We start from the raw sequence: 140311 nt of genomic DNA, 5'->3' as shown, positions 1-140311 counted from the left end.
GGGCCTTGCGCGCCCACCCCTGGCCCTGCCCACAGGCCGGGCACGCGGTCAGCATCCACAGTGCCAGTCAGCGGGCCGTGATGGAGCAGCCAGGACTTGCAAGGCCTTTGGCTAGTTTCAGCGTCCCTGTTCAGACAGGCCCGGAGCCGCCTGCCCCTCACAGCCGGGCTCCCCCTGGAGCCCCCGGGGGTCAACAGCCGCACCCCGCTCTCGGCCCATTGTGCTCCGACCTTCATAGGGTGCGTGCGTCCGGGAGTGCGTGTGTTGGGGGGGTGGGGTACACGACAGCCCCTTCCTCCCCAGCCGGCACAGAGGACTCAGGTGGCTGTGGGGCCACTGTCCCTCTCACTCTCTGCCCTCTCCTCCCCTCCCGAGAGCGCGCACACACACACACTCAGAGAGTCCTGAAGCGGCAGAGCGGTCAACCTGCGCCGGCGTTTGGAGCACAGAGAGGTGTCACTTGTGCCATTGGGCATGTTGAGCAAGAGGGGACCAGATGGGATTGTTAGAAGGGGCTCTGAATCCCTTGTTGGTTCCGAAATCCAAGGACCAAAGGCTATCCCTGCCCCTCAGGCAGCGCTGTGCAGCCAAGCCTCCCACCCTGGCCCTGCCTCTTTGTCTAAGTCACCAAGCCCCTCACGGCTCTCGTGGGGCGACACCCTGAAGCTCAACGCAGGGTCTCACAGTCTCTCACAGGCACACGGGGCAGAGTCAGGGCCCAGGGATGAAGGGAACAGAGCAAACCACAGGACGTGGGAAGGAGAACCCAGTGTGGGCCAGTCCATCCCAGAAGGCTCCAGGGAGCGGTGGCTCTTGGGCGACGCTGATGTAAGGGTTTACAGCCCAGACTCTGACGCCTCCTCTCCTGGGAGCTAGACGATCTTTAGCAAAATCCTAACCTCTCCGTACCTCAGTTTCCCCATCTGTAGAACAGTGGTAGGTCACAGCTCCTACCTTATGTAGTTGTCACAGCTGAGTGAATTGACAGATGTGCCTGCATCTGGTGTCTGGCACGCAGTAAGTGCTCAGGAAACATTAGCGCTGCCGTTAGAAGTATAGCAGAGGGGCGCCCAGCCCTCCTTGCTCCATTCCTGAGCACGGCCCCTGTGCTGGGTGCTGGGAAGACACCCAAGGCCATGGCCTCCATGAGCTTCTGAAGGTGGGGGAGGGTGCAGACAGGGAAAGAGCAGCTCTCGGGCTGTCTCTGGGTGTGCCGGGGAGACAGACCAGGACAGCTGAGGGCCCAGCCCTGATGGCGGAGGGTCAGGGGCCAGGAGAGGTGTGGCCTCAGAACAGAGGAGAGTGCGAGGAAGGAGTTCCAGGTGGAGGAACGGCCTGAGCGAAGGTGCAGATGGTGCACTCTGGTCAGGGAGGGCGTGCTGCAGAATCCCCCGGCTTTGGGACCATCACCACCAGCACAGGAGGCTGCTCTTGACCCCCTGTGCCCCCTTACGCACAAGGCCCCCATCCCCATGCAGGACGACACACCTATTTTCATGCCTCTGCACGTTCGATCATGAAGCCCCCTCCCACAGGTGTCACCTCCTCCAAGCAGCATGTGAAGTTAGTGCGCTTCATTGTAATCATCGGGGCCTCTCTATCCCTCTGGGACAGGCGCACCCGAGACCTGCCCATGGTGGGGACTCAATAGTGATTAGTTGAATGAATGAACAAACGAATGAACGAGTGAACAAAGCAGTGACTGCCGTGTCCCCCTACACACTGGCGACTCACCCGATGACGGACACCATCATGCACCCTGTAACCATAGGGCATAAGCCGCAGGAACTCTGACACACACCCCGCCAGGCCATCACCACCCCAGCGAGCCACGTGGAAAGCTGCTCTCTCCCCGCATGCCCCCTCCCCATCCATCCTCCCACCCGCGCACACTTTCCCTCTCGCCTGGGGCAGCTGGTGGGAGGGCGGGGGGCGGGGGAGGGGCAGGGCCAGAGGGACCTCAGAGGCAGTGGGGGCAGGGGGCTGGGGGAGGCTGGGAAAGTCCAGGCTGTCTCTCCTGGGGGGCTGTGGGCGGCATGGCGGGGCGCTCGCAGTGATGAGGGAGGGAGGAGGGTCTCGGCCCGGTACAGCTGCGGTCCCCTCCCCAGCAGCCTGCCTGGGTGCAGAAAGGCCTCTTTGTTCTCCGCCTTTAAAGGGTAAGAGAAACACTTATGCATGGCAAATTAGCCCAAAAATGTATTTCTCTAAAACACCCAATTGTCTCACCAGGCCTGCAGCTGCAGGGAAGTTCCAGGGAGCCGGGGGAGGGGGCGTCTTTGGGGTGACCCTGAGGGACAGGGAAAGGTGGTGGGGAGAGAGGGGCCATCGCTCCTTACCGCCTCTGCTCTCAGAATCTCACAGTCGAAGAAGGGCACAGCTGGGGAGGGCCCGAGGGTCAGGGAACCCCCCTCCAGTTGTACAGAGAGGGAAACTGAGGCCCAGAGAGGTGGCTGGTGGCAGAGAAAGGGCTGATCCCAAGTCCCTTGGACTCTTGCGTCTGTACCCACTGCCTTGTCCATGCTGGAAGGGAAGGGGACCCAGAGAAGGGGCCCCAGGTCCCCAAGGTCAACCAAGCCAGCTGCCCTAGGCATGAAGGAGAGAAGAAGAAACTGGGCGGCTCTGCTCATAAGCTGCCCACTTGGGGCTTCAGTGCCCAGGAGGATGGCCAAGGGCACCCACCACGCCCGCCTCCTCCCCAACCTGGTGCATCTGAAGGCAGCATGCCTGGGGCGATGGGGGATTCAGGCAGTGGCACCTGTAGGGAGGCCTCCACCAAAGCCTTCCCAAGAGCAGGCAGGAGAGCCCCCCTTCGTCTGGACCTGAACCAAATGCATGTTCGGAGAAGGTTCGGGATCCTGCGTCGTTCTCCCACTCGAGGCACATCCCCGAGGGGCCTGATCTGTGTGGCCCACAGGAGCATCTGGGCTCCCAGAGTTGAATCAGAGACAGCCCTGTCCCCAAGGAGCTCCTAGTCCCATGGGGAGACAGATGAGCAAACAAACAACTAGCATGAAAGAGTCCCGTGGGGAGGTGAGGTCCAAACTGAACGACGCAAACATGGAGGACGAGGATATTGAGGGGCGTCTCCCGACGATGGTCCCAGGGCCGGGCCCTGAAAGGGAGTCTGAGAGTGGGATGGGGGGACATTCCAGGCAGTGGGGACAGCACAAGGACACAACTGAGGCTCCTGAGACCACCCCTTGACATCAGAATTCAGAATCATTGATTTAAGAGAATTTATTTTTGTTTGTTTGTTTGTTTTTGGCTGCGTTGGGTCTTCGTTGCTTCACTCGGGCTTTCTCTAGTTGCGGCGAGCGGGGGCTACTCTTGGTTGCGGTGCACGGGCTTCTCACTGCGGTGGCTTCTCTTGTTGCGGAGCTCGGGCTCTAGGCGCGTGGGCTTCAGTAGTTGTGGCTCACAGGCTCAGTAGTTGTGGCTCGTGGGCTCTAGAGTACAGGCTCAGTAGTTGTGGCGCACGGGCTTAGTTGCTCCACGGCATGTGGGATCTTCTGGGACCAGGGCTCGAACCCGTGTCCCCTGCACTGGCAGGCAGATTCTCAACCACTGCACCACCAGGGAAGTCCTAAGAGAATTTATTGAGCATCTTCAGAGTTCCAGCCCACGTAGGAGACACAAGAGGAGAGAACATGGCTCTGACCCTGGGGTCAACTCGACGAGGTGAGTCTATGACAGGGAAAAGCTCTGATCTGGCCGTGAAAAGTGCCACAGGGAGGCTGCAGAGCTCGGACCCGGCAGCTCCTGGGGCACCATCAGCTCCCCAGGTGTTTGTGCACCTGTACGATGCGGGGATGGTAACCACCCAGGAAGACTGTCGTGAGGAGACGTGGGAAGAGCCAAACCCAGTGACTGACACCCGTGGTTTCTCAGTAAATGTTAGTTCTGCCCCCTCACCCCCCACAGAAGTCTGGAAATGAGAGAGATGGGAGGAAGTGGGGGAGGGGAGATTGTGTGTGTGTGAGTGTTGCAGTCACATGTGTGCACGCATATGAGAGAGTGTGTTTATGTGTGCACATGTGCACATAGGAGTGAGGGGCGTTGTGAGTGTGCGCACGCACGTGTGTGCGTGGTGCTGTGGTTGTGTGCAAGTGCACAGTGAGTGTGCATGCACATGTGTCTGCAGAGACAGAATCACATCCAGAATGCTTCTTGGGGAAGGGGACTGAGCTAAGACTGGAATGTCAAATGCGTGAAGAGGTCAAGCAGCCGGAGAATGTCTTCTCAAGGTGGCCGGAGAGACCAGAAAGGAGACCAGGCCCCTTGGGTGGGCAAGAGGCCGGGAGACACCAAGAAGGGAGAAACCTACTGTGAGGCAGAGGCCTCCTCTCCACCCGGCCTCCCCTGGTTCAGGGAGGCACCTGCAGTTGAGCCTGACCTTGGGGTGGAACGGTCTTACCTAGGTCCCCCTCCCAAGCTTATCCAAGAATCTCCCTGGCTTTCTCTTCCCTCCAGGAGAAACTCGGGTTCTTCGAAGGGTCGGCTACACCCTCCACGGCCTCGTCCCCGCCCCCCTCTCCCCACTCTTCAGCCAGGTCGATTCACGTGCCCTGCGCAGATGCACCACCTTCCAGCCACCCTCCGAGCCTCGCCCTCCCCACACCGTCGGCCTGGGGAATCCCGAGTCAGCCACCAAGTGCCCGTACCGCCCCACTTGCCCCTTCCCCTGCCTTCCTGCGCCCCCATAACGTCTTGTGCTCCCACATACAACTGTGACCATCCTCACGGCATGCTGTAATTTACAAAACTGTGATCACTGGACCCAGAACCACGGGAAAACTTGTCAAAGAATCCTCTCTGTAAAAGGCACCGGGATTTGAAAGCAGGGATTCGAACAGGTATTTGTACCCCTGTGTTCATAGCAGCATTATTGACGATAGCCAGAAGATGAAAACAGCCCAAGTGTTCACTGACACATGAATGGATAAACAAGGTGTGGCCTATACATACAACGGAGTATCATTCAGTCTTATAAAGGACGGAAATTCCGACACATGCTACAACGTGGTGAACCTTGAGGATGTGATGCTAAGTGAGAGAAGTCAGACACAAAAGGAAAAGTAGTGTTAGCTTCCACTCATATAAGATACGTAGAGTAGTTAAACTCATAGAGATAGAAAATAGAACAGTGGTTATCAAGGGCTGTGGGGTGGGGGGAGAATGGGAAGTTATTGTCTAATGGGTAGAGTTTCTGTTTGGAAGATGAAAAAGTACTGGAGGTGGATGATGGTGACGGTTGTGCAACATTGTAAATGTACTTAATGGCATTGAATTGTACAGTTAAAAATTGTTAACATGGTAAATTTTATGTCATGTGTAGTTTACCACTGGGAAAAATAAAGGCACCAGGCACAGACAGTTTTTCAAGGAAGTTCTTTTTAGATTTTAAGAAACCATTTTCTTAAAGGGAACCCTCCTACACTGTTGGTGGGAATGTAAACTGGTGCAGTCACTATGGAAAACAGTATGGAGGTTCCTTAAAAAACTAAAAATAGAGTTACCGTATGATCTTGCAATCCCACTCCTGGGCATATATCCAGAGAAAACCATAATTCGAAAAGATACATGCACCCCAGTGTTCTTTGCTGCACTATTTACAATAGCCAAGACATGGAAGCAACCTAAATGCCCATCGACAGATGAATGGATAGAGAAGATGTGGTATATATATATATAGACAATGGATGGACCTAGAGATTATCATACTAAGTGAAGTAAGTCAGACAGAGAAAGACGAATATCATATGATATCACTTACATGTGGAATCTAAAAAAAAATGATACAAATGAACTTATTTACAAAACAGAAACAGACTCACAGACATAGAAAACAAACTTATGGTTACCAAAAGGGAAAGGTGGGAGGGAGGGATAAATTAGGAGTTTGGGGTTAACATATACACACTACTATATGTAAAATAAACAACAAGAACCTGCCGTATAGCACAGGGAACTGTACTCAATATTTTGTAATAACCTATATGCGAAAAGAATCTGAAAAAGAATTTATGTGTATATATATATAACTGAATCACTTTGCTGTACATCTGAAACTAACACAACATTGTAAATCAACTATACTTCAATTAAAAAATAAATAGGGCTTCCCTGGTGGCGCAGTGGTTGAGAATCTGCCTGCCAATGCAGGGGACACGGGTTCGAGCCCTGGTCTGGGAAGATCCCACATGCCGCGGAGCAGCTGGGCCCGTGCGCCACAACTACTGAGCCTGCACATCTGGAGCCTGTGCTCCGCAACAGGAGAGGCCGTGATAGTGAGAGGCCCGCGCACCGCGATGAAGAGTGGCCCCCGCTTGCCACAACTAGAGAAAGCCCTCGCACAGAAACGAAGACCCAACACAGCCAAAAATAAATAAATAAATAAATAAATATTTTAAAATAATAATAAATAAATAAAATTTTAAAAAAGAGAAACAGTTTTCTTTCTGTGTAACCTGTCAAGAACAATAGAAAAAGATGAATAGACATCACCGACTCCCTTCAGGCAGATGTTGTGTCTCCTCCTTGACACCTCAGGCCCAGCACAGGGTGAGGGTGGCACAGATGCAGAGTGAAGTGTGTTGGTAACCGACGGCTTCTATGACTAGGTTCCCTCAGACCCTCTGGGATAACCACTCTGGATGCGTCCTTCCCCCTCAACACCCCTCATTTCAGCCTAGGGATCTTCCAAGAGGGGTAAGGCACCCCAGGGGAAACACAAAATGACCCAGTGGGGTGCAGAAAGAAAATATTAGCATTTCTTTCCTTTTAAATTTTGACTCTCTTGGGCTTCCCTGGTGGCGCAGTGGTTAAGAATCCACCTGCCAATGAAGGGGACATGGGTTCGAGCCCTGGTCCGGGAAGATCCCACATGCAGCGGCACAACTAAGCCCGTGCGCCACAACTACTGAGCCTGCACTCTAGAGCCCATGAGCCACTATTACTGAGCCCGCATGCCTAGAGCCCGTGCTCTGCAACAAGAGAAGCCACCGCAGTGAGAAGCCTGCACACCACAACCAAGAATAGCCCCCGCTCACAGCAACTAGAGAAAGCCTGCATGCAGCAACGAAGGCCCAATGCAGCCAAAAATAAATAAATAAAATAAATTAATTAAAAAAAATTTTTTTGACTCATTTTTTTGGAAACTTCTACTTTGCATATGTTTAATATAGAGTACACGTATATAATTTGTAAATAAATAAACAAACAGGTACGCCTTGAGATCTGACTTAGGAACTGAATAGATTCTGTTCTATCTGTTCTGTTCTAATAGATTCTGTGATATCTTTCATACCCCAAACTCAGGAACCAAACGTATTTCAATAATGGCCTCAGTAATCAAACTTGGCATCGGATTCTTGCCATTCAAACTCAGGAGCCAGACAGATTCTGATAGTGAGGAATATGTGTACATATTTGGGACATTGTGCCCCCTACACTTTTACTGAGAAGGACACACAATCAAAAAAGTCAGAGACAGGGACTTCCCTGGCAGTCCAGTGGTTAAGTCTCTGCACTTCCACTGCAGGGGGCACATGTTCCATCCCTGGTCTGGGAACTAAGATCCTGCATGCCGTGTGGTGCGGCATGGAAAAAAAAAAAGTCAGAGACAGCTGCTTGGACCATTAGAGTAGTGAAGTCTGTGGCCCCATTTAAAGGATGGAAGAGGTGAGACTATCATTTTCACACCTCTCCCAGGAGACAGATGCCATTATGCCCTTTTATAGATAATGAAACTGAGGCTCAGAAAGGTTCATTAGCAGGACTTCTCCGGTGGTCCAGTGGTAAAGAATCTGCCTTACAATGCAGGGGACGTGGGTTCGATCCCCAGTCAGGGAACTAAGATCTCACATGTTGCAGGGCAACTAAACCCGCGCTCTCTCAGCTAGAGCCCACGTGCTGCAAACTACAGAGCCCACGTGTCCTGGAGCCCACGCGCCACAACTAGAGAGAGAAAACCCGAACACCACAACTAGAGAGAAGCCCGCGCACCACAATGAAGAGCCCGCACGCTGCAACGAAAGAGCCCACGTGCCGCAAATAAGACCCAACACAGCCAAAAATAAATAAAATAAATAATAAATAAATCTTTTAAAAAAAGAAAAGAAAAAAGGTTCATTAGCTTCTCTAAGGTTACAAGGCTAGAAAGCATCACCTGGGTCTAACCCTTGAACTATACTATTTCTTCTGGAGTTCCTCCCGAGGAGCCATGAGGAGGAGCTTGGCAAAGCAATCCCGAGGCCAAGTTCCCTCTTTATCAGCAAGTTCTGGGCCACTCCCCGACAGCACATACACCCTGCCTGGCCTTTTCCTCCTTATCTGCACACCTGAATAAGGTTCAAGGTCGCCTTTCCCCAGCTGGGCAGTCCCCTAGCCTAGCCCTCCCTTGCTGCCTGTTGTCCCCCAAGGTGGCAGTGGGCTCCCCGAGGACCCTCCTCTGTGCCCTGGATGCTTGGCCGGGGGCCTGGTACACGATAGGGCTCAGTGAATGGTTGAGTGAAGGGGCAGGAGTGACATACACAGAGCAGCCCTCTTAACTCGGGCCGCACGTGTGGTTGTGGCACTCAAGTCCCTTCAGACAATGACACCCTATAATGACCCTGAGGTAAGTGAATGTGCAGCCGACCTTTGGATGAGAAAGAAACCCCAGAGAGCTGGGGGTAGGGGGGCTAAGAAAAAGGAGAAGGAGAACACAAGAGGACGAGGGCATAGAAACGTCCAGGGGCCGTATTCCACCTATTCGGCTCCTGGATGGTGACGGCAAAAAAGAACCAAGAAAACAGTGGCAATGTGGTGGGGGGGGGATAAGCAGGAGACCTTCAGATCGCACCTGACCTTCTCAAAAGGCACTGAAGATCCCGGCTGCAGTGAGCCGCCACACCCACGTGATGAAGGGATGCCACCTTCCTCCCTGACAGTGGCCTGGCCTCAGCTGGTGCCCCCACTCTGTGCCCACCCTTGTCCTCCCATAGGACCCCCTCTGTTTGCCTTGGGCTGGTCTATTTCCCTCGACAGGTTCCTGTGAATTTAGGTTGAGCTTGGGTGATCTGGGAGGTGTGTGGTCCACAGGCTCATAACCAGGACCCATAAGCTGAGAGTCTCACTCCCCCACCGCCTCCTGAGGATGCTCTCGGCAAGGTCATGGACTGTTCCAGAGAGGGCTGCTCCCGGAGCGCCTCCTGCTACCAGACAGTGGGTCACGGGCTCTCAGCTGATGGGTTGTCAAGGGCTCAGATGCCAGTCATGTGGGATGGCCAGGACCCTCGGGGGATGCAGAGGCTGAGGGCTGAAGAAGGGGCACCAGCAGCTTGGGGATGGAGGGAATGTAGAGGGTGGAGGACAGTGTCACCCTACCCCCATGTTGACGCCACCCACAGCCATACACGTGCCCCCCAAACACATGCATGCTGTTACCATCACACTCCCAGACACAGGCACATCCATACACACAAGCCCACAGGCACAAGTATTTCCCCATCGACACACTCCCAGCCCACATACCTGCACACATGTCTACACACACATTCACGATTCACCATGCAAGGCATGTCTGCACAGAAAGAAGGGCCAGATGCTCCTGAAATTGCGCTTTCTCTCCTGTTCCACCCCGCCCCACCCTGGCCATTCTTCTCCACATCAGCCATGTTTCCCAACCCCAAACCACCCCCAGGAATCTGTTGGAAATCCTGAGGGCAGTGGCCTGGTTCTCACACCTCTGGAGAGTCTGGAGAGGATTTCACCTGCCCAGGCCATCTTGACCCTGACCCGTATCTGACCCGCAGCCTCCCCTGCTCACATGTACCGCACTCTGGTCTTCTCCCATGGGCTGCATGGAGAGATGTTGCCTCGCTGGCAACCCTTGTGCTGTGCTCTCCTGGCACACCCTGGTGCTGCCAGCTCTGGTGACGGCTTCTGGAGATTGGGGTCTGCCATGAAAAACCTTGGTGAGCTGAGCCATTGGAGAGCAAGATGCAAAAAAAAAAAAAATGCATGTTCAGGAGTTCAGCCCCAAACAATGTCACCTAATAGTAAAAAACACAACCTCCGACTGAGTCCTGACCCATATCACAGCGGAGCCCTGACCAGCCACAGACGGAGCCTTGACTCCAGTTAGAGATTGTCCATCAAACCTGGGTGATAGTCTGAGCCTCGACCCCAGCCTGAGCCTGAGGCCTGACCCTGACCCTGACCACAGCCAGAGGCCTGACCCTAAACCCAAAATGAATGCTAGTAAGCCTTCTTGGCCACAGATTGGATCCTGATCCTGACACCAAAAGCGAACACTTCCCCTGTTCACAGCCTGAGTCCTGACCCCAGACTGAGCCGTTACTCTAGCTCCAGGATAAACTATCTCAGACACTATCTATAAACTGAGCCCTGTTCCAAACCATAAGGATCCTGATCTTGACCCCAGAATGAACCCTTATCCTGGGTCAAGCTTGAATCCTGATCTTGACCCCAGACGGAGCCCTTACGCTCTCCCAGAATGAACTCACCCCAGCTACAGCCTGAGCCCTGACCCTGGCCCCAAACTGAGTGCTAATCTTGACTGCAGCCTAGCCCGGATCCTGACCAAAGCCTGGGGCCTCACCCTGAGCCAGTCCTCTCAGAAAACTCTGCCTTTATTCACAGAAGCAACGGCCCCACCTTCCTTTCCCAAGGACAGGAAACCCTAGCTGAAGTCTAGGAAAATCTGGAGAACTTTCCACAAGAGCCACATGACAGCCTTTGCCACGTGGCAGGAGGGCAGGGACTATCCTTCTCATTTTACAGGCAAGGAAACCCGATTCTCAGGGAGGCTTAACTTGTTCCCTGTGGTTCCAATGAATAGAACTGGAACCAAAAGGCAGAAGCTATAGGGAGACACATTTCAGAAAGAACTTCCCAAAATTCTGGGCTGGGCAAGGACAGAACGAGCCACGTGCAGAGGCCTGAGCTCCATGTCACTGGAGGTGTGCCAGCAGAGGTGGGTGACTTGTTGGCTGGTGCCAACGGAGAGGCCTACAGGAAGTGGAGGGCCCCTCCAGCCCCGAGATGTCAAGGAGGCTTCATGCCTCATTCAGATGCTCTGAACTCTTCCTCCCAACCCAGCAGCCCCCTAGATACAGCGCAGGTGGCCATACCTGGAAGGCCCAGAGTCCCACCATCTGAGGAGGGAGAGACCCAGCCCAACCAGGTGGGACCAGAGCTCCATCCTCCCCTGCTCAGGCTCCTCTCACCAGCCCTCTACATTGTCTGGACCAGGCGTAGATGGGAGATGAGGCCCACCTTCCCAAGCTGGCATCAGGCACTGTCACTCTCGGGCAGTGCCAGGCTCTCTGCCCCAGTGTGAGTCCCCACTCCGCCGCAGGCTCAGAAGTACACACCCAGGACTGGGAGGACATGCCACCGTTTTCAAAATGCCAGAGCAGCCATTCTCCCCCATCATCCTCATTTTGTAGACCTTGGACACCAAGACCCAGAGAGGCTCAGTGGCCTGCCGTGAGTGGCACAGCGAGGCAGGGGCACATCAGGATGTGGACCCCAGACCCTGGCACCTCTCCCACTCACACGGCCCCACAGCTGCCCCAGGAGGATTGGAGGATGGTGGGGGGACCTGGTGCCAGGCGGCAGAGGCTGGCATGGGGGGCTGCATGGCCCCTTGCGCCACCGCCCCCCAGGCACCCCGGCCTGGCTCCATCCACCGGCCGCCCAGCTGCCAGCACATCCGCCCAAGCCCAGACATCAATCCACACCAGGGCCCTTGCTCCCTCTTTCTCTTCTGCCCTCCTCTTCCCTCCCCAACTCACGTCTTTTTTTCCCTCCTCTCTCTCTTCCAACATGTCATTACAGTAGAAACAAAAAGTGCGGGAACAATGCGGGCATTGACGAAGTCCCCCTCCCGGCCCCCTCCCCCCACGGTGCGTGCCAGCACTCTTTCCACCCGCCCAGGGCTGGAACCACTGCCAAAGGAGCCCTGCTAATAAACAAGAGGAACCAGATAAACCAGGAACACAATAGAGGGATTTGTTGCACTTAGAATGGTGGGAACAATGTCAACGTCGCGCGCAGCTGCTTCTAAGCCCCCACCCCACCAAGTCCTGCCAAGCAGCCCCCTCGTCCCCTAGCCCCTCTGATTTATGAAAGGTCAGAGGGCATCATGGCTAAAGGGCCCCTTCCTCTCATCCCTCGTTAACCCTTCGGACACAATGGTCCCTTCTCTGGGAGGTGGCGAGTGGGGGCGGGTGTCATGCACAGCACTTCCTGGAGCATCCTGGAGTTGGCTGGCGCAAAGGGAGGAGGAGCAGACTCCAAGATGCCTTCAGGCCAGGGGCTTCGTCTGGAGTCACGGCCTCATTGGCGGAGGCCTTCTTCTTAGTGACCCCCCAAGGGTGTGACCAGAGCCACAATTGGGTCTACAAGATGGCGACCTGGGCTGCTGCCTGAGCAGTGCATTCAGGGCAAAAGATTCATTCTCTGATGTCTTAGTGGGTGCTGAGCTCCTCACTGGATGCTGGGATGTGAGGATAAGCCAGACATAGTCCCTAATTTGGGGAAGCACAGGTGATGAGTGTGTGGGAGCCCTGGGAAGTGGGCCTGAGACTGCTGGCGCACGGCAGGTAGTAAGGAGGACAGTCAAGGGAGAGTTCCAGGAGGAGGTGATGCTTGAGCTGAGGAGGCAGCACCGGCACGACAGAGAGTTCCCAGCGGGGCTCAGGAATCAGACACCCTCCTGCACCACTTTACCACAGCTTTTTCATTAGCAACTTGGGGATAAGAAAAATACCCATCTCACAGGGTACTTGGGAAGATGAATTGATCCAAATAAGGTACTTAGAAAAGAGCCTGGCACAACGTAGTAAGTTTCAATAGCTGTGGCCATTTTTATTTTTGTTGGTGGTGGTGATGGTTGTGGTGCTCACCGCCACCCTGAGCTTCATAACATGGTCCCATAGATGGGGCAATTTAGGCTGGAACTCCCCTTGGATCACAGCTGGCATTTATAGAGCCAGGATTCCAACCCAAGTTTCCATACTCCAAATCCAGGAATCCTGCCTACTTAACTGCTTTGGGATGGACACTTAAATTAGGAATATGGGATTATGGGACAGAGGAGTACTAAACGACCTATTTGGGAGCTAATCCCACAATGAACTTCAGCCCGTCTTCCCTCAAAAAAAAAAAAAAAAAAAAAAATCACATAGAATCCTCTTAGTCTCTTCACATTTAAGCCCAAACTGGAAGAAGTAAGCTGCATAGGAAAGTCTCCTGTTCACCCACCTCTCACCTCTGCTAAGCAGGGACCTCCTGACAATACCCTGACCATTCCTGCCCCACAAACCATCCCTACTACTCCTGCTGGGGCCTCAGGCTCCTTCTGTGGGCACTGACTATTCCTCCAGCAGAAGAAAGCCAGTGTTCATAATAATCACTAAATATCAATCCTTTAGGAAATCACCTTAGCTTTATCTTCAAAAGATATCCAGAATGCCCAATCTCACTTCTATCCTACATTGTACTAGAAGTGCTAGCCAGTGCAATAAAGCAAGAAAATGAAATAAAAGCCATACAGAGTGGAAAGGAAGAAGGATTACTACCTTTATTCACAAGCAACATAATCATCTATATAGAAAATCATAAATACTCTACAAAAAAAACTACTATAAAAAAATGAGTGAGTTTAACAAGGTTGCAAAATACAACATCAATATACAAAAAAACAATTATATTTTTATATACTGGGGAAACAGAAATTAAAATTTTTTACATATTATTTAAAATAAAACCATAAAATGTGAAATACTTAGGTATAAATTCATATTACAAATGCATGGGACTTCCCTGGTGGTCCAATGGGTAAGACTTCACACTCCCAATGCAGGGGGCCTGGGTTCGATCCTTGGTCGGGGAACTAGATCCCGCATGCATGCCGCAACTAAGAGTCCACATGCCGCAACTAAGAAGCCCAAATGCCGCAACGAAGATCCCACATGCAACAACTAATACCCAGCACAGGCTAAATAAATAAATAAATAAATAATTTTAAAAGATTTTAAAAAGAAAATGAGTACTCCATTAAAAAAAAATGCATGATATAATAAGACTTAAGAGGCTAGAGAAGAAAAGACCTGACCTAAGTAACTTTGTACAATGGTATTTTTACTAGATACTGTAAAGCAAGAAACAAAAGGAACTGTATACAAATACTATACGTTGGTAAATTAGTTTTTCACAAGGCATGGGTTGGCAATTCTGAGGCAATTTTATATGTACACTAAGTTTGAACAAATAGGTAAATATGCTACAGATAATGAGAGCCATATTTCTCACCGTTAGAGAAAGAAATTACAAATAAGCAATGAGGAAAGCCTAGAATAAACCCTGTGGTGCTGGAAGAGGAGCTTAATTTCCCTCTCCTTGTCTGTGAGCCGGACTTAGTGACTCACTTCTAACAGATAGAGTACGAATAGGAAAAATAGTATCTTTACAGTGAAGGAACCTGGCAAACACAACCTTAACCAAATGGTCAAAGTTGACATCACCATTAATAGGGCCTATCAATGTCATGTTCCCCTTAATATGATGTGATGAGAAGGAGACATCCCCTATGCAGTGGTTTTCCCCAAAATTCATACCCTCAGATTAATAATGAGAAAATATCAGAAAAACCCAAATTGAGGGACATTCTACAAAATGCCTGACCAGCACTCTTCAAAAATGTTGAAGTCATGAAACACAGGGAAAGACTCCTGAGGAACTGTCACAGATGGGAGGAGACTAAGGAGGCATGACAACTAAATGCAATGTGGGATCCTGGCTTGGACCCTGGAACAAAAAAGGGCATTAGAGGAAGCTGGATGAAGGATATATAAGGACTCTTTGTACTGTCTTTACAACTCTTCTGTAAGTCTAAAATTATTTCAAACTAAAAAAATTTTTTAACCTTATCACTTAATATAGCATAAAAATACAAAATACTTAGGGATAAACTGGACAAAAGGTGAAACTTGTAAGACATTGTTGACAGAAATTAAAGAAGGACTTCCCTGGTGGCTCAGTGGTTAAGAATCCGCCTGCCAGTGAAGGGGACACGGGTTCGATCCCTGGACCAGGAAGATCCCACGTGCTGAGGAGCAACAAAGCCCATGCGCCACAGCTACTGAGCCTGCGCTCTAGAGCCCAAGAGCCACAACTACTGAGCCCGTGTGCCACAGCTACTGAAGCCCCCGCGTCTAGAGCCCATGCTCCACAACAAGAGAAGTCACTGCAATGAGAAGCCACTGCAATGAGAAGCCCACGCACCGTATCGAAGAGTAGCCCCTGCTCGCCGCAGCTAGAGAAAGCCCGTGTGCAGCAACGTGACCCAATGCAGCCAAAAATAAAAATAAATAAATAAATTTATTTAAAAAAAGGAGAAGTTAAAGAAGACATAAATAGAGGGATATAACATGTTTGTGGATTAAAAGACTCAATATTGTTAAGATATCAATTCCCCCCCAAAATTGCTCTATCGGATTAATTGAATCCTAATAAAAATCCCAGCAAGCTATTTTGGAGAAATTAACAAGCTGATTCTAAAATTTATATGGAAATGCAAAGGATCTAGAATAGTGGAAACAATTTGAAAAAGAACAAAATCAGAGGAATTATACTGCCTGATCTCAGGACTTATTATAAGGCTACAATAATCAAGAGTGTGGTATTAGCATAAAGAAAGACATATAGATGAACGGAAAAAAACAGAGAGCTCAAGAATAGACCCACACATATGGTCAATTGATTTTCAACAAAAGTGCAAAAGACAAGTCATCAGGGAAAGGAGAGTCTTTTCCACTCAAACAATTGAATAGCCACTTGCAAAAAAACCCAAAAAACAAAAGGCAAAACAAAAAAAACAAAAACAAAAACAAAAACCTTGACACTTATCTCACACAATGTGCAAAAAACAATAAACAAAAATCAACATCTCATCATCTCCAAACAGATCACTATAAAACATCTAGAAGAAAATATAGGAGAAAATCTTGGGGACCCTGGTCAGGCAAAGATTTCCTAGATACAACATTAAATGCACAACCCGTAAAAGAAAAAATTTATAAATTGGACTTCTTCAAAATTTAAAAATTTTGCTCTTCTAAAGGCACCATTAAAATAATGAAAAGACAAGCCAAAAACTGGGAGAAAAATATTTGCAAGTTGTACATCTAACAAAAAACTCTGATCAGAATAATGAAGAATGCTCAAAACTCAATAATAAGTAAATAAACAACCTCATTTTAAAAATGGGCAAAAGATTTGAAGAGACACGGCACCAAACAAGATATACAGATGGCAAATAAGTACATGAAAAGATGTTCAGGATGATTCGTCATTAAGGAAATGCAAATTAAAATCACTACACATTTATTAGATGGCCTAAAATTTAAAAGGCTGACCATACCAAGTCTGTGGAGGAAGTCGAACTCTCATACACTGCTGGTAGGAGTGTAAAATGGTACAACTACCTTGGAAAACGGTTTGATAGTTTCTTTTCTTTTTTTTTTTTTTTTAATAATTCTTTACTTATTTATTTATTTTTGGCTGTGTTGGGTCTTCGTTTCTGTGCGAGGGCTTTCTCTAGTTGCAGCAAGCAGGGGCCACTCTTCATCGCGGCGTGCGGGCCTCTCACTATTGCGGCCTCTCTTGTTGCGGAGCACAGGCTCCAGACGCGCAGGCTCAGTAGTTATGGCTCACGGGCCTAGTTGCTTCGCGGCATGTGGGATCTTCCCAGACCAGGGATCTTCCCAGACCAGGGCTCGAACCCGTGTTCCCTGTATTGGCAGGCAGATTCTCAACCACTGCGCCACCGGGGAAGCCCTGATGGTTTCTTAAAAAGTTAAATATACACCTTGCATACAACCCAGACATTCCACTCCTAGGTATTTACCTTCTAGAAATGAAATCATATGTACACACCGACTTTACATGAAAGTTCACAGCAGCTTTATTTGTAGTAGACAAAATTTGGAAACAACCCAAATGTCCATCAACAGGTGAACGGATAAACAAATTGTGGTCTATCCATACAATGGCATATTCTTCCATAATAAAAAGAATAAACTGTTGATACACACAATGACATGGATAAACTCAAAACAATTATGCTGAGCGAAAGAAGCCAAGCCAAAAAAAAGAGAGTACACACTGTATGATTCCATTTAGATATAACTCTAGAAAATGTGAATAAATCTACAGTGAATGAAGCAGATCATGGTTGCCTTGGGATGGGGTGGGGGTGGAGGGAGGAATGACCAAGGGACAGGAGGAAAGTTTAGGAGGTGATGGATATGTTATTTTCTTGACTGTGGTGATGTTTCACACATGTATGCAGGTGTGTCAAAACTCATCAAAGTGCACATTTTAAATATGTGCAGTTTATTGTATGTCAACTATACCTCAATAAAGCTGTTAAAAAATAGTAATTTTTAAATTTTTTTTTTATAAATTTATTTTTATTTTATTTATGTATTCATTTTTGGCTGCACTGGGTCTTCGTTGCTGCGCACAGGCTTTCTCTAGTTGCAGCGAGCGGGGGCTACTCTCCGTTGCGGTGTGTGGGCTTCTCATTGCGGTGACTTCCCTTGTCGCGGAGCATGGGCTCTAGGTGCGCGGGCTTCATTAGTTGCAGCACGTGGGCTCAGTAGTTGTGGTGCACGGGCTTAGTTGTCCGCAGCATGTGGGATCTTCCCGGACCAGGGCTCGAACCCATGTCCCCTGCATTGGCAGGCGGATTCTTAACCACCGCACCACCAGGGAAGCCCCAAAAATAGTAATTTTTAAAAAGGAGAAACAAACACAGCCAGGAATCTGCCTACCACTCACAGCCACGCTGGCGCCACCCTGGCCATTGCTGCCACCACCTATCCTCTGAATTACCTCAGCTGCTTCCTCACTGGTCTCCCGGCTCCTGCCCGGTCCCTCAGGCGGTTCTCAGGCCCCCTCACTCACTGCTCTTGTCCCTCCAACACCCCAGACACACTCCCACCTTAGGGCCTGTGTCCTGATTGCTCCCTCCGTCTGGAATGTTGTTTCCAGACACCCCTATGCCCAACTACCCCAAAAACCTCAGGTCTTTACTCAGTGAGGCCTACCTTAATCACCCTGATTAAAGCTGTGAGCCACCCTTCCCTCCACTCCTGACACTGCTTTCCCTGCTTGACCTCCCCCCTTATCACATCATATACGATTAACTTATTTTGGGTTTTGTTTGTTTCCCTCGATTGGAGTTTGTATTTTTGTTATTGTTCACTGATGTAGCCTGAGGGCCCCTAGTAGGTGTTCCATAAATGTTTGTTAAAGGAATGTGTATTGTATTCCAAGTGTTCTAAGTGCTTTTCATAGCTCACAGTGAGCTCCAGAAGGGGCACTGTAATTCTCCCCACTTTACAGATGGGGAAACTGACGCACAGGGAGGCTAAGCGTGCCCAGGGTTACTCCAGAGCCTTGCTCTTAACCAGTGTGCTCTGCCATCTCCTCCCCAGTGACTGGGTCACCAGGTCTCAGCTTCTGGTCACACCTGACAGCTACACCCCCATCCCTCCCAACCACCGGAATCCAGGCCCCGCCCCTACCCCAATTCCAGAGGTTGAACCAGATCTTATAACAACAACAACGAGAGCCTTCCTGGTTTCCTCTTGATGTTCTCTCTGCCTTGGTCCAAGAGAGACAGTAGAAGGGTCCATAAAATACAAATGGCTTCATTAAAAAGGGGGCAGGGGGGACTTCCCTGGCGGTCCAGTGATTAAGACTCCGCACTTCCACTGCACGGGGTACAGCTTCAATCCCTGATTGGGAAACTAAGATCCCGCATGCTGCGTGGCCTGGCCAAAACAAAAGGGGGGGAGGCAGGGAGTTAGAGAGAGAGAGACAAGGGGGAATGCGGCAACACGCAGACCGCACTCTGAGTGGGGCGTGAGCCTGCCAGCGGGTCACAGGGAGCCGACAATACTGTAATTCACAATGTTCTCAGGACAGAAATCGGCCTCGGCTGCAGCTAGTTTTAGTTCCCTCTCTCCCTCACTCAGGCATTCATGTGTTCACTATTCATTATTCAGCAAGCATTTCCAGGGCCTGCCGCGTGTGCACGGCACCTGTAAGGAGCAGAGTGCCCCAGGCCCGCCTTCTTGGGAACCAGAGGCCCCGTGGCCCCAGCTCTGTTGTTTGCCCCCCACCAGAACCCCCGGGAGGCATCGCTCCCACCCTCATCTTGTAGTCGTGGAAGCGGGGCTTGGAGGCACGGCGGCTGCTCCACAGTTTGAGCCCAGCTTGACCCCCTGCCTCTGACCACCAGATGCTTCGGCTTCCTCCACCAAGCAGGAGGAAACTACCACGGCTACCACGGCTCCTGCCTCTCTCCCCACCTCCTCTGAGCCCAGGGCCTTCCTTTTTCTGGCTCATCCTCACAGGTTAAGACCCCGGTGCCTGCAGCTGGGTGCCCCCTCCTGCCCGGTGGCCACCCTGCCACCCCTCAAGGTCTGCTATGTCCCCGAGCATAGGTCTGCCTGCTCCCCTCCGCCCGCCGCCCTCTCAGGAGGTGCCCCTACCCCCAGATGCAGTCTGGGGCCGGTGCTGTCAGAAGACCCAGTGAGGAAGGGGTGGGGGCCGGCCAAAGACACAGTCACTGCTGTCGTACTGCTCCCCGCAGGCTCGCGGGTGCCCGGCACTGTGTGCTGGACCTCAAGTCAGGAGTCAGGTTCAAGCTCCCAAGCTGCTGCTCACCACTGGCGACCTCAGGCTCGTCCCTGACCCTCACTGGACCTCTTGGTTTTATTCAATGAAAAATGGAGCTCTTGTTACTAGTAAAATCCAAGTACCTTTCAGATTTTTCGAGCCTTCCCCAAAGACCTTTGGGCTTCTTGTCTCCATCCTCCAAGCTCCAGCAGCCCTTCTCCCAGCCACTTGTGTAGAAATCGGGTGCCCCACCTGGCACTGTTTTCAGTTCTGCATAGGAAAGTGCTCTCAACCCAGGAACACTGTAAGCGGCTACTCAGAAATCCTCGAATTGGGTTTCCCTGGTGGTGCCGTGGTTGAGAATCTGCCTGCTAATGCAGGCGACACAGGTTTGAGCCCTGGTCTGGGAGGATCCCACATGCTGCGGAGCGACTAGGCCCGTGAGCCACAACTACTGAGCCTGCGCGTCTGGAGCCTGTGCTCCGCAACAAGAGAGGCCGCGATAGCGAGAGGCCCGCGCACCGCGATGAAGAGTGGTCCCCACTTGCTGCAACTAGAGAAAGCCCTCGCACAGAAACGAAGACCCAACACAGCCAAAAATAAATAAATAAAAATAAATTTTAAAAAAAACTTTATAAAAAGAAAAAAGAAATCCTCGAATTCCCCACAGCACAAGGCCCTGCAGACAGCGGGTGCCCACTCGTAACAATCTTTTATTTTTTTATTGTTTTATTTATTTATTTTTCCTTATTTTTTTCGCTGCATCAGGTCTTAGTTGCGGCACGCGGTCTCTTCGTTGCGGCGCTCGGGGTTTCCCTCTAGTTGTGACAGGCAGGCTTCTTTCTAGTTGTGGCGTGTGGGTTTTCTCTCTCTAGTTGAGGCTCGAGAGCTCAGTAGTTGTGGTGCGTGGACTTTGGTGCCCCGCGGCATGTGGGACCTTAGTTCCCCGACCAAGGATCGAACCCGCGTCCCCCGCATTGGAAGGTGGATTCTTTACTACTGGACCACGAGGGAAGTCCCTATTTTTTTTATTGTATTTATTTTTTTATTTTTTGGCCATGCCGCACAGCGTGCGGGATCCTAGTTCCCTGACCAGGGATGGAGCCCGGCCCCCTTTAGTGGAAGCGGGAGTCCTAACCACCAGGGAAGTCCCAACAACCTTTTATTTTTAATGCAAGGCTTTTCTCCTCTAGTCACAATAACGCTGTGAAGTGGTTATTAGTCTCTTTCATTGAAAATGAAGATTTAAAATATTAAGGGACTCGCCCCCAGCCACACACCCAGTGAATCTCAGAATCAGGATTCCAACTCAGTTCTGTTGGCCTCTAGAATTCAAACGTTTAAATATCTACAGTGTGTATTTGTTTGCTGATGGTGAAGGCATACTAAGAAAACACTGATGACCAGGGCTTGCAACCTTATGATCTGACGAGGTTAAATTTAGGTCAAAAAGCATTAACAATGATGAGAAAGTGAAATTTATAAAGCTAAAACTGAACATAATAAGGATATAAAAATATAAATATTTATGCACCAAATAACATAGTGTCAACATCGATAAAGTGGAAACTATAGAAGATTCAAGGAGAAATTGAAGCATGTTAAGAATAGGGGACTTTAGCCAGCTTCTCTCAGTCCCTGACAGATCCAGTGAGCAAAAATAAATAAGAACCCATGGGATTTCCCTAGTGACGTAGTGGCTAAGAATCCACCTGCCAACACAGGGAACACGGGTTCGATCCGGGAAGATCCCCCATGCCGCGGAGCAACTAAGCCCTTGCACCACAACTACTGAGCCTATGTGCCACAACTACTGAAGCCTGCGCACCTAGAGCCCATGCTCCACAACGAGAAGCCACCGCAATGAGAAGCCGCGTGCCCCAACGAAGAGTAGCCCCCGCTCGCAGCAACTACAGAAAGCCCGCGCGCAGCGGCAAAGAACCAACACAGCCAAAAATAAATAAATAAGTAAATAAATTTATTTAAAAAAATAAATAGGGACCAGAACAGCTTGCTGCCCGTGAAGCTGATGTAAACCCAAACTCTCAGATACACACATGTACACAGATAAACCCCAAACATCTACTGTGTCCTCCACCTAGAGGCAAGCTCATCTACTGTGCGTTGAACTGCTCACACAGACACACAGGCACATTCAGATGTACACATAGCTGCACACACACAGGGATAAAAGTGTGGAAACATTTACGTCAAACTGTTACCACTCTCTGAACAATGGGATTAAGAGTGAGTTTTACTTTCTTCTTTTTGTTTCTCTATATTTTCTAATTTGTGTATATCTCAGTTACATGTTTTTTTGACTTTTTTTTTTTTTTTGGCCATCCATGCAGCTTGTGGCATCTTAGTTCCTCAACCAGGGATTGAACCCTCGTCCTCAGCAGTGAAAGCACAGAGTCCCAAACAGTGGACCGCCAGGGAATTCCCCAACATTTTTTAAAACGCAGGGCACCTAGGACTTTGGTTAGTTGAAGGATCACACAATGCAGATTTCCGTTAAGTGAAGCCTGTCTCCTGTTATGAGGATTCAGCCAGGAGATACATCACGAAAGCGCCAGGCCCACAGAGAGCACTCGGGGAATAGCAGGTGTTGGTATTACAACCTGTTTCCAGCAGCATCTTTCACTCCAACCACTGCCTGATTAGTTCTCAAATCTCTCCTCCCCTTCTCTCTCCATCTTGGCCCTGTTCCAGCACAGGTCCTCATCATCTTTCACCGGGATTAACACCTCAGCCTCTCAACTGGCCTCCCTGCCTCCAGTCTCTTCCAGCACCTCCCTCTCCTCCCCCGCAGCATGCATCTTCCATGATGCTCTGAGAGTGAACTTAAAAAATCTGACTGTGTCACCACCCCCCTCTCCTTCTTAAAATTTCTCCATGGCTCCCCACTGTCCTCAAGAGAAAGTCCCCTGCCAACCTTTCTAGTGTCACTCTGGACCCTCCCCTGTTCTCCATACCCTAAGTCCCAAACATCTTGCTCTTCTCCCAAATTCTCCATGTGCTTCCCTTTCTCTCTCCCTTTGCTTCAGTTGCCACTAGGCTGCTTCTACTTCAATTGCCATTAGGCTGCTTTTCCCTCTGTTCAACCCCTTCTCTCTCTTTAAGGTTTGCCCCCAAATATCACCTCCACTGAGAAGCCTTCCTTGATTGCCACAGGCAGAGCTCCCTTTGCTAAGCACCCTCAGTCCCTGGTGTGTAGAATCATTTCATAAGAGGGTACCAAACTGACCCCACATCATATCAAACACATTAAAATGTATTCACATCACATACTATTGGGCTGGCCAAAAAGTTCATTCTGATTTTTCTGTAAGATGTTAGTTACGGAAAGACCCAAATGAACTTTTTGGCCAACCCAATAAATATAATCATTTAGCTTTAAACACGTTTTAAAGGACTTTTGTGATTCTTCATTTGAAATTTTGATTAATTTCTATTTTGCCGCTTTCTTCACATACTTTGAAGCTAGTGATTTTTTCTTTCGTTCTCAAACTTTATTTGGGTCAATAAAAAGCCTTCCCTGCCAAAAGTTAAGAAGATACCTCCTGGTATTGTCACCCCCCAATGCTGACCACTATTGGGTACAATGAATTAGGTGTTTATCTACCATCTCCTCCTCAGGACCATGAACCTCAAGGTCAAGGGGCAGTGCCTGATTCCTCTCTGTATCCCTGGTGGCCAGCAGACAGGCAGCACGGAGCAGGCACTCAGGCACTGTCCACAGAATGAGTAAATTCATGAATTCCCCTGAAAACCTATCTTTCGTCGCTATGAATCTAAGACAATGCAACTTGTGTTTATTTCTGTATCTGTCAACTGTGTCTCTGTAAAATATTTCTATAATTTACATCCGTTCTCTCCAAAGACCTCTGTTCATGCCACACTGTGTGAGTGCCCAGCGTGCATGCACTTGAGAACCTGCATGTTTTACCCCTCCTGAGTCTCAGGACAACACCTTGAAATAGATCCTATTATCCCTATTTGACAGATAAAGAAACTGAGCCTCAGAGCAGGGAACTAGCTTGCAAGTAGGAGGTCACAGAGTGAGGACATAAACTCAGGACTGCCTGACTCCCTGTCCTCGACCTCCGTCACCATCCCGCCCTCACCGGCCGCAGGGCCCAGCCATCGCTCCTCACTTATTCCACGTCCATTGCTCTGCTTCCAGGCAAGACGCGGACCTTGCCTCCATCTGTACACTTCATCTTGCCAGCAGCGGGGTTGTCTCAACCATCACCCCATTTGATCCCATAAACGTTTCCTTAGTACCATGTCCCAAGCGCTAGGCTGAGAACTAGAGCTAACATAACGAGTGCCAAGGTCACCAGGCTATGAGCTCCTCAAGGGCAGGGACTGAGCCCAGAGCAGAGAGACAGTGGGACCTCATCAGCCTGCCCTTCACTTTGAGGATGTTGGCGAATGTCACCTTCCAACACGGGGCCCACCTCCCAGGCTGGGCAGAGAACTCCTGGGCTGTCCACACCTCTCACCCAAGTTGACTCTGTCCCTCTGGGAGGGGCCTCAGTCTAGCAGCCTCTGGACCTAGACCCCTAAACGGGGTTTGTAGAAGAGCACGGGGACAGGCCTGGCCAACTGCTGTTCTCCTCCCAGGGCCTCTAGGCCAGCGAGGTCCCAAAGTGGCCCTCCTGATAACCCCCCAGATAACAAGCACTTTACCGTTTGCCAAAGGCTCCTTCTCCTTTCTTTCAGTTGATCCTCTCTCCATCCCAGCTGGGGGTATGGAATTTTCCAGGCCCACTTGGCTCCTCAAGGCAGAGTTTGGACCAGGACCCAGGAGTCTAGACTCCAGCCGAGTGCAGAGGGGCTTGCAAGCTCTGCTCATCTCTCAGTACCTCAGAAAAGCCCCTCTTTTTTCTGGATCTCCGTTCCCCACCTCTACCATAAGGGGATCTGACTGGACAACCTCTAAATCCCTTCAGCTTCAACATGCCCAGAGTCTACCACGGCGAGGAGGCTGGCCCTGTTACAGAGGAGGAAACGGAGGCCTAGAGCTTTCCAGAGCTCCCAGAACGGCTGCACAGTCTGTCCCTGCACCAGGCTGTCGGGGGAGAGGTACCAAGTTCCATAAGGACCAGCAGGATGAGTCACCAGGTGTGGAAATGATGCTGGCACCAGGAGGTTTGGGGGCTGGGAATCTCACCCCCACCAAAACCACAGCCCAGGAGCAGTAACCATGGGATTCCTAAGATTCGCCCAAGAGGGCACAGCCTGCCCGGAGCGGATTCAGGCAGATGGTGCGCAGGTGTGCCTTTCAGTCCACGGGCAGTGGATGCTGCCCAGACCTCCAATAATAATGACAATCGCGATACAAATCACAACAGCACTCAGCAGCCTACCATTGTGTCAGGCACTGCACACCTGTTACCTTCTCTTACCTCACAACAAAGCTGCCAGGTGAGTGTTACATGACCTCATTTACAGGCGAGACCCCCCCCCCGCCCCCGCGGGCTCAAGAAACTAACGAGCTCCACTCCTGTCACACAGGCAGGAAGCAGGAGCCCTGCTCCGATCGCCCCAAAGCCCCCAACCTCTGCCCAGTGGCCTGGGACGCCCTCAGTGGGGCGGAGTCAGGGCACTGGGCTGAGAGACAAATGACCCGGGGGCAGGCAGTGTCTTCCTGGGCCTCAGCCTGCAGGTCTGCAAAAACAGGAGTTGGACCTGGAGCTTCTCCAAGGCCCTTCCTTAGGCCATGACATTCAAGATGTCTCGGAGGCCTGCAGGACCTCACCCAGGGGCTACAGCCGAGGCTGACACAGAGAGGGGAGGCTGAGGCCTTGTGGTGGCTGAAGTGTCCCAGTGCCTACCACAAGCGCACAGCTGAAGGTGCCTGCTGTCACCAGACAGGAATGTGTCTGAGCTGGACCTGGAGCCAGGCCACTGGACCCTGGGACAGAGGGTACAAGTCGGGAGCCCAGGCTGGCAGTCCACAGCCTGGGGCCTGTTTCCAGAGGGAACACCAGGGACCCTTAGGCAAACACGGACTCAGACTGGGGACGCCCAGGAGAGCAAACCCGATGGTCCGCCCTGACAGGCCCATAGCCCAGGCTGAGTTCCAGGCCTCAGGGAAGACAGTCACGTGGGGATGGAGGGTGCAGCCATTCTGGGAAAGAGGGAAGACAGAAGGAGGAGACCCTTGGTGAGGGAATGACGGGAGGGGGTCTCCATCCCGAGTGGGGCAGGGGCACAGCTGTGACGAAAAGCCAGACTCCCATTTTAGGGCCATGGACCCACCCGCCAGGGCGGGCTCCTGTTCCCAGCCGGACCCTGATGCCCTTCCTCTGACATCTCTGCCTCAGGCCCCTCCCCCCACCCCCACCCCAACTCTTTTACTCTCTCTCTCTCTCTCTCTCTCTCTCTCTCTCTCTCTCGCATTCCTCTGGGAGCCGATCAGGGCTTGAATGACACCCCAGATGACTCTTTGCTATTAATTCCCACACAGAGAATGGGCCCCTTGTTCTCCTCTCCCGGAGGAATAGCCGTGGCCAAAGCCATCCCAAGAGTTCCTGACTTAACCCTTCTCCTGGCCGCTCCTCTGCATGTCCCCACACCCAGGGCCATGGGGCCATGGGGCCAGCAGGGGACGAGGTGCAGAGAGGGCATCCAGGAGAAACAGGGGCTCCTCCAGCCCACAGCACCTAGAATGAAGTCTCCATGATGGGAGAGTAGGACCACCCCAACCTTCCGGGGGGAGCCTGACCCCAGCTCCGCGCCTGAGGCTCTCGCCAGACCCTGGTGGCCAGAAGGCCTCTCCCCCGAAGTGTGGGAGGCCCAGGATCTACAGCCTTCCCCCCGGGCCAGCCTGATGTCTCTCCCGCTGAGAGGCTCCTTCAAGGGGCAGCTGGGAGGCTTGGACCCTTGGCCCCGCCCTGGCCCCGAGGGGGTTAACAGGACCAGAGGCCCGACACCACCTGTCCGGGCAGGTCACTGAGGAGAGACAAGAGGTGCCCGTGGCCTCTTTTGATCCTCTGAGCCTGGAGGACAGGGAGGAACTGGCCTGTTGAGTCAAAACCCACCATCTCTTCACTCCCTGTCCTCACCCCCACCCCCACCAGTTTAGACAATGAGACTAGGAAGAGCTTCACGGGCCATTGAGGCCAGCCCCTCACTGCTCAGATGGGGAAACTGAGGCCCAGAAGGGAGAGAGCATGGCCCCCGTCCCTCCACAAGTCTGTAGCACAGCCCTGTCCCCAGGTCCCTGGCTTCTGGACCAAGACACTGTCTCCTTCCCCATCTCCCCTCCATTTCCACGTGCCACTCTCCCCCTGCTGCTGTCCAAGTCCTGCAGGCCTGCTGTGCGATCTTGAGCAAATCATCTTGGCTCTCTGGGCGCTGGAAAACTCATGCACAAAGGAAACCCAAAGACCTGCTCTGCCACCAATATCTGCAACCTTTGCCTCTTGCCCCAGAATAAGGTACAGATCCTTGGGTCTGACTCAATGAGGAGCATCCCAGGGAGGCTTGAACTCATCCTCCGGCCTCATCTCCTGCCTGTCCCCAACCCAGACTCAGAGCCGTGGGAGCACGGGGCAGGGGGTAGGGGTGGGGCGGAGGGAAGGCCTCAGAGGCAGCGGCAGTGATGCTGGAAATAGAAAGAGGGAGACGGGGTGCCGGCACAGGCCCGAGGGAGCAACAGGGGGACCAGGGCATGGCAGTGGACCGGGCAAGGTGGCCTGGGGTGAAGCAAGCTGGAGAGGTGGGCTGGAGCCAGGCGGGGAGGACCCTGAAGGTCGGGACAGGAAGCCCAGCACCCTTGGCGCCGAGAGCTGCTCTGCAGCGTTCGTTCGCACAAATCTCGGTCTCTCTAAGTCGCCTCTCCCCACCTCTCCCATTTTCCCAGGGCCCTCCGCTCCCTGGCAGCCTCCCCAGACTTCCCGGTAGACAGCGATAGGGCAGGTGAGGGATGGTAGGGGCGTGAGACAGAGATATAGAGAGAAACAGAGAGGTAGAGACAGACAGATGAGATTCTGAGAGCAGACCCAGAGGCTGGAGAGACAGCGTGAGGACAGAGACAACTCCAGCCAGGGGCAGAGAGGGCTGGAAAGGGAAGGACACCAAGACAGAACCACCAACTGCAGGGTCAAAATGACGGAGCTTCCCAGAGGGGGCGGGCTGCGGACACAAAGAAGAAAAGTGGAAGTGATGGAGAGAGAGAAGGAAGTCAAGGCAGAGAGAAAAACAAGGCCGTGGACAAGAGGCGGTGACAGAAGAGGAAAAGGGAGAAAGCGAAGGTCAGGAGGAAGAAGAGGGGCGGACGAAGTGGGGGCAGCCCTGGCTGCTGCTCAGGCCCCTCCCAGGCTCCTCTGCGTTTCCAGCAGGTCCACACAGCCCCCGTGGGCCCCTACAGCCTGCACACCGACAGCGCTCCAGCGCCGCGCAGGAGGACTCGGCCATTGGCTTTGGAGGGCCCGAGCCGAGCCTCTCAGGACACAGCAGGCAGGAGGGCACCACGGAGGTCCAGAGGGGCGGCCTGCCCAAGAGGCTGGAGACTTGAGGCTGAGGATGGGGGCCTTAGAGACCATCTCTTCCAGTAGTTCCCCCACCAGCTGCAGCATAATCACAGTGGAACTTTCAAAAAGAAATCCCACCCAAATCTGCGACTTGGAATAAGACCTAGGAATCAGTATTTACAACAAGCTCTCCAGTGAGCTTGCAGCGACGCCAGGTTTGGACCACACTGACAGATGAGGAGGATGCTGGTGGCCAGAGCGGGGCTGTGCCCCACCCAAGGTCACACCACAGTTCCCTGCAGAGCCGGGCCTCACAGTGAGGCCTCCCAGGTCCCAGCCCGGGGTCACAGGGTGGTCCGCACAGTGCCAGGCACACAGGAAGGGCTTAAGTGGGCAGTGCCCTCTCCCTTTCCCTCTGTCCCTCTAGCCTCAAGGCTCTGGATCCAACTCTCCAGGGGTAGCCAGGGCAGTCGCCATCCTGAGACCCAGAAATCAAATGGGGGAGAGGAAGGCATTGGGCCAGAATGGGATTTCTATCCCCCATTTCCCTGCCCCCGTCCCCCTAGTGCCAAGGCCTGGGGCTGCCAGCTCTAGCCAGAGATGGGGGTGGAGGGTGGGGCAGGAGGGAGGGGGAGAAGACCCGGGTGCTTCCTGTCTCCCAGCCCCCCACACACACACCCTCCGCTCTTTCCCTCAGCCTCCTTGGGCTCAGGGCTGGGTCCCCCGGGGCGGTGGTGTCTGAAGCTGACAGATCTGCCCTGTCCTTCCTGCCTGCTGGGGGAAGGGGTGGAGCTGGCTGGGGAACTGGCTCAGATGCCCCATCCCCTCCCCCCCTTCCCTACGTCCTCAGGGGCTTGGTGTCCCACTAAACCCAGCCTGGCCCTCCAGGCGCCCCGCGTTCCAGAAGGAGGAAGAGCGCTGGACCGGGAATCAAGACACTTGCCTCCATCACGTGAGAGACCCTGGACAAGTCTCCTGCCCTGGCCCTCAGCCCCTCTCCTCTCGTCACCTCTCCAGCCCTCCCCCCACCCATCCTCCCCATGAGGCTATGTTTGTTCACTCATTCATTCATTCATTCATTTACTGGGCACCTCTGGTGTGCCAGGCACTCAGCTGATCACCAGGGGTTCATGAAGCTGACATCCTTGTGGGAGGAGAGACAATGAATAAATAATCTCAGGAATTCCCTGGAGGTCCAGTGGTTAGGACTCTGCGCTCTCACTGCCGAGGACCCAGGTTTGATCCCTGGCCAGGGAACTAAAATCCCGTAAGCCATGGCACAGACCAAAAAAAAAAAAAAAGAAGAAGAACTAATCTCACAATAAATATATAATCATAAGTTGCAGTGAGTGCTATAAAGGAAAAGGCCAGGGGGCTGCCAGAAAGAATAACTGACACTGGAGGATTGGGGAGGTGACTCTGCAGACCGTTAGGCTGAGCCCAAAGGAGAAGCCAACGAGGTGACGGTGGAAGCGCATTCAGCGGAGGGAGAGCATTCATGGGGGCTCAGAGGCCTGAGTTTAGGGAGGTGGAGGGTGGCCACTCTGGCTGGAGTCCGGGGGTGAGAGTGGGGCCAGGTCATGCCAGACCAGGCTAAAGATCTGGGATTTTGACCCTAGGAGCCATGAGAAGAAAACATTTATTTGATCCATCTGCAATCTGAGGCTTTATTCCCCTACATGCATGTGTGTCTGCAGCATCTATGTGCATTAGAACACATGGGTGAATGGCTGACCATGGAGAGTGAACCGAGGGTCCCGCCCGCAAAGGGCTAACAGGGTGCTGTGACGCAGGCCAGCGGACAGGCTCTCTGGGGAGAGGAGACGTGGGGCAGGGCTGTCAGTGGGTTCTCTCCCTGGTCAATGAGATTCAACTAGCACTCACTGAGCACCTGCTATATGCTCACATGCCCAGACCTTAGCAGCTGCCTCAGGGAGACAAAACCAGATACTAGCATTTTCCTGTAGAACCCCAAAACCCCTGACAGTAAGTCTGAAAGCGCCCCCAGATATCTCAGAGGCCAACTCCTGCATTGTACAGATGAAGGAATGAGAGACCCCAGAGAGTGTGGCTGACCTGCCCAACGTCACACAGCAAGAGTGGAGACCTTGGCAGAGTCGGGAGCAGCTCTTCTCCGTGCACCTGCCGACGCTGAGGCACGGAGACTTCCGCTCAGGGTTCTAGCCCCAAACAGGAGATCTTCAAACTCTTGACTTCTCAACCTGCCACCTGGATACAAAATCCCTGTGCTTGGCAGCCTCAAGGATATATTACACATTCTGTTTGAATCAAAGCACCCCCAGGGCTGTGCCAAGTCCTGTGCTCTTATTGCAGTAAGTACAACTCTCGCCCCTAGAAAAGGAAGAGATTTTCCTGGGTGCATTATATCCACGGCATTATTTTACCTGACACGACCTGGAAAATGCTGGGCATCAGCCAGCAGTTGAGATGGGTAGAGAAGGCAATGACCAAAAGGCCTGCCTTTTGTCCCAGGCACTGTGCTAAGCACCTGCCTTTCCTTGTTTCTTTCACCTTTGCATTCCCATGAGGCAGGTAGCGTTATCCTCATTTTACAGATGAGCAAATTGAGGCACAGGAATATTACAGGACTGGCGCGAGCCCACTGCTGGTTAGCGGGGCAAGGACTGGATTTGAACCCTGGTCTCTCCGGCTCTGGGTCTCAGGCTTATCGTCACTCAGCTCCTTTTTTCATTATAAAGTGAAAAAATTATATTTATATATATATATAATATATATATTATAAAGTGACACCGACGAAGGATAAAGTAATCTCATTGTGGGGAGGCTGTCCTTCAAGCTCACACAAACACTAAAATCCCACTGGGTCACCCATTTCCACTTTCAGGGAACAGAGGTAACCTTGCGGGAGCAGGGATGCACTCACAGCACCAACCTCAAATGGGCGTCCTTGGCTCCATTTACACCCAGCCCAGTCCCCTGCCATTCGGCATCCACAGCCTGGCCCTGGGCAATGCCCTGGATGACAGAGAGAAAGGACAGGGAATCCAGAATGGGAAGACTCGGGTTTTTCCAGTCACCCCCTAAACTGGGAAACGTGGATAAGCCCCTCCCCGCAAGCTGCCCCGCTGTTGCTCAGAGCAGCAGCCCCCTCCAGGGACAACACCAAGGGTCCCATCTGATAAAGGCCACCCTCATCCCTCCTCCCCATCCTTTCTTTCCTCCACCATCACCACTCTCTTCATCCTCACTCAAGTCTGCCTAATAGGTGTGTGGGAAAGTCCGAATGAATGAACCAACTCCCAGCTAGTCCACAAGCTCCCTGAACACAAGCTGAGCGCTCGCCTCTCTTTATTACCTCACAGACAGCAGAGGGTGGGTCTTCAGGAAACCTGGGGCAAAAAGTCCTGGCAGAGAGGTCAAGTTCCAAGACCAAACAGTCATGTGATCTCAGCCAATCACTTCCCTTTCTGCTTTTGTTTAGTGGGATGATGAACCTGCCGATGGGAGAACATCTAATAACAGCACTTGGACGGGACAAGAAGCAGTGACTTCTATCAAACCCAAGGTCAACCGACAGCCACCCTTTGAGGCAGATCCCCGAGATGCTAATAACAATAGCTGCCATTTACTGAGCCCCATAATGTGCCAGGCACTGTCCTAAGTGTTTACACACGTTATCTGGTTTAATCCTCACCCTGACTTGGAAGGAAACTGAGATTCAGAGACATTAAGGCATTTGCCAAGGACACACAGCTAGTGAGTGGGGCTGCCAGGATTCAAACCCTGAGCTGCCTGACTCAAGAGCACCACACCTCTCTGCCTGTGTATGTTCATCGACCTGCAAGTCATTCATTCATTTGTGTCACGGTGCACCTTCTGTGCACCAGGCACCGTGGAGGAAGGTGAGAAAGACTCCGCTCACAGACCCACACGCCCGCAGGCACAATGTCCTGCTGGAAAGGTGACGGAGTCAGGACACAGGGGAGGCTCCATGCCTCGGCCAACAGGCAAGGCGTCCTGTGGGCAGGGCTTGGCCTGCGGGGTTCGGGCCACACAGGGTGGTGGGGAGAGTAGACGTGGCTGCATTTTCAGTCAAGGGCGGGGGTAAAGGGGGCATGGGGGTGGTGGAGCTCTGTGCTGGCACTGAGGGGAGTGAGGAATTGAGGACCACGCCCTAAGGGACACCCAGGCTCCTCACGGGAGCACCGCACCTTCTTCTTGACTCTTAGGAGAAAGGAAGGAGGAGAGAAAAGGACCAGAGTCAGAGGAAAGGTGTTGTTAGGAGAAGAAGGATAAGGAGGAAGAGGAGTTGGGGTAAGTATTTTAAACAAAGATCCATTTCTTGGGGCTTCTCTGGTGGTGCAGTGGCTAAGGATCCGCCTGCCAATGCAGGGGACACGGGTTCGAGCCCTGGTCCGGGAAGATCCCACATGCCACGGAGCAACTAAGCCTGTGCGCCACAACAAGAGAAGCCATCACGATAAGAAGCCTGCGCACCGCAACGAAGAGTAGCCCCTGCTCGCCGCAACTAGAGAAAACCCACACGCAGCAACGAAGATCCGACACAGCCAAAAATAACTAAATTAAACAAAGAAAGATCCATTTCTTAACTGCAGCAGTTAGAACTTTTAACACCCTCAAAGGCCCTGCATCTTTAAAAAGAAAAAGTGGAAAGCAGTATTTCCCAAACTTACTAGACCACAAAACTGTCTCTTCAAGAGATGCTGATCAATGTCTAAGGAACACCAAGGGCCCTGAGGCAGCACCTTGGAAACACTGGGTCAGGCACTGGCCTCTTGTTTTGAAATAAAATTCAAGGGCTATTGAATCTGGAAATGCCCTCTGAGATAACCTAGCCTGCCTCTCATTTTATAGATTGGGAAACTGAGGCCTACAGAGGGAAGAAGGAGACAGAGGCAACACAGGACCCCCACAGCCCAGCTGGGACTTGACCTCCCTCACCCCCGTTTGGCCATGGAGGACCTCGGCCGTGCCAGGGTTCCAGGTTTCCATGCAGGTCTCTCTCATCAAACTCTGAGCTGCTCAAAGCAAGGTCTGGCCTCCACCACCTCCCTACCCCAGCTCCTGGCCCAGTGCCCTGCACAGAGGGTACATTCACAAAAGTTCACTGCAGCGTGAGAGGTTTGGGGAGACACCAGGAAGGGCTTTCCGGCAGCTGGGTTCAGATGACAGGAACGAGCAGTCTCCGCTCAGGGCTTCTAAGAAGAGGGCAGAGGCCAACTGCCCTGAGGCAGCGCTGGGCACTGGCCCCAGCTTCCTTGTTCCCGGAGTGGGTGCGGTTGGGAGGGGAAGGAAGACACAGGCCCCAGGAGCTGCCTTCCTGGCGCAGGTCCTCAACCCTCAGCTTGGACCAGAAACAGGGACGGGCGAGAGCGTTTGTCGGGACAGGCCTGGAATGCTGTCCTCCCCCCTCCTCCTCCCCCCACCACCAGCACTCAGGCTCTCCACCTCCAGGAAGCCACTCCTGCCCACCCCAGCCTTCCTGATCTTTCTCCCCTTGGAACTCTGATGGCAACTCCACTCAGGGAAGACTCCCTGAGGTTGTGCTGGGGCCTCAAGAGGCCAAGACCAAGAGGAAGGCATGGCCCTGCCCTCGGGGGAGCTCCCGGGAGGAAGCGGAGACCGGCCTGGATGCCGGGCTGTGCAGTGAGGAGGTGAGGCAACTACGAAGCCATCATCCTCTCCTCCACGGGAAAGTAATACAGGAAAAGAATTCCAACCAGGGCATGTCCGGGAGTGCATCCCCGAAGAGAGGGCCTCTGAGCTGGGCTGCAAGCAGTGACGAGGGGGAGGGGAAACGCAGAGCAAGTGCAAAGGCCTGGGGGGCGGCGGGGAGGCCGTGCCTGGGGTCCAGAGGCAGTAGAGCAGCGTGATCAGAGGCCGGGCTGCGAGGGAAACTGCGGGCACCAGGCCGCGCCCTCCCGTCATTAGCTGGGTGAGCTCAGGCTCATCGCTGAACGTCTCTGTGCCTCAGTTTCCTTCCTAGAAGGAGAATAATGACAGCACCTACTCAGAGAGTTGTTGAGACTCCAGGGACAGAGGGGCCCAGATCTGGGCCGGCCCACAGTGGGGCTGTGGAAGTGTGGGCCTTTGCTGTTGAGGGGCACAGCAGGAGAGGCCTACCCATGAGGAGGTTACCACACACCGCCCTGGTCTGATGCTGGGATTCAACAGGCAGATTACAACACCTGTGCACTTGAACTGAAGTCAGCATTCCCCACCTCTCAGTCCCTAAACTACTTTTTCTAACTACCATTTATTGAGCACTTACTCCACACCAAATGTGTATGTGTGTGTGTTCTTTTTTTTTTTTTTTTTTTTTTTTTTTAATTTTGCCTCGCTGCATGGCTTGTGGGATCTCAGTTCCCAGAACAGGGATCAAAGCCAGGCCCCAGCAGTGAAAGCGCCAAGTCCTAACCACTGGACCACCAGGGAATTCCCTGTGTATTCTTATTTAATTCTCCCATCCACTTGGGAGACGGTGATATATAAAATCATCAACATTTTATACATGCAAAAACCAAGTCCTGAGAGGTTAACTGCATAATCCACCCAAGGTCATATGGATACTAGTGGCAGGATTTCCTGACTCCAAGACCAGTGCTCTTTCCACTGCACCAGAACCCAGAAGAACACACCTGTCCAGAGGCGGGGGAGCTCCCACCACCCCCCGACCATACACCCACCCAGGCTAAGCTTTTGTCTCAGTCAGTATTGTACCCTTGACCCTGACCTGTGCCCCTCAGCCCTCCCCCTTTCCAATGCACAGCCCCTCCCCTGCCACACCCCACAATTCCCTGCACACCCCAGGGTCACTGCAGTTCTGGCCTCCAGCTCTGGGGTCCAGAGCCCAGCACCCTCCCCTCTCCCTGGAGATTTTGGGTCCTGCAGAGGGTCACCGCCGCCTCGGGGTTCCAGAGACCCCAGTGAGGGAAAGCAAGGCCTCCCAGAGAGCTTCAGAAAGGAAACATGTCTGGACCCCATGCCCAGAAATTCAGAATTAGCCAGTCTGCAGGGGATCCAGGCTTCAGTGTTTAAGGCTCCACAGTGACCCTAACGTGGAGCGAGATTTAGAAGCGGTACTCAAGGCGATTGCTGGGAGCTGGTCAGAAACGGGGAGCTGGGCCCAGGCCTGAGGAACGAGTGAGAGGACAGCCTGGCCCACGCAGGTCTCACCCCCACTGTGCCTAGAGGTGGTAAAGTGCCTTCCCTGCTCGGCCCTGGCTCGGCTGAACAGATTTCCCCATCTCACCTTGGGGTGTTCTGAGAGACAGGCCAGGCGAGATGATCATCACCCCAGGGGACAGATGAGCGACTGGGACCCAGGACGGGGAGCCAAGGGTGGGCCTTCCACAAAGCAGGACCAGTGCCCCAAGAAGAGGACTCGGGGAGCTAAGGGGTTAAGGGTCACGGCAAACCCGAAGCAGCTCCGCCAGGCAGGGGCATCAGCGGGCTTTGGGCTTTACGTTTGATTGACAGAATTTCATTTGCTCTCCTCCTCTCAGGGGCCCATCTGAGGAGTAAATCTGGGACCAGCTTCACAGAGCCCAGGTTGGATTGCAGAAAAACCCGGATACTCCTGAAAGGCCTCTGCCCAGGGGAGGAAGCCTGAACCTCACCATTCTACTCTCATGCTGGGCCCTCCCTGCTGGGGAGAGAAAACAGGCCAGAGAGTCCACCAGGCACCACACCTCACCCGGAATGGGCAGGTGGGATTCGGGGTGTGGCAAGGGGGTCACCAGCATCCTTGGGAAGGGTCAGGAATGAGGGGGAAAAGGACCCCTCCCAGCCCGAGCAGGGAAGGGAGCAGAAGCGGGCGCTGGCCAGCAGGTTGTTCTGTCAAGGGCAGAGGCGCCGGTGTCCTCATCCAGGAGCCCTGCCCCTCTCCAAACTCCCTGCTCTCCAGGGATGAATATGGATCCTTCACCCTCCCCTGCTGGAGAAAGCTGGGCCCCAGGGGCCTGCAACAGATGGAGGGGATCAGAGTTGCCCGCGTGGTGGGCAGTGTGTTCACAGCATGGGGTACCCCACCCATGCACAGCCTTGGGTATCTCACGGCACTGTACCCCTGACCCCCTGCAGGCCCACCTGCCTCATCCAGCACCTCTCAGCAGAGAGCCCACACAGCACTGTGGAAACAGGAAGAGAGGGACAGAGAGAGACAGACAGAGGGAAGGGAAGAGAGAGGCCCCTTCTGTCCAGTGTGGCTTTTCTGCAGACCCAGAGCACCCACTGCCACCCCCACCCCCATCCTGGCACAGCTGGGCCAAGGAGGGTAGGGGAGGAGGCGGGGAGTCGAAAGGGGAGCTGTGGGACCCCACACCTGGCTTCCTACCCTCCACAGCCACCTCTCCCTGCCCCAGGGGGTCTCAGGCCAAGTCACAGACGCCACAGGCACCACACCTCCTCGAGAGGAGGAACCCAGGGGTGGAAGGATGAGCGGGGACCCACCGGGATCGAGAGATGCCAGGCAGGCGGGCAGCGGGCGGGCAGCAGCGGGTGTCGGAGACTGCTGAGGGTAGCCAGACACGACCGGCTGGAGGCTCGTCCCTCTGTCCCTCTGTCCATCCAGGGCGGCTCCTCTCTGGGCGGTTCTGAGGCCAGGCGGGCGCTGTTAAAAAGCTTTTTATGTGTGTGTGTGTTAATCACATGATTGCCGTTCACCTGTATTTCGAACAAAGACAGCTCACTGTTTCAAGGCCCCGAACAAGAGTCTGGGCACAGGGAAGAGAAGGGAGGCGGGGTGGGGGGGACGGGGGGGAGGAGGGTTGGCAGCGCCGGGGGTGGCGTCGAGGAAAACTGGGGGGAGATTGTCCAAGGCCGGCGAGCGACAGAAAGAGAAAACCCTTATCAAACTCCTAATTCACTGGGCTCCGAGGGCCCAGACACACTGGCCCGATTGTCTGGCTGGTTGTGTGTGTGTGAGTGTGTGTGTGTGTGTGTGTGTGTTCCAGTGTCCGCTCCTCCCACCCCCAACATGCCTTCGCCTCGTGTGACTACCTCATTGTGTCCCACTACCCACCCCCTCCACCTCCTTGGCCTTTCCCAAGCATGAGGCCTTGCCTAGACCCCCTTCCCAGCCCCACTCCAGACAGGACTCCCTTGGGGTGGGCCTGGGGCCTCGCCCAGCTGCTGAGGAGCTCAGAACCATCCATGGTCGCCAGTGCAGCCCAGGCTCCATCTGTCCTCCACACACACCCTCACCTCTGCCTCAGCACCCACCTTTTGAGAAGAGAGAGGGGCTGCGATCTTTGGAGGAGAGGCCTGGGAAAGCCTTAGGTGATGAGCAGGACAGAAAAATGGAGAGGTCACCCTGCTGGGGAGGGGACTGAGGGGAGAAGTGAGGAGAGAGGCAGGGCAACTCCCCACTCTTTCTCAGGGTGGGGAGGGGGAGACATGATAACCAGGATTGGGACTCACCCTACCAGGGTGGAGGGAGTTGGGTGCCAGGAAGTGGGGCCCCAGAAGCCTTCCAGACCTACTGGAAGAGGACCCCAGCCCAGCTGACGGCCAGCCTCCTGCACATGTTAGTCCTGTCTCTCTACCTTGAGCCAGCCCAGCCCTTGCGGTGCTGGGTGTCCAGTGAGAGGGGACCAGGGGTCAAGCTGGGGCATCTGCACTGGGCAGGGGGTGTGCAGCTTCTCCCCGCCTCACCAGGTATGGACCTGCAATCTTCCTCTCTTGCTGTTTAAGGTGAGAAAGAGAGGGCAGCCCGGGTGCGGGCAGGAGGTGGGGTGAGACAGGCTGGCACTCAATGAGAGGTCTTAAGTGAAGCGACACAAGCCAGAGGCCCCACATGTGACAGAGGCTTCACCTGCCTTCTCCTCATTCCTCCCCAATCCTCTGCCAACTGCCCATCCGTCCACCTGAGGCAGAGGTGGGGGGGTCCCAGTTGAGCCCAATTTTCCTTCAAGCTACAGGTTGTGACCCTGCCCACCTGCATCCATTGGCTTTCCTGGCCTGACCACCCCACTCCTACACCTCCCAGGATGGGCCTGGGGCAGCAGCGCAGGGAGCGGGAGTTGGGGGGGGCCTGGCGGAGGAGCCCTGAGTGTTGGGGATGAAGGAAAGCGCTGGAGGCTCCACCTTCTGCCCTTCCCTCCCTCCCCTCCCCCTCCCCCTCTCCCCCTCCTTCCTTCCCCAGCCCTCGGCAGCAGCTCAGCGCTCAGTCAGTCTCAGGCTGTCCGGCCAGGGTGGTTGGTGGTGAGGATTCAGGCTCCGTCCTGACAAGGCCGTGGCCTGAAGCTCAGGGCCCCCAGCCCCTCCCTCCCAGCCCACCAGCGTCCCCCACCCAGCCCCGAGCTGGACCGCACACCTTGGGACACGGTTTTCCACTTCCTAAGGACGAGCCCCAGACTGGAGGAGAGGTCCGAGGTGAGTGAGTGCGCAGCCCGCTCCTCCCTTCCGGGGCCCAGGCCTGGGACCCTGCGGTGGGGCGTGGGGTGGCGAGAGGCTGACACCCGCATCTGCCCCCCACGCAGCTCCTCTAGGCACCGTCGGGGGCAGGCGCAAGGGAAGAAGGAAAGGTGAGAGAAAAGGTGGGAAATTCCAGGAGCCAGGATTAGAGCAGAATAAAGAGTCCGTTTTTCTTCCTTTCCATCAACAAACCTCCACCCAAGAGGAGGTTTTAAAAAAAAAAAAAACCCAAACCCACCCACACCAAGAGACGGTTGGGACCAGGTGACGGGAAGACACGGAGGCGGGAGCTAGGAGGCCGAGCCAGGGTCTGGCATGTGCGCGGGGCCCAGGGTCTGCGGTGGGTTTAGGGGGAGCCGGGCAGACGCCACCTCGGGGCTGTGCCTGCGTCGCGTCCCGCGCCGCGCCGCCGTCGGGGCTGCGCGCACGGCTCCCATCGCACCCGCCTTCCCATCCAGGTGGGCGTTGGACTCTTCGCGAGGACCTCGGCGGCGGGCCCCGGGGAGGCGGCCGAGGCGGCGGCGGCCGGGGGCGACATGGCGGAGGAGCAGGACCTGTCCGAGGTGGAGCTGAGCCCCGTGGGCTCCGAGGAGCCGCGCTGCCTGTCCCCGGGGAGCGCGCCCTCTCTGGGGCCCGACGGCGGCGGTGGAGGCGGCGGATCGGGCCTGCGAGCCAGCCCGGGGCCCGGCGAGCTGGGCAAGGTCAAGAAGGAGCAGCAGGACGGCGAGGCGGACGATGACAAGTTCCCCGTGTGCATCCGCGAGGCAGTCAGCCAGGTGCTCAGCGGCTACGACTGGACGCTGGTGCCCATGCCCGTGCGCGTCAACGGCGCCAGCAAGAGCAAACCGCACGTCAAGCGGCCCATGAACGCCTTCATGGTGTGGGCACAGGCAGCGCGCAGGAAGCTGGCGGACCAGTACCCGCACCTGCATAACGCCGAGCTCAGCAAGACGCTGGGCAAGCTCTGGAGGTGAGCGCCCCCGACCCGCCTCCGGGGAGCTCCCGCGGGCCCTCTACCTGCGGGTGGATTCGGGCTAGACGGGCACTGCCTGAGCCTTTCTCCTGGGGCAGCCACCGCCTTGATGGTGGGACTGGAAGGCCAGCTGGGTGCATCGGACCCGCCCCTGCCCCAGTACCCCTTTGTGGTTGCGCTTGCTCGGATCTCCAGCGGCCTAGGCCCGGCTCCCCAGCCGGGGCAGTGGGCTGGAAGGCGCCCCCTCGCGGTTGGAATTCTGTCGGTGGCAGGCGCTCGGGCCTGGGTTTCTTGGGGCGAGAGTGAAGGCGGAAGGGAGGGAAGGCTGGTGGAGGACTCCACACCACAGGGCTCCACTAACCCCTTTCCTACAGGCAAGCCACTCAAGGGTGCCACTGCCACCGGTCAGGGGGATTCGAGGGAAACGCTTGGGAAAGAACTGAAGGCCAGGCTGGAGAGGCAGGGAAACTGAGGCAGCCAGGTGGAGGGCTGGGGGAGTGAGATGGGGGGCGGGGGGGGCAGACAAGGAATTCAGATCCAGGTCTTTGAAAGGGTGAGGGATGGAGAACTGCTGAGGACAAATCGGCCACTGCAGGATCTTGTCCTACCCCAGCTGCCTTCTCTGTGCCCTTCTGACCACCCCTCCTTCAGGCCAGGGGCTTCTTCTTCCCCCAGGGACAGGGACACATGCAAAGAAGCCTCCCCCTCCCACCCGGCCCCAGAGCTGCCAGGCCCGTCTCTTCCCCTCCCTCCCTCTCCCAGTCCAGGCGCCATCTTCTTTTCCAGGGCCCCACCCAGCAGTGAGTAACCTCCTACCCCTCCAGCCCTAGACCTGAGAGCCCTGGCCAGGAGGAAACGTTGGTGCCTTGCCTACCCAGGGTCCCTCAGAGTCCCAGGTTCTCTGGAAGCAGCCCAAACCTCTGGGGAAAACATCCCTCGAGGAGGAAGTCGGCCTCACCTCAGGTCTGGGGCTTAGGCTGGCCCCTTGGGAATATGTTGTTGACCAGGGCAACCCCACGCCCCAAGAAGTCCTGGGCAGCTCAGAATGAGAGCAAGGGCTCCAGAAGATGTGCGTCTGCAGAGGTTACCTGATTCCCCACTGGACTGCCCAAGAGATAGGCCCAGAGAGGCAAAGGGACCACCAAGGCCACGTAACAGCTTGTGGCAGAGCCAGGGCCAGAACCGAGGTCTCCTGACTCTCCGTCCAGTGGTCTTCCCACACACCATCCTTGGTGACAGAAGTGGGTCACGCCTCCACTCTAAGACATGGTCAGGAGGTTGTGAGGGTGAGGGCAGAGGAGAGCAGGAGTGAGGAGCATCTGAGTTGCAGAAAGTTTGGGTTTTGTCAGAGGAGCCTGCCACCCTCCTGCTGCTGCCCTCCCCTTGCCGGCCCCAGCACAGTGGAGACTGGCCTAGAAGGTCAAAGGCTTAAGGTGGTGGAAGGAGCAGGAGGGCCCCCAAGAGACCCAGAGGAATTCCCATCCAGCCCCCTGGCCCCGTCCTTGGCCATGTGTTTGCTAAAGGCCTGGTGCTCCTGCCCCTCCCGCTCTCAGCGCTCTGCTCACCCCAGGAGGTGCTGGGCTCAGTGGCCAACCTGCTGCGTGGACTCAGAGGGTCTAACCCTGCCCAGGAGCAGAAGTCAAAGCTAGCTCCTCTGCCCAAGGTCCACCCACACTGTGGCAGGGCTCAGCCAGGCCAGTACCCTTGGTGCCATGGGACAGAGAAGAGCAAGTGAGAGACAGACAACCAGGAGGGAGACAGGCAGACAAAATAGGCCCTGGGGACCACAAGCAGACCACAGTGTGGGCCCAGTGAGGGCATCAAAGCGAGGATGGACACCCTGCTTCTCCCCCATGCCATTGCCAAGGATTTAAAATTGGACCCTCCATTGTCCCTGTCTGTCCCTGTTCCCTTAGCCCAGAACTCCAGGCATGGGCTCCCTCAGAAGGATTTGTTCCTGGCCGCCACCCAAGCTGTGCACACAGGGGCCCAGGATGCCCCCCAGGGGCCAACCTGGGGTGGGGCAATCAGGAAAGCAGGCACTGCTTACTCAGGACCCAACCCCAGACAATGGCAAGGATCAAAGGCTACGCCAACAGGGGGCGGGCTACCTAGATCCTGGGTGGGGGCCCCAGGAAACATCTGTATATGCGCTGGGCTGGCCAGTCTCTCCAGGGGCTCCTCCTGAAATCCTCCCCCCGGCCCAGGCTCATGACTCCCAGGCTGTCAGGAAGCGGTATGGTTATCTGGGCAGAACTGGAAATCAGGGGCCCTATACCTGAGAAGAGAAAGACATGCATACAGACTGTGTGGGGTGCTGGAAGGGGGTTGGGGTCAGACACACCAGCGTCCAGGTCCTGGCTTCTAAGTGGCTGGGGGAGCGCCGACAGTCACGCTAACCTTCGGTGCCCGCCTGGGAAAGGACTGTTAGCTGTTGTTCACGTGGTGCTGGGGGTATATAGGTTGACCTGCCCAGAGAGAATAATTACAGCAGGCTGGAGCCTCTCCCGACCCCCAGGTCCCTTCCCTGACAGGAGCAGGTGAAGTGGCAGCCAGTGCCCCACCGTGGAAGCCCCCCAGATGGGGATTCCAGTTTGGGTGGGGAACCAGCCTACCCCCTCCCCATCCCTATTCCAGACCTTGGAGACCCAGAGATGAAGTGAAGTGCAGATGAGTACGAGGTTTGTAGTTAGAGCTGTGGTGACTGAGGGCTGGCACTGGAGTCAAGATTAAGTTTGGGATTGGGTTTATGTGGTGGGGCAGGGCGGGTTTGGGGTCAGGAGAGAGCCTGAACAGAGCCGAGATTGAAGGTCTGGGTGAGGCTGGGTGGTTTGGGGGTGAGGTTAGCATTGGGCTAAAGCTGGCCATCCCCCCACCCCGCCCCCGGGTTAGATTTCTATCGAGGTTAGGGTACTGCTGGGAACCAGCATGGGAGGTGCCAATGGGATACAGTGTTGGAATCTTCCCTCTCTTCTGGCCTGTGCCCCGGCTCCGTGCCCCCTGCCATTTTCTTGCTGATTCACATCCGGTTGCCAGCTGGACAGAGGGCACAGGGAAGGTTTGGGGTGGGAGAGGGAGTGCAGTGTCCCCAGCCATCCTGGGAGCCTCTGTGCCGGGGCCACAGCTGGCTGAGGCGCCCTCACGTGCAGCTTCTTCTCCCCTCACCACACACACACCATTGGGCCTGCCCCACCTACTCCCCTGGGCTGGCTGGGGTTGGGGGGTGGGCACAGCTGGGGTGAAAAAGGCTGCATCCCACTCCCTCACTCCTGAGGCCTTGGTCTGGGGTCTCCATCCCATCACTCAGCTAGAGGGACCCTTGGTGAAAGTTGCACTAGGGCTGGGCCGGGTGGCCTAGGGGGAGGGCAGCCAGGGGAGGCTAAGCTGCAGAGGAATGCCGCTGCCCGCTAGGAGGTGCCTGGTATGACCACCCCCTCCCATCCTGGGCAGGGAGGGCTCAGCCTTCTGCTGACTGGGTGAAGAGGGCGCCCACTGCGGGGGGGGCGGGGGCGGGCAGCTGGAGAGAGAGGCCCTTTGGGCCAAAGGACAGAGCTGCTCCCACAGAGTCCCTTATGTCTCGGAGTCTGAGTCTGTGTTCTTTCCCCTGAGCCCCTCTTTGAGGTACCCCATCCTGCCCTCCTCACCCTGGAGCAGCCAAGCCCTGAACTCCCCTGGCCCCAGCCCTGGCCTGAGGCTGGAGTACCCCTGCCTGAAGTGGGCAGGGGTACTGTCTTCAGGGGCTGCCTTCCATTGGCTGGGCTTGGACTGGGGAGAAGGTCTGTCTGTCCCTGTCCAGGGTCTCAGAAGAGAGTCTAGCTTCCTTTACCCTCCGTCACCCCCCTGGACAAGGAGATCTGATCTCCCCCAGGAGGCAGTGGCCCCTACATAGTAAGGGACACTCACATCCTGCCCTCTAGGCCCCACCACACTGGGATTCACAAAAATCCGGATTCCAGAGTTGAGGGGTTCCACGCCAGGTCCTCCTGTCCACCCACCCCACAAGCAGCATTAGAATCGCACCTGTTTCTCGAGGTGCCAGTCCCCCATCCCCAGGTCTGGTGCACAGCGCTTCACAGCCATTATCTTGGCCAATCCCACACCTGGTGAAGTAGGTATTATCATCCCCGTTTTATAGGTGAAGAAACTAAGGCTCAGAGAAGTGACTTGCCCACGGTCACACAGCTAGTAAGTAGCAGACACTGGACTCTTCCCCCCTCACCATGCTGCTTCTGTTTGCACACCTCCAGTCCCAGGGAGCTCACCCCCTAACGAGGCAGCCAGCTCCACTTGCAGACAGCTTTGACGATGAGAAAGATTTTCCCTTCCTTGAGCTGAAGGAAGCTCTATGCCTCCCGTAAGCTCTATTCTAACTCCATCCTCAGGGGCTGCCAGGAGCAGCAGGCGGATTCCTCTCTCAGACTCCAGCCCCCGGGGAGATTTGGGGCAGAGATCACTGCCCTCTGAGGCTGTGGTGCCTTGGGCTCACATGCTCCAGTCCATAAATCAAACGGCACAGCCCCCGGCCCGCTGGGCTCCCCGTCCCAGGGCCTCATTTCCTCCAGGGCAGACACTCATGATGTCTCCCCCTCTGCTGCCTCCCCCAACCACCCCACCCCAGGCTGCTGAACGAGAGTGACAAGCGCCCCTTCATTGAGGAGGCCGAGCGGCTCCGCATGCAGCACAAGAAGGATCACCCAGATTACAAGTACCAGCCGCGGAGGCGGAAGAACGGGAAGGCGGCCCAGGGAGAGTCAGAGTGCCCAGGCGGGGAGGCCGAGCAGGGCAGTGCTGCTGCCATCCAGGCCCACTACAAGAGCGCCCACCTGGACCACCGGCACCCGGGCGAGGGCTCCCCGATGTCAGATGGAAACCCTGAGCACCCCTCGGGTGAGCACGGAGCTGGGAGCTTGGGTGGGGGGAGGCTGGGCGGTGGGGAGAGGCAAAGGCTGGATGGCTTGAGACCCGAGGCTCTGGGAAGGGCTGGCCGGGCTAGGTGGTTGCCCAGCTGGGGTGCAGGGGTCCAGAGGGAGCTCAGTGGGGACTCAGGTGTCAGGGGAGGCGGCTGGGCAAGAGGGCTCTGACCAGGACTGATAGAAGGGGCACTGCTTTGGGGTGAAGAGACCAGTTAAGGAGGCCATGGAGGCCAGTGGGGGAGTTACACCAAAGAAAAGTGGGACAGGACAATTCTTGAGAAATGGGAGAGCAGATGAAGGGGAGGTCACTGCCTCTTTCCTACCTCCCAGTCTGATGGGGGAGACACGGCATGTGACATTGAGCACGTGCCATGGATGAGCCAGACACAGGGTATCCTGTTTCCTTCTCAGTAATGATAATAACAGCTAACATTAATTGAGTACCTACTGTGTGCCAGGCACACATTCAATCACTCTAAACTGTGATGAGGCAGTCACACTGCCTGGGGTCAGACCTCAGCTGGGGCAAATTACTCTCATTTTACAGAGAGAAAACTCTACAGAAAACTGAGAGTAACTTGCCATACAGCTGAGGTCTAAGCCCAGGTGGTTTGGCTCCGGGGCCTCTGCTGGCACCACAGCTGCCTCACTTGTGTTCATAGCATACAGAACACCGTGCTTGGGGTCAGGCACGTTGGCAAGTCTCAGTGAGCAGAGCTCTGCCTTCAGAAGACATGCTCCGAGTACTCCTCTGTGCCAGACCTGGAAGCAGACACCAGGCATACAAACGAGAAGCCATGGTCCCTGGCCTCAGGAGCCCACTCTAGAGGGATGAAAACAACTGAATTAAGTACAGGATGAAACAAGTGCACACAAAGCCCATGAGGGGGCATGACCTCTAGGGAGGAGTCTTCGACCTGTCCACCCAGTCGGTCTCCAAAAATACCCAGCTACCCACCAGACTCTGGTCAAGGAAAGCTTCCAGAAGGAGGCCATGTCTGAGCTGCTTGGGATCATCTTTGTTTTACTGATAAGGAAACTGATGAGAAGATAGGGGGTCTGCCCAGGGTCACACAGTAAGTGACAGAGCCAGGATTCAAACTCAAAGTCTAGACACTCCGGCCAGCCCAGGACTCAGCATTGCCTCTGGTCTGATGGAGGCACAGGCCTGCCCTCAAGGAGCGCCTGGTTTCTGAGACCATGAACATGTTCTCTCTCCGATGGGATCCTCAATCCAGCCATTCCGCCCTCACACTCCTTCGGAGCTTCAGGGACACAGACCCACCAGAAGACCTTGGACCTTGTACAGAACAACCAGCTCACTATATTACTGTGGGCCTGGGCTTTCTCTTCCCCTTCAACAGCTCAGCTACTCCTCCTCAGTGAGACCTTCCCCACGTCCCCAGGGCAGGGTGAGCAGCTTCCTGCGCTGGTCCCCTGAGCCCTTCACACATCCCCTCATCACAGCACTTCGGATGCTGCCCTCTAGCCATGTGTGGGTCCCTGGATCTCCCCCAAGACTAGGAGCTTGTGCAGACAAGGACCCATTTGATTTACGTTTGTATCCCCTACGCCTGGCACAGTGCCTGGCACTTAGCAGTGCCCCCTAAGTGTTTGCTGAATGAATATGTGAATGAGCAAATGGACAGACAAAGGAACGGGGTAGAGCAGGTCACTTATCTCATTGCTCTCCTGAACAGGCAGGGAGAAAGCTGGAGGAACAATGGGACAGCGCAGTGTGTGATGGGAGTTGAGAGCATGGTCGGGGGCACTGGGTCAGAGGGAAGGTTTCCTTGAATAAGGGGCACTTGAGGTGGCCTTGGGAGGACGGAGGGGGTTGGAGGTGACACATCGCTGTTCACGGCCCAGGGCTGGAGGAGGCCCAGGCAAGCCAGCAAAAGTGATGAGGGCGGGAGAGGTCAGCAGAGGGAGCGGCCAGCAGAGGCTGAGTGTGCTTAACAGAGAACAGGCGAGCCCAGACCTACAGGCCAGACCCCATCGGGCTCAACAGTTAAGGAACAATGGGAGCAGGGAGGGAAGCCAACTTCAGCTGGTGTGAGGAAGAACTTTCCAATGGGAAGGGCTTCTCAAAATGAAGCAGGCCTCTCCAGGAGGTGGGTGACATGTGGGAGTCCTATTTTGGTAGGAGACAGGACTCATTCCTAAGATTGGGGAATTTCATAAATAACTGGAGATCAACCCAAGATCATTACATAATTACATGCCACCTCGGGCTGCCCAGACATGTAAAACTTACAAGGTCATGCAGTGATCAGTCCCTCAGCCTCTGGAGGCATCTTGTCTGAAAGTGAACCATCAGAATCCTGCAGCCTCTGACCTCGGTTCCTGCTTTCTCTCTCTCTGTCTCCCTACCCCGCAGGCCAGAGCCATGGCCCGCCAACCCCTCCGACCACCCCAAAGACAGAGCTGCAGTCGGGCAAGGCAGACCCCAAGCGGGATGGGCGCTCCATGGGGGAGGGCGGGAAGCCTCACATCGACTTCGGCAACGTGGACATCGGTGAGATCAGCCACGAGGTAATGTCCAACATGGAGACCTTTGATGTGGCTGAGTTGGACCAGTACCTGCCGCCCAACGGGCACCCGGGCCATGTGGGCAGCTACTCGGCAGCTGGCTACGGGCTGGGCAGCGCCCTGGCTGTGGCCAGTGGACACTCTGCCTGGATCTCCAAGCCTCCAGGTGTGGCTCTGCCCACGGTCTCGCCACCTGGTGTGGATGCCAAAGCCCAGGTGAAGACGGAGACCGCGGGGCCCCAGGGGCCCCCGCACTACACTGACCAGCCGTCCACCTCACAGATCGCCTACACCTCCCTCAGTCTGCCCCACTATGGCTCCGCCTTCCCCTCCATCTCCCGCCCCCAGTTTGACTACTCTGACCATCAGCCCTCAGGACCCTATTATGGCCATTCAGGCCAGACCTCTGGCCTCTACTCGGCCTTCTCCTACATGGGGCCCTCACAGCGGCCCCTCTACACGGCCATCTCTGACCCCAGCCCCTCAGGGCCCCAGTCCCACAGCCCCACACACTGGGAGCAGCCAGTATATACGACACTGTCCCGGCCTTAAAGAAGGCCCTGTTACCACCACCCTCGCCCTGCCCCTTCCCCCAGCCCTCGCGCCCTGTTCCTCGCCCATCTCAGGCCCGGTGGCGGCTGTGGAGGCAGCTGCAGAGGCTGACAGCTGAGGGAAGGCCTTCTGTCTGGCCCACTGCCTTTGATGACCCCACCCCGTCCTATCCAGACTCCAGCCCAGGCACAGCCCTGGGCTACTCGGCTGGGCAGAGGAGAAGGAGGTTGCTTGTTGCCCCAGACTGAAAAACGAGGGGCTGCACCTTCCCCCCAGGAATGACCCTCGATCCCAGGATCTGAGCAGGCCCCGCTCACCCTCCTCTGGGAGGAGGGGAAGCATCCAGGGTCAGATGGGAATTGGAGGCCTTGCCACTCCTGTGCCCATGTTTCCTCTTCCGTGGGCAATAAGGGGACTGACATAACCCGTGCCACCCGTGCCATGTGCCTAAGAGCAAGGCCAACCAGAGACCTGTGTCAGTGCCTGCAGCAGGCTCCGTCTGCCCCTCGGGGGCTGAGGACAGTTCTGAATAGCCTCGAGGGAGAGGGGGTGGGGTGGGAGCTCAGAGGGAGGTCTCCTCAACCCTTCAGTGCCCCCTCCCCTCCTGAACACAGGAAGGAATTGGCACAGAGGCCCCCAGATCCAATTTCATGCCAGTAACCTCATTCTTTGTCTAATGGAGAAAGAGGGCCCAGGTCCTACTCCACTACAAGTTCCCAGACCTTGAGGCACATCCCAGGAGATGAGAAGGCAGGGACCCCAGGAAAGGATTCGGAGACAATTCACAGAGCCTTCCTCCCGGCTCCCCGCCAACTCCCTCTCCCCTCACCAGGCTCTGTGGCCCCTGCTCTGTCAGCCCCAACTCCTAGGGCTTCCCAGAGTTATAGGCTGCTCAGGCCCAAACCCTCGGCTCCAGGGGGAGACCCAGGGCCCAGCACCCAGGTTGCTGGCAGCAGGCTGAAGACACTAAACTCCTGACATGTACATTCTGCCCTGGCCTTTTACCCTTTGCCTCCCAATGGTATTTGAATAAAGTATGTAGCTCTGTTCTGCCCCTATTTTCCTGTTCTGCAGCCCCCCAATCCACATGTAACTCATTACTGCCCCCCCCCTTATTTATCTCAGTAGCTCCCTCTCCCCCTTCCCCTCTGCTAGGTACTCTAGCCCCTATTAACTCTGCATTAAGCATTCTACATAATAAAATTAAAGGTTCCGGTTACCTGCTTGGTGGGCCTGACCTGGCCTGTCTCTTGGTCTCTTATCCCTGTACCTGTGCTTTTTCAAACACTTTCTGAAAGTGGCTAGGGGTAGAATGCAAAGAACAGACAATCCAAAGGTCTCCTCTCTCCCAGTGCAGCAGGTTAGGACAACTGGCATCGCAGTGGGGTCAGTGTGTGCTCCGAACTGAGGCCTCAGATGGGAGCTCTGCCCCCAGCCCAGCTGTGCCCACATTGCAGGTGGGCCACTTGCTGACCCAGCTGGAACTCAGCGAGAGCGCCTTCCAAGCAGCCCTTTCTCGCCCAGCAGAGAGGGGGCCTTGCAAAGAATTCAAAGAACAAGTATTTGAAAGGTAGATCAGGCCTGATGTCTTGCTGTCTGCAGCCAGCAGGCCTCGTCCTTTAGGATGGGTGGATGGGCCTTCTCTCACTGTACCCTCCACTTGCCACCTCCTCCAATAACACACACACACACACTTGCCCAACACCAGGATCTAGCCGAGTCCTCATAGCAGCTGCCGTCTAAGTATAAACCAGGATGGCAGACGTGCCATCTAATCCTTCAGGGCTTCCTCCCCAAAAGCTCTTTGCTCAGCGGAATTCCAACCTGCACTCTGGCGCCAGGAGCTCCTCCACCTCAGGGACAGGGGAAACCTCTTCCCCTCTTCCCCGTGCTCCATTGATAGACACCTCCAATGGCTGGAAGTCCTTCCTTACACTCAGCTCATAGTAACAGTAATAGCTACCATGTACTGGGTGCTCCCTGGCCAAGTGCTTTATATCCTTCAGGCCTATGAGGGAGTGGGTCCAATCGTTATCCCCATTTCCCAGACGGGGACCTGACACTTTGAGAGGTGGGTGCTAAGAAGTGCTGGTGCAGATTTTGAAGCCAGCTGACTCCAAAGCTTGCGCCCTTAACCATCTCTTCCACCTGCCCTACTTCCGCTTGGAATCTGAAGCAATGCTTCTTTCACGGCTCCAGACCAGCATCCCCAGATCTTGTATCTATTTCTTCTGTCTGTGGGCTCCAGCCCCTCACCTCCTAGTCAGGACCTTGGGCGGGGTAGAGAGCACCAAGAACTAGCCCAGTCCTCCCGAGTGGCCAGACTGCCACCTGGAAGCTATGTCATGCAAGCTCTTCAGGCCACTTCGCCAAAACCGCTGGCTCCCATGAAGCGGAGTGGTAACTACAAACCCCTGCTCTTGTAGATAAAACCTGCGGCCAAGTCAGACCATCTGTATACAATAGGTTTTCTAGTGTTTTGTTGATGTTGTTGTGTTGTAGATAAATGCAGGATTTTATATTGATCTTTAACAGATTTCATCTTGTTGCATCTGACCATTTCCCCACCTATATTAAATCCTTCAGAATTCTGAATCCAACTTATAGTTCTCCTGAGCTTTATGTCTGAAACTTGAATATCCTCATTCAGGTCACTAATGAAAAAAGGTTGGAATGAAGAGGGACATGCCCTGTGTACACCACTAAAAACCTCTCCATCTATTCTATTATCTATACTCTTAGGGAAAAGACTGTCCAATCAATTCTGAATCTGATTTTATCACCTTGAAGTACACGCTTCTCCATCATAGCCGCACAGAAAGACTGCCTGATGCCTTGTTAAAATCAAGGTTCACTGTATCTGTGGCATTCTTCCAACCTACCAGACCAGTAACCACTGAAAAAAGAAAATTTGGTTCACTTGCTGATATTCTTAGAAACCCTATGCTAGCTCCAGGATCTTTTTATTATCCAATTGTTTTCAAATATGCAATAGCCTATTCTAGAATTTTGTTAGGGATCAATCAGTACCAACCTTATGTGCTCTTAATTCTTACAACCCACCCTTTCCCTCTACTGACAAGCAGGACATTAGTCCATTTCTAGTCTGTTCAGTATTTCCAGTCTTCTCCTGTGCTCAGTGGGATTGTGGACATGGAGCGGGCAGGGCAGGTGGGAGGGGCTACATCAAGAAGATGAAATCACCACCTCCAGGACCTCGTGAGGCTCACTGGAAAGTCACTGGGGATACGGGAGAAGGGGAAATGGCCCAAAAGAACAAATAACCCGACAGAAGTCGGGAGACCTGGCTTGTGCTCGTGCCTTAGACCTGAGATTCTGGATGAGCTCAGGCCTCAGTAAAGTAGTGGCTCCACATGTAAACAGAGAAGGCACAGGTGTATCTGGAGAGGGTTGAGGAGACTATGCCCTGGCCTGGCCAGCTGAGCAGGAAGGGGCTGACTCCGTGAAAGAGTAGCAGAATGGGAAGGGGGAAATGGGAGGAAAAACACCCCTTTCTCCAACTCCTCTACACCCTATCCCCTAAGGGTTAACCCCCTCCCTCTCCCAGCCGCTTCTCTCCTCCTCCACCCAAGCCCCATCTCCCTTTAATCACATCTGATACTGAGCGGCCCAGCAGGAACAAAGAGACCATTTAGAGAAACGGGGCCAAGAAAGTGACCCCCGCACTCTGGGGCGGCCTGCTGGATGCCAGCACAAAGGCGGCATTTCAGAGCTGAAATTTCAGCACCCAACTTGATTAAAGGATTCCACAGGCTTGGAGGAGGGTGGAAGGGGGTGCGAAGTCCACGGCTCCCTAAATTAACCCTTCTCCAGAGCAGCAAACACCCCTCCTGCTCCTGGGGATGCTCATCACTCCCACCCTGTCCAGGGGGCACCCACCCCCAGGGTCCCTGCCTCTTGCAGAGGTCAGGCAAGCCCAGCTCCTCCTCTTCGTGGAAGGGGAGCTGGCAGCAGAAGGGAGGTCAAGAATGGAATATTCAGGAAGCCAGTTTTCCCTTCTATCCCTGTTGGTGTCAGTATACACCCTCTCCCTGTCGTCTGTTCCCCCCACCCAACTCCGAGAAAGGGAGGAACCAGCATGATTGATTGGGTAAGCAGAGTGAAGAGAACAGGACCCATTAGAACCTAGGGCAGAGAAAGGGGAGCTCCAGTCCTGATTTAATGTCACGCCTTGAACCCAGAAGCCCTGCTCCCCTGCCCACCACCATCCCAGCACCCATCCTAGTGAAGGCCTCGGAGGATCAGGGGCCCCACACAGAAGAGGAAGGACATCTTCCAGAAGCTGGGAAGGAGAGGGTATGGGTGTGGCAGACCAGAGAGGTGGGTCATGAAGGACGGTGTGTGGGGAGTGGCCTGACGAGTGGGGATTGGGGGCGGGGGTAGGGGAGGCAGGGTTGGGCAGGTGCTCGGCCCTTGGTCCAGCTGCTGACTTGCCCGGCAGGGCTCTCTCGGGGAGGGCAGGAGATCACTGCATCCCCAAGCTTCCTGCTGGGGCACTGGCTCCTGAAAGGGGATCCGAGCCCACGATAAGAGGCTCGAGGCAGGTCCTTAGGAAACAATGGGTGGCTTGATGAGACCTGCTCTGTGATACTCCTGAGAAGGGAGAAGCCCCTGCAGCCAGTCCCCACTGGAAAGGAAATTGGGGGTTTCCGTGGCAACCAGCTCCCTGGGCACAAAGGCTCGTCTGTCTGCTGGGAAGGCAGCTGAGGTGTCTCCTGCAGCAGCCTCTGCTCTGGTGGACTGCGAGATGGAGGGAGGGACGTGGGGGAGCCACAGGGGGTCAGGGCCCCTGGTGCTTCCTAAAGAGCTGACAGTCGCAGGGCCACTGGGATGGGTGCACCCTCCAGGCAGCAGGGCAGAAGTGGGTAGGCCTCCCAGGCAGCTGGAGGCGGAGGGGTTGAAATGTTGAAGAATTTATTATTTACACGTATAAAGAACATGAGACTAGAAACTGGGGCTGAGGCACAGTCAGGAAGATGATTCCGGCTCAGTCGGTGATGATAAGCTCGTCTACCCCCCAGTCTTCATAGCTCCCGTCAGGCAGGTAACGGCGAATGATGATGGGAATCTTTCGGGCCCTGTGGCAGGGGAGAAGTCAAGGTACACGAGGGCTGGTGACCCCAGCCCTGCAGCAGAGGGACAGAAGGTGCAGAATGCAAGGCAAGAGAAGTCTTAGCAGCATCCTCTTGAGACTATGAATGCACTTTGTAGGAAAGGAATTACAACAAAAAAAGTTCCTGCATCTCTGAGTGTGGGACTTGAGTCTGGAAGGGCTCTGCCATCCCATGGCTGAAGGGAGGAGGGGGAAAAGTAGAGGGATGTTGGTAAGGCCAACTGCAGTAGGAACAGGGAAATTCGGACAGACAGCAAAGGTCCATGTCTCATCGATGTCCTCCCCTCCCACTTTGCCTGCCCCCTCCTCCCCCTCCCTCCTCCTCCCTGCAGGGCTGACTCCCAAACAAACTAAGGGTCTACAGGAACAAGAACCACACTTCCTCAGCAGGGAAGTGGGGGAAGGGAGTGCAGCAGAGAACCCAAGGGATGCCTCCCAGGGCTCTGGAGCAGTGAAGCATGATCTGGGCGACTTACTTGAGCTCTTTCATGGCGATGAGCAAGGGATCTGTCTCCCCCTCCAGCTCCACCATCACGGGGGCACACATCCTGTAGGTACAGGGACAGGTGTTGGGCGAGACTACAAACACAGGGAGAAGGGCCCAGCATGAAGTCGGGGGTAGCTTCACAAACAGGATCAGATCAGCATCCCAGTCCTCACCCAGAAAGGGCACCTTCCAGGTAGGCGGGCACAGCGGATGCGGAGCGGCAGTTCAGGGGCACTGACAGCGAGGGTACGCGAGTGGGAGCCTGCAGACTAGACTTAAACTTTGCCTCCAAAGATACTGAATTTTTTCCCCAAATCTCACTATCCTCATTTGAAAATGAAGACAAAAAGCCCTGCCACGCCTACACAACAACGATGCTAAAACACTACTGGCTAACAAGCAAAGACTAAGTGCCATAGCTGCTCTCAGCCCTTCACAGAGTACTGTATCTGAGGTAAGTACTCTTGTTACTTCCGTCTTACTGATGAAGAAACTGAGGCACAGACGGGTCAGTAACTTGCCTAAGGTCACACAGCCAGTAAGTGGTAGAACCAAGATTTGAACCCCGAAGGCTCCTCCCTACTGTGCTACAACACCTCCCATTATTTTTAAAAGCTGGTGATTCACAAACTGAAGACCGGTACTGTGAACGGGACAAGTGTGAGCTTTCATCACTGGGCCGTGTGACATGCGTCATGTCAGCTCCCCTGCCAAGGGCCTTCCCCAGGGCCCATCACAGACTCCTGAGCCTGCAGCCACAGCAGAGTGTTCCAGCACAAAGGACCCGCACATGCACAAGCTCACCCTTCTGACCACTCTAACTCGACCCCCCAGCCCTGCCTCAGGGCCCAGCTCGCCTCATTTTCCTTCTCTGTCTTGGCAATACCCCCTACAAGGGTCCTGGCTCCTCCAGCCTCTACACAGGGCCTGTGGTGGGGCGCTCACCTGCTTACCACCCTTCCATGACACCCCACAGCCATCAGGCAGGCAGAACCTCACCTGGCCCCTGCTTACCTTTCTAGTACCTTCTCATGCTACCTGCCTATATTTACCCCACATTCCAGCCATACCAAATTACTACAGTTCCCTAGACATACCCTGTTGTTTCCTTTTTTGCATCCTCGTACAAGCTCTTCCTCTCCCTACATGCCTGCGAGAGGCTCAGATGTCTCCACTATGGAAAGCACTTGCTGAAGCCTCAGTGCCCTGACTCATTTTATATACACTTCTCTCAGCACCACTATCACTACACTGTGACTACTTGTTTGAAGTTTTCCAACGAGACCTGGTGGCCCAGGACCCCAAGCCCTAGCACAACACTTGGCCCACAGCAGAGGCTCTAGAAACAAACAGGCCAGTTCTAGGCCACCTCCTCTAGGAAGCCACACTTATTGATTCCAGCCCAAGTTTACACTAATGGATCCCAAACCTGATAATCATCAAAATTACTGGGAAAGTATGCTAAAAATACAGGTTCCCAGGTCCTTCCCCAGACCCTTCCCCCTCACTCTCTAGTGAAGGATCCTGAGAACCTGCATTAGCAAAGCTCTCCAGGTGATTCTGATAACCAGCCAGTCTGAGAGCCACCAGTTCACACTAAATAATCTGCTAATTTCATTGCTAAATATTCTGATGTCTGTTACTCCCCAAAGCCTGAAAATTTCCCAAGGGCAGAGACCAAGTTCTTTAACTTTCTCTATATCCTCTCTCAATAATTATTTGAACTTCCCCAAAATGTAAAGCTTTAAAGAATGGGGCAAAATGCTTTCCCTGATCTGCATATGCCTTATTTCTTTCAAGACACAAATAATTCAACAGCATTCATTCATCCAGCCCTACTATGTGCACAGGAAGTGTGAGAGTGCGCCCGGAACATCTCCACCTGTGGCAATCATTCAGCCGCCAGGTGGGGCTAATGAACCAGAGAGAGGCTTCATCCACAAATATCCAATAAACATCTGTTCAGCATCTACTAAGTGCAGGATTGCAGGCCTAGTACTCAGGATAAGCTCCAGCCCTGGCTGTCCAAGGGCTTACAGCAGCCGGGGAACCACCAGACAGCACCCTAGCCCTCAATCGGAAAGAGCACTATAGACCAGACTAAGCTAGACCGAGTCTTGCTCCCCAAGGAAAGCAGGACGCTGGGCCTCGGTAGTGTTTTAAATGCCTGCTCCATACTGTCCACCAAATGCAAGCCCATCTTCTGAACTTCTCAGTCAATGAACCAGTGACATCTTTTCCAGTCTTGTGCCCCAAGCTACTTGCCATTCCCCCACCGCAATCCATACATGCCTGCCTCTACCTGGACCTTTCCTAGTGCTGTTTCTGGTGCCTGGGATACCTTCAAAACCACCTCGCTTTAATTCTAATCTCTTCATGAGGCTTCCCCAGTCACCCCTGCCACTACTCCCTTCTCTCTTTTGTTTCTCCTGTAAAGCAGCAATCCCATCCACCTTGGGTTCTGGGTATTTAGAACGGGTCCATCTCTCCCACCAGACTGTAAACACCTAGAGACCTGGGGAATTGTGTCTGTAATCATCTCTGCATCCCCAACAGGTGCAAGCACAATATCTTATTCGATGCTGAAAGACTTTAACTTGCATATAACTTGCAAATAACCTACAGTCTATTTGTTTGGAAAATAATTTATGAATTGTTCTTTCTGCTTGATCATGTTTAGCAGACATAAGCACTGCCCAATCAGTGCTCTGCAATGATGGAAATGTCCTCTATCTGCACTACCCATTACGGTAGCCACAGGGAGCTACTAGGCACATGAAATGTGGCTAATGAGACCGAAACACTGAACTTCTATTTAGTTTTACTTAAATTTAAATGGCCAAATGTAGCCAGTGGCAACCATAACTGCGGTGCAGGCCTAGAGGATCCTGACCCCAGCGATACCAAAATCATCACACTGAGTGCAGCTCTCATTTCACCCAGACCAGCAAGGAGTACAACCAGGCTGGCAGGAGGCCTACTGCTGCCGAGCAGGTGAGGAACGACGCTGCCCGCCCATAAAGCCCTCTATCGAGGTGAACACGGTGGTCACCTTCACTCCACAGACTGGAGGAGGTGAAGCCCAATGCTGTTTAAAAACCTGGGCGGGGTGGGGACGGACGGATGCATAGACTGAGCGTCACCACTCCGCCAGCACGCATCGCCCCACAACTCTGGCCCCAGCTTTTCTTTCAAGCCTTGTTTCCACTACTCCCTACTTGAAGCACCCCCTCCTCCAGGTACCCACCATTTCCCACAGCAGCTTGTAAGAGGTCTGGGGTAGGGCTCCTTTCCCCGGCCTCACGTTTCCCCGCGGAGGACGTTCCACAAGAGCCACAGTAACATGCCCGTCCCGTCTCTGTCCTCCCACTTACTCTCGCCACAACGGAGGAGGAACTCATCTGACAAGGGAGCCTGGCGGGGAAAGCACGCATCTGTGGTCCAGCCTCTTCAAGAGTCCCTGCTTCCTCAAAGCCGCCTGATCTGTCCTCCACGATGCCCACAAGCTTAGCAGGCAGGCTGACGCCTGCACACAGGGCCTCTGGCAGCTGCAGTGCCCGCGGCTGTTGGGGTGGACGCGGAAGCATCGCACGTTGCGATCCCCACCTGCCTACTGCTAGCTCCTGAATCGTGTTAGTCTTCAACTAGCTCCAAGCTTGGGAGACAAAGGAAAGGCTGCTAATTTCAAACCCCCAAACCCCCGCCACTGCTCTGTGCTTTCACATTTCTAGCGGGACCTCTGCATGGAGGGCTCCCCCACTCCTCTGGGCTGGCCCTTGTCTATCGACGCAAGAACCACCTCAAGCCCAGGGGGTGCTGCCGCAGCACCCCCAACTAACCAGCCCACAACGGTCGAGGGCTGATCTTATTTTATTTATTTATTTATTCCTGCTTCCCTAACTGACAGGCACTCGTTACACTCTGTATTCTTATCGCTGTTCTTCTACTGTACTGTTATTTGACTTCTCAGTTGTTTATGTCCTATTTCTCCACTGGATCACAAACTCTCTGAGGGAAGGGGCTCTAGCACAGTGCCTGGCACACAGGGACAGCACCACCCTTGTTTAGCGTGTGAGAAGAGGGAAGGTCTGTGGTCAGATGCCAGGCTGAGCCGCATCAACAGCTTGGAGGTTCCCTGTAGCCTGTCTGATGGAAAAGATGGTTAGGAGGCTCATACTCACGCGATCTGAAGGGCTCGGGTGCCCAGCACACGGGCTCGCTCATACTTGGTCATATATGGTGTGGTGATTCGCTTCTGGTTGGCCTGCGGTCGCTCTCCAGAAGGGAGGATCTCAACGTTCTCCTGGCCCTCCTGGACACCAAGGAAGAAAAGAGGGAAAAATCTCAGGATGCGTTATCGGGGGTGAGGGGCAGGATGACGACGACAACGATTATAACCACCACTATGCTACTGCTTACTACGTGCCAGTGACCGTGCAACTGCCTTATTGACACCTCATTTAATCCTCACAATAACCTTATGCGGTGGGGATTACAATGCCCATTTTAGAGGCTTGGAGAGTTAGCTAACTTGGCCAAGGTCTCAGACCTAGTAAAAAAGGACTCATGATCAGGGAGTCCAAAGCCAGCTGCCTCATCCAGAAGAGAAGTCCTTGAGCATCCATACAAAGAAGTCCTTGAGCACAGACAACAAATCACCCTAAGCAGGAAGAGGAACAAGCACCTCATCTTCACATATTCATATATTTAACAATCACTTATTAAGCATCTGTCATGTGCCAGAAAACATAATAGGTGATGAGACAGAAAGCTAAGAGTTTCTGCTCTCAAAGAATACATAGTCTGGGGAAAAAGACAAGAGTAAACAAAACAACAAGTGCTATAAAAGTATGCAAATGTGATGTAAAAGAATGAAATTAGAACACTCCCTAACACCATACACAAAAATAAACTCAAAATGGATTCGAGACCTAAATGTAAGACCGGACACGGGGGCTTCCCTGGTAGCGCAGTGGTTGAGAATCCGCCTGCCAATGCAGGGGACACGGGTTCGAGCCCTGGTCTGTGGGGATCCCACATGCCGCGGAGCAACTGGGCCCGTGAGCCACAATTGCTGAGCCTGCGCGTCTGAAGCCTGTGCTCCGCAACAAGAGGGGCCGCGATGGTGAGAGGCCCACGCGCCGCGATGAAGAGTGGCTCCCGCTTGCTGCAACTAGAGAAAGCCCTCGCACAGAAACGAAGACCCAACACAGCCATAAATAAATAAATAAATAAATTTAAAACGCACCTCATTTAAAAAAAAAAAAAAAAAAAAAAAGACCGGACACTATAAAACTCTTAGAGGAAAACAGGAAGAACACTCTTTGACATAGATCACAGCAAGATCTTTTTTGATCCACCTCCTACAGTAATGGAAATAAAAACAAAAATAAACAAATGGGACCTAATGAAACTTAAAAGCTTTTGCACAGCAAAGGAAACCATAAACAAGACGAAAAGACAACCCTCAGAATGGGAGAAAATATTTGCAAACGAATCAACAAAGGATTAATCTCCAAAATATACAAACAGCTCATACAGCTCAATATTAAAGAAACAAACAACCCAACCCAAAAATGGGCAGAAGACCTAAACAGACATTTCTCCAAAGAAGACATACAGATGACCAAGAAGCACATGAAAAGCTGCTCAACATCACTAATTATTAGAGAAATGCAAATCAAAACTACAATGAGGTATCACCTCACACCAGTTAGAATGGGTGTCATCAGAAAATCTACAAACAACAAATGCTGGAGAGGGTGTGGAGAAAAGCGAACCCTCTTGCACTGTTGGTGGGAATGTAAATTGATACAGCCACTATGGAGAACAGTATGGAGGTTCCTTAAAAAACTAAAAATAGAATTACCATATGATCCAGCAATCCCACTACTGGGCATATACCCAGAGAAAACCATAATTCAAAAAGACACATGCGGGGCTTCCCTGGTGGCGCAGTGGTTGAGAATCTGCCTGCCAATGCAGGGCACACGGGTTCGAGCCCTGGTCTGGGAAGATCCCACATGCCGCGGAGCAACTAGGCCCGTGAGCCACAACTACTGAGCCTGCGCGTCTGGAGCCTGTGCTCCGCAACGGGAGAGGCCGCAATAGTGAGAGGCCCGCGCACCGCGATGAAGAGTGGCCCCCACTTGCCACAACTAGAGAAAGCCCTCGCACAGAAACGAAGACCCAACACAGCCAAAAATAAATAATAAATTAATTAATTAAAAAAAAAAAAAAAAGACACATGCACCCCAATGTTCATTGCAGCACTATTTACAATAGCCAGGTCATGGAAGCAACCTAAATGTCCATCGACAGACGAATGGATAAAGAAGATGTGGTACATATATATAATGGAACATTACTCAGCCATAAAAAAGAACGAAATTGGGTCATTTGTTGCGACGTGGATGGATCTACAGACTGTCATATAGAGTGAAGCAAGTCAGAAAGAGAAAAACAAATATCGTATATTAACGCGTGTATGTGGAACCTAGAAAAATGGTACAGATGAACCGGTTTGCAGGGCAGAAGCTGAGACACAGATGTAGAGAACAAACGTATGGACACCAAGGGGGGAAAGCCGCGAGGGGGTGGGGATGGTGGTGTGCTGAATTGGGCGATTGGGATTGACATGTATACAGTGATGTGTATAAAATTGATGACTAATAAGAACCTGCTGTATAAAAAAATAAATAAAATTCAAAAATTAAAAAAAAAAAAATAAGAAGTTCCTGTGGATGTAATCACACCTTATGTACTGTTTTCTGTATAGCTTCTTTCACTCAATGTTATATTTGTAGATTTATCCATTTTGTTGTGTCTACCAGTACTCTGTTCATTTTCATAGCCATCTAGGATTTTATTGTTGGAATATACCACAATCCATATAATCGTTCAATTATAATGAGCATTTGGACTATTTTGCTATTATGCTATGAATTTTCTTGTACATGTCTTTTGGTCAACATAAGTATGCATCTGTGTTGGGTATACACCCAGGAGCGGGATCACTGGTTCATAAAAAATATACACATATACTCCCCTTTAGTACATAACTCCATAGAGTTTTCCAGAGTGCTGGCCCAATTTACACTCTGACCAGAATAATATAAATGTTGCTCCAATTGCTCCACATCTTTCTTCCTACTTGGTATTGTCACTGTAAGATGTTTGTTTTGTCTGGTTTAATTTTAGCCATCTCAGTGGGTGAGGAGTGGTGTCTTCTGGTTTTACTTTCCAGTTTCCTGATGACTAATGATGTTAAGCATCTTTTTTATATATTTATTAGCTATTTGGATATTCTCTTTTGTGATGTGCCTGTTCAAATCCCTTGCCCCTTTTTGTATTGGATTTTCTGCATTTTTATGATTGATTTGTAGGAATTCATTGTACAGATGTACTTTCTTAGTTATATGTTTTGTAAATATCTTCTTTAACTCTTTGTCTTTCCTGTTCACTCATTTACTGGTTGTAATTTAATTCATCCAATGAGTGCCATTTCACTAATTTACAGAGTTGTAATTGTGTGTGTGAGTGTGTGTATTTAAATAAATAAAATGGAATATTAAAGCACTTCAAAAACAAAAATAATTAACAAGAAAAAAAAAAGTATGCAAGTGTGCCACAAACTTAACAGGAAAGTGAGAGACATCTACCTCATACTGGGGGTTACGAATACAGTCCAGAGATGAGACTTGGGCTAGTCTAGAAGGATGAGTAGGAGCTGCCAAGCTAACGAGGAAGGAAAGGGCATTCCAGGCAGGCTAAAATGCATGCACACAGGCACAGAGGAGGGAGAGAATGTACTAGGTTTGGACACCTAATTGTGGAGTATGATTAGAGCAAAAGGTGTGTATAGGGTTATAGGCAGAAGAATAAATTCTATAATAAAGAATTAAGTCAACAAATATTTACTGAGTGCTTACTATACGTCAGATAGTATTCTAAGCACTTGGGATAGTGCAGTAAGACAGATAAAAATTCTTTCTCCTATAGAACTTACATTATAATGAGATGAGATAAACAATAAACAAAATTAGTTAAGTACAATGTGTAGTATAAAAACAGAGAAAAGACAGGGAGTGCCAGGGTGGTGATGTTGGAGGAAGGGGTTAATGCGGCAATTTTAAACAGGATGGTCAGGAAGGCCCCACTGAGGTGACATTTAACAAAGACCTGACGAGGCTGAGGAGCAGGTCGTGTGCGTATCTAAGGGAAAGGAAGAGGGAATAGCACAGTCAAAAGTTCTGAGCTGGGGTCTCCCTGGCATGACAGGGACAGCGAGAAGAGATAAGGTCACAGAGGGAGCAGGTGGCCGGATCATGGAGGACCTTGTACATCTTTTTTGGCATTTACTCTGAATGAGGTAAGAAGCCACTGGATGCAGATTCTGAACAGAGGAGAGACAAAGTGACTTAAGATTTAAAAGGATCACTCGATACTTTGTTGAGAATATTCTGTAGGTGGAAAGGCAAAAGCAGAGAGACCTTTTAGGAAGACTAACAGTAATCAATCATGTGGGTAGGTGAAAAAGACGACTCTGGCAGCAGAAAGGCAAACAGCAGACTGAAGGCAGGAAAACCGGTAACACATTTCTGCAGTAATGTGGGTGAAAAGCAATAAAGATCCAAACCAGGCTGAGGCACTAGAAATGGAGAAACAAAAACAGGACCGAACCACATATAGGAGGCAGAATCAATAGGACAGAGATGGAAAGGGATCAGAAGGATAGAGAAGGAGGTTTCTGACTCAGAGAACATATAACCTCAGAGTGCCAGGCAGACAGGAAATCCCAAAAGAGGGCCTTCAGCTTCCTAGCCTTAAAAAAAAAAAAAAAAAAAATCGGGGGCTTCCCTGGTGGCGCGGTGGTTAAGAACCCGCCTGCCAATGCAGGGGACACGGGTTCGAGCCCTGGTCCGGGAAGATCCCACATGCCATGGAGCAACTAAGCCCGTGCGCCACAACTACTGAGCCTGCGCTCTAGAGCCTGCGAGCCACAACTACTGAGCCCACGTGCTGCAACTACTGAAGCCCGCACGGCCTAGAGCCCGTGCTCAACAAGAGAAGTCACCGCAATGAGAAGCCTGCACACCGCAACGAAGAGTAGCCCTCGCTCACCACAACTAGAGAAAGCCCACGCACAGCAACGAAGACCCAATGCAACCAAATATAACTAATAAATTAATTAATTTAAAAAATAAATAAAAATCTTTATAAAAAAAAAAAATCGAGGGCTCACTCTCTCTCCAAGAGACATAAAGCACTTCTCCCTCCATCAGTCACAAGAGACAGAAAGCCCTATTTTATCTATGACGCTAGTAACTCATTCACCTAGTTGCTCAAGCTAGAAACATGGGAGTCATCCCTGTCATCTCCCACTTTCTCAGCCCCATATCCAAACCACCAAAATATCTCTTTCATCCGTTTTCCCATCACCGATACTACCAGCACCCAAGTGCAAGCTACAGGTCTCACCTGGAGGTCTATGAGAGCTCCCTAGTTGGGCTCTCTTTTACCCTTGCTCCTCCCCAATTCACTCCTCACTAGATCATGCCACTCCCCAGCTCAAAACTTGTCAGTGGCTTCCCGATACCTTCACACTACAAAATCCTGCCTGATCTTCGCCCTTACCTCTCCAGCCTTATCCCAGGTCACTCTCCCCCTTGCTCTTTATGTAGCCCCACCTTGCAGAGCTCCTGGTACGTAATAAACATTCAACACGTTTGCTCAATGAATGAAGGGAATATTTCAACTGTCAGTAAGCTAACTGCCCCAGAAGCCATGCGCTGTGCTCCAAGTGGACAAAAGCCTTCAGGCCCACCCTGAGGGGCTCCTCCACTACCCAGGACCAGATCTCTCCTCACTCTAACTGGCGGTGCCCTGACCACAAACAGGAGGCAGATGCATTCAGTCAGTCATCACTGGCTGGGCTATGTGGCAGCTTGGGCTGCAGAGAGGGGAGCCCAAGGCTAAATACTGACCTCCTCGGCATTCTCCAAGTCATCTAGCCCTTCATCCTCCTCCACGTCATCAAAGTCGTCGCCATCAAAACTGTACAAGAAGAAGAAGCCAGTTAGAGCACCACTTAGTAGAATCAAAGAGGGCAGAGATCTGTGTCTCATCTGAGTTACTAGCATAGGAGGCGCTCAATAAATATCTACTTAATGAGTGAATCACTTAATAAATCATTAAGTCATTTGATTTCCTCGTCTAAAAAAACAAACGGAGCTTACTTTTCTACTCCCTCCTCACAGAGCTCTATTTCCACGCTCCCCTTGGGAGCAAAATTCTTGCAAGAGTTGTCCATCTTCACTGTTTCCGATTCTTCTCTTCCCAGTCTGTCATCATCTCACTCCAAAAACTTTCACCTCCATGATTCCACCCAAACCATCCTTTCAAGTTTGCTAATGTTTTCCACATTGCTAAATGTGGTGGACTATTCTCGTTCTCATTTAGCCTGATCTGTCAGTTGGCCCACAGGCCACTCCCTCTCACTCAAAATACTCTCCTCACTTGACTGCAAGGACACCTCACGCTCTCGGTGTCCTCCCACCTCACTGGCTACTCCTTCTCAGTCTCCTTTGCCGGTTTCTCCTCTCTTCCCCCGAAGCACTCCACGTTGGGATGCTCTGACACGCAGTCATCTCCTCTCCTCTACTGACACCCGCCTGATGATCTCCTCTGTTTCTCAGCTTTGACTAATATACTTATGCTGAGAACTCCCCTATTTTTATCTTCAGGATAGACCTCTCCTCCAACACCACACGTCAGGTAATCTCCTGGGCTCTAGCTTCAAAATAAATCCAGACTTCAAAACCACTCCTCACTACTTCTACTACTATCACCCTAGTACAAGTCACTACCTTTTCTCGCCTGGATTACTGCAAGCCTCCCAGACCTCTACCACCTCAAAGTCTCCCCAGACCCTCCTCTGGATTACTTCTATACTACAGACCTACTACGCAATTCACACGACCCCGCATTATGTCTATGGGCCTGCCCCCTCTTCTAGAAAGGGACCCCACCTGGAGAGCAGAGACTATGCCTAATACACCTCAATATGAGGTATTGACACAGAGCCCGACTCAGCGGAAGTTTGCTGAAAGATACCTTTTTCAGTGATCCTCTCTGGACCCTCAAGCCGGGGTCTTTCTGTGCCCAGCCTCTGGCCGGGTCTATGCTGCCGGCTCACCGCCCTACCCTTCTCCAGCTTCGCGGGCCCCCTCAGCACCCCCAGTCCCCTCAGACACTGCCCCTCGACGCCTGGCTCCTCAACTTCCTTCGACTCAGGCTCCCGCTTCACCCGCCCCTTGCGAGGCTCCGCAAAAGTCACTTCGCTCCCGCACTCACTTGTCCTCGTTGTCTGACATGACACCCGCGCCGCAGCTACCGGGTTCTGCACCCCAGACCAGAGCGGAGACCCGCAAACAGCGCGCCTCTACCTCGCTCAACGCCACGCATACTCTGCGCCTGCGCCGTGACCTAGAGGTAATCACTTCCGGGAGGCAGGCGGGGCAATAAATGTGCGCATGCGCCGAGCGGCGAGTGCGCGTTACCACGGTAGCCAGACAGGCTACCTGCGGGCTCTAGTAGCTGAGATCTCAAAAGTATTTCTGAGGCGCCCCGGCGCGGGTGCTGCTTCAGAGCCCTGGTTACGATCTGCTGAGCCCAGCCTCCGCTCTCTGTGAGGAGGGGCCACCCAGCCGGGTCTTACTTTAGGGTGAGGTTTCCGTTTGGGCGTGTCACCCAGCGGGCACGGTTACCCTAACGCCCCTTTCCTCCCGAGGGGACTTCTCTGACACAGGAGCCAGGTCAGGTTGAGGTCTCTGTTCGCGTGTGGATCTGCCAGTGGATCTGTTCGGGGTGGGAGGATCGGGCACTGTCGCGATGTTCACAGACGGCATCAGGATTCTCATGCGACCCGACCCCTGCTCCCAAACTATGAGTGGTGTTGGGGGTGTGGGAGCAGAGGTTGGATCTGGGAGACAGGGGGTGTGTCGTTGCGTTTTTCCCTCCTCAGAGCCCTCCAATGGCTTCCCAGGAGAGGGTGGAGACAGTGACCAAAGGAACAGCGTTCTGGCGCTGCCCCAAGCCAGCCACTTACGCCCCAGAGACCTGCGAGCTGCTCAGAGGTCAGTGCGTTAAAGGACACAAGAAGAGAGGTGGTCACAGTTACCCTCTGTAACTCAGTTCTCCCCTACATGACTTATGGTTTAGCAATTGCTGTTTCCATTTTACATATAAGGAGCCTGGAGTTCAGAAAGATTCAGGGGTCCTACAACTTGGAAGTGGCCAAAAGTCAAAGAACTAAGAATTTTAGAGTAGTTAACTCCCGTGCGTCCCTTAGATCACACTTTCAATTTCTCCAGGGAAGCTTTATTTCCTCCCCACCCACCACCACAGTGCAACCAACTGTTAGGCGCCAGCACTCTACCAAATACCTTTTCCTTTGTGGGCTTAGTAGTCAGATACTTAGTAGTCAATTTCCTTCATTGGCAACCTGTAGTCAGATACCTAGTGTGTCCCGTTGAACTAACATTGAATTAACAGCCATCTGCCCCTCTAGTTCATGAACTCCATCAGGACAGGATGCCTGTTTTAGCTACATTTGTAGCTACAATTGTAGCTCCAGCCCCTGGCACATGCTTAATGAATACTTGTTCATTCATTCCTTCATCCACTCAACAACAAAAAAATTTAAGCCCACTATGTGTTTTAGACATTGTTCTAGGTGCTGAAAATACAGCAATAAAAAAGAGAAAAAAAAAAAACAAGCAAAAATTCTTGGTCCCATGGAGCTAATATTCTAGTAGGAAGGTAACAAATAATAAGTAAGGTACATAGAATTTAGGTAGTGATGAGTGCTATAGAAAAAAAACAAAGCAGGAAAGGAAGGGAATTCCCTGGCGGTCCAGTGGTTAGGACTTGGTGCTTTCACTGCCAGGGGCCTGGGTTCAATCCCTGTTCCAGGAAACTAAGATCCCACAAGCCGCAGTGCGGGGTGGCCAAGTCTTTCTCAGGTGCTGAATGGGGGCAGGAGGTGATACAATGTTAAATTTCAGTGGGGTGAGATGAAGGCATCTGCCTGCAGCTCAGGAGGCCTCACTGAAGTGCTTTGTCCTGCAGTGATGATGAAGGAATCCAAACTGACAAACTTCCAACAGCGCCACATCATGGACACCATGAAACGTAAGAGGCCATCCGCAGAAGCTTCCAGGGCAGAGGGATTCTGGGCCACATTTTTCATGCTTCTCCATATTAAGGAGTAGGGGACCTCATTTTAAAAGAGAAAAAAAAATTGAATAGTATTTCTGACTCTTGCTCCTGGGGAACTGACTTTGCAGGGTCTTTGCTTCTTCCCCAGACATGGGTCACAGCACATGAGCCCCTCCTGCAGTCTGGCTCCAGCCATCCTTCCCAACAGATCACAGCCCATTCGAGACTTCCTGCCCAGCCAAATACTCTGAACGCTGTCAAGTCTACAATCTAATCCCGCCCTCTTACACACATACCATACGAGCTCTCCAGAGGAGAGGACTGTGTGTGTCTCATTCATAGTTTTATTCATTCATAGCTTAGCTGGCAGGAACAAGATTACTGGCAGGCTTCCAACTTAGGAAAAATATGCAAAACCTTTCCACAGCTCACCTCTGACCACACATTGTATTATTTATTTTTAAGGAAAACAAAAAAGTGGATGTACATGGGCACAATAACAAGGTGCTCTCTAAGATCTTAAAACAACCTTGCTTTCTGAGATTTAACTGAACCAACATGTAGTGGATCAGAACAGAGATCTGTAAAGTTACCTTTAAGAGGATGCCAGAAGGTCAAAACCTGCCAAATTTCACTTGAATCTACCAATAGCTATTGCCGTCTCTCTAGAAAGAAGGTACCTATCAGGAGGCACCTGGTCAACCACAGAGGCATAGGGATGGGAAAGTCAGAGAGACAAATATTGACAGTGCCTGCCCAGCCCTGGCAGGGGGAGGGAGGCTCCGTCAGGCCAGTTCAGAAGTCAGATCTCCTTCCTCATTGTAGACAAGGAAAACTCAGGCTGCCATTGCCTAGCACCACAACACAGCTGAGTCACATAACTCAATCTCCATACTCAGCAATCTACTAATCATTTTGTGTCCCCTATAACATGACTACAAAGAGAATATGCTAGAAATTCCACTAAAAGTAAATACCAGGAGACCAAGAACTGGGTCTGCCTTGTTCACCATGGTACCTTGGCTCCCAGGCGCTCAATATTAGTTGAAGGACTAATTGCATTAGTGGTTAGGGCAACACAAGTCACCGGTTTGCCTGGCAGTTTTGTTCTCCTTAAAAGGTTTGTCTTTAAAATATTGCCTCCAAGCATTGGTGTTGAGTCTGGTTTCTTCTCCTAGAATCATCTCTCTATTCCTCTCTTTTTTTTTTTTTTTTTAATTTATCTTATTTATTTATTTTTGTCTGTGTTGGGTCTGCTGCACGCAGGCTTTCTCTAGTTGCAGTGAGCGGGGGCTACTCTTCGTTGCGGTGCGCGGGCTTCTCATTGCGGTGGCTTCTCTTGTTGCGGAGCATGGGTTCTAGGCGTGCGGGCTTCAGTAGTTGTGGCTCGCGGGCTCTAGAGCGCAGGCTCAGTAGTTGTGGCACACGGGCTTAGTTGCTCTGCGGCACGTGGGATCTTCCTGGACCAGGGCTCGAACCCATGTCCCCTGCATTGGCAGGCAGATTCTTAACCACTGTGCCACCAGGGAAGCCCTATTCCTCTCTTCTTAACCAAGTCCTACTTGTTGGTTTGAGGCTTAGTTCAAATTCTGTTGCAAGCCACAAATTCCTCTCCTTCACCTGGACTCCCAGAATTACTTGGGCCATAATTATCTGCTGAGACTGAGCCAAAGGAAGAGGTAGCATTTGGTACTGGACAGGTAGAAATAGCAGAGAGAGTAGGAGGAACATTCTAGAAAGCACAGCATCTCTTCAGAGAAGAGTGATAAACCATGGTGTGGCCCTAGGTAGAGGGCGTGAGAAGGGAAAGGTAGTGGGGAATAATGGCAGCTCTATCCTTCCGGTTCCTCAGGGCAGACACCTCAGAGACATCCTGTCTCCTCTTTCTCTTTCTCCCAGACCCCACATCCAACCCATCAGCAGTCCTGTCTGCTTGCCCTTTAAACCATATCCTGACTCTGACTACCTCTACCCTCGACCCCCAACGCTGTATTTTTTTTTTTTTTTTTTTTGGCCGTGCCGCGCAGCTTGTGGGATCTTGGTTCCTGGACCAGGGATTGAACCCATGCCCCCTGCAGTGGAAGCACAGAGTCCTAACCACTGGAAAGCCAGGGAAGTCCCAACGCTGTATTTTCAAGGGCAGCTAAAGGTCTCATGTCACTCCTCTGCTCAGAACCCTCCGATGGCTTCCCACCTCGCACACAGTAAAAGCCAGTCTTTCCAGAGGCCTACGAGGCCCGGTATGTCTCTTGCCCTCTGTGACCTCTGACCTCTATTCCCATTACACCCCACCCCTTGCTCAGTCCACTCCTGGCACCCTAACCTCCTGGCTGTTCCTCAGACCCTCCAGGCACATTCCCACCTCAGGTCCTTTACTCTTGCCATTCCCTCTGCCTGGAATGCTCTTCCCTGAAATAACTGCAGGGCTGGCCTCTAACCACTTTTGGGTCTTTTCTCAAATGTCTCTGTCTCCGTGAGGCCGTCCCTGGCTACCCTATTTATAATTGTAAATCCTGCTCTGACACACCCTGTGCTCCATCGCTGTACTGTCACCATCACCATCTAACGTACTATATATTTCACTTGTTTTATCATCATCTACACCCCAGATGTTAAGTGCCATGAGGGCAGGGCTTCATCTTACTTACACTTTACCCCCAGTGCCTTGGGCCTGGCACAGTGTACACGCTCAATACATATTTGCCAGGTGGATGATAGAAGATGGCTGGAAATGTAAGGGAGGTAGACAGAGGCCAGATCAAAACAGTGGCTGGGCACTGTGCTGAGCTGGGCTTTAAGGCAATTGAGAGGAGGGGCCAGTCAACCAGGTAGGAGGTGACACATTTGGCTGGCCGGGGGGAGGAGCCCCAGATCTGGGTCAAGGCAGTGGGGGTGGACAGTAGGAGGGATTGGTGTCTAGCACCAGCCAAACCATCCCTCCCTGCCCAGGGACCAAGCAGGTTTTAGGAATCCATCTATAGAAACAAAAGCACCAGGACCAAGGCTTGATGTACAAGAATGTTTATTACATCATTGTTTGAAATAGTTTAAAAAAAAAATAAAACTGGAAATTGCCTGAATTTCTGAAACTAGGAGACTCATTGAATAAATAATGTTTCCATTCTAAAGACTAGTATATAGCTATAAAAAATAAGTTATATGTAAATGGAGTGATCTGGAAAGATGTCCATGATAGATTGTTAAGAGTCTATTACTGAATAGAATACAGTATGATCCAGTGTTTGAAATATGAATCTTATATATGCACACGTATCTTTGAACATGTTTATGTAAGCATCAGAAAGAATGGGCTGAGACCACCAAATTGTTATCATGGCTTGTTGCAGAGGGGGGCTTGGAGGGGAGAAGGGAAGACCCTTCTGTACTGTTTGACTTGTTATAACAGGTAGGGACCACTTTTCTAAATTTAAAAAAAAAAGCCAGGTGGCCCCCTCCCCCACCCTGACCCTTCCTTCCCCAGGAGGAGACACTCTCCCCCTACAGTGCAGCCCAACTTCCAGCCAGAGGGTGTTGCCTTCCAAGCAGCCGGCCTCACCCACCTACTTGCCTCCCATCCTGGCCGTCCGGTCCCACCTCCGGCCTGCCAGCATGTGCCAAGCCAACAGGGCCTACAGCCGGGAGCAGTTCAAGCCTCAAGCCACCCGTAAGTGAGGGCCCTCCACTAGAGCCCCTCTTCTACCTCCCTCCGAGGGGGTGGGGGGCAGGGAGACTCGCAGCCCGCAGAGCACCGAGCAGGCAGCTAATCAAATTCTCACGTTGTTTATACTGATGCTCTTGAACCTCAGCACATGTTAGCTTGGGGGCTGCATGGGAAACCAGTTCGGTGTTCGTTTTCATACATTTTTCCAGAACTCTCTGTAACAATTAACTGGTTTCCGCCCATCTCTGATGAATGTTTGGCAGTCAGGCATCACGGCCACTGCTCTCTCAAGCTCAGACGGTGCCTGGAACCCAGGGCTCCTCTGCACTCCAGCCTATTTCAGGGAGCCCTTCCCCCGCACCCGTTTCTACTTGGCACCTGACATGGCTCTTGGCCTAGCCCCTCCGACAGCTCCACGCAGCCTCCCCATCCCGGCTGCACCGCGGCGGTCACTGAGTGTTCTTAGCCTTGCTCTGCACCCAGGCAACGTGTGGGTTTTGACGAAGCTCTCTTGTGGGTTCTTTCAACCCCTTCCTGCCTATCATGACGTGACCAGCTCAGGGGCACCCAGGGTAGAAGGTGCTGGGTTTGCAGAAGCCCTACCCATGTTACCCTGGAGCGAGCGTGCCCAACTGGGAACACGGACCATGAATGGGGGTGCTCTTCACGCCTTAACTAGGCCACGTCCGGGCCCGACAGGAGATCTGGAGAAGGAGAAGCGAAGACTTCAAAATATTTTTGCCACCGGGAAGGAGCCAGCGGAACGGAAAAGAAAGCCCCCTCCTGTGCGGCAGGAGAACCCAGCCCCTGAGCTGGACCGGTTTGAAGAACGTGAGCCCCTGATGGGCCAGTTACGCTGGGGAGGGGAGTGTGTGGAGGGGGGAATCCCTGAGGGGCAACGAGTGAGAAACTGACCGCAGAACTGCTTCCTGTTCCCAAGAGAAGCAACCTGCCGTCCCTGCCATCCCTCCTGGGAGCCTGAGGGCCCCCGTTGCCCTGTACACTGACGGCCCTTTCCCTTTCCAGTGGTAAAGGAAATCCAGGAGAGAAAAGAATTCCTGGCTGACATGGAGGCCCTAGGGCAGGGCAGACAGTACCGAGGGATCATCCTCACTGAAATCTCCCAGGTAGGAGAAGCAACAGGGAAATGGAGTGGGGGGGGGGAGGGGGCGATGCACCCCTGTGAGTGTGGAGGACGAGATGTGAGCGGGAATAAAGGGTCAGCTGCGGCCGTTTCGGGAGTCCGGCTCTAGCCTCACATCTGTGGTGGCTCCTGGAGTTCCTTCCCTGATCCCCAGCTTTCCCTGATGCCCTCTGCAGAAACTACAGGAAATGGAAGACCTTGACCACAAGAGGAGTGAGGAACTTAGGAAGGCTCTTGCCACCACTTAATCTGCCTCCGGAGGGGGGCGGGGCAGCCCAACCTCTACCACTGGAGCCCACCCCCTTGCCAAGCAAGGTCACCCCCAGGTCAGCCCACCCACCCCGGCCTTCAGCCATGTAAATGGTTGTATAGCACTGCCCCCACCTAGGGTACCCTGGACATAGCACCCTAGAAAATGGACCACGTCTCAGAAAATGAGCTGATTCTCCTTGAGACTCTGCCCAGGGATCCTCGGTCAGCTGAGCCTCAGACCAGTCACAGATACAGACACAGACACACACACGAGTCTCTTCTTGGGGAAAGAGCCCCACACACAGTGAAAGCAAGGATCCAGGTCTCACCATCTTGGGTGTATGTCTAAGGGCATCCACTGGGCTCCCTTCCCACGGCCTCACCCACTGCGTGTCCCTGTGTCCGGCACATTAGGTTTTCTGAACTTAGTAATGAATATGATTCCTTTCTTCCTACCTGTCTTAGGACCTACTTATTTGACTTCTTACAGCTTTAGACAAATATTTGACCACTATGATTAACAGGCTAATAAAACACATTTAACATAGGTCATTATGCACACCATTTTGTTTTCAGAGGGATAAACCTTATTTGTTCAAGGAGTTAGAATTTTTCAAGCCCAGTTGGTTTCTAGCTGTTTTGCATATTTCAAGTGAAAATGGAACGAAGGCTCCTGGAGCACCCCATGGCCGGGCGCTACGGTAGGTGCCGGTGTCACTCTCGGCAGATTCTCTCAACAAATGCCTGCGATGGTTCATTATCCCTATGTGAAAACCAGGGCTCACCAAGATGCTATGACCAGAGTCATTTAACTAGCAAGTAGCCTACTCAGGATTAAAAGTTAGCTTTCTGTCTTTCCACCGAACGCACAGCCCATAGAAAGAAACCCAAAGGGGTGGGAGGGACCCAGACTGAAGGGGCCCTGCTTTGGAAGTCCACTCCCAGCCCGTGCAGTCTGAGCCCGGCAGCCTCGTCTCCGACGGCTCGCCTGTGCAGCCTGCCTCAAAGGGCTGCTGAGGAGACATCCGCCCACAGGAGCAGTGCCCCAGGCCTGGTGCACAGCACATGGCAGTCCCCATGTCTTGACAACCACAAGCCTTATGGTCTCCAGTATTCTGTCATTTTCCTGTCCCCATAAATCAAAGTATTTGAGAAATTTCAACCAACCATCCCACTTGGAGGGATTCATATAATCCTCTCGGGCCACATGACCCAAGTTTGGGTTTGCAGAATAAACATGGCCCTGCAGCCTCAAACAAATAAACAGAGAGGACCAGATCAAGGGCTGGGCTCTGGAACATTCCATGAGAAGCCTGTATCCACACACCCTCCAGAACCTGAGGTGCAACATGACGAGGACAGCCGCCCTCCACCTTGAAGGCCCCAGCACGTGGCCCAGGGGCAGCGAACCAGAGAACCCAGGACAGCCCAGGACAGCCCAGGACAAAGTCAGCCCACCCGTGACACCACAGCAGCCTACCCTAGATTTAAATTCGGATTAGTTGCCAACATTTACAAAGTACACACACGCACCATCTGGATTTCCAGTTTCTCTTGAAAAATGGAAAGATCTGGCCCCACTGGGCCCACATCCCACAGGCTACAGTCGACTTAAATGAGGGAGAACTTCCCCTCTAGTTGCGGCGTATCCACCCCCATTCACCCCAGTCCCCACCACCTGGGTGTCGGGGCCGTCCCTCAGGACACACCCAGCCCGGTTCACGTGTGTCACCTGCCGCTGGAGTTGGTGACCCCAGCTGCAGGTCAACAGGCATGTCAGGAAGGAGGTGGCCGGGGGCTGCACAGGCGCGGGAGCCACCTGTCCCTGCAGAGGAAGGGGTCCTGCCTGGGGGGCAGGCAGTGAGGGCCAGGGCCCCCGGCGGTGGACAGCCCCTCCACGCCCTCCTCGGCAAGCAGAGATGCCGGCCTCGAGGCCTGGCAGAGGCAGGGAAGAAGGCAGGCCTGGCGAGGGGAAGGCACCTTGAGGCTGCAGGGCACTGGCGACTGAGGTGGTCTCCGTTTATTGTCGGTGAGGAAAACCCTCTCAAATTAATACAGTGCGATCTTTCCCCATAGGTGTGCTGAGGGAAGGGGGCCCTAGAGGCACCCCGGAAATAGCTTACAGCAACAGTGCTTTGACCAAGAGCTGCTGGGCACATTCCCTGGGGGGAAGGTGGTGGTCCCCATCGGCTCCTCCGCTCCCACAGCCATCCCAGGGGGTGAGCGACCATGAGTCCTTCGGTAGCAACAAGTCAGGAGAGAACAGACAACAGACGAGTGTGAGAAGACAGGCTGGCGATGACCGCCCGGGAGTGGGTCCACTGCGCCCCAGCCCTGGGGTGGCGGGGAGAGCCTAAAGGAGGGGCCGGGCTGCAGTGCGGTAAAGGACCAGGGTTAGCACCTACGGCAGCAGCCCCGCCTGCTGCCGATCTGGCTGAGGGGCAGGGGCCAGAACTGCAGCTGGGGCCTGCCTCCCCGGGACCCTCCCTGCGGGGGCTCAGCACTCGGCTCCCACCCACCCCAGCACGGTGTCCTGGACAGGGAGACCTCCTACAGAATAAGGGGAGACGAGGGAAGCTCCTAGAACTCTGAGGAACAGAGGGAGGGATCTGTCCCGGCCCACTCGTGTCTGAGGACACAGTAACTACCTCAAACTTAATTAAGAGACTTCATAAATAGAGGTCCTGAGTGAGGAGAAAGAGAGTCAGGGCCGCCTGCACCGAAAGGAAGACAGGGACTCAGAACCAGGGCAGGGGCGGGAAGGCACCAGCGTGGCCGAGCCCGGCTTACTGGCCCGCCAAGAGGGCAGAGCCCTGGGGGCAGGAGACCCAGGCCAGAGGTCCACCCTGGGCAGACCTCGTGGGCAGAAAGACCCAAAGACTCTGAGAGGTAAGGATCCCCTCTGCACGTGGTACAGAAGGGAAGAGGGACCAAGGAGCTGCCCGGCACGGCAGGCCAGGTGCTGGGTGGGACGAGGGGCGGGTGTGCTCGGCTGCGGCCGCTCCCCGGACCCAGGAGCCGGCTCGCTCCCTGGGTCAGTCACAGCATCTGGGGTCATCACAACCAGGCTGGGCAGGGCTGAGGCGCAGCTGCCGGTGGCTCAGAGGAGAGGGAAGAAAACTCTTTGGCCCAGGCCAGCCAGAGGACCCTGAGGAGGGAGAGGCCATCACCCAGAGGCTCCCTCCCCTTAAGTCATCTTTCCCCTCGACTGATCCTGAAGGGAAGCTGGGCGTCCCTGGCAGAGCACAGCCCGGGGGCGAGCCAGGAGCGGTGGAGTCCCCAGCTGGCAGCCTGCGCTGTTAGCTCTTGTCTCCCGGGGACTTGCTCTTGGTATCACGCTTGTTTCCTAGCAGCTTCAGCACCTTCATGGTCTTGAACTTCCCCTTCTTCTTGCCCTCGGGTTCAGCCTCCTTCTGGAACTCTGCAGAAGGGAGAGGGGAGTCGATCGGGACAGGCCAGGGGTGGTGGTGATGGCCTAGGAGCGCCGGCCAACAGGCTCAGCCCACTGCTCCCACCTCGCCTGGAACCGTGGGCACGCCCCTTCACCTTTCTGAGCCTCCGGTTCTTCGTCTATAGGACGGGACCCTACCCCTTCCCAGTGTTTCTGCAGGGATCAGGAGACGAGCGCCGTGAAAGCAATGGGGGAGCCCTACAGCGTGGCAGACCTTCATCTCTAAAAGGCTTGGTTCCCCTAGGCTGGTGCTCACAGCTCTGTGGGTTACAACACGAACACTGACTGTCAGAGGTAGAAGAGACCTCAGAAGTCATCTGGCCCAGCCCCTAACTTATTACGGACGAGGAAAATGTGAGTTTTGAAACAGAGTAACACCAACCGAGCTTTTTGCAGGTGCCAGGCCCTGGACTAAGTGCTTTATACACATTACCTCAGTCATCCTCAGCACACGCCCGGGAGGTGGGTGCCTCCATCACCCCCATTCCACGGACAAGGAGAGCGAGGCCTAGAGGGGTGAAGTGGCTGGCTCCAAGCCACCCAGCTGGGAAGTGCCAGAGCTGGGACTGGAATCCAGTCTAACTGGAGCCCAGACTTAACCGCAAGGCCACAAGATGAGTCACTGGTGGAACCAAGATTAGGCCCAGGGCTCGTGCCTCCCAGTCCAGTGCTCTCTTAACCATTCTAGGCACTATCGTATCTGCGGGACGGCCTGCAGTTTGGTCCCACAGACCCCTCCTAGACCAGCTGCAGATCTCAAGGAGGAAAGCACAGTTTAAGGCAGACGCGCCCTGGGAAATGCTCCCATACACCACCGTCCTCGCTGTGGGCACCAGGGCATCCCACACCCACTCTCCTGGCCGTAGGCTGACCTGCCTTGCTATACACGGCCTTCTTGGCAAAACAGGGGCTAGGAGTTTACACACACCATCCCTGTAGAGCCCACTCCAACCTTCTGTTCAACCTACCCCCCACCCTCCAGGAGTTCAAGTGGGCCAGAGCCCCAGGAGGGGCCTCACCTTTCTTCTTGATCATGGCTTCCAACATCTTATCTTCCTCTTCCTCCCTGAAATGAGAAAGAGAAGCTGAGTGTCCCACAGGAGGAAGGACGAGGTAATCTCTCAGGCCCCTCCAGACTCTGAGTCCACGCAGGCTGAGCAAGTGGCGCTGGGATGACTGGCAGTGAGGGCCCCGCCCCCAGGAAGCCCCAGGGAACCCCTCCCCCAGCCACGTCACCTCTGCCGGTCCTCATCTAGGCAGCTGACAATGGCGTTGCGCTGCTCGATGAGGGTCACGAGCTCCTGCATCAGCACCTTCTCTCGGCCCCGGTCCTCTTCTGTCCAGTCCTTTTCTGCCCAAGGAGAAAAGTTGGGGACATGAGTCCCAGGAAGTGAGGAACTAACGCCTAAGTGCTAAGGGTGGCTGCGGACCAGCCCCACGCTGGACACTCTGAGGGAGGGGGCCCAGATGGGCGGGGATTACAAATTTTTGGAGAAAGGAAGGTTGTCACAGGAGAGACCAAGGATACCAGTCTGCCTACCAAAAAAACTCTCCAAGGGGGCTCCGGGAGGTCCAGCACAATACGTGTTCTGAGAACACAGACCAGCACGTGCCAAAGAGTTTCCTGCTTTGTTCATGCACTCATTCAACAAATGTTCACTAGGTGGTTTCTTGGGGGAAGGATTCAGGCTGGGCCTGCTGAGAGCCTCCAATGGCGAGCTGGCCAGAGTGGGGCAGGGGTGGGGAGATAACAGGGAACCTCAGGGGTCCTCATGCAGGAGAAGCAATGTGACCCAAGGGGCATATTGGGACATTCATCTAATGCCATGAAGGAGGGTGGACTAGAGGGGTCCCTGGGGGCAGGGAGCCCTGCCAGGAGGTGTCCCTGATGTCTCAGACACCTGCTGCCCCTCCAGCTTCCTCTCAAGAACCTGAGCCATCCTACGGAACCACCCTCAGAGGCCCACCTGCACCTTGGTATTCCTCTCACCCAGCCCACAGGCTCCCAGCGGAGGGATGCCCACACTTGACCTTCCCTCCACAACATCTGCCCCTACCACCTCCTCTCGCCAAAACTGGAACCGCTGACCCAGCATAGTTCTGGGGACAACGTGGGTTTCAGAGCCACCACCCCACCTCAAATCCTACTCTGCTGCTTCCCAAATCTGGGGCCTGGGTAAGTTATGTCCCCAACCTACATGTGGGAAAACCGAGGCTTGCAGAAGTTAAGTCCTTGACCAGTGTCACACAGCAAGGGTGGAGCCAGTGCTTGTACCCGGCCAGCCTTGGAACGCTTTGATCCAAGCTACAGCCCTTACAGTGTCTTATGGATCTCCAGCCCACCTGGGGCCTTATAAACCAGTCTCACCCTCCAAAGGCAACAACCAGGACAGGATGACAAGCCCTGATGTGTTGCTACCACACAGAGAGAGGACTGGAGAAGCAACACAAAAAGCCCAGGGCCACGCTGGCCTGGGGTACAGAGGTGCTGTCCCAAATCCGGCCACAAGGTGTCGCTGCGGCTTCCTCTGAGTGGTGGCCACGCCCCAGCCTCCAGAGAGTTGGGAGTGATTATCATAGGTGGCAGCAAAGAGCTGGGACATTCTGTGACTTCCTCAGGGATACTCCTGCCTCTGGGTCACATCCAGCCTCCCAAGTTCCCTGGTCAGTGGAAAAGCAGGGCCACTGTCCCAGCCGGCAGGAGGGGCTGCGTGTGCAGGGTCATGCCCAAGTCAGAGACATGGCTAGAAGCCCAGCTCCACCCCCAATGTGCAAGACTCAGCCTCTCTGGCTCTTCATTTCCTCATCTGTTGAATGGGAACAACGATTCCTACCACCTGGGCCAGAGGAAGTGGTCAAAAGCCCTGGCTCCAGCCTCTGGACACTCCACAGTCCTGTGGTCTCTCTCAGCCCACAGCTGTGCTCACCCCATGTCATGGTCAGACCCCCAACTCAGCCACATAATAACCATCAGCCATCAGCCCCTCATAGGGCACAGAGTGTTTCCACATCCACCGGCTCCTGGGCCTTAGAATACCCTCCCAGGTGGGCACCTTCATCCTTGTCTTACACATGAAGCCATTGAGGCTCGGTGGGGCTAAGGAAGCTGCCTAAGGGCACCCAGCAAGTTAGCAGCAGAACGCAGGACTGTGTGACTCCACACCCAATCCTCCCATTGCCCCCCTCCATTCTCAGCACATCTCATCCCTCCCTCCCAGAGTCACCCTGAGCCACGCTGTGCAGGGGCACTTCCACCGGCCCTCCCCCCGCCAGCAGAGCCCTGCCATGCTCTGGCCTAACGGCCATGAGCCCAGAGCTGCCTCTAGACAGGTACCTGCTCTCCCTAGCTCAGCAAGGCAGCCCTGGGCCCTGGAGCCTGACCCCTCCCTGCCAGGAGCCCACCCACACCTTCCAGGAGAGGAGGGTACCAAAACAAGCCAGTCGAGACTTCCCTGGTGGCAGAGTGGTTAAGAATCCGCCTGCCGATACAGGGGACACAGGTTGGATCCCTGGTCCGGGAAGATCCCACATGCTTCGGAGCAACTAAGCCCGTCCGTGCACCACAACTACTGAGCCCGAGTGCTGCAACTACTGAAGCCTGCGCGCCTAGAGCCCTTGCTCCACAACAAGAGAAGCCACCGCAATGAGAAGCCTGTGCACCGCAACGAAGAGTAGCCCCCGCTCGCCACAACTAGAGAAAGTCCACACGCAGCAACGAAGACCCAATGCAGCCAAAAATAAATAAAATTTTAAAAAATTAAAAAATATTCTAAAAAATTACTTTATAAAAAAAAAAAAAGCCAGTCTGCTCCTGGTCTTGGTGTTCTCTGCAGGCCTGTCATCCCAACACCACAGATGTCACAGCCCCACACTGGCCATGCTGTTCCCTCTCCCATCTTGGCTTGAGCTTATTTTTCACCTGTTATGACCCAGACAGCACCTCCCGCCCTGTTCCCAGACTCTGCCTGTGCATCCTCATCAGGGCCCGGTCTGTCCACTCCCCAGCCCGCTCCTCCATGTCACCAGGCCCCAGGGCAGGTGTCTGGGGAGTGGGTGTGGCCACACTCACCTGGCTTGTTGAGAAGGCACCGGAGTTCATACTCCACGTCGGCCTGGCGTTGCTCCAGGTTCTGCTGCTTGAAGCTGGAAGGTGGGAATAAGGTGACGGTTAGTTCTGCGGCTGCCTGCCCTGTGTTGTCACTGATAAGGGAAGAAGGTGAAGATTCCCAGTCCTAAGCTCTATGGATCCTGGGGAGAGGAGCCAGGAGCCAAGGGGAGCAAGGACTCACACATAGATGAGCTCGGACTCCCGCCGAACCAGCAGATGCTTCTCGTGGATGAGCTTGAACCAGTCCACCAGCATGTCATCCTCACGGCCCTCTGGAAACCAGATGCCCACTGAGGCCAGGGCTGGGGGCAGTCCCCACCCTCAAAGGGGCCATGGCGGCTCCTACCCTGGAAGAGAGGCTCCCCCTACCCGAGTCCCACCCGCCAGGCCCCCGGCAACTCCCGCACCGTTCACTCCACCACGCAGCTTCTCCTCCAGCAGGACCCCACGGTGTTCCAGGGTATCCAGCTGGCGCTCGATGGTGTCCATCTCTCCATGGATGTCCTCCTCGGGGATGTACTGGTCAGCTTGAACCTGCCCGACAGCGCCCAGTTACCTGAAGGTCAGCCCGCCCTCCCACCTGTTGGCCGCCAGGTGCAGGAGCTTCCCTCTTCTCTCCGGCCAGCACTGGCCTCCACAGGCCCTGCGCCCTGGCTCCGTCCCACACCCCGGTGTGGCGAGGGGTGGGTGTAGGGACGGCCACGCCCCTGCCATGCCCCTGGTCCCAGCATCGACAGGCATGCCCAGAGGGCGATACAACTTCCTCCTTTTCACGGCAACTTCCTCCCCTCCTCTGCCACTCCAGAAAATATATCACAACGTGCGAAAGTGACCCTATTAGAGGGAGAAACCTGAGAACACTCTAAGCTGTTTAAGTAGAAGTATGTCATGTGAACGCTTTGATCCTTGAACTATTATTAGTAACAATTTAAATGCATCACCCAATGCTTTTGGTCAGAGCAACTAATCTGCTCAAAATCCCCCTGGCTGCAAGTTAATAAATCTCCCAGCTGGGCCTCCCAAGCATGCCCCCTCCAGCATCTGAGGGAAGCTGCGCAGGCAGCCCATCCTGTGGCAGAGTCCCACGGGAAGCCTGAGGCGGCCAAGGGCGGGGGCCCGGGCCCAGGCAGCCAGGTGTCTGGGGCTCCCAGCTGTACCTTGCGTTTGATGAGCGGGAAGCCGTGTCCTGGGGCAGGCGGTCTCGCTGGCTTGGAGCCCTTGGTGGCCTTCTTTACGGTTGGGGACGCTGTGGGTGATGCCTTCCGGTTAAAAGGATTCTCCTTGCAGGAAGACTAAAGGCAGGGAGACGTGGCAGAAGATAAGTCAGGGAGGGGTCAGTAAGACCCAGGCAGCTTGATCACATGGGACCATGGAAAGCAGGCGGTAGGGATCAGGCAGAGAGAGAACCCCACAGCAGCCAGTCTCTGAGGAACTCAGTCATTCAACAAACACTTCCACTTCCCAGCGCCTCCCGTGTGCTGCTGCCGCACTGGATACTTCTCTACGTTCCTGTTCAATTTTCACAACCACTCCACAAGGTGGGTAGTGTCGTGCCCATTTTACAGCTGAGTAAACTCAAGTTCAGAGAGGTTAAGTAACTGGCTCAAGGTCACGCTCTTCCCATGGGCCCAAGCTGCAGTGAGACTCTATTTCAGGCTGGGGCAGCCCTCCGGCGCTGGGGGCAGTGGTCAGGATGCGCAGTTTAGGGTGGGACAGAGCTACAGTAGCTCATCCAGGCCTCACAACCACGCCTTTCCCAGCGGGGATTCCGGGGTTCAGTTCCTTGCCCAGGGTCCCCCAGCCAGGAAGAGCAAAAACAGGGAACCCACTAGCAGTAGAGGGAGGAGGAAGGTAGCTCCCTTCCTGCCCAGGAAAGACCTCCATCCTCTGCTGCCCCCTAGCTCTGCATTTTTCTGTCCTTCTGGGGTAATCCCTGTCCTGAGGCCAGCACAGCCGGGCAGGCCCCCTACTGGAACAGGTCTTGCCTGCCACGTGGGCAGTGCCAGCATCTTCCAACCACCCTCCCCAGCTCATGAGAAACAGGCATCACTTGAGGCCATGGAGTGTTCCCAGGAGTATTTACCGGGCTTTCCAACAGCTGGGGGAGGAAGGAGCCCCGCTCACCTCACCTGTGCCAGCCTGGGGGAGATTCCTTCAGGCTGGCAGCTGCTCTGGGATCTGAAGCAAGGAAAGTGCCAGGCCGGAGTCCAGGCGCAGCAGGGAGATAGTCTGGGCCCCACAGGGCAGCACCCGCCCAAGGGGCCTGCCTGTCTCCTGCCCCCAGTGTCTCGGATTCTCTCCGAATCCTGAGGTTAGGGTAAGGGATGGGGCACCCCAGGAGGAAGTTCACTTGGGCTCTGCCCACACCCTCCACAGTCACACCCAGAGGGGCCCAGCAGGGCCAAACAGCCCAAAGGCCCCTCAGTCCCTCAAGGGTTCTCAGCCACAGAACTCCTTCAGACCAACCTTTCACAGACCTCGGGACAGGAAACATGCTGAAAGGCAGCTGCCTGTAGGGGGCAGGGGAGGGGCGTCCAAAATCAACTCCCTCCCCCACCTCCCACCGCAAGGAACCCTGGGGCTCCTCAGAGCATCCGGAGGCCCAGAGATGGGATGGGCCTTCTCCAGGTCACACAGCAGGTGGTGACAGAGTTGGACAGGAGGCGGTTGGTTGCCCAGGCAACCGGGAAGGTTAGTGGCATTTGAAAGGTGCACAAACCAACAGCTCAGGCTCCTCCCCAGACTTATTCTCTGTTAGGTCAGTCAGACCAGGACTACAGCCGGGCCCTCAGAGGGCTGCAGAGTACGGGGAAAAAATGCAGAATCAGAACCTGGTGGCGCAAAGGGACTCTGGTGGCAGGAGAGGCCCCCTCATGAACTAGGTGCCCAGAGGAATGTCCTGACCCCTGGTGACCCCTGGTTCTTGGCATGACACTGAGAAACAAGTGCTTCACCAGCCACAGAGGTCAAGTGGAAAACGAGCTCCCAGGGATGGGTGTCCAGCAGACCCTCCTCGTGCCCACTGCAGCCCCCAGAGGGGATGGAGCGCAGGGCCAGCCTGGGAAGGGGCCTGGTAAGGGGAGCCCACAGCACGGGCTGTCCGCACCCCTGCAGTGGCACACAAGAGAAGCACCCAGTAAAGCTGTTTCCTCGGCCCTCTGCCTGTTGAGGGCCGACCCCTCCTCTACCCGTCCCCCCAAAAAACAAACTCTGCACAAGGCACAGTCACCCCAGTACCCCACCCCGACCTGGCTGTGAGCACCTGGGGGGCAGGGATCGCCACAGTCATCTCACCTCTGGAGCCCAGGCCAGCCCATACACACAGGAGGGACTCAATGAACACCATCTGCCCCATTCTATAGGAGGGGAGACTGAGGTCTCTGGAGAAGGAAAATGACCCCAAGAAGGGAGTCATCCCCTCCCCTCTGTGCTCTACCCCAGGGGGCCTTGTAGAACAATCATCTAGACCTGTCTCCCTGAGCAGCTTGTGAGCCCCTAGAGGGCAAGGACAGGGTCTCAACGCCACTGTGCCAGGGTCTGGCACAAACAGGACCTCAGTGAACGGAAGGGTGAACAGAAGGATGTGTGGGTAAGTGGTGGCTGGTGGATGCGTCCCAAATGGGCACGTGCGTGTGCTAGGCAGGTAAATAAGAGCTAGACGCCTCAAGACATGGGAGACCAGGCAAGTGGAGACATGAACAGATGGACGGGAGGTCTGGCTAATGGGTGAAAGGTTGGAGAGGTGGAGCTGTGCCTCAATGAATGGAGTGGTGAATGGGTAGATGGGCACAGCCAAGGTCACCCCACAAGTCAGGGCCAGCAACGATGGAAGGGTCAGAGACCCTGCCCTGAGACCAGGCCCACGGCCACTAGACAGGACAGCAGCCTTTAGCGAGGGTGAGGCACTCACCTTTACCTGGAGCTGCGGGGACGAGGTTCCAGGGGAAGGCGCAGGGCTCTTGTCTCCAACCAGCACGAGAGGGGTGGGAGCAGCGCCACTGCAGGGCTTGGCTGGAGGGGGACCAGGGCTGCCCCTAGTATTGGGGGCAAGGCCAGGGCTGGCTTGAGCTGTCCGGTCCACACTGGGCTGCACCAGCTCCCCAGAGGAGGACAGGGAGGAGTTGGCAGAGAGGCTGGCCGAGGTCCCAGGGGTGCCAGGGGCATGGACAGCAGGCTCTGAGGAGCTCTTGGGCACAACTGGCGGCTCCAGAAGCTCCCCACTTGGGGGCTGGCTGGAGCTCTCAGATGACAGGCTTTCCACGCTGAGGGCTGGCGACGGGGTAGCTGAGGGTGGCTCCGAGTGTGACAGGCGGGAGGTGTGGAGAGCTGTACAAACAAACACACAAGTGGGTGCCACATGAGGGGGCACAGTCAGGCCTTCCGGCCTCACCTAACACGCTCCACTCTCGACAGAGCTGCAGGCCCTGGCAACCCAAGTCCTCCACGTCCAGACAGGCAAGAGCCCAGAGGACAGCAAAGGTGTGACTGGACCAAGGTCACTGGCAGACAAATCATCCAAATTCACCCTGCGCTCTTCGGGCTCTGGCGTGCGCCTCGTGGCGCGTCGTAGCCCTGGTTCCCTTACGGCCCTCGCTTCCTCATCCAGCGTGGCTGCAGCCTCCACTTCCCCTCCCACGTCTGATCTGACCCAAAGCAAAGCCAAACTGAAAAGGCCAAAAAAAAGCCTTGCTTCTGTCTGCCTTCTCTGCCTCTGACCCAAGCAGAGGTGGGAGGGAGGGCAGCAGGAGAGGGAGGAGCAGGCAGCCCTGGCGGTGGCCGGCTCCAGGCCAGGCATTGCCCCGTGCCACTTTCATCATCATGCGTTGAGGGACACCATGCTTCAGAGTATCATCTGTGCTTTCCCAGTGAGGCAACAGACTCAGAGAGGAGAAGGGCTGGGATTGGACCAAGCTGTGGCCGACTCAGAGCTCATCCCATTGGCTGCATCTCCCACCCGCCCATCACCTCCAATCAGCTGACACACCACGCTCAGCTGGAGGGTCCCAGGGCACCAGCAGGGGCCGGAGAGGGGGGCCTGGGCCACCTGAGCACCGGCCTCCGGTCATCTCTAATGTGCTCTCGGACCCACTGTCTGAGGGGCTCCCACTGAGGTCTCAGAGGCAGCTGGACCCCAGCCGTGGTGGAAGGTGACCAAGCACAGGGCCCGAGAAGATTGCAAGACGGCGAGAGGGAGGGCTGGGCAGAGGGAGGCACAGTGCCTGGGAGCTGGCCCACCACCTCCATATTCCGGATGGGGAGACGGAGGACAGACACAGGGGAGGAACTGCTCAGAGTCACTAGCGCCCATGTCACGCAGCCAGGTCAGAGCCCGAGCGCCTGGCAACTGGAGGAGAGTGACTAGATGGGCAGGACTGGAGCTAACCCCTGCCCAGCGCTTTCCACGAGCCTGACTCGGTGTTATGCACATCGATGGATAACACGTTTAATTCTCACAACAGCCCTGTGAGGTGGGTTACAAAGGGTTAGGAGTATAGTCAGGAGTCTGGGTTCAAATCCTGCCTCCACTGCTTAAGCGCTGTGAGGCTTTGGGCAAATCACTTACCCTCTCTGTGCCTCAGTTTCCTCACCTGCAAAATGGGGTATGATACCTACCTCACAGGTTTGCTCAAGGATTGAGAACAGACATGACACACACGGCACCTGGCCTGGAGGGGATCCTGTGGCACCACGTGCCCTTCCCTGGCCCTGGGCTGACCCAGGTGCCCAACCCCAGAGTCCCAACTGTCAGGAGAGCTCCCGAGAACGGCACTCACCAAGGGGGGATGCACTGGGTGCTCGGGGGGCGGGGCGCTTCTTTGTCCTGGGGCTGCTCGTGGGGGTGATGCCGTACCAGGGGTGCAGGGACTTGGGTGTAGACTCCGGGTGAGTCGGGGCAGGGCCGGTGGCTGGGCTGGGTGCAGCTGGGGGCTCTTCCTCCTCCTCCTCAAAGGGGTTGTAGGGCTTGGGCTCCGGGCCAGCCACCTCCGGGCCCCGTGGGGCCACCTCATCCACACCTCCGTTCTCCACCTGCCTGCTGTCCCGGCCCGGTGGCGGCGGCCCGGGGCTGCTGCTCGGGGGCAGCGGGGCTGGCTTCTTCTTTGGCTCTGCCTGCACCAGTGTGATCCATGGGGGGTCTTTCCTGGGGGCTGGTGTCCTGGACGGAGGCAGGAAGAAGCAGAAACCATTAGGAGGCAAGAGGGGCAGTGTCCTTCTCTCCCCAGACAGTCTTGAGTGCAGCCCAAAGGGGGTGGATGAGAAACTGCACACTTCTCCTCTCTCACCCCAGCCCAGTGGGGCCAGTCTGGGCCCAGAGCTGAAACAGAAAGAGGGGGGCCTCTCTCTTCCCCTTCCTCTGTCTCTGTCTCTGTCTCTCTCTTCCCTGCCCTCTCTCTCATGGACCATACAGGGGAAACACAGCTCCCAAAGAACAGCTGGCAATCGATGTCCTCGCCTGTGACACAGGGTCCCAGGGCTGGAGGATCTGAGTCAGGTGTACAGCTGAGCTTTGCTGGGTCTTCTATACTCTGCCGCTGATTCGCAGAACGACTCTAGTAGCGAGGCCTAGGCCTCCCTCGTTCCACAGGCAGCAGAGACTTGGAGGGGTGAAGGGACCCCAGAGGCAGCCGTCTCCACCAGGCATTGCTGCCCACAGGAGAGGGGGTCCCAGGGGAGCCACAGGGAAGGGGATGCGGGCACAGGCTCCTGCCCCCAGAGATGAGCCCCACCCCTTCTCGGGAGGGTGTGCTGGTGGGTCACATGGCCTTGTTACCCGCCCAGACCCCAGGGCACTCCCCTTCCCCCTACCAGGGCCCTGAAACCCCTCAGGGCCAGCATACCTCTCTGACAGCTTGGGTGTCCCTCTGGGCTTGGGGATGGGGGGTTCATGCAGCTTCCCTAGATGGGAAAGGAGAGTGAAACAAGTCTTCATGGGCAGCTGTGAGCTGGGCAGCAGAGTGGGGCACCCAGGGAGCCAGCCCAAGTGCCTGCCTTACCAAGGATGCCCTTCCGTCCCACCTGGCAAGTCATGGACTCCAGGTGGCCATGGCAACCTCACCTGCACCCTCGTACCTCCCCAGCCCAGCACTCAGGGAGATTAGATAAACACCAAAGGTGACAGGTAGAGAAGGTCAAAGGGGCAAGGCCAGGACACCTAGAGACCCCATTCGTATTTCAGTTAAGAAGGGGGAACCCTGGACTTCCCTGATGGCGCAGTGGTTAAGAATCCACCTGCCAGTGCAGGGGACACGGGTTTGAGCCCTGGTCTGGGAAGATCCCACATGCCGCGGACCAACTAGGCCCGTGCGCCACAACTACTGAGCCTGCGCTCTAGAGCCCGCGAGCCACAGCTACTGAGCCCGCGCGCCTAGAGCCTGTGCTCCGCAACAAGAGGAGCCACCGCAATGAGAAGCCCGCGCACCACAACAAAGAGTAGCCCCCGCTCACCAAACCAGAGAAAGCCCGTGCGTGGCAACCAAAACTAACGAAATAAATAAATAAATTTATTTTTTTAAAAAAAGAAGGGGGAACCCAAGTGCCCCTCTGACACTTCCCCAAAGTGGACAGGAAATACTGTCTCAACTCAGCCCCAGGGTCACCTCCTCCTGCAAGCCTCCCCTGACTCCCAAGTGTCCTCTGTGAATCCCACCATAGCCTCTGCTCCCCCATCTTAACAGACATCTACATTCTACCAAAATCCTCATGTCTCTCTCCATCTCTCCCTCGAGACTGGCAGCACCTCAAAGGCACAAACAGGTCTGAACAGTATCTCTATCCCCAGCGCCCAGCTCAGGAAGAGGCCTCTGCGAGTGTGGAACAGAATGAACAAGTCCCAGGGGGAGACCCTGGGAGTCTCCCTGCCCTGGGCCTCCTCTGATAAGAGTTGCCCAGCACGTCTCAGGTTACAAGGAACCATGTTTCCATGAGCTCATGGAAGCCCAGGGAGGTCATGTGGGAAGGTCTGACAATGAGGGGTGAGGCAGGGGTCTCCACTGCAGAACAGGCCAGCCTGGGGAGTGCCCCAGGGGCCCATCTGACCAGGGACACCCCCTCCCCTACCCCCAGCCCCTGAGCTGTCCCCTGCCAGACATCCAGATGTGGACAAGCACACAGGCTGGGCCTGGGAGGGGAGGTCACCTGAGTGTGGACACAGAACCAGACACACTCGGGACACAGGCACACATGATGTACACTCCCTACACCCCGAAACTGAAGCACACAAGATGGACACAAGAGGACACACATCCTGGGCACACAGAATGGGGCAGGGATCTGTGTCCTTGCAGCATGGAGAACAGAGCGTGCACCGGGGGGCCTCAGTAACTATTTGCTGTGTGAATTAATAACCTCAGCACCACGGTCGTCCCCAGCACATCCACAGCACACACAGGCACGGACAGCGCGGCCCCACGAATACTCCCAGGCACGTGTACGTTTAAACACCAGGCACACCTCAGGAAGCGCCCAGCCCCAGTCGGGCCCTTGCTCACCATTCACCAGGCCGCTGCCGCCTCCCTGCTCCACCAAGTTCTCCTGCTGTAGGCTGGACCGGGGCCGGGGCGTGGGGAGCATCAGGGCTGTGCTCTCAGAGGCCTTCCTGGGGGCAGGTGTGGGGCGGCTGCCCGGGGGGCTGGCCAGCTCCTGTGGTTTGCCGGGAACCCGGGGCTTGGAGGGGATCTGGGGTCGGCCCTCGGGGCTGGCCTTGGGTACGTCCACCTCGGCCCCGGCAGCCGCGTTAGGGCTGGGGCCGCCTCTCTCCACATCCTTGGCTTCTTCTGTAAGTTGCTGCTGCTTTGGCTGTGGGGGGAGTGCAGGCCTGGCCCCTGACCGCCCACTGGGGCCCAGTCTGGCACAGTGCTCCGCACACACGAAAGTGCCCTCCTCTGGCCCACTCCTGTAAGCTCCGGGGAGCAGGGTGCTGGAGCACCGCCGACACCTGCCAGGGAGAACAGGGGTGGGGTGGGATGGGGGGATCAACTTAGCCAGGCAGCCCGGCCCAGGGTGCTGGCCACCCCTCCTCCCAACTGCCAGCCTGGATCCCATCTCAGTACCCAGAACTTCCCAGCGGAAAAGAAAAAGGGTAAATGTCAGAATCACAGCACAACAATAAAACCATGTGAAATCAGCAACATAAATTGTGAAACACGCCTTCAGTTTCTGCTGCAAGAGGAAGCAAAGGTTCCCCCAGCTCCACTGGAGGTTCCATCCAGCGTGTGGGCTGCCACTCATTAGTGGCTCAAGAAATCAATTTAGTGGTTTTCAACCAACCAGGTTTTTTTGTTTTGTTTTGTTTTGTTATGAAATAGAATAAAATACGATATATCAGAATGTATCACACTTGTTTTATGAAACTCTAATTCCAGTTGTGCATCTATTTATACAAGTTTGATTTCAGGGATGTACTTACAACTGGTCACACTGTCAAACGTATGTCACCATAAAAAGTTTTTAAAACACTGCCCTGATGGCCAGACGTGACTGTGTTTGTGCAATGGTTCCCTTCCTCGAGATTTTTCCCCCATGACACCTCAGTTCTGCAATCAGGTGCCTGGGGTTCCAGGTCCAGCCACCACACACACACACACACACACACACACACACACACACACACACACACACACCACACACCACAAACACACCACACACCCACACACACCACACACACACACCACACACACACACCACACACAACATACCACACACACACCACGCACACCACACCACACACAACACAAACACAGACACAAACACACACAACACACACACGCACCACACACACCCACACACCACACACACACCACACACACACACACACCACACACACCACACACACACCACACGCACACCACACCACACACACACCACACACACACCACACACACCACACACACACCACACACACCCCACACCACACACACACACACACACACCCCACACACACACCCCACACACCACACACACACACACACACACACACACACTCTAAACCACAACTGAATACACACTATAACTCCCAGTCACTGGTTTCCATGGACTATTCAATTTTCTTTGCTGATTTTTTTTTCTAACATATAAAACGTTTTCATACATTCTCTAAGCTATTTATATTTTCCCTGCCTCTTATTCAATTTTCCTTAGACCTGGCTTCCCCTGGGAGCCACACACTGAAAGCAAGTTGTTACTATGATTTCTTTTTTTAACTGCTTTCTTCTAGAAAAAAAAAAAAAAAGGAAGAAAAAACAAAAAATAAAAATAAAATAAGATTTTTAAAATGCTTTCTTTTTTCAACAGCTTTTAGAGCACATTCTGCCCCTTAATCATCATCAGGTACTTAGTCTCAAACAGCTCTGGCCCCATTTCTGTCTCTAATTCTGTGACTGACCAAGTCTTCTCCCCTCACTAGGCCTTCGTTTGTTCGTCAGTAAAATGGGGAAAAGCAAGATGCTCCAGCATGACGAGCCTGCCAAGGGTCTTGGCACACCATGGTGCTGAATCGAGGGAAGCTCCCTGCCCCCCCAGGGTCCCCCACCACTCACCGGAAGCAGTGCCGGTGGTACAGCTTGCCGTCGGCCAGGTAACGCTGCACCAGGTGCACGTGCTGCTGGCAGGCCGCACACGTGCTGCTGGGGGTCCGGTGGGCGCCCTGCTCTGACAGGCTGCCCGAGGAGCACTCACCGCCCTGCAGGGAACGGGGTGGGCAGACTGGGGGTGGGGGCGGGGTCACCAGCCATCCTGTTCAAGAACACTCCCTGTTCCCCGCTCTAACGGTGGCCACCTCCCGAGAGTGCGCGGTGCTAACACACTCCATCAGAGCCCCAGAGGGGCAGAGGGTGGGGACTGCCACTGTTTTGCACGTGAGGAAACTTTTAAGTCCAGAAAGGGGGAAAGACTTGCTCAAGGTCACTGAGTCAGGATGGAAACATAAAAATCCGGACTTCCAGTTTCTGGGGCCCTCTCCGCCAGAAAGGCAGCTTCCGGCTGTATAATCCCTTCCCCTGAGCATCTTGTCCCTCTCCCGTCCCCACAGGTGGGCCTTGCCTGACAGGTGGCTGCCCTCTTAGGCCCACCTCGTCTGCCTTCTCTGTCCCCGCAACTAGAACCAAGCAGATTTAAGTCCCAGTTTCTCAGCTTCTAAGCACTGTGACCTTGAGCAAGCTGTTTTCGTCTCTGAGCCTTGGGTTCCTACCTGCCAAATGGAATCCTGTAACCCCTGCCTGTCTCAGCCCTGCACATGCTCACTGGGCACCCACCGTGGGCTGGGCTCCCTGTCCCTCAAGAGGTCCTCCAGCAAGGAGCAGATGGGAGCAGGTGGGAAAAGCCCTCTGCACACTGTGAAGTGCTGTCCAGATGTGAAACGCTGGTGTCACCCCCTAAGCATCTTGGAGCAGGGGGCTGGCAGTGCGGCCCCCACTTCCCAGCTGAGAGATCTTGAACAAATGACCAAGCCTCTCTGAGATTCAGTTTCCTCATCTGTACGTCGGGACACACAATACCCACCTCCCAGTGTTGTTGAGAGGATTAAGCAGAATCACGCTAGGAAGTTTAAAGCTCTGTCTCATGGGAATCAAGGGGAGAATTTGCTGTATTGCATGGGTGAGTCCTGTCAGTCCCATGATGGAGAGTCAGTGCTGTGGATGCCCTGTGCCCCTCCCAGGCCGGCCATCCCCTGCCCCTACCGCCCTGGCCTGGTCTGTGAGAATCTAGTTCCAAAGCCAACGGGAAAGGGACCAAGAACACCCGCTGAATGCGGCAGTGGCAGCTGTCCCCCCACCCCACCTGCCCACCCCCAGCATCTGCCTACCTGAGCCCTGTCTCCTGGTTCCGCGGGAGTGGGTGCTTCAGATGGCGGGGAGGATGCTGCCAGGCCCTTTCTGGGTGATGAGACACCGGCTGCCAAGAGACCAGAAAGAGACTCTGAGGCAGCTGGAGACCCTGGAGGTCCAGGAGGCCCAACCTGGCCTGAGCTTTGAGCTCCATGGCTACCACCTGAGGACAGAGCACCGATGCAGTGGGACCAGGCTCCCGCTTCACAGAGGCAGGGGATGCCTCCTTCCAAACTAAGTGCCGAGGGCAAGCTACCCAACCCTGCCAGGCCTCCGCAACGCGGGACAGTGACTCCCACCGCACAGAGCAGCGTGAAAAATAAGGCACCAGGGACTTCCCTGGTGGCGCAGTGGTTACGAATCTGCCTGCCAATGCAGGGGACACGGGTTCGAGCCCTGGTCCGGGAAGATCCCACATGCCGCGGAGCAACTAAACCCATGCGCCACAACTACTGAGCCTGCGCTCTAGAGCCCACGTGCCACAACTACTGAGCCCGTGTGCCTAGAGCCCGTGCTCTGCAACAAGAGAAGCCACCACAATGAGAAGCCCGCGCACCGCAACGAAGAGTAGCCTCCGCTTGCCGCAACTAGAGAAAGCCTGCGTGCAGCAACGAAGACCCAACGCAGCCAAAAATAAATAAATAAATTTATTTAAAAAAAATAAAATAAAATAAGGCACCAGGACAAGCACAGAACCATCAGCGCCCAACATGTGAAAGGACGGGTAGCTTCCTTCCCACGAGGCTGAACGGGTGAAGGGAAGGAAAGGAGAGGAACAACACGGCGCCGGCCTGAAGGTTCAGGAAGATGGGCTGGCTCCCTGGGGCCGAGGAGCTGCCCCACCCAAGCCCAAGTGGGCAGGTGCGGCCCGGAATCCTGCCTGCACGCCCTCGAACCGGAAGAAACCCACCCCGCAGCCCACCTGCCTCCTCCATGACTCCGCTCCTTCATTACTTCAGCAAATATCCACTAAGCACCTACTCTGTACCCAGTGATTAAAATAAACACCCCAAATTCAGAGAACTGTATACCAAAAGAAAAATCAATACTACTGTATGCTAATTCTTAAAAGTAAAATCCAGGGAATTCCCTGGTGGTCCAGTGGTTAGGCACTTCCAATGCAGGGGGCCCTGTATTGGATCCCTGGTTGAGGAACTAAGATCCTGCAAGCTGTGAGGCCCAGCCAAAAAAAAAAAAAAAAAATCCAAACTCCTTACTGTGGTCTAAGGCAGCAGCATTGTCAGAACCTCAGGTCACAATCCATTAACGGACCCTGAAATCAACTGAGTAGACTGCAACCAGCCTATCGTAAAGATGAACTAGAAGGAAATATCCGCAGGCATCTCGTGTTTTAAGGGGAAGAATCGCTTCCTGAAACCTGTTTCAGTGACGTATGTGTACATGAACATGGATAATAATGGGAAACATATTTCTTACCATTAGTCATGGTCAAAAATTTTGGGCCCACTCCCTACCACCACCACTACCCTACCCCCCCACCCCCTACCCCCACCCCCACCCTGGCCTCACCTCCTCCTTCCCCCTCACTCCCCTGGAGCACACAGGTTCCCTGCTGCCCCCTTGCCTGGAATATTCCTCCCCAGATCTTCACATGGCCTCCTTCTCCTCCTTGTTCAAGGCTTAGCTCAAATGTCACCTCCTCAGAGAGGGCCTCCATGACTACTCACCTAAAATAGCCACTTCCTCCTCTCGTTGCTTTTTATACCATTACCTTATTTTGTTTCCTTATCGGACTCATCTGCAATTATATTAATTACTTTGTTCTCTCTCTCCCTCCCCCATCCTTTAGACTGCAAGCTCTGTGAGTCTGTATCGTTCTCAGCTCTCCCCCTAGCACCTAGCACAGTGTCTGGCACACAGTAGAGGCGCAATAAATATTTGTTAGATGAATGAATAAGTGCCAGGTGCTGGAGTCATGTAGCTGTGAACTAGACAGAGATGGTCTACAGGGGAGAGGGAGTAATCGAGATACTATGACCAGAGTCTTATATGTTCACCACAGGGCAGGGGGTTATAAGAGCACCTGGAGTATATCAGGGCAGGCTGCTTGGAGGAGGCAAAATGTGGGATGAGAGGATGAGTAGGAAAGAATGTGCCAGAGCATGGGGGGTGGGGATAGGGACTGGAGGATCACCAAGAAGAAAGGCTTAGCAGTAACGGAATGTGATATATTCAAAGCAGCACAAGAAATTCAGTATGACTACAGTTGGGGCAGTGAGTGGCTTAAGCTAAGTGGGGAGAGGCCCTCAGGGGCCCCGCTAAGAAACTGGGCTTCATCCTGATGACACCACCCCTGTCACCCTGGTAGGGGGGAGGTACCCCTCCTCTGAGTCCCTCAGCCACTGGGCCTCCTTCCGTCACACTCTGGTTCCAGACTAGGCTGTGGCTCCTGGAGGTCAGGGGTCAGCTGATGTGCCCAGGGTCACCAGTCTCCACGGAGCCTGGCACAAGATGAAAGGAGAGCACGGCACGGTGTTGTCTCAGCCACGGCCAGCTTCCAAAGTTACCCGGTCCAGTGAAAGTCAAGCCTGGTCAAAATTACCCTTGAAATCCCTCCCCTCACCCAGAAAGTACAGAACAGGACCATCTTGGGGAGCCTAAGAGCCAGCTTCGCCTCCAGCGTTGGAACACCTCGCTGCGTTTCCTCTGGTTGAGCAGCAGGTGGGATAAAAATGGTTTGCATTTAGGGGCTAAGCCGTATGGAAAGCACAAGCTGTGCCTTTAGCAACAGGAGTTCCCCACAGGTCCAGGGGGTGCTCTCGCCCCGGGCAGAGCACAGGGAGCTGGGCCACCAGGGTGACCTCACCCCCAGGGTGCCTGGTGAGGACCGGGAACAAAGTGGGCACCACCAACAGTATTACCAAGGGCCCTGCCCCACCTGCCCACCCCGCAGGTCCCCGGAAGGAGGCCCTCCAGAGAAGAGCTTAGTAGAGGGAGATTGGGGTTTGGCCAAAGGGAACCCTCCAGAAGATAAGACTGAATTGTGATTCTAGGTGAGCAAGCTAAACTCTAACCAATGAAATAAAAAAGTAATAATAATAGTAACCTTGAGTCCTCAATAAGGGCCAGACACAGGTCATTATTCCTCATTTGCTCCCATCAACCCTGTGAGATGGGCGCTGTTCTTATCCTCACTGCAAAGGGGACCCTAAGCCGAGAGGTGACCCTGTGGCCCACTGTCACCCAGACAGTAAATAGCAGCACAAAAACGTTCAGTCCATGCTGCCTCTCACCAGACACTCAGCAGTTGAGAAATACTTTCATTTTTATTTCTAGTAAAATATATATAATGTTATTTGTTCAATTATAATATTAATCCCTAGCATTATGGGGGGGATGGGGAGTAACAGATTATTTTAATCTTTTAATTTTTATGCTTTTTTCTATGTTCTAATTTTCTACAGTAAGCATGTTTTACTCCCAGTAAGAAAAAAAAAAAATCCGTACTTCCTAGAATACTTTTTTTTTAAGAGATGGGCTGAGATTGTCCTCATGGAGAGCAGAGGTTGGAGGAAGGACTGACATGGAAGCGGAGGGGCAAGGTGCCCACCCCCAGAGGACCCCTGACAGCAGTGACACAGCGCAGGAGTCGGGACGCCCGAATTTGGTTGTCCTGCTGTATGACCTTGAGCTCCTTCCTTCCCCTCTCTGAGCCCATTTCCTCTCTGCGGAAGACAAGGCCCAGGAGAGATCCCCGCATGGGGACTCTCCAGGCAGGAGGCTCAGTAGCCACCCAGTGACCTGACTCAGGGCAGAGAAATACCCTTGTAGCCTCCCATCCCCCCACCCCCACCCCCCTATCCCACCCCACACAATTCCCCAGCCTCTTAGTTCTCAGGCCTTGAAAGTCACTGCTGAGGAAGATGGTGCACAACAGCCCTACAGGACCGCTTCCCCGTTGGAGGAAAAAAACCCCAGGGAGGTGTCTGCAAACAGGAAGTGAGGGTGGGTGCCAGAGAGGTGAACTCACAGACAGCGGATGAACTCGCCCTGCTTTGTCTCCTCTGACATTATTAAATTTTTTTTGTTTAATTTTTTCCCACACCAAGTGGCTTGTGGGATCTTAGTTCCCCGACCAGGGATTCAACCCGTGCCCCCCGCACTGGGATCGCCGAGTCCTAACCACTGGACCACCAGGGAATTCCCTCCTCTGACGTTATTTCGCTCAGTTACTGGTTCACGCGTTTGTTGTCTGTCTCCCCCGCCAGACTATGAGCTCCCGGAAGGCAGCGACCTCCTTCACCGCTGTACCCCCCGGGCCCAGCACAGTGTTATTTTACTCAATTAATATTTCAGTGAGTGAATGAATGATGAGTTGCCTCCCTGTGCCTGTTTGCAGCTCAGAAGACAGTGGGACACATGCCCCGCCCCCAGGGCCAGCCTCCCTGAAGGGCTGCACCCCTCTCACCTTGGCCAGGGCTGGCGAAGTGGTTGTAATATTGGGACACGTAGGTCATGATGCTGAGGCAGTCAGGGACACTCATGGAGACCATGTCATTGGGGTCCAGGAGAGCAGGGATACCCAGCTCCTTCTCAGCCACTTCAAAGGCCTGGGGGGTGCAGATGCCAGGGTGGGGGAAGGTTTGAGGCAGGGGGGGAAACATGTGGGGTGGGGGGCAGGTGCAGGGGTGGGAGAAGGATGCGGGGTGCACAGAAGCAGTCACAAGCAGGAAGAGGAAGACGAGGCAGGGTCAGCGGGCGCCACTCTGCATAGACCCAGCTTTGCTCAGCGGGGTGAGGGGGATGAGGGCAGGGGTGACTGTTACCTGGAGAAGGGGAAGGTCTGGCGCTCCAGGCACAAGCGGGCCAGAGGGGAGCAGGGGGTGGGGAGAGGAGCAGCCAGGGCCCCAGTGCAAGGCAGCTGCTCTGGGAGCTGGTCCACGAGCCCCTCACCTCAGCTCCTGCCCTGCAAGACCCCTGCCCTCCGATACACACCTTCCCAAAACACACAGCCTCGTGGGCTTCCATCTGTCTGGGGGACTCACCAAACGGTTATTCTCGAAGACATTGTCCTTGGAAAGTGAATCAAACTCTCTGCAAGAGACAAAGTGGGGGAGGAGCATTGAGGAGAGGGCTGGGGCAGGGGTGTGACCAGTGGAGGTGACCACATCCCAGCCAGCCTGGGTCTCAGCAGGGTTGGGGGAGGGGTCTGTGGACTATGGAAGAGGAAACTGAGGCAAGGAACGCGTGCTAATAGAGCGGGGGCTGCCAGGTGGGGCAGAGAATGAGCACATGGCCCCGGGGGGCCTCCAAGCAGAGGCTGGAAATCACTCAGAAGGGGCGGGGTTGAGAAGCCCCAGCTTCAAGTTTATCCCCCAGGAAGCCATGTCCTGACTCAGTGGCAAAGATAAAACTAAGACCAGGACCAATGCTGGTGACAACAAGGACACCCACGGATTGCTGACCTCACGCTGAGCACTGGGCTGAGCTCCTGTCTTGAATTTATTTTCAACTCTACTTGGCAGGTATTTATCCCACTTTACAGATAGGGACACTGAGGTCCAGAGAGAGGAAGCCACCCCGGGAAGAGGAAGCCGCCCTGGGAATCCACATTTCTGTTCCTTCCACTGCATGTCACAAACCTGGAGAAGCCACACCAACTTGCTGAAACCCTAACCCAGGCCGAAGAGGAATGTTGTTTCAGTGGGGCCAGGAATAGAACAAGTCTGAACCAGCCTGGAAATAGTACATTCTCCAGAGCTGCCGACGCTGAACGGTTGGCCAACCCTGCTGCGCCACTCCTGGGGGCACCATCCTTCGGGGAGCAGTGAAGGGTGTCCCAGTTCCTAAGCTGGGACAGGTGAGAAGTGGCAGGGCCTGCCGGAGTAACCTAGCTTTTATTTATTCCCCTCCCCGCCTCCTGGCTCCAGCTGCTGGAGTGGCTGAAACCAGCAGAGGAGACCCAGCCTTCTTGCTCAGCAGCCTCCTGGGTGCACCCGCCCCACGCCTTGTCCTTCTATGGCTGGAAACTGCAGCCTGACTGCCTGAGACGTGGGCCCAGAGGCCAGAGAAGGCAGTACAGCCTCCAAAGTCTGGGTCCCAGGCCCTGTTCTTCCAGGTCAGGCTGTGTGATCTTGGGCAGGTCGGCAGTCCTTGCGGCCTTCGTTTTCCCATCTGCAAACTAGGGGAAGCCCTCGTACCACCTCCCAAGCTGGTGGGGAGGACCAGGCTTGTTAGGGGCAGGCCTCACAGACACACGAGAGCCCTCCTCCTCCTGCCCACCTGCCTGCTAACTTCTCCAGGCAGAGATCAAGGTACAGTGAACCGTGGGCCAAGGCAGGAAGGGGTAGTTTGCAAACCCCAGGAGGTGCCCAAGGCCAAAAGGCCGAGTGGACTGGGGAGGGGATTGTGTATGCACTTCAGCCCCTTTTGCCACCTCTGGCCAGATCGCTTCCTTCTCCCCTCAGCTGGGTCCCGAACTCCTCCCCTCGCTTGGCCACTGCCTAAGAGTGTGACCCTGAGCAAGCTACACAACCTCTCTAAACCTCAGGGACACTGTGACACCAGCCCAGCCCCCAACAAAAGCTTGTTCTGAGGCCGAATGAGACAAAAGCAGCTTGTCTGGGCCGTTTATTTCAGTCTCCCAGCAGTGTTCTTAGAAGGCTAGGGTCACATTTTGTTCACGGCGTGCACTCCACACCCTCCACAGTGCCCGGTACTTAGTAGGCACTCCATAAATGTCTACTGAATGCATAAATGCCAGAAACAGCGTGAAAACTGTAAAGGTCCCCAAGATACTACGATTTTTCCTCCACTTCTCCCTCCCCTACCTTTGTCCCTAATCAACATCTAGGCTTTGGAAACATATTTTCTGAGAGTTTTCAAAGGCTGGGAAGTTCTATTTGGCTCTGGGGGAGATGAGGAGCACAAAAATGAAACCCACATGGTCCCTGCCCTCAAGGGAGCTTAAAGATGCCTAGATTTGGGGAGGGGGAATGACACAGCTTGAGAAGCCTGAACCACTTTAGAAGATGGTGCTTGCCCTCGCCCCTACCCCAGCCCTACTCTCATGGAGATCCTCCCTAGCCATCACTGAGGTCCTCTCTATGCCTCACATAGGACCTGGGCCTCAGTTTTTCTCCCGTGCAATGGGCTGGCAGCCCAGATGCTGGCCTGCCTTGCAAATGAATGCCTGGACCTGATTCTGGATCTCTTCTCAGGAGGGAAGCCCTCTCCGCTCGACACGAACTCTAGCCGCATCCCTCCCCGTGGCCCCATCCACCCTCCTTAGCCAGCAGGAAGCCCTAAGCACTCTGGCCCAGCCACATCTCCCAGTCCTCCCTGCCCTGTGCTATGGGCTCCAACAGTGCCGCCTGTGTCTCTGCTCAGGTGGTCCCCTCTGCCGGGAATGCCCTTCCCTCGGCCCTGACCTGGCTCCTGCTATCTCCTTGAAGACTATGTGACGGCTGGGAGGCCTTCCCAACCTAGCCCTTTAATACAGCACTTCCCACGTGGAGTTATCAGCACTGCTTATACATCTGTTACCCCCATAGGCCATGGGAGACTGTGTGGGGTTTGCCTCTTGGTTGGTTAGTAGCTATTTCCATTACCAGGCACAGTGTCCAGCACAGAGTATAACTCTGCAGACACCTGTGGAATAAATGAAGGAATGAGACACTTTCATCATCCCTTCCTGCTTAATAACACTACTTATAATACTAATGTTAATTGAATGTTCATTGTCCCATTTAATTTCTCCCAACAATCCCGTGAGGTAGGTCTTATTATCAAGCCCACTTTACTGACCAGGAAACTGATGCCTGGAGGGATCCAGTGATTTTCCCAAAGTTGCACACCTAGGACATGGAAGAGCTGACCAGAAACCAAGCAGCCTGCACTTTGTGCTGGCAGGCTCAGGTCCATTGCGTGGCTTAGCTTGACACCCGAGTCCCGTCACACACTGGCCAACCCTGCCTCACCACTTGCCCCCCAGCCAAAACAGAAGACCCCTCGAGCCCTCCGCTCTAATGCGTGGGTCCAATCTGGGTGCCCTTCTTCTCCATCTTTCAAGGCCCGGCTCCTGAGCCCCCTTACCCCGTGTCACAGGCCCCACAAGAGGCAGCGGCCCACCTACATCTCCACCTCATCTCGTTCACTTCTGCATCCACACCCCCCAAAACCCTCTCCTCCAGGGCCCACCCCACCACCTACATGGTACAGAATAAACTAAATGCATCTACACCATCGAATCCTTGAGGCAATCCTTCCCTTCCTTCCCTCCTTCATCAAAGCCTCCCAGGTGCTGTCTTTGGGGAGCACAGGTCTGGAGGTGGAACAGACACACAAAGACTCCAGACCCTGTGAGGCTTGGGGAGCCCTATCTGAGGGGCTGTAAGCAAGACAGACAAGGACCATGACTCTTGTCCCCAATTTGCAGATGAGACCGGAAGTACAAGGAATGGCAGCTGCCAGATAAACATGCACTCAGTGTTTTATGAATGAATGAATGAATGAATGAATGGATGAATGGAAGAGGTTCCAGGGCCCAAGGAAAAGGGAGCTGAGATAGAAACACCAAGTCAACTGCTCTGGGGTCTGAATAAATTTTCCCGTGGAACCTCACTGGGCAGCTGGGGGCAAGAAGAGGCCATTTCACACCCTGGAGCAGCGCATTAGGGCTGTAGGTCAGACCCTAGGAGTCTTCACTCAGCCTCCCTGCCCCACTGAGGACAGCAGGACATGGGGCACACACCTGGGGAGACAGGTCTGTGTCCTAATGGGGAGGGGGTTACATCCATTCATCTGACCTCTATTAACCTAGGGTCTCCTCTGTGCCAGGCACTGTGCTAGTGCCCCGGAAACAAGATCGCATGGGGGAATCAAAGCAAGGGGGCCCCACAGAGGGAACAGGCCTCAGTGCCCCACGTGGAGGGGGCTGCTCAGAGCGCCTGTTTAAGAGTTTAGTGTAAGAAAGGCCCAGGGTTCCCGAGGAGGGCTCGGTGCTCCTTCAAAGAGGCAAGGCCTTGGGGGCTTCGGTGTCCCTTTGGCGGAAATCAGTGCCCTGTGGGCGGGGCCGGGGCCTCAGCAGAAAGACCAGCATGGGGGGCGGGCTGTGTTCCAGTGGGCGGGGTCAAAGAGGCCAAGTGGGGGAGGGGTGTGCTGGATCAGAGGGTCTCCGCGAGGCGTTGGGGGCCCGCGGGAGGGTGGGAGTCTTGGCCTCCGGGGGCGGCGCCTGCCGCAGCCCCGGCTCCGCGTCACTGAGGGGGGCGGGGGTCCCCAGCTCGAGCCCGCGCCGCCCTGCGCCCCGACCGGCCGCCCGCCCTCCCAGCACTCACAGCAGGTCGGGCCGGTGCCGGTGCAGGATGGCGCAGAAGGCCAGGCCGTCCCGGAAGGAGCTGCTCAGGTCGCGGATGTCCACGCCGCTGTAGCCCTCGCACTGGCGGCGGCACCAGGCCAGCAGCGCGACCCGCGGCCCCGCCATGAGCCGCGCGGGGCTCGGGTCCGGCTCCGGGCGCCGCCGGGACCGGGCTTCACCCTCGGGCCCGGCTCGGGCCGGTTTCCGGCTGCGGCTGCGGCTGCGGCTGTGGCTCCGGCGCGGCCCTGCCGCCGCGGCTCGGAGCTCGGGGCGCGACCAGCTAGCGGCGGGCGCGGGGCGGGGAGGAGGCGGGGCCGCGGCCTCGGAGTCCTCGCTCGGGCTCCGGAGCGGGGTCCCGGCTCGGCTGCCTGCTTCCCACCCGGACCTGCCCGGACCTGCCCGAGCAGCCGCTGCCCGAATGGCTCGGCCCGGCCGGCCGCCGCCTACTCACCGCCGCCAGCTCCCCTCGCTGTGGGCCGGCCGCGGGCGCGGGCGTCCCGCTGGCCTCGGTCCCCGCCCGCCGCCGCGGGGGAGCGGGGAGGGGGCGGCGGCCTGGCGCCCCACCCAGCGGCGGCTCCGCCCCACAGACGCGGACCCCCCCCCGACCCCCCCGACCCCTCCTCACGGGCCCAGCACCCCACCGCCCCTCTCCTCGGCGATCCCGTTCACCCCTTCCCACCCCCCGCCGTGGACCCCTCAGAGAACTCTGGGATGGCCCCTGAACCCCTCACCCACCGCAAACTAGCCCCTCCCCACAGTGACTTCTTCCTCTACCTCCACCAGGCTGCCCACCGGGAACTCTCCTCTTGCTCCCATCCTGAGTGCTTCCCACTCTAAGGACCTGCAAATCCCCCACATTCCCCTGGCCTGAAACTTTGCAGAGGCATTCTCCCCACCCCCGGCCAATCAGGCAGTTCCCCTGCAGACCCCAAAGCACCCCCAGATGTCCACTAGCTTCATTCACCCTGTCTCACCACTCCCAAACACCCTTGGCCTCCAGGTAGTTCTGTCTGCCACCTTCCCCTCCCCCCAGAGCCTGACCGGGAGACTCCATGCTCCCACCCATGGGACCCCGGGGTCCTTCCCATGGGACCCCCCACCGCCACCACCACAGTGGTCCACCTGTCCACTCAGTGATGTATTGAGCCTGACAAGGAGTCCTGCAGAGTTTTCCTCACCCCCTGTGTAGGGTCAGGAGTCTCACCCCTCCCCACCGGGGCATCCTGACTAGGGTTGGCGGGGGGGCGGGGGGGGGGGGTTGGGGTCCCATGGGAAGGACCTATGGGAAGCAGGCCCTTGTCTAATGTGACATTGGGTGTCTGGCCTTGGAACCTCTGCAGCCTCATTCTCCTGCTCCCCCATCCAGACCTGGGTTAGCCACCCTCCCCAGAGGCTTCTCCTGCCCTCCAGCAGATGAATCAGCTTCCACTAGGCTGCCGTGGCAGTGACATCACTCTGACCAGAGCAATAGTTAGCTGGGATGATCCGTCGCACCACCCCCCAAAGGAAGGAGCAGAAGCCTAGTCATCTCTGTCAGCCGTCAGCCCTTGGAGGAATGGAAAGAACAGGGGTGTGTCAACCCAGGCTCGAATCCTGGCTTTTCCCACTCACTCAGCCGTGTGCCTCCATGAACCTCAGTTTCCACATCTTAATAATGGGGATAATTCCTGCTTTACAAAGTGGCTGAGAGGAGTAAGATGTGCCTCACGATTAGTCATCACTCATAAATTCTAACTATTGATACCTGGTGCCTGGTAAACATGTGATAAAATGGATTGAAAACATTTTGTACCCAGCTTGTCCCTTGGACCTTTGTGAGTAAATTATGGAGGAAAGAGGCCAACTTGGGGAATCCCACCTCCTCAAAGGTTCACTGAGTCCCAGCTCGGAATACAATTATTATGACCCAGGGGACCCCAGCTTACCAGCCTGGGGCAGCCTCACCCTGGATCTGTCCACAGCTGGGAGGCCACCATCTTGGCCCAGAACGCCGACTTTCAGGTTACCTAGGAAAGGGCTGCCATGAGCCAGGCTGCCTGGCCAGCCCCCTTGGCCCCTCACCAACCCTTCGCTGCCACCTCCGGCCCTGTCCCTGTGGGAAAGCAACTCTAAGAAACTCTCATTAAATCAGGGACTTGGGCTCAGGACCCTGATACCACACCCACCTCAGCCTCCAAAGACCGCCAGTACTCTTTATTAAAGCCCAGGAGGGGGGCTTCCCTGGTGGTGCAGTGGTTGAGGATCTGCCTGCCAATGCAGGGGACACGGGTTCGAGCCCTGGTCTGGGAAGATCCCACATGCCGCGGAGCAACTGGGCCCGTGAGCCACAGCTACTGAGCCTGCGCGTCTGGAGCCTGTGCTCCGCAACAAGAGAGGCCACGACAGTGAGAGGCCCGCGCACCGCAATGAAGAGTGGCCCCCGCTCGCCGCAACTAGAGAAAGCCCTCGCACAGAAACGAAGACCCAACACAGCCAAAAATAAAAATAATAAGATAAATAAATTAAAAAAAAAAAAAAAAAAAAAAAGCCCAGGAGGGATTATATTCCTCCCCTCACCAGCCTAAGGGGCTCCCTTCAGGTCCCTGAAGACAGTTTCAGATCTGACCTTGATCCCTTTGCCATGATAACAGCTCATCATGATAGGAGGTAAGGGCCTGCATGACCATAGCTGTGTGACCACAGGCCAGACAACTCCACCCCTATGAACCCTAATTTCTTACCCTATAAAATTGGGATAATAATGTTTGCCTTGCCTGCGTCCCAAGGTTGTGGGTAATCCGGTGAGATAATGAATGGAAAAATGCCGTGCAGACTGTAAATCCAGGGTTCAGGTGGGAGGTTGGGACTGTGTTTACAGGTGAGGTCAGAAGCTACAGACAGCTATGCAAGTCAGGTCACCAGCCCAAAATCATACCAAAATATCAGGATTAGGACTAAGGGCTTTGGGCCCTTCATTTGGTGTATTTATTTTTTAACTATCAGTTAAGAAGTAAATACACTCTCCCTATCAAAAACTTTAAAATAAAATAAAGCTAAAGTTCCTACTTGACTGTCTCCCTCAACCCCAGTCCCCTCCTAAGATGTAGCCACGCTTGTCAGTTTTTTGTTTTTGTTTTTTTAATATTTATTTATTTATTATTTATTTGGCTGCTTAGGGTCTCTAGTTGCAGCATGCACGTGGGATCTAGTTCCCTGACCAGGGATCGAATCCGGGCCCCCTGCATTGGGAGCACGGAGTCTTAACCACTGGACAACCAGGGAAGTCCCATGGTTGTCAGTATGAAGTTGAACCTTCCAGACCTTGTGCATGCATTTATATTCAAACATGGATTCAACAAATATTGACCAAGTACCTGCTCCTTGGCTGGGGAGCTCCAGGGTAGATGGGGTGAACAAGACAGGATCCCTGCCCTCATGGAACTAACATTCTAGTGGAGAAGACAGGCAGGGAACAAATAAAGCAACGAAGATCATTTCAGATGGTGAAACGGGCTTGGAAGAAAATAAAGTAAGACACTGTGACAGAGAACCATGGGAACAGACGGGGCTTCCAGGGAAGGCCTCTTTGTGGTGGGGACATTTGAGCTGAATGACACCCATCCGCCAAGAAAGCAAGTCGGATGCGAGCCAGTGAGAGATGTCATTGCAGGTAGTTTGAATCCTTCTAATTTATTCCCAGTAATAGCACGAGGCAGGATCCTGGCAGGGAAGTGCTGGCTAGTGTGGTGAATGAGACAGGCTAGTGGCTACTCTTCATCCAGAATGATAAGGGGCAAAGGAAAAAGAAGCCCCAAGGAAGAACAGGCGTCCAGAGGAGGGCCCTGACCAGTCTGGGAAAGGGTGCCGTACTTTCCACTTCCCATTCTTCCTGCCAGCTTGCTTTGCAGGAGAGCTGTGATGGAGGGAGATGCAAAGGCAGAATGAAAAAAAACCCCACGGGGTGGGGGGGGGAGGGGGGGGAGAAGCTGATGTCGAATGAGCACTGGTGGGAATGGCTGAGTGAATGAAATGACCAGCACTTACAGCTTACACTTATTTTCACACACAGATCTCAAGGTAAATTTCAGAAGGATGAAAGGGAGAGGAACGGCCATGGTGGGGACCTGGAGAGGCTGAGGGGGAAAAGAATGTCATCATTGCCTCTGGGAATCTCTGGCTGCTGAGTCCCCACCTGACTCTGCGCCTGCTCAGAAGAGGGGGCTGGGGGGTTACTTCTCTCTCAGAGCCAGAAGTCCACCTGTGTCTGTGCGTTCCTGGGAGTGGGAGGTGATGCCTGGCTGGCCCCATTTCACTCACCACCTACTCTCTTTGCCACTGACTTGCTGGGAGACCCTGGATAAATATGTCACCTGTCAAAGGTTCAATGTCAACATCTATAAAAGGTGGGCCTTTGCCCACCTTATGATGCAGCAAGCCTGTTTCTAGGACTCTATCCTCCAGAAATACTATCCCAGGGGCCCCAAGATGCACATACAAAGATGGTCATTGTTCGCTAACAGCAAAGCACTGGGAACAACCTAAATGTTCATGAGGGACAGCATAATTAAGTTTCAATACAGCTGGAAAACAGAAAACCACCAGCTGTTAAAAAGAGCATCCTGGGGGATTTCCCTGGCAGTCCAGTGGTTGAGACTCCACGCTCCCATTGCAGGGGGCACAGGTTCTGGTCGGGGAATTAGGATCCCACATGCCCCACGGTGTGGCCACAAAAAAAAAATGTCCTGGAAACAACAAGGTCCTACTGTATAGCACAGGAAACTATATTTAATATCCTGTGATAAACCATAATGGAAAATAATATGAAAAAAAAGGATATATATATAAGTATAACTGAGCCACTGTGCCATACAGCAGAAATTAACACAACATTGTAAATCAACCATACTTCAATAAAATTTTTTTTAACAAGTGTCATGGAAATATATCCTCAAAAGAAGTGAAAAAAGCAAGCTGTAAAAGAACAGATATACTAGGATTCCATTTTTGCAAAACAAAATTTATATATATATAGCATATATATCATATACACTTATGTATATAAACATTTACATGTGCAGATATATGGAATTTTAAAACATCACAAAGAAAGGACAAAATCTACCCAAATGCTGTCAATGATTCACTTTGGGAGTGAGATGGGGGTGTGGCAGACTCACTTTTTTTTTTTTTAATAAACTTATGTATTTATTTATTTTTGGCTGCGTTGGGTCTTCGTTGCTGCACGCTGGCTTTCTCTAGTTGCGGCGAGAGTGGGCTACTCTTCCCTGCGGTGCACGTGCTTCTCATTGTGGTGGCTTCTCTTGTTGCGGAGCACGAGCTCTAGGTGAGAGGGCATCAGTAGTTGTAGCTCACGGGCTCTAGAGCACAGGCTCAGTAGTTGTGGCGCACGGGCTTAGTTGCTCCGTGGCATGTGGGATCTTCCCGGACCAGGGCTCGAACCCGTGTCCCCTGCATTGGCAGGTGGATTCTTAACCACTGCACCACCAGGGAAGTCCCAGACTCACTTTTTACAAGTCATTATGGTCCAAATTTGTAACAACAGCAGGCGTAACTTTTTAAAATAACAGTTTTGAGATATAATTCACATACCATAAAGTTCACTCTTGTGAACAATTCAGTGGTTTTTAGTATATTCACAGGGTTGTGCAACCATTATTTTATTTAGAATATTTTCATTCCCCCCCAAAGTCTGTACCCATTAGCACTCACACCCAGTACCTGCCTGCCACCCCTGCCCCACCCCTGGGAACCACTATTCTGCTTTCTGTGTATTCGACTCCTCTAGGCACCTCCTATAAGTGGAATCATCCAATATTTGCTGCTGATTAATTTTAGACTCTTGCTCTGATCATAATCTTAACCAGTCACTTGAAAAAACAAATGAACTTTCTCATACCAACACATCGTTTGCAGTTTAATTAACAGTGCTAGAAGCGAAGGGGGCTCTAATTTTAAAACAAAAGCAGCCCCAAATGAGCAAGAGGAAATTTGCTCACACAGAGGGCCACAGCAGATCACTGGAAGACAAGAAATCCAGGTAAGTCAGGTAGAGCAAGTATAACTTCATAATGAAAAAAATAACAGGTGAGGGAGCAGGACTTTAGGAAGTGGGCCGTCCTTCCAGTCTGGACAGCTTGGAGCCTCAGTACCTGTGCGCTTCTAATTCCAGGATTTCATTTTTCTAAGCTTCTCTGACTCCAAGATCCATGTGGGTCTGACCACTGTGCTTTACTCTCAGGGCCCTACCCAGGCCCTTGGCTCTGAGCTGCTCCCCGGGGGAGAAGGGCCCTGCGGACAATGGGGACATTGTGGGACCTCGGAAGCTGGGGCCTGGAGGCATGTGGGAGGTTTCGCAGCTCTCCTGGTCCTCGCTTCGCCACAGGCATGCCCTGAGCATGCCAAGACAGCATCCTGCGCCCCCGTCCCAGCCCGCCGGGATGAGCCTTGGTTTCCTGGAATCCCAGCGATGTCTGAGGATAGGCAGCTATTCCAAGCCATTCTCCACAGACCCTACTGTTCCCCACATACTGTATATACATTCTGGAAAATCTGTCTGGGATTGGGCAAGTAAGTTTGAATCCTTACCCCAAAATGAAACAACTCTCCAATTAAACCCTCCAGAGCAGAGAGGACCATGTGCTGCCCGTCACTGGGAGGGTTCTCTCTGAGCTGGGAAATACTCCTACTTTGCCTTCTGGGTCTGTCCCCGGAGGGGAGGCAGGTCAAAGAAGCCACTGAAATATCCAGGCTGGAAAGGACCCTTTGTATTAGCAAAGTATTTGCTAATTTGTATTAGCAAATTTGCTTAGTATTTGCTAATTTGCTTTGTATTAGCAAAGTAGCAAAGAGTATTTAGCAAAGCCCCTCAGTATACAGGAGACTGGAGCCAAGGAGGGGAGGTGTTTGCCCAGGGTGGTAGAGGCAGTTAGAGGGGGAGCTGGGGCTGAACCCCATACCCAGCCCCTCACTCTCCGTGCTACAGGATGCTTGGGAGGCCTCAGCCTGCCACGCTGTCCCCGCCCCTTTTGGCTTCCTCTGAAACACGTATTGCTGATGTTCCAAATCCTGCACAGGCTTCAAGGCCCAGCCCAGACATCACCTCCTCCCTGAAGCCTTCCCTGATAGGCCCAGATGGAAGCCACAACTCCAGGTCTTCTTACAGATTCCCACCCTTGAATTAGATGGAAACTAGAGGGGAATCCTTGCCAATTTCAGAGAGGAATTTCCACATGCCTACCCTGGAGGGACTGGCAGGCCAGTGTGGGAGACAGACATGTAAACAATCACAATAAACAGTCACAGAGAGACAAGACAAGGGAGGTGATATAGAGATGGACAAAGTGCTATAGCGCTTCCACAAGGAGCCTCTCATCTCCCGTCCGGGGACTGAGGGTATATCCCTGAAGGCTGTGTGGAGGAAACGGCATTTGAACAGTGGCTCACATTGTGTGACATTTATTTGTGCATATGTGTCTCTCCCCATTAGACTGTGAGATCCGATCCTTAAGAATATTTTACTTATTTATTTATTTATTTATTTATTTATGGCTGTGTTGGGTCTTCGTTGTTACATGCAGGCTTTCTCTAGTTGTGGTGAGCAGGGGTTACTCTTCGTTGCGGTGCGTGGGCTTCTCAAGGCTTCTCATTGCGGTGGCTTCTTTTGTTGAGGAGGATGGGCTCTAGGTTCACGAGCTTCAGTAGTTGTGGCACGTGGGTTCAGCAGTTGTGGCTCGCGGGCTCTAGAGCACAAGCTCAGTAGTTGTGGCGCACGGGCTTAGTTGCTCCGCAGTACGTGGGATCTTCCCAGACCAGGGCTTGAACCCATGTCCCCTGCATTGGCAGGCGGATTTTAATCACTGCGCCACCAGGAAGTCCCCGATCCTTAGGAATATTGATGGCTTGGGACTTTCCTGGTGGTCCAATGGTTAAGAATCTGCCTTCCAATGCAGGGTACTTGGGTTTGTTCCCCAGTCGGGGAACTAAGATCCCATGTGTCACAGGGCAAACTAAACCTGCACACCACAACTACTGAGCCTGCGCGCTCTAGAGCCCATGCGCCACAACTAGAGATCCCACACACCGCAACGAGGAGCCCGTGTGCCACAACGAAGACCCAATGCAGCCTAAATAAATAAATAAATAAATATTTTAAAAAATCTATTTTAAAAATGTATATGTATAGCTGATTCACTTTGTTATAAAGCAGAAACTAACACACCATTGTAAAGCAGTTATATTCCAATGAAGATGTTAAAAAAAAAAAGTACTGATAGATAACCTTTACTGACACTAACCGTATGCTAGACATTTTGTGTGTGTGTTTGTGTGTGTGTGTGTGTGTGTGTGTGTGTGTGTGTGGTGTTTTCTTCTTTCTTTCTTTTTTTAAATTTTGGCTGCACCACGCAGCATGTGGGATCTTAGTTCCCCGACCAGGGGTCGAACCTGTGCCCCCTGCAGTGGAAGCGCAGAGTCCTAACCAGTGGATGTACAGGGAATTCCCATGTGGTGTTTTTCTTGTTGATGTGCATTACCTCCGATTTCACACAACTCTGTGAGCTTCACATGATCCCTGTTTACTAATGAGGATAAGACTCTGAGAGGGTAAAGCCCACTCGAAGCCACACAGCTGTCAAAATCTGGTCAGGACACCGTCTGGCTCTTTCTGACTTCACAAAGAACTTTCACCACAAGGATGTGCCGCTGGTGCACTGAGGCCAGCATCATGTCTGGTTCACCCCTGCATACCTAGTTTTCACTATAAGTTCATTCACTGCTATGTACCTGTGAGCTTGGTGAGCAAGAACCTCCCAGGTGCCCCATGTCTGCAGCCCCTGGCAGCCCTGGCAGCAATGCTCCTGAAACCGTGCACCTCAGATTGGGACTTGAACCCACGCGGCCGGGACTCAAACCCAGCCCAAACCCACAGTCTTCCAACTGAGATCACACACCTGGTTTCAGGACTTAATGAAGCTCAGGTTCTTGATGTCTCATCGCAGAAAGAGTTCAGTGAGAGACAAAGTGATGGGTAAGAAGTGGATTTACTTAGAGAGAAACACACTCCACAGGGTGTGGGCCATCTCAGAAGGTGAGAAAGGCACCAGGGTATGGGGTTGTCAGATTTCATAGGGGTGGGTAATTTCATAGGCTAATGAGTGAGAGGAATATTCCAGCTATTTTGAGGGAAGGGGTGGGGATTTCCAGGAAGTGGGCCACTGCCCACTTTTTGATCTTTATTGCTGGTCTTGGAACTGCCATGGCGCCTGTGGATGTGTCATTTAGCTTGCTGATGTGTTACAGTGAGTATATACTGAGGCTCAAGGTCTAGTGGAAGTTGACTTGTCTGCCATCTTGGACCCATTTGGTTTTGATCAGTTTATGTCATGTCCTCGGGCTATGTCATTCTTTCAAAGGTTGTGCCCTGCCCCCTTCCCTCCTGTTTCACTCCCAGCTCACTTCCAACAGCAATAAACAGGACTAGTACTGGAAGCCCTACAGGGTTGGTGCTTGGGTGCAGATGGAATGTTCTAGGGCCTAAGTTGGGTTCCTGTGGCTCTGCAGTGGGGCTCAGGGGCAGAAATTTGGCAGGAAGGAGGGAGAGGGAGGCCAGAGGGGCCTGATTTAGAGCTGGGTCTGCAAAGCCAGCCCCTGTTTATGCTTGGACTCTTTAGAGGTGACTGGTGTTACAGTTGAGGTCCTGGGGGCTGGAGCCCTCTCAACTACCCCTCAGTATCAACCCGGCCAGATCTGCAAGTCAAAAGCAGGCAGGGTGGGAAATGGTTTCTGAGCCTCCCTAACCCAGGAAGGTCACCTCTCCTCTGAGGACCAAGTGACAAGGAAGGGGCTGTCAGGCTGGAGAGATTTCGGTCAGCCAGAAGGTCAGACCACCTGCCAAGGCTGTCAGACACTAGAAAAGGACTGTTTGTCTCCCACCTACCTGTCTGTCTACACGGAACTGTGAGCAAGGCAGCTCTTCCCATTTGAAACAGAACGTGAGACTTTCCTGCAGAAGCTCTGAGTGAGTTGTTTTCCCGGTAAATAGAACAGAGAGAGGTTAGCAAGGGCGAACCTCATCTCCAGGTGACACAATACAACACAACTGGGACGGGTGAGAGTAACAGCAAACACTTGTATCATACTCGACAGCTTTATATACTGAGGCTCAGAGGGGCCCAGGGAGGCAGGTGGGGAAGAACTACTCACTCCATTTGATGGATGAGGAAGCAGAGGCCCAGAGAAGTTAAGCAACCTGCCTGAAATCTCCCAGCTTCTAAGAGGGCAGTGTCAGGACTTGTATCTAGGCCCCCTGTCTGATCAGAGAGTGGAGAAGGCCACCCTCCAGGTCCACCAGCCCCAGGGAGAGGAATGGGAGTGGGGGTGGGAACAGGAGGAGGGTACCTTAATCAAGGGCGGGGCCAGGAATACGGAAAGCTGGATTTTTCAGCTGCAGGTTTGACAGGAATGTGGAGCCACGGGAACCGGGATGACTTGCTGCTTCCCGTACCCGCCTCCTTCTCGAAAACATCAGGAAAATTGCTGGTCAGGCTTTGGATCTACAAATTGGCCGCCCCCTGCCTCCCTCTCGACCTCTTCCTGATGCACTTCCCCCACACCACAGCCTGGCTCCTGACCCCAAGCAACAGCCCAGGCCGGCCCCTCTCCAGTGTGCAGGGCAGGTGGGCACGGGGATGAAAGGCCATCGGGAGGAAAAGCCAGTGCAGCACACCCACACTCTTCATTTGCTGAAGAGAGTGAATACATTCATCATTTATTCACTCTATGCATCTGCCTTCTAGAAAGGATTTAAGGCACACCATCACTTATTGATACACTTATATCGTTTCATTTGATGAACCCCGTTGACTCACTTCCTCGTGCCTTCATCATTCATTCACTCATTCATTCATTCAACTAATTCTCTTTATTGCAAAGGCCATTGCTCCCAACTGCTGCCTCCCTTTTCTCAGGTATTCATGGGGGCTCCTGACCCATTTAATCCTAGAATGTTACCCAGAATTCTAGAACTGCAGGGCTGCAGCCTTCGGACAACAGCAGGTCTCACTGCCTCATTTTGCAGATGAGAAATGAGGTGGTCAGTATCCACCGAAGGCCAAGGCCATTCCGGGAAGAGAAGCCCCATTTGGGCGTGCAGTCCAGTCCACACTGTGGAAAGGAAGCCAAGACCACCAGAGGCTGGTCTGTGTGGCGAGGAACCAGCTCCAGCCTTGGGGTCTGAAGAGCAGGGTTCCGGCCCCAGCTGTTCACTGCCTCTGCCCAAGTCTTACACCCTGGGCATCTCCACCTGGATGTCTCACAGGGTCCTTGAACTCATGTCTGAACCAAGTTCTCTACCCACCTTCACATGCTTCCTGTTTCAAACCTGCCCACCCCCCCACCCCCATCTCAATCGTGGTTCCACTGTCTCCGCAGCTGCAAAAGCCAGAAGACTGGGCATCTCCCGGCCCCTGCCCCTGCCTATCTGGCCAACTGCCAAGTCCTGCCCTCTGTAACCTCCCAAATGGCTCTTGAATTCTCCAGCCTCTCTCCACCCCTGCTGCCACCACTCTGCACGAGCCCCAGCTCCTCTACAGCTGGGCTACTCTAGAAAAGTGCCTCAGCCTCTCTGTGAACTGGTCTCTACACTGTCCCTACACAGACTTGCCTTGGGTCCACCAACGAGCAGGGAGTAGAGAAAGCCCCTGGGTGAGTCTGCAGGCTCTGAGTCCCAGCTCCACCAGGAAGTAGCCTTGCTGATCCATATAATCTATGACTGTGATTTCCAAGGTCATGGCCAGCTAATAATAATGGACTTCATTCGCTAATCACACACTACGGCCAGGTGCTGTGCTAAGTACTTTATACAATTTAATCAAGTGAAGTGCTACCCCCATTTTATAGATGAGGAAAGTGAGGCATTGAAAAGCTAAGTAACTTGGCCAATGGTTACACAGCTAGTATGTGGAGTCGGGATTCAAACCCAGGTCTGGCCAAGCCTGAGCCACACACTTTGCTGTGCTGCCTTCTCTTGCCGGTGCAGGAACTTTTGGTAACTGGCACCACCAGAGCCCCCCATTCCCTGCTAATAAAACCCTCACTCCCTTTATGCGTGGGAGGATTATGAACCTGCTTCTTCCACTCCAGGCAAGCTGGAATAAAAACCCTACGAGCTGGCTGCAGCTGCTTAAAGCCCTGCGTTCCTCAAGCGGTACCAGGCGGAGTTCAGCTGTGCCTGCCCCCTCACAAGGGCTGCCGGCTGCCCAGCACTGCCGCGGGACATGGGCCAAGACACTGGGAACCGGCCCAAGCCAGGCTCTCACACACTGGCTCTGTGTGACCTTGAGCTCCTCAAATGGCCCATCTACTGGTAAGAAGAGTGCTGAGGCTGATGTGTATAAAATTGATGACTAATAAGAACCTGCAGTATAAAAAAACAAACAAACAAAAAAAACAACTAATACTAAACTTTCTTTGGGTTATTTGTATGGAAATATGTTAATATAAATGTTTCAGACATTACATGAAATTTCTAAAAATCTTATATGTTCTGGTATAATGTTATAAGTCATAATTCTAGCTATTACTTTAAAATGTATATCTCAGAAATAACTGAATTTCCTTGTCAATTGCATTATTATGAACTTTCATCAAATCTTTAACCATGGTCATTTTTAAGTCTTTTGTCATTTACAGACAGTTCTGGGTGTACTCTGATGCTTTTGCAAAAATGTTCCTATAAAAGGGTTTCATCTTAAGGAATTCACGGAAAAGATTCTGACAAGTGCAGTGACTATACTGCTGAACTGAACGAATAAGCATTTTCAGAACTCTAATGGAAAACTGATGAATTCATAAAAGTGCTAACAAAAGATCAAGATGAAAAAACAATTAATTACATGGGATTGAGTGAACTGATGAGGATGATTATAATTTTTGTGACTTTCTGTTTGAATAAAAAAAAAAAATCCCACAAGGACTCAGAGGCAAAAAATATACAAATCAATTTTCACCGCAAAGTAAAGGAGCTGTTACAGTGGAGGATTACTGGACTGAATGTCAATATATGACATAGTATGAGTGTGTTTCGTGTTTGGTAATTGCAATCATTGTTGCTTTTGTTGTGGTCATCCATTTACAATGCTTGGTGTCAGTTTATCTCTTGTAAAAATAAAATGCAGTGTGTGTGTGTGGAAAATAAAAAAGTGAATGCATGTTATATTTTGTTTATTAACAAAATGCACATAAAATATTTCCGCCAAAACCTAAAAATAAAATAAAATAAAATAAAATAATAAAATTTACTGTTAAGAAGCAGGAAAAAAAAAAAAAAAAAAGAGGACTGCTGAGGGACTGGGTCAGACACAACACACCTTGACCTGGCATAATTTTAGTGATGGAGACGGGAGACTCTGACATGAACTATGAGACTCTGGTGGTGAAATCAAAACAAGTTAACACCAGGGGTGCTCAGGTGGGTCTATATCCTATGAGTCACCATTGCCAAATGTCAGGACTGGTTGTGGGTACAGAAGAGATGGTACTGCATGGGCCATTCTTAACAAGGCCAGGGAACCAGGGTGTACACAGGCACTGGGGGTGGGGGGTGCAGTAAGGCCTGGCTGGCACTGGCCTGGCAATCCAAATGCTTGGCAGGATACCAATGCTGCCACTCGTTAGACTCCAGCAAGGTAACAGATGAAGTGCCTGGAAAGCTACCAAGAGCTCTATGAATGTTTGGACTTATTACATATTAACTAAGAGGCTGCTTTTGGTTTTCCTTCCTTCTGGAGGAAGGATGGCATCCCAGAGACAGCACAGGCTTTAGAACTGGGCTGACCTGGGTTCTGTCCTGGCTCCTCTTTAGCTCTGGGAACTTGGACAAGTTGTGTAACCTCCCTGGTGGAGAATGGCCTCCTAACTCAGACTTAGTCACAGCCTTTATAGTCTCGACAAGGCCTATATGACTCCACATGATCGGGAGCGTCACTGGTCTCTGGCCTCTTCCTCCCTCGCCCTTGCTAGCCCTGCTCCAGCTGGCCTTTACACTACATTCTCTCAACATACAAAACATGCTCCGACCTCAGGGACTTTGCACTTGCAGTTTCCTCTTCCTAACGCTTTCTTCAGGTATCTGCAACGTGGCCTCCTTGCCCCCTTCATGTCTCTGACCAAATGACACCAATTAGTGTGATCTCTTCTGACCATCCAATTCAAAAGGGTAACTCCTACCCTTGATTTTTCTGCACAAGATACCTTGCCGTCCAACATACTATACATGCTTTACCACCTGTCTCCACTCATTAGAATTTAAGTCCCATGAGGACAGGGGCTTTTTTTCTTTTTAACTGAAAAATTAAATTGTTATTTGTTTTCTAGGGGTTTTGTTTTTTACCCACTTCCTTTTCCCTCTCACCTAGCAGTGCCTGGCTGGCTCACTTGTAGGAAAAAGGATACAACCTTCTGTGCATAAAATCCTATAATGTGCCTGATACACAGCAGGCATTGTATTAGACTCCTAGAGCTGCTGCAGCAAATTACCACAAAGTTGGTAGCTAAAACAGAAACTTATTCTCACAGTTCTGGAGGTGAAAAGTCCAAAATCAAGGTGTCAGCTCTAGGGGAGAGCACTTCCTCGCCTCTCATAGCTTCTGGTGGCTCCAGGCGTTTCTTAGCTTGCGGCTGCATCACTCTAATCTCTGCCTGTCTTCATGTGGCCCCCTCCTCCCTGTGTGTCTCTGTGTCTAAGGACACTTGTCATTGGATTTAGGGGCCACCTGGATAATCCAGGGTGCACTCATCTCGAGATCCTTAACTCACATCTTTTCCCAAACGTCACACTGATAAGTTCCAGGGGTTAGGACATGGACTTATCTTTTCAGGGACAAGCATTCATTTAGTAACTACTAGGAAACAAGGATACAGAAGAGCTTATGAATTCCAAGCATGGGGGAGAAATAAATAACTGAGCATCTCATTTATTCCTCACGACTGCCCAGTAAGGCATATTCTACTATCCTTGTTTACACTCAAGGAACGGGGCTCCTGCAAGCAGGAGTTTCCACCCCAAGAGCCATACTGGTGTCCACCCGAGTGACAGGTGACACCCCAGATAAGGAGGAAGCCAGTTCACCCAGCTCCAGCCACTGCCATCCCCATGCCAAGCCCCTGGAGCAGGCCCAGCTCTGCCCAGCCGCAGGCTCTAGGGACCCTCAGGTGTGCCCAGAGGTCACATAGTAAATTAGTGAGACAATTCAGACTTGAATCTAGGTGTCATGCCTTCAAGCCAGCGGCTCTTTCCATGTTCTCAAGCTCCCTTATAACCAGAAAACTCAAAAGGAACCAGCACAAAGCCTAGCTTGAGGGTCACAGCATCCCTGTCACTGGGTGGGGGGCAGCAGCCTCATCAGCTACGCCTGCCCAAGTTCCAGGAAATACCCTCTTGCTTTGGAGCTAATGTAGACCATGCAGCGAGGCACGCAGGATCTTACTTCCCAGACCAGGGATGGAACCCGTGCCCCCTGCAGTGGAAGCGCGGAGTCCTAACCACTGGACCGCCAGGGAAGTCCCGAACATGCAGATTTTGATGGGGTATTTATTGCTGTTTCACCTCTTGCTGCCAGTCTTAGGGTAGGGCTTTCTGAAGTAAAACCACAAGTTTGAGAAACCAAAGACCTGCCTTCACTACCTACTACTTTGGCCTTGGACAAGCTATTTAATTACTCTGAGCCTCACTTTCCTCATCAATAAAACCAGGATTCCACATCTACCCGTCTCCAGAGTGAGATAATGCATAAACAGTGTGCAGACCATTCTGAGGGCCTTACTCCTGAATATAAAGTTACTACAGCTCCAGGAACATTTGATATTTGATGGGTAGGTTGTGTGAGTTACCTGACACAACCAGTTACAGTAAAGTTTGTAATTATTATAGATCAGTATGATCTGTGCTTTGCTAGACAAGATTAGAAATTGGCTCTGATAACAGTGTGGGCTGCTAGGTTTTGGGATGCAGAAGATGCCATCTCAAAGAAATACCCAAGATGGCAGATCCCATAGGGCTGTCTAAGGGAGGGATGGCAGAGAGAGGGAAGAACAGACACCACTCAGCTGTGACTGGCCGTGAAGGTTCCGGCAGACAAGCAGTAGCTCCGAACCTCACTGAGGGTGGGAGAGGCTGCCCACGACATAAACCGAAGTTTTCAGTGTGAAAAATCAGGAGACCTGGGCAGCATAAGACAGTAGCGTCTGGAGCCAACTCTTTGCTTTTTTTTTATAACTACGTGACCTCAGTCAAGTCACTTAACTCCCCAAGTCTGTTTCCTCATCAGTGAAATGGGGATCCTACTAAACCCGAGCTGGGAAGTACAGGCAGTGTATATGGATTCCTTTCAGCACAGTCCTGGCAGTAGGTGTTCAGCAGTTCCTTCCTGAAACCCAGCACTTCCACGAACATGCACGCAAATTATGGCAGGTCATTAATGCTCACAGGATTCTTGTGAGATGCAGATAAGATACTGAATATGAAAATGTCCTATATACTGTATAATGCTTTATGAATCCAGGGATTAAATAATTCAAACACCAATAACGAATGCATCAGGAGAAAGTATCTCATGACAAATGGGAAATTACATATTGTTGCCCTTGTCCACAGATGCTCCCCAACAATAATGAGATGACAAATCTGACTCTAAAGAAGATCCTTTATTGAGACCTATTTAAAAGATTTCACCCCCTGATTTAAATAAACTTCAACTCAGTTGACTGGCCGATGGCTGAGCTAGGTAAAGGCTTCATGGTGGCAAAAACACTCCCCACCTATGATGACATCAAAATAGGTCCCTGAGTAGTGTCAAGTATGAATATACTCAGGGTCTCTGTCCCATCTTCTTCAGGGTTCGATTAAGCTGGAAGAGAAAGAAAAGCAAAGTCAGATATGGCTTTTTTTTTTTTAATTTATTTGTTTGTTTGTTTGTTTTTGGCTGTGTTGGGTCTTCATTGCTGCACGCGGGCTTTCTCTAGTTGTGGTGAGCAGGGGCTACTCTTCGTTGCGGCGTGCAGGCTTCTCATTGCAGTGGCTTCTCTTGTTGCAGAGCACGGGCTCTAGGCACGCAGGCTTCAGTAGTCGTGGCACATGGGCTCAGTAGTTGTAGCTTGCGGGCTCTTGAGCGCAGGTTCAGTAGTTGTGGCACACGGGCTTAGCTACTCTACGGCATGTGGGATTTTCCCGGGCCAGGGCTCGAACCCGTGTCCCTTGCATTGGCAGGCAGATTCTTAACCACTGTGCCACCAGGGAAGCCCAGTCAGATATGGCTTTTTCACCAAACCTTTTCCTACAGTGTGCACGATCGCCAGGCCAGGCCGCCCCTCTGACATGAGCATGAGTTGTCTACTATCATGTGTAAATGCGCGGTTAGGTCCTCCACCTGACATTCTTATGGTGTCACACAATTCATGCAGCTTGTTCTATCTGCCCTTCACACTCAACAAACACACATCCCATACTGCTCTGCCCATTTTATAGACAGGAAAGGGACTCAGGGTGGCTAGACTTGCCAGGGCTGTATTATTATCCTGCAGGAGGAGTCTGGTAGCATGGACCACAGCACAGCAGTGACCTCTGCTGGGGGACTCAAAGCACCAAGACGCAGTGGCTCTAGCTATGCCCACAAAAAGTGACCCACAAGACCTCTCCAAGGGCAGGATGTGGAATGCACCAGGTCTGTCAGAACAGAGCTTCATGGTCTCAGCCTGCAGAAACTGGCCAGACCTGTCTAAGTCAGAGAGTAACTGCCAAATGGTGAGGGATGGGTAAGAGCAGGCAGTGAATCCACCCATATTAGGCAATACCAGGGAGGGAGAAGAGAGCTGGCCACCCGCAGCGGGAGATCTTGGAAAGAGATGCTCCAGAGAAGGCTGACACAGCAACTCCTACAGGCCCAACCCCACTCCCCAAACCCCAAGCAGCCAGCCAGTCTAGCTCAGAAACTTAAAGGGCCCATTTCAGGCTTTCTTGAAAACAGAAATGAGAAATAAAAAATTTATAACTCCCCACCCAGTTCCTAACCTCTGTCCCCAGCTCACATACCACTCTCTCAGACCTCTCACCTCTTCAAATTTGTGAATCTGCCGGATGAAGAAATCCCCATAGCGCCTGGCCACCTTGGTGTCTGCGATGTGGATCATGTCCTATGAGAAAAGCAGCCAGACAGGAGCAGTGAGGGAGAGCCACTTACGGACCTGCACACAGCAGTGATGCTAAGTGCCAGATAAACCCCTGTGGAAGAGCATTACCAGTCAGTAGCAACTCTTTCTTCTTAGATGGCTGATTTTTATTTTCTTCTTGTTAATTCATTTATTTTATTTTCTAGTCTTTTTAACAAACATGTATCTTTTGGCAGTAGTAACATTTAAAATAGCACTTTATTCTTATACACTGTTTATGAGTATAAAGTTGCAAATTAGTCTAGATTTTAAATTGTTTTTTAGCTCAAAATATTTTGTTGAGCACCATTTTACTTGTAAATTATGACATAATCTAGGTTAAGACCCAAGAACTTTCTGAATCTCTTTGATAGGATTTTTTCAAGTCAAGGATGAAAAAAGTCAAAAAAAAATAGAAAGTATTTTGCCAAAGACAAACCTGAACCAATAAGGAACAATAATAAAAACATGCAATTAAAAACATTTTCATGTAGGAAATTTAAATCATATTATTAATTTAACCTGAATATAACCTCACAGCAAAATTTTATTTGTAATAACCAAGTTGCTAAATATTGGGAGAAGTGTTTTATTAAAGACCATCCAGATGGTTGGGACCAGTTCAGCTGGGTCACTAAAAGGGATGGAGGGATGGAGCAAATGACTGATATTGCCAAAGAACGTGTACATGTCAGGCATTGGGAATAAATTTAAAAAGGACTTTAGCTAGCTGATGTGATACTGCAGGGGATAGACAGTTCTGATATTTAAAAACATGACTTAAAAACAACACTGAAAAACTTCCATTACAGACATGTTTCTGCTTTTGGTGAGTCTGTTCATGGCAGGGACAGCCAAGTTCTGCCAAACACGAAGCCTTCAAAAAGCCATGAAGTCTAAAATGAGAGGATCTGGTTTAGCAAGATGAGCTTCCAAAAACAAACTACCCCAACTGGCCAAGCAATCCCGCAACTAGGTATATATACCCAAGAGAATACTGTTCACACAAAACTTCTACACAAAAATTCACAGCAGCATTATCCATAACAGCCAAAAAGTGAAAACAGCTCAACTGTCCACGAACTAATGAACAGATAAACAAAGTGTGGTGTACCCAAACAGTGGAATATTATTCGGCCGTAAAAAGGAATAAAGTACTGATACCTGCTACAACCTGGATTAAACTTGAAAAGATGCTCAATAAAAGAAATCAAACGCAAAAAGCCTCATACTTCATGATTCCATTTTTAGAAAATATCAAGAATAGACAAATCCACAGAGACAGAAAGAAGATCACTGATTTGCCAGGGATGGGGGTGGAAAGGCGGAATGGGGAATGCTGCTAATGGGCAGGGATTTCTTTTTGGGATGACGGAAATGCTGTGGAATTAGATAGCAGAGATGGTTGTACAACATGGTGAGTACACTAATAATCATAGAATTATACCCTTTAAAGTGGTGAAGTTTGTTATGCAAATTTTATCATTAAAAACTGTCAGCCAGGGCTTCCCTGGTGGCGCAGTGGTTGAGAATCTGCCTGCCAATGCAGGGGACACGGGTTCGAGCCCTGGTCTGGGAAGATCCCACGTGCCGCGGAGCAACTGGGCCCGTGAGCCACAACTACTGAGCCTGCACGTCTGGAGCCTGTGCTCCGCAACAAGAGAGGCAGTAACAGTGAGAGGCCCACGCACTGCGATGAAGAGTGGCCCCCGCTCACCGCAACTAGAGAAAGCCCTCGCACAGAAACGAAGACCCAACACAGCCAAAAATAAATAAACAAATTAATTAATTAAAAAAAAAAAACTGTCAGCCAAATATAAATTAAAAAAATTAATTTTTATTGGAGTATAGTTGATTTACAATGTTGTGAAAAAAGAGTATTTAAATTAAATAAATAAAAAGTAGTTGTTAGCAATGGATAAACACAAACATATGTATGGTATAGGTCTTGTGAGGTTATTTGTCTCTTAGGGTTGTGTATCCCTAAGAGATGTTGTATACATATGTGTGTACTGCAGACCAACATCTTTCTGAAAGCAACCAAAAATGTAGGATATTTTTAAAAATTGCCTCATAGGCGCTTCCCTGGTGGTGCAGTGGTTAAGAATCTGCCTCCCAGTGCAGAGGACACGGGTTTGAGCCCTGGTTCGGGAAGATCCCACATGCTGCAGAGCAACTAAGCCTGTGCACCACAACAAAGAGCAGCCCCCACTCACCGCAACTAGAGAAAGCCTGCGCGCAGCAAGGAAGACCCAACACAGCCAAAAAAACCCAAAAAACAAAAACCCCAAAAAAACACCATATGTGTACTGTTCAATAGCCAAAAACCACCCAAATGTCCACCAGTAGAAGAATGGAAACACCGTGGTCAGTAACTGCAGTAGAAGTTGGACCATCACACATCACAGAACAATAAGCATGACTGACCTACTGCTACATATGACAACGGTGGATGGTGATCCTGTCAAATATAATGTTGAGCAAGAAGCTGGAGAGAAAATAGCACATACTGCATAATCCCATTATATCAAGTTCAAAGCCAGGCAGCACCAATCTAGGGTGGTACAAGTCAGGACAATGGCTTCCCACCCACTAAAGTACTTCCAGCAGTCTACTAAGCACCCTCCCCCCTTCTTCTCCAACCTCATCTCCCACCACAACCTCCTCTCAGGCCACTCCAGCCGCACTGCAGCTGTCTGGGCTCGCTCCTGCCTCAGGGCCTTTGCTCTAACTGCTCCCTCCACCTGCAATGCTCTTCCTCCAGATATCTGCTCGCTAATTTCCACACCTCCTTCAAGTCTTAGCTTCAGTTTCACTTTCTCAACAAAGTCTACCCTGAGCACCTTACTTAATACTGCAGCCTGTGCCTTCCACCACCATTACCCCAACTTACTCCATGGCACGTGGCACGTGGCAACTTCCAAACTACTACATGCTTTGCTTAATTATAACGCTTTTTGTCTATTTTTTTAACACTAGAATACCAGCACAAGGGCAAAAATCTTTGTTGATTTTGTTCAATGATGTGTCCCAGATGCCCAGAACAGTGGGTGCCTTAGAACCTAGCCCAAGCGGCAGTCATACCTTATCGATGTAGAAGTCGACCTCAGAGGCTGACTGAAATTCGCCATCGAGGGCAGAGATGCCACTGGTCCACACCAGGTTCTTCATTTTGTGTTTGAAGACAAGAAGCTGGATTCGGAACTCCTGCTCAGTGAGGTCCAGGAAGCCGGCCAGCTTGGCCACAGGCATGGTGGTGTAGAGCTTGAGGAAGCTGCGGATGGTTGAGAGTTGGGCCTGCTGCTGCACCTCATCAGAAAACACCTTCAGCTGCTGTAAGAAGGGCTCCTTGTGGTAATTGGGGTGTACGTTGTCATAGTTGGGCACTACAGGTGACAGGAATTTGGGGCAGGAGTAGCTGAAAAGTTCCTCGTAGACCTGTGGGTCACCTTTCTGCATGCGTAGCATCTTGTCCCCATATTTCTCCCGCAGCTGGAGGTGAATGCTCTCATCGATACGCATGGGGTACATGGTGAGGGCGATGGCCAGCAGGGCGTGCATCTGCTCATTCTGCTTGTTAATCTGGGGGTGGGGGGAGAGATCGGTGCAGGGTCAAGTGAATGGATTTTCTGAGGTCCCCACCATCCTCCCAAGTACACTCTGTACAGACATTCTGACTTCTCCCTTTGTCTTACACCCTTCAGCTAACTTTCCCACCATCCTCCCAAGTACACTCTGTACAGACCTTCTGACTTCTCCCTTTGTCTTACACCCTTCCGCTAACTTTCCCAATGTCTCCTCCAATCCTCCCTCTAGCTCTACAGAACTTCTGGCCTAGTTCCAGGTCCTCTGTAGTTGTTTCCTGGATTCTTTACTGGTACCTCTGTCTCGGTCTCACCAGTCCGACCTACACATCACTGGCAGGTCAATCGTTCCACACCAATTGTGATCAATTCACCCAGAAATCTTTGATGGCACTTAATGCCTCCAGAATAAAGATTAAATACTTTAGCTGGGTAGTGAAGGTTATCCCAGACTCTAATACCCCAATCTGGCTGTTCTCCTGCCTTCTAGCCAAAATGATTTATTGTGCTACTACATGACCATACTTCCAAGTCTCAACACCTTTGCTCTGCTTAGAAACCTGCTCCCAATTCTATGCATGTTTTGAATCCACCCTCCTCCAGGCAAACTGCTTGAGGGCATTACCCACATCTAACTGATTTTAAACACCCACAGCCCAGTGAACACTCTAGGCACTACTGGGGAATAAAAGTGAAACGAAAGATACTGTCCTTATCATCAGGGTGTTAATGATCTGAAGTAACAGGTGTAACAAAGAAAACACGTAGAGTAGGCTAGCCATTAAAAAATCATCCTATTGAAAAAGCATATAAAATAGCAAAATTTTTGAAGGCGTTTACCCAAAAACTGTTGGCATAGGTGTGTCAGCTGGTCAGAGGCCTCCTTACCATCTCATATTTGTACGTGGTCCTCTGGAACATGCTCTTGGTCCTCTGGATGTAGAGAAGGATGTTGGCAAAGACCCGGATAGCATCCTGGTATCGACGCATCATCAAATATGCAAAACCGACATAATAGTATGTGGTAACCTGGCACTCGGGCACACGAGAATACATGCTCTGTGGAAGGAGGCAGAAGCAGCATCCATGAATCTCAAGACCAATTCATCCCAGGTAGGATCTGAAAGTTTCTGGGGCCTAGTGTCAGCTGAGGTGGAAGCACTGAGAGCTCCCTGCAGATGCCCTGAACTACCCAGAGGAATCCTGGCTCTGAAGTCAGAGGCTCTGAGTGCAGATCGTACTACTTACTGATTATGTGACCTGAGGACTCCATTTTCTTGGCTGTAACAGAAAAGGACTGGACCAGGTAACCCTAAAATTTCTTTCAGCTCTAAAATCATCTACACCTCACTTTCACATTCTTTCTTGCTTTCTACTCCTTGCTTTTCCAAATAAGCCCAATAAGAGAAAGGACAGACAAGATACACACACGTCAAACAAAAACGTACCAAGTTTCTGTGGCTAGGAAAACAACCACTGCTAACGTATCATTACCTGTGCCACTTTAGAACTAAGTAAGTCTTTCATTAATTCTTCAGTGAAAGTTGAAAAGTAAAAATCTGCCAGCATCAGTCTGGTTTGAAAATAGAATCCAAAGACTGCTGAATATTTTAAGTGTTGTTAAGCACCAAAGAGAAACCACCTGGTCCAGGTTCAGATTTTCCCTGCAGTGGTTTTCCCAGTTCTTGTCTCAATTTTCCACTGACCTGGGGAGGAATCCTCTTTTATTCTCCGTGAAATCTGTCCTAATAATAGATCAGAGTCTCTCTTGAAGCAGACAGACTTTCTGGCTCTGGGAAGGTGGGCCTGAGGAAACAGGGAATGAATTACCTTCTTATTCAGTTCGATGTTCTCCAGCACCTTGATGGCCTGGTAGTAATCCCCCAACAGGGAGTGCAGACGCAGAAGCCCCACCAGGCTGAAGTAGCCAAGCATCTTGTAGAGGGAGTGCCGTCCATACTCCCCAGCCACACTCTCAGGGTCACCTGAGAAAGACACACAGACACTGTGAGCACTTCAGCAGAGGCAGTGGAAGGAGGGCAAGCCTGACCCTTGAAGTTTACCCTCAGTAAACTCTTCATCTACTGCCAGTCTCTAAAGCTTCCTGCAATAGGGAATAACTGCCTTCGAAGGAATACCAAGAAACATCATGCCTGGCCTTATGCTAAGCTTACATTTCTAAGTCACCTAAGGGGTGTGGCAGGCCCCCCCAACCATACACACCTGAGAATATGAGAGGACCCCTCTCATCAATAAGAGTTACCCGGCAAGGCCCCTCCTTTCAGGAAGTCCATGAGATCAAAGCTATCTTCCTAATAACACTATTTAGGTGTGTTCCTATTTATCTTCCTAAGATACTATTTGCCTTTGTCACTGAGTTGACATTTGCACTGATGGTGCAAAAACAACGCGGGTAAAACTACGGACAACTTAGCATCAATTGGATAGTGGCACCAAACTCTACTGTCATCACTGTATTCTTTACCACCACTCACCTGCAATAAAAGAACCAGCCACTTTCTTTTCCCCACAAAACCCCATTTTTACTTGAAAAAATAACTGATACACAGACTATGAATAGAGACATGGGTATTTTCTCAAAACTGAGTGCAGTGAGCCTATTAAGATGTCAATGAAAACAACTGGCAGTGTTGGCTGCCAATGAAAACTTGAGCTTTTAAGTAAAAATTAGAATTTCATAACACTTCTATCTGCCACTATGAACTCAACGGCTCCCCAATGAAGACCTATCCGATAAGGTTGATGGTCAAAGTAACAGATGTGGTTTTAAAAAACTGTATAATTGGGATTTCCCTGGTGGTCCAGTGGGTAAGACTCCGAGCTCCCAATGCAGGGGGCCCAGGTTCGATCCCCGGTCGGGGAACTAGATCCTGCATGCATGCTGCAATTAAGAGTTCGCATGCCGCAACTAAGACCTGGCACAGCCTAAATAATTAAAACAACAACAACAACAAAAAACCCCAAAAAACTATACAATAAAATGTGTCAACTTTCAGAAAATCTTGATAGCTCAATGAATCAGTATTTTTCAAAATCATGCATGGGTAAAAAAATTCATGCAAGCTGCAGGAAAAACCAATAAACTTTAATGTAACAAAGTGTAAGTTCACTGATAAGGCTTCAGATTCCACACTGCAACTAACCTGTATGAAACTACCCCCTGTCAATTTCTGATGCAGAACCAGAGAAGAGCCAGGCTACCTGTAAAGGCTATTAAGTTTCTCTTCCCTGTCCCAATTAAATCTCTGTGTGAGGCCAGATTTCCCTCAGATACTTCAACAAACAGCATATTGTCACAGACTGAGTGAAGAAGCAGGAGACTCCAGCTCTCTTCTATGAAGCCAGACATCAAAGAGGTTTGCAAAAACACCACTCTTCTCACTGTAACAAGATCTGTATATAGATAAACCTTGTGATTCTTAATCTTTTAAGACTGTAAAGTGGTCCTCACACCAAAAAGTTTGAGAAGTGCTTATCTAAACAAAGGCCCTGGAGAGGCAGTAGAAGTGTTTACAAATGCAGCTCTCAGGAAGTGCTTGTTCAGTCTGTCGGCCAACAGACTGCCAAACCCAGCAGCCCCCAGATCAGCCCTCGGCTCCTGTTCACACCCAAATACCAAAGAGGAGCAGCCCATCGCTCCTCCGCACTACCCGCAGCCTCTACTCATGACGCACAGATGGCAGGCAGCACTCACCTCCACTTGTGTACACCTCCAGCTGTCGGTTGATGTTGGACTTGTCTACTAGGGAGTGAAGGACATTGAGGACACTGTGAACATTCCAGATTTTGGGATTGGAACGAAGGAAGTCGATCTCCTCCTCTGACTTCTTGGCAGTCTTACAGCGGTACTGACTAAACGACTGAAACTGTTGAGGAAAAAGGGAAACATGCAGCAGCGGCGTTAACGCCAAAGGGACAGCACAAGCACACAACACGCTACTGCTACCACTTCTCCCGCTACACCAGTCTGTGCACTACTGGTTCTTTCAAAGCCATCTTTGATTAAGCTGTGGATTTGTTCATTACTATGTTACTTATTCCACAGCTAAGTAAAAAGCTCTAAAATGAGAAGTAATTTGTGGAAAAAAACATTCAATTTGGAGTCAAACATAGTCTAAAGTTACTTAATGTCTCTGGGCGTTACAGTGCCGTCAGCCTGGCCACCAGAATCAGGTGGCTTACAACAGATCTACTCATACATGGTAGAGACGGGGCAGGTACCTGCATGTGTGTGTCTTCCCTTCCAGAGGTGACCATCAGTTCACCTGTGACAGGAACCCAGTCTGAGTCACCCCTGTCCCAACCACAGAGCCTGGCCAAGTGCAAGGCACACATAGGGTACATACCACAGCCATTTGTTTGGGGCAGGGGTTCTATCTGGGACCAGCACTGGGCTGGCTCCATCTGTCACCCAGAGACTAGCACAGGAGACCTAGTTACTGTCAGAATTAAAAGCTCCCTGGTTGATTTCTGGTGCACACACAGGTTTGGAAAGCAGGGACCTAGAATCTAGGTTCTGGATGACCTAAGATTACTTTTCAACTCTAAAATATCATCTTCCTCCAAGAGTGCAGGAGAAAACGTTTCCAAATTTACAATAAACAAATAGTATCGGGGCTTCCCTGGTGGCGCAGTGGTTAAGAATCCACCTGCCAATGCGGAGGACACAGGTTTGATCCCTTGCCTGGGAAGATCCCACATGCCGCGGAGCAACTAAGCCCATGGGCCACAACTACTGAGTCCACGCTCCACAAAGAGAAGCCACCGCAATGAGAAGCCCACGTACCGCAACGAAGAGTAGCACCCGCTCGCCGCAACTAGAGAAAGCCCACACGCAGCAACAAAGACCCAACACAGCCAAAGATAAAAATAAATTTATAAAAAAAAAAAAAAACAAAGAATAGTATCCAGAATATAGAAGGAATTCTCATAAGCCAAAAAGAACAAGATCATCCAACAGAAAAATGGGCAAAGGATACTGATGATCACTTCGAAGAAAAACAGGATTGGTCAATTAGCAGGGAAAATGCTCAATCTCTTCAGAGAAATGTAAATTAAAATGATTACCATTTCTTTCCTATCAAACTGACAAAAATTAGATCGATACCATCCGGTACAGAAACTTGCTCTCAAATGCTGCTGGTAGTAGTATAATTTGACACAGCATTTAAGGAGGGCAGTAATTACTATTTATTAAAATCCAAAGTGACAAAATGTTCTATATCTTAATTGTGGTGGTGTATACATTTGTCAAATCTCATCAACGGTACACTTAAAATTGGTACACTTTATTGCATGCAAATTGTGACTCTACATATCTGACTTAAAAAAATTTTAAAAGCAAATATCCTTCAGACAACAATTCTACTTATAATCATCCCTAGAAATAGACTTTATCTGTAACACATACACCAGAAGAGTGGTACACCATGTACGTGGCACAAAAGAACAAGGCAGGTCTCTATATGATGACTATCTTTCCAGACAGTAATTGATGCCTCTGCAAAGGCAAGGAAGGAAGACATTTTCACTTTATCTGCAGTTAAAAAAAAAAAATCTCAACAATAGCAACACATTCATATATTACTGCATCAATACAAATAAATGAAAGACTGGTGGGGAATACGGAGCAAAAAAAAAAAAAAATTTTTTTTTTTAAATTTTAAAGAAGACTAAAAACAACAAGAATAAAGAAGAGAGCGGTGGGGAAGAGCCCCTCACCCCATGCAGTTTAACTGGTGTTTTCTTCTTAAGCGGCTTACAGTGCTCTCACTTTTCACAAAGACTGGCTGGAGGAATCACACCTGGCCCACACTGGCCAGTCTTTGTTAGAAGCAAGAGCACTTAAACCCCTTAAGAGAATACCAGTTAAGCCCAGGGAATTAGGATTATCTTAAGATGGATGAAGAACCTTAGCACAGATGATCCTCCCTGACTTGCTGCTGGCCAACAGGACAGCCAATCTAAAATTATGCCAAATAACAAGCCAAGGAGCCAGAGAGGGCAAACAAGGCCAGTGTGGTCTGTGGCCTTCACTGCACAAAGGCACTGAAGCCTGTCTTGAGCAGGAAGCCTCTTTCTCAAAGAGCCCTAGGAAGGTTTCCTCAGCTCACCAATCACAACTTATCAGCACTCTGTACTCAAAGTCTCTTTGATCCATGGGGCTCAAATAACTGCTTTATTAGGAAACTGATTTCTCCTGAAATACCTAGTAAGAGCTGTGCCATCCCTGTAAAACATGGAAAAGATGTTTTTCCAAAATCAATTATTTTATGTTTTTTAGCAACAGCACTCTGAGATAGGTAATTTTTCCCTTTTGATAAAAATGTTCCTTCATTCTGATCCAACACATACTCACATCACCACCACCACCACAATCAAGATATAGAATCTTTCTCCTGTAGGCGAGGAAAGTGAGGCTCAGGAGCTAAAGTAACACGTCGTCACTACAGAGCCACCAGGTGGCAGCCCCCAGACAAGTACCCACTCCTAGCTGACTCCAAAGCCTGGAAACCTGTGTTCTTCCCGCCAGACCACCTCTCAAGGTCAGTTAAGAACGTGGTGAATGTCAGGAGCTCAGTTCTCCAGACTTCTGAGTTCAGAATGGAGCTCTTAGACCTCACTGATTCAAAAAACCACAACATGGAGGCCACTTCCACAGGGTATTTCACACTACCCTAGGGTGACTATATACCATGGTCTTTTTAACAACACAAACAATGGTAACAGCTGCTCCTTGTCTGGACCAGTTATTTCAAATTAGGCCAAGGCTGACCAGATACCTGGTAGATGAACTCATCGATGATATCCCAGAGCCACTGGTTGGGGAGTTCAAGGGGAGCAGGACCATCAGCATCTGGGAAGAGACCACAGAAGAGTCAGTCTCCATCAATGACTATGCCCATTCCGTAAGGCTGCAGAATGCATTCTGTAATTTCTCTCTTAAAAGGACTATGAACCACAAGACTTCCCCCTCTTCCCACCTGCACATTAAAATCCTGCTAAAGAGAGCTGAAGGCCAATACGAGGTCTCATCATAACCTCAGACTCACTGAGAATGTAGTTGAAGAGATTGCAGTAGTTGTAATAGGATTCAAACCTCTGCTCCAAGGAGGGTCCCCCCTGTAAAGAAAGCAGAGAAAGGAGGACACATTTAATCTAAATGCGTTCTACTCATGGCCTGCCATTGACAATTGAAAACAATTACAGCTGATCCTTGAAAACACAGGGGTTAACCAACCCTCCAGAGTCAAAAATCTGTGTATAATGTATCGTTGACCCTCCACATCTGCAGATTTAACCAATGGTGGATCCTATAATACTGTAAATATTTATTGAAAATATCTGCAAATAAGTGGACCCGCATAGCGCCAACCCGTATTGTTCAAGGGTCAACTATACATGAGAATTGACTTCGGCTCTCCCCTTCTTAGCATGTAAGAGCACTCAAGTGACAGGGAAGATAGTTAAGTGCTACAGCAGTTCAAAGGGGCACTGAATACCTGACGCCAATGGTCAAGTTTTATGCCAAACACTTTAACTGACCATTAAAGATCAGGCATATAGATCTGGCAAGGCAGAGGAGTGAGGGGAAGGTGTTTCAGGAAAAACAGGACTAATGAAGGCAAAGAAGTAAAATCGTGGTGCTTGAAGGTTAGGGAGCAAGGCAGACAATGCTACACTGGGCTACACTGGGCTACACTGGGCCAGAAATGCAGAGGTCTTACAGTGCCAAACAAGAATTAAGCCAGGGGGTCAGCAAATCCACCATCACCTGTTTTTGTAAATAAGAACCTTAACCGGAACACAGCCGTGTGTACTCACTGTCCATGGCTGCTACAAAGCTGAATAGGTTCGACAGAGACCATTACAGCCCTCAAAGCCTAGAATACTCTCTATCTGGCCCTGTACATAGCAGGTTGCTGACCCCTGATCTAGATTTCATGTGGCTGGCAACTTAGAACCACTGAAGATTTCTGAGCTGGGGAACAACATGATGTATGGTGTATTTTGTGATGGAGTAGAAAGAACACTGCCTTGGAGTCTTAGCCCCTGAAAAATGAGATTATGAAGTGAAAGTGCCTAATACAGTAAATGCTCTTTCAATGAAAACCTCCCCCTCCAACTCCCCTCCAACATGTACGTGAAACTGCCCCATCTGGTACCTAGTGAAGAGATCACGGGGTCAACAAACTTCTGCTGAATCTTCATCTACAGACCAGAGGAAAGATCAGAGGAGGCAACCAGCCATAGTATGGGTTCTGATGCCACGTTCTGCCGAAAGCCATGTTATACAGGCTGGCTAGATTCCCAGCCCAGCCTGCAAAGTACCTGAGCCATAGCATCAATGATAGGAGAGAATCTTTACTTTCTATCAAATGAGGTAGTCAGAGAGCTCACTGGGATGCCAGAAAAACATGGCCCCCCGCATTACTTTGGCAACAAGAACTCTTTCACCTACCACCACTGATGGTGGGGGGGCTCCTGGGCCAAGGCCAGAGCTCTTGTCAGGTCAAGTCATCCTCAGGGGGATGAGAGTGAGTGTGAGAAGCTGGGAACTCTTTAGATGGAAATACCCTAAGGAGACTGCGGTGGCAGTTTCTTTCATTTACACAGGCACATACATGCTCCAACAATTAACGTGTCAACGTGGGGGATCAGACACTGGATTAGAGCAGCGAACAAGACAAAGTCCATGCCTTGGTGGAGTTTACCCTCTAGTGGGGGAAGCAAACAAAACCCAAATAAATAAGACAATGTCAGAGAGTGATACGTGCTCTGAAGTGTCACACAGTATGGCTAGGAGCCAAGGGAAGGAGGGAAAGATGCAGGAAATGAGACTGGCAAGGAAGTCAGGGGCCAGGTCAAGCAGGACCATGACTAAGACTTGGGATTTTATTCTAAGTATGATGGGAAGTCATGGTAGGATTGTGAGGAAGGGGGTGACTTGATGAGACTATGTTTCAAAAGGATCACCATGGTTACTAGGTTGAGAATAAACTTAAGCGGGCAAGAGTGGAAACTGACACCAGGTGAGCAGTTATGCAGTCATTCAGGCAAGAGATAATAATGCCTTGAACTAGGGTAGGTATGTGTATTTTTTAAAGATACAGTGCTGTATGCACACCTAACAGACTACAGTACAGTGTAGCATAACTTTTTTTTTTTAAAGATTTATTATTTATTTATTTATTTAAAAATAAATTTTTGGCCGTGTCGGGTCTTAGTTGTGGCACACAGGCTTAGCTGCCCCGCGGCATGTGGGATCTTAGTTCCCCAACCAGGGATCGAACCTGCATTCCCTGCATTGTAAGGTGGATTCCTTACTGCTGGACCACCAGGGAAGTCCCTAGCATAACTTTTATATGCACTTGGGAACCAAAAAATTCATGGGACTGGCTTTATTGCGATATGCACTTTATTGCAGTGGTCTGGAACCAAACCTGCAATACCTCCAAGGTATGCCTGTAAACAGTGTAGGTGGTATTTTAAGAGACTTAAGGCACTCTAAAATTTAGAAATCAGGAAGAAAAGAATCCAGCAAGTGCCCAAAGTTGGAAGAGTGTGGTAGAAAGAACAATGATGTCACAATAAGACAGGCCTAGCTTCAAAGAGTTTTGCCATTTACTAGCTGCATGAATTTGAGAAAAAGCAACCTCTCTGCATCTCAGTTTGCCTACTTTGCAGGATCACCATGGGGATTAGAGACATGCAGACGCGTGCCAAGTGCCTAGAATTGTGCCCGGCACACAGCGACAGTTGTATGTATTTCTCAGAGGGCAGGAGGCTCAGTGGCAATGCACTGAAGGGAAAAAGCAAGGGCACTCCAAGCGGAGGCATCCGAAGGTGACGGGAACACACTTTTAGGATGACGTCCTGCAACCCAGTGCATGTGGTAAGTGTCCAGTCAAGAACTGTGGGGATAAAGAAATTAAAAAGGATGGACAGGGCTTCCCTGGTGGCGCAGTGGTTGACAGTCTGCCTGCCGATGCAGGGGACACGAGTTCAAGCCCTGGTCTGGGAGGATCCCACATGCCGCGGAGCAACTGGGCCCGTGAGCCACAGCTGCTGAGCCTGCACGTCTGGAGCCATGCTCCGCAACGTGAGGCCGCAACAGTGAGAGGCCCGTGCACCGCGATGGGGAGTGGCCCCCACTCGCCGCAACTGGAGAAAGCCCTCACACAGAAACGAAGACCCAACACAGCCAAAAATAAATAAATAAATAAATAAATTTATTAACCAAAAAAAAAAAAAAAGGATGGACAGGCTATGCAGTGTTACCATTTGCCTGAAACAGACACCCAGCTTTCTGGGTTCAATCACTCCCTCCATCCTTTCTTAAAAGAAAGCTCAGAAAAGATGCCAACCACTCTTGGACACTGAACCAATATAAACTAGCAGTTGTTTTCCAGGGATAAAAATGGCATAGAGTTTAAAAACTGCCAGCAACGTTTAGATACTCACACTGACTTTGGCATATATGTGCCTGTAGTATAATTCTTTGTACAGAATCAGAAAGACAGCATCTGAAAGAGATGGCAGAGGGGTGCTTTAGTAATCCACCAAACAACTGGGGTCTTCTGGCAGTTTTAGCCCTTGGTAGGAAGTAAAGTGGTAAATGTGATTTCAGAAACCAAACAACATCAAAATTCTAACACTTACACCCCAAGAATACATGCAACGAGAAAATTCATTTCCCATTTTATTCTTTCAACCTCATCTTAATCTCGTTTAGGCCCATTTCCCTTCACCATTTAGATATTTTTGCCATACAGTTGCTTAACCAGGACATAAATACTAATGGCTCCATGGAAGGCGATATGACAGTATCAAAATTGCAAATACATGGGGATCTTTGACTTAGACATCCTATTTTAAGGAATTTGTCCTATTGATATGATGCAACCATTAAAAAGAAAGAACGGGGGGGACTTCCCTGGTGGCGCAGTGGTTAAGAATCCACCTGCCAGTGCAGGGGACACGGGTTTGAGCCCTGGTCCGTGAAGATCCCACGTGCCACGGAGCAACTAAGCCCGTGCGCCACAACTACTGAGCCTGCGCTCTAGAACCCGCGAGCCACAACTACTGAGCCTGAGTGCCACAACTACTGAAGCCCGTGCGCCTAGAGCCCATGCTCTGCAACAAGAGAAGCCACTGCAATGAGAAGCCCGCGCACCGCAACGAAGAGCAGCCCTCTCTCGCTGCAACTAGAGAAAGCCCGCGCGCAGCAACGAAGACCCGACGCAGCCAAAAATAAATTAATTAATTTAAAAAAAAGCGGGGAGGCGGGGGGGAGCTCTTTGGATATCAATGTTGTGCAGAAGTTAACATACAGGTCTGAGACTATTATCCTTAGAAAGGCCTGCTGGTAAAGTTGGTCCTTGCTTGGCATCTGGGAACCTATATTTCAGGAGGGTTTCCCACCAATCTCATAAGGGTGGTCTGCTATTCCTAAACTGTTTGTGCAAACAACATGGTTTATACTGAACACCTGCTTTCCTTCTGGAAGTCTGGAATTTCAGTACATGCTAGGCAGAGGATGTGCCTACACGACCAGCCCCCAATAAAATGCCTGGACACTGAGTCTGTAATGATCTGCTCTGGTAGCTCCATAGAAAGCCCCACAGCTGTCAAACTGAGTCCTATGAATCCTCCTAGCAAATAATCAAACCTGGGGGTGGTCTTGGGAATCCTGGAGCTGCAGAAAACTCTCCAAAAATATAATAAATTTTAAAAATGGAAAGAAAAGAGCATCTATTTAGTCTTTGTAAAAAAGGAACAAGTTGGGCTTCCCTGGTGGCGCAGTGGTTGAGAGTCTGCCTGCCGGTGCAGGGGACACGGGTTGGAGCCCTGGTCTGGGAGGATCCCACATGCTGCGGAGCAACTAGGCCCGTGAGCCACAACTACTGAGCCTGCGCGTCTGGAGCCTGTGCCCCACAACAAGAGAGGCCACAACGGTGAAAGGCCCGTGCACCACGATGAAGAGTGGCCCCCGCTTGCCACAACTGGAGAAAGCCCTCGCACAGAAATGAAGACCCAACACAGCCATAAATAAATAAATAAATTTATAAAAAAAAAAAAAAAGGAACAAGTTATTCTTAATTGCTTATATATGCATAGAATATCAGAGGAAGGATAAACAAGAAAATGGTGAACACTAGATGGCTCCAGAGAGAAAAACGGACAACTTGGGATAGAAATGGGAGGGGGATTTTTATACCAAATCTTTTATACTTTGAGTCCTGTGAATCCTTACCTGTTTAAAAACATGTATTACAGGACTCCTATTGTGCTCAACATACACAATATTATATTCTTTACAGGCAAAATATTAAACAGAGCATAACGTCTGAGCAACACAGAAATACATTTAAGAATGAGTTCTAGCAAACGTATGGACACCAAGGCGGGAAAGTGGCGGGGGGTGGTGGTGGGATGAACTGGGAGATTGGGATTGACATATATACACTAATATGTATAAAACAGATAACTAATAAGAAGCTGCTGTATAAAAAATAAATTAAATTAAAAGAAAAAAAAAAAGAGTGAGTTCTAGGACTTCCCTGGAGGTCCAGTGGTTTAGAGTCTGCATTCCCAATGCAGGGCGCACAGGTTCAATCCCTGGTCGGGGAACTAAGATCCCGCAGGCCACACTGTGTGGCCAAAAAAAAAAGAATGACTTCTAAACCTGAGTAATGATGATGATGTTTAGTATTCAAAAAATGTTAGCTGTAACAAAAGAAGTGAAAGACTAATGTTTAGTATTCAAAAAATGTTAGCTGTTAACAAAAGAAGTGAAAGACTTGTACGTTAAAAAACTACAAAACACTGTTGAAAGAAATCAAACACCTAAATATATGGAAAGACATCCCATGTCCATGGATTAGAGAAGTTAATATTGTTAAATGGCAATACTCTCCCAAACTGATCTTCAGATCCAACATGATTTCTATCGAAATCCAAGCTGGCTTCTTTGCAGAAATTGACAAGCTGATCCTAAAATTCACATGGAAATTCAAGGGACTCAGAAGACCCAAAGCGATTTTGAAAAAGAACAACAAAGGTGGAGGACTTACACTTGCCAATTTCAAAACTTAATCCAAAGCTACAATCATTGAGACAGTGTGGTTGGTACAAGCGTAAGGATAGACATAGATCAATGGAATCAAAGTGACAGTCCAGAAATAAACCTCTACATTTACATGATAACAGATTTCGGGAAGTGTCAAGACAATTCAATGGAAAAAGAATGTTCTTTCTGAAAATTGGTACTGTCTGGCTATCCACATGCAAAAGAATGAAGTTGGCTCTTCTTACTTCACACCATATATAAAAGACACCACCAGAAAGTGAAACGTGAGAGGAGGCCAGAGAGCCCATTCTGGAGCAACTGTAATGACCCCAAAAATTACGGAGGGAAAAGGAAGCCAGTCAAGACAAAAATCCCAATTTCAGCTTTCACCACATGTGAAACACCTCTGTCCCCTCTTCATCTATTCAGCTTTCATTCAACAAGTTACTTACTAAGGAATTTACTATGTACCAAACCCTGGGGAAATAAAATGGCGAGCAAAACAGACACAGATCGTCCTGAGCTTTCTAATGAGCCTCAGTCATAGGATCCCATCCAACACACAGGACACAAAATACTCACACCTACCGTTGCCAACCTGTGGAGCAATGGTTTCAGCCTCAGGCCAAGGTGTATTTTTGAAGAATCTTTCAGTCAACTTGGTCCAGCTGAAAATTAAGAAAAAATATTCTAGAACTCCAAAACAGGAAGGATCTGAGAAGAGACAATCCTCATATTTTATAAATAAGTACCCAAGCTCCGAAAAGGGAAGAAGTCACGGAAACAGAGCCAGGGCCAGAGTCTCCAAGTCTACAACTTTCCTCAACCCAATTCTACACCCCAGACAATCTTTCTTAATAAGGTGAAACATTTCTTTTACATCAGCTGGGCACCTACCAAGCTCTTCAGGATCATCTCCTGCCTCTGTATCATGAACTCTAGTCATATTTCACTGCTAACTGTTCCCTGACTTGAGAACTACCTTTTAGACACCCCCACCCCCTCCCTTAGCTTTCCACCTCCCCTTCCACTTCCTGGAGCACTGTGCCTCCTCCCCCTCTCCAAACATGGAAGCAAATCAGTCTGTTTGTTGCAGTCTGATGCCACAACAGCCCTCGAGCATCCAACGCAAACACTGCTGCCCAAGATGCTTCACAACCCTATTTCCTTGATGAAGTCTTTCCTGACTATCCAACTCTGACTGACCTGTCTCATTTCTAACGCCCATTACATAAGGGCAGTCCTCTCAAAACCAGAAGCAACCCCTCAGAGCTCGGCTCACCCTGTTTTGTGTTGAAAAGTTGCCCAGCACAGTTTAGAAATTAGGTTCTGGTGACAGATTGGACAGGTTCAAAACTCAGCACATCCACTTAACTAGCTATGAGATTTATCCTTTCTGTGCTTCGTTTTCTCATCTATAAAATGAGGAAAACAACAGAACCTACTTCATGGGGTTACTGTGAAGGGTAAATCACTAAATACAGAAAAAGCACTCCGAACATTGCCTGACCTATAATGATCATACATATTATTGCTATTATAATTATTGATAGTGATGGTATTATTTCAGGCCTTGTAAAAGTTCTGGGCAATGAGTTCAACAAAATAACATGTCCCTAGCCCCCAAAGAATCACAGAAACCCCTCGGGCACTCTCTTTACAGAGAAATGAATAAACATCACCCCTTTTTAGAGACTGCATTACTAAGCCAGTCTCACCCAGTAAGTGATCATCTCAGCCAACGGCCCATACCTGTTCTCATAGATGTCCTGAATCTCATATACCTTCTGGTCAATGACATCGCTGGAGACACGACTGGCCTGTAGCTCATACACTTTCTGGTCAATTAAGTCCGAGACAGTTTTGTGGAAATACTGGATGAAATTTTTGATCACTTCAGGGATCACCTGATAGGTCTGCTGTTCATACTGACGTTCATAAGCCAGATCCTGCTTCGGATCTCCTAGAGATTAGATATAATAAATACTTCAAATCCACATATAGGACATAACAAAAGGACAAAGCCATCCCCAAACAAAACTCAAGTCTATAAAATCGGGTATAATTCCCTTTTAAACACTCAGAAATATAAATCCTCTCCATGTCACTCCCAATCCCCATGGGCCTGTTTCCTCAGAACATTTTCCCACTACTTATTTATTTATTGAGGTTACTTATTTGCTTATTGTTTCCCGCACCAGAACCTAACGTCTATGAAAGCAAGAACCCTGTCTTGCACCTAGGTGTACCCTCAAGACCTGGAACAGTTATGCGGGGAGGGGGGGAACTGTGCAAAGAGCAGTAAGTAGTAGGCACTTAATATTTTTTGAATAAATGAATGACTGCCATTTTCTACCCATATGACTTGGTGCAAGTAACTAAACTTCCCTATCCTCAAGTTTTCTCACCTGTAGTGTTAATTTATGTCTTTATAGAACTGCTGTAAGGGGAAAATAGAATACTTCACACCAAGTACCCAGAACAACACATGGCACTTACTAAGTGCTAAATCAAACCAAGTTACTGTAACAACTCAGGAAACATCAAAAACCTTCCAAAAAAGATTTCACTTGGACTTGGTTTCAGTTACTTTAATTTTTCACAACAAGATTTTCTTCTTCAGCTAATAGCTTCAACAAGGAAACCACAGTCAGGACAGGAACCCTTCCCTTCTGAGACTTTGAGGTGGACCATGAATAAGGTCTGGTTTAATAGCTCTCCTGCTGAGAGCTAGTAACTGACTCTAAACCTGGACCATCAAGACCTAGTTTTAAGCAGGTGCCCGTCAGAGCTGCTCTGAGACATCCAAAAAGGTGCCAATCCCTAGAAGCTGGCCAGGCAAACCTGTAGACTCACCTGTGTGCATATCATAGTCGCCCGAGTAAGCATAGGGATCGTAAGCAGCCTATAAACGAAAGAAACACAGACAAAACAGTCACCAATTCGTGAATCCAAAATGCTCGTTCTAGGTTCTAAGGATACAAAGGTGAATAAGACACAGTCTCGTTCTTTGAGGAATTCAGACGCCCGTAAGAAAAGGGAGAATAAACAGACAATGACAATACCGCGTTATGGCTGTAATAAGGCAGAGCAAAGCACAAGAGGCTGTGGGAATCTGCGGGGCTTAACAAGACTGAACCCAGACCATGAGAAATCAAAGTGCAGTTACAGACACACAGAATCCTATAACTAGCCTCCATTCCCGGACTTGGAAAAGGAGAGGACCAGGGGACCGGACACACGAGATGGGCGGGCCGAGATGGGCTGATCAGGAGCCGGGAGCTGCGGGTGGCAACGGCATGAGGAACGCGCAGGCGGGGAGGCCGGCTGGGGCTGGTCGCGGCCCGCAAGTGCTCCCGGAGAGGCCCGGAAACCGTCTCCCCGCGGGGCACAGCATCCAAAGAGCCCTGCCCCTGTCGCGGAGCTCAGCACACGCTCAAAACCAGATTACCTCAGACTCGTAATCGTCAGCAGGATACGACATGGCTGCAGCGCTCGCGGACCTAGCCCGGAAAGAACGGAAAAGGCGGGCCTCGCCTGCCTCTTGACGCCGGAAGTCCAGCCCCCTTCGAGGCGGCCGGGAAACCGGAAGCTCTTCCGGGGCCGCCGGAAATCTGTGGCAGCCATGTTTGGAAGGGCGAAAGCAACAAACCCATACGTTATTCCTCCTTCTTCAAATAGAGGCTCTACAAGGAAGGTGATTCTATAATACTTGCAAAAATTTAGAAATAAACACGTGAAATGTTTCGGCGTAATAAAGGATGGGCAAAGTAGTTGAAACAAGAAGTAATGCCACTCAAAAGATGGCTGACAGCTTCCTCGGCCGCCCTCTCGCGTGAAGGGAAAATCGGATATGGGGGGGCCTGATCGTGGATTTAGCTGCAAGAGGTTTGCCTGCGGCAAAAAAAAAAAAAAGTCTTCAAACGTTCCGCCCTCAAAAGTCTAAACTTACTGGGTGTAGAAGTTGAGGCTTAGTCCAATACAGTGAAAGGGCATTGAGAAAAGGCGCCCGCCGACTTTGGACGTTAAGGTTGGAGCAGGCAAAGATGAAGCCAGCTGTGATGTGAGGAGAGAGTCGTGGGACCCACCCTCTTGTGCAGCCTTGAGCGCTGTGGGTGGTGGTGTTCGGAATCGGGCGTGGGGGTGGGTTGGGCTCCTGAGGAAACCCTAGAGTGAGGGACTGGGTTATAAAACAAACCAATACAAACCGATATGTGGGTGAAGGGCTTTAGTTTAGCCATTTAGAATAGCAGTGCCACGCCCCAACTCCTTGCACCGCGTTTTTGCTTTGCGTTCCCCCGTTGTCTGTTACCTAGAGGTGATAACCGTCATGGAACTAAGCTTAAGGACCCATCGAGACTCTTCGTCGGCGAAAGGAGGGTAACCCAGCAACGTGCTCACACGATCATATGTTTTTGTAAAATTTGCAAAAGTAATATTTTTATTGCAATCGCTTAGAACCGTTCTCTACTCCGATTTCTCCCCTGTCACACTTCCCCTTGTGTCTAGTGGCGTTTGGGATTCAGCTAAAGGAAATCCTGTTGGGAACATTTGAGTTTAGTAGGATATATTTATGTGACACTGTAACGTGAATAGTTATTGCTGGCCTTCCGTGTGTAAGATACACCTAACCCGCTGTGATCAATGAGTGTCCTCAATGAAATAAGTATTTAAGGTTAATCAGGGCACTAGAAAGCTTGAAATTACCTGAAATTACAGTTAATCTATGACAAAAATTTGATACAGTTTGCCTTCAACTTTGACAACTCTCCAAATGTTCATAACATTACTAGAAAAGAATTGCGAACTCAGAAGACATTTTTTCTAAAATATCAGTAATAAATTTTTGATCTAACATGCTAGAGGAAAGACTAAATTATCTTTCCATTCTCATTGTGGAAAATGATACAAAATTGTTGTTTTATAAAGAGGTGATCAAAGTTTATGCAACCTTAAAAAGAAAAAGATATTATGGAGGTGTTCAAGAAGATTAAATTCGTTTCTGCATTTTGTGATGTTTGTGTTGTCAGCTTTTTAAAATTACAAATTGCAATTTGTAACTGCAAGATTTCTCCCACAATTTGTGTTGTGATTTCTTGTTCTAAATAAATATTCTCCTTCCTACCTAGTTTTGGTTTTGTCATTTTCTGTTCTTTATTCTTCATGTAAGCTTCAGTCACCAGAAACGTGTATCCCTTGTTTATAACCATCTAACATATATTTTATTTATTTAGGACTTTCTACCTCTTCCAGAATGCATACCCTAG

General features: G+C 52.1%; 5 protein-coding genes across 18 annotated transcripts; 2 read left to right on the top strand and 3 right to left on the bottom strand.

Moving 5' to 3' along the window:
- Positions 1 to 35810: 35810 nt before the first annotated feature.
- On the top strand, positions 35811 to 48784 carry SOX10 (SRY-box transcription factor 10). Its single transcript, XM_036864908.1, has 5 exons — positions 35811 to 35899; positions 38335 to 38564; positions 39065 to 39576; positions 44198 to 44466; positions 46873 to 48784. Exons 3-5 carry the CDS (start codon positions 39143 to 39145, stop codon positions 47574 to 47576), a joined length of 1407 nt encoding a protein of 468 aa, XP_036720803.1. The 5' UTR covers positions 35811 to 35899; positions 38335 to 38564; positions 39065 to 39142; the 3' UTR covers positions 47577 to 48784.
- Positions 48785 to 52491: 3707 nt separating this feature from the next.
- Positions 52492 to 64699, bottom strand: POLR2F (RNA polymerase II, I and III subunit F). 2 transcript variants are annotated; one of them, XM_036864920.1, is made up of 5 exons: positions 64553 to 64699; positions 63184 to 63253; positions 57379 to 57509; positions 53187 to 53289; positions 52492 to 52675 (listed from the first exon to the last, which is right to left on the bottom strand). In XM_036864920.1, the coding sequence occupies exons 1-5, from the start codon at positions 64570 to 64572 to the stop codon at positions 52634 to 52636; spliced, it is 366 nt and encodes a 121-aa protein (XP_036720815.1). In that variant the 5' UTR covers positions 64573 to 64699; the 3' UTR covers positions 52492 to 52633. The 2 variants fall into 2 exon arrangements, with proteins under 2 accessions (XP_036720815.1, XP_036720814.1); XM_036864919.1 differs by having other exon boundaries at positions 52495 to 52675; positions 53187 to 53258.
- Positions 64700 to 64734: 35 nt separating this feature from the next.
- On the top strand, positions 64735 to 72861 carry C10H22orf23 (chromosome 10 C22orf23 homolog). Of its 9 annotated transcripts, XM_036864914.1 has the most exons (7): positions 64741 to 64922; positions 65223 to 65334; positions 66329 to 66391; positions 69900 to 70082; positions 70779 to 70910; positions 71106 to 71206; positions 71400 to 72861. In XM_036864914.1, the coding sequence occupies exons 2-7, from the start codon at positions 65232 to 65234 to the stop codon at positions 71469 to 71471; spliced, it is 654 nt and encodes a 217-aa protein (XP_036720809.1). In that variant the 5' UTR covers positions 64741 to 64922; positions 65223 to 65231; the 3' UTR covers positions 71472 to 72861. The 9 variants fall into 9 exon arrangements, with proteins under 9 accessions (XP_036720810.1, XP_036720808.1, XP_036720811.1 ...); XM_036864913.1 differs by having other exon boundaries at positions 64736 to 64922; positions 71106 to 72861; XM_036864916.1 differs by lacking the exon at positions 66329 to 66391 and having other exon boundaries at positions 64740 to 64922.
- A 151-nt stretch (positions 72862 to 73012) lies between these two features.
- MICALL1 (MICAL like 1) lies at positions 73013 to 100573 on the bottom strand. 4 transcript variants are annotated; one of them, XM_036864905.1, is made up of 16 exons: positions 100150 to 100567; positions 95860 to 95908; positions 95283 to 95424; positions 90832 to 90920; positions 89567 to 89709; positions 87521 to 87966; positions 85871 to 85928; positions 84809 to 85188; positions 82945 to 83360; positions 80192 to 80326; positions 79442 to 79568; positions 79216 to 79324; positions 78996 to 79069; positions 76163 to 76277; positions 75946 to 75992; positions 73013 to 74896 (listed from the first exon to the last, which is right to left on the bottom strand). In XM_036864905.1, the coding sequence occupies exons 1-16, from the start codon at positions 100293 to 100295 to the stop codon at positions 74775 to 74777; spliced, it is 2598 nt and encodes an 865-aa protein (XP_036720800.1). In that variant the 5' UTR covers positions 100296 to 100567; the 3' UTR covers positions 73013 to 74774. The 4 variants fall into 4 exon arrangements, 3 of the variants coding, with proteins under 3 accessions (XP_036720800.1, XP_036720801.1, XP_036720802.1); XM_036864906.1 differs by having other exon boundaries at positions 74759 to 74896; positions 82951 to 83360; positions 100150 to 100573; XM_036864907.1 differs by having other exon boundaries at positions 74759 to 74896; positions 79216 to 79306; positions 100150 to 100295.
- A 16275-nt stretch (positions 100574 to 116848) lies between these two features.
- Positions 116849 to 138595, bottom strand: EIF3L (eukaryotic translation initiation factor 3 subunit L). Of its 2 annotated transcripts, XM_036866372.1 has the most exons (13): positions 138496 to 138595; positions 137901 to 137949; positions 136797 to 137007; positions 135633 to 135712; positions 132437 to 132498; positions 129025 to 129094; positions 128755 to 128828; positions 125667 to 125838; positions 123782 to 123936; positions 122840 to 123010; positions 121452 to 121949; positions 118272 to 118352; positions 116849 to 117070 (listed from the first exon to the last, which is right to left on the bottom strand). In XM_036866372.1, the coding sequence occupies exons 1-13, from the start codon at positions 138526 to 138528 to the stop codon at positions 117032 to 117034; spliced, it is 1695 nt and encodes a 564-aa protein (XP_036722267.1). In that variant the 5' UTR covers positions 138529 to 138595; the 3' UTR covers positions 116849 to 117031. The 2 variants fall into 2 exon arrangements, with proteins under 2 accessions (XP_036722267.1, XP_036722268.1); XM_036866373.1 differs by lacking the exons at positions 135633 to 135712; positions 137901 to 137949; positions 138496 to 138595 and having other exon boundaries at positions 136797 to 136875.
- Positions 138596 to 140311: the final 1716 nt, after the last annotated feature.

Source organism: Balaenoptera musculus, chromosome 10 (genome assembly GCF_009873245.2).
Source record: "Balaenoptera musculus isolate JJ_BM4_2016_0621 chromosome 10, mBalMus1.pri.v3, whole genome shotgun sequence".
NCBI lineage: Eukaryota > Metazoa > Chordata > Mammalia > Artiodactyla > Balaenopteridae > Balaenoptera > Balaenoptera musculus.
Note: the sequence above shows the minus strand (reverse complement) of the source record. Positions and strands in the feature narration are given on the sequence as shown.

Bases quoted from the DNA above. Each gene is read 5' to 3' on its own strand.
- MICALL1 (XM_036864905.1), bottom strand. From the start codon at position 100,295: ATGGCGGGGCCGCGGGTCGCGCTGCTGGCCTGGTGCCGCCGCCAGTGC. The intron at 79,070-79,215 runs GTGAGTCCTTGC...CCCACCTTCCAG, and splicing joins GAGTCCGAGCTCATCTATGT to CTTCAAGCAGCAGAACCTGG. The intron at 75,993-76,162 runs GTGACGTGGCTG...TTCTCATTTCAG, and splicing joins CTAGATGAGGACCGGCAGAG to GGAGGAAGAGGAAGATAAGA.
- C10H22orf23 (XM_036864909.1), top strand. From the start codon at position 70,328: ATGAATGTTTGGCAGTCAGGCATCACGGCCACTGCTCTCTCAAGCTCA. The intron at 70,911-71,105 runs GTGAGCCCCTGA...TTCCCTTTCCAG, and splicing joins GCTGGACCGGTTTGAAGAAC to TGGTAAAGGAAATCCAGGAG.
- EIF3L (XM_036866372.1), bottom strand. From the start codon at position 138,528: ATGTCGTATCCTGCTGACGATTACGAGTCTGAG. The intron at 129,095-132,436 runs GTGAGTATCTAA...CTTTCTTTACAG, and splicing joins ACATATATGCCAAAGTCAGT to GGGGGACCCTCCTTGGAGCA. The intron at 123,937-125,666 runs GTGAGTGCTGCC...TGTCTTTCTCAG, and splicing joins GGAGGTGTACACAAGTGGAG to GTGACCCTGAGAGTGTGGCT.
- SOX10 (XM_036864908.1), top strand. From the start codon at position 39,143: ATGGCGGAGGAGCAGGACCTGTCCGAGGTGGAGCTGAGCCCCGTGGGC. The intron at 39,577-44,197 runs GTGAGCGCCCCC...ACCCCACCCCAG, and splicing joins ACGCTGGGCAAGCTCTGGAG to GCTGCTGAACGAGAGTGACA. The intron at 44,467-46,872 runs GTGAGCACGGAG...CCTACCCCGCAG, and splicing joins AAACCCTGAGCACCCCTCGG to GCCAGAGCCATGGCCCGCCA.
- POLR2F (XM_036864919.1), bottom strand. From the start codon at position 64,572: ATGTCAGACAACGAGGACAA. The intron at 57,510-63,183 runs GTCAGTATTTAG...CTTGGTGTCCAG, and splicing joins ACTTGGAGAATGCCGAGGAG to GAGGGCCAGGAGAACGTTGA. The intron at 52,676-53,186 runs GTAAGTCGCCCA...CCCCTGCCACAG, and splicing joins ATCGCCATGAAAGAGCTCAA to GGCCCGAAAGATTCCCATCA.